A 144,179-nucleotide genomic window follows, 5' to 3' on the forward strand; every position below is an offset into this window, starting at 1 on the left:
TATGACGCTTGGTATGAACCTGCCGATCGATTTTTGAAACAAAACGAATCGCAAATGCACTGATAGAGAAAACATTCCAAAACAAAGTACTGTCAAAACTCAAAACATTCCAGATCCGATGACTAGGAGCGCAATGGTATAATAAACATTGCGTTCAGTGCGATCCACGACAACAAATTTGCTGACTTTTACATCGTTCGTGCAAGATAGCTTCACCATGAAGTCACAAACCGACGCCATCTATACTGATCTGTCTGCTGCTTTCGATAAAGTAAATCACGATATTGCTATTGCTAAACTCGAACGCTTAGGATTCTGTGGTTCCCTACTGGACTGGTTTCGAAGCTATTTAACGGGACGAAGGTTATCTGTGCAAACTGGAAATTACTTTTCAAGACAATTCTCTGCTTGTTCAGGTGTGCCCCAGGGAAGCCATTTGACACCGATAATTTTTGTCATCTATTTTAACGATGTTCTCACTCTATTGGACGGCCCAAAACTTGCGTATGCCGACGACCTCAAACTTTTCCACACCATCAATGGCCAAGACGATATCGATCTCTTGCAAAGGCAGTTCAACACCTTCGCTCACTGGTGTGACACCAACTGCTTGCCTCTGAACCACAGCAAATGTGCGGTCATTTCTTTTTCTCGCAAGCGGAACCCTCTTCATGCAGAGTACACTCTTGGGAACGAAATCATCGCCCGGGTGGACCACATCAAGATCTGGGCGTTATCCTAGACCACCGGCTGGAGTTTAAGACTCATACGAATTACATCGTCGATAAAGCGTCTAGAAGTCTTGGCTTCTTATTTCGCGTAACAAAGATGTGTACTGCCTAAAAAGTTTGTATTGCAGCATAGTTCGCTCAACGCTTGAATATGCATCTGCAGTTTGGTGCCCATTTTACCAGAACGCTTCAAATTCGTCGTAACGCTGCACGTGCTCTAGTCGTAGTGGATCTCCTTGCGTCGAGGATTGACGCTCCCATGCTGCTGGAGGCTATTCCTCTCAGTGTGCGACCCCGAGGATTAAGGAACCAAAATCTACAGCTCTATGTTCCCATCCGGCTGAATAACTACGGAGCCAACAGCGCTCTTATTGGGATTTTGAGAACTTTCAACCGCTTCGCCGAGTACTTCGACTTCGACGCTTCAAGGACTACTTTCCGAAGAAAAATTTTAATGGTTTCGAGAACTTTGTAGATTTAACTAGTTTTTAACTCATTATTTTATTAAGTTATCATTAGGATCAACATGTGGTCCGTTGATGTTTTTACACAAATAAACAAATAAACAAGATTTAAGATGATCCATGGTAAATTTCGGACTTTTTCAAAAAAATCTGGGCAACCGGGCCAGACCAGACTTGTGTCAAATTTTGTATGAAATATTAGGGCAAGTCCGGATAAAACTAGGCAATCTGGTCACCTTAATCTACTTGCACCTTATGAACTTAATTTAACAGTTTAAACATTTTTTATTCCAAAGTGTCATAACTTTATAAGATTCAATATAACGGCTTTAATCCTGTTGTGTTAGTCGATTTAAATCTTATCTTATTTCACTGAATCATTGCAGTGCTCATTTTAACAAAAATTCATGCATTAAAGGGTTATTAAGTAATTTGGACTATTGTCAAAACACAATCACACTATTTTAAAGAACACCTTTTTTCCAGTTAAAATTTTTTGTCTCATCATGCCTTCACCCATCCAATGAGGCACCTTTCTGAAACCTTCTTTGTTTGTTGCGGAAGTATTTAATATAATGAATCCAATCCCTCAACATGCTAACGTCTTTCTCTTTGTACCAACATATGCCTTCCTCTCTCTCTCTCTAGAGGCACCTTATCAAATCGGCTAATATTGTTGGGACTTGGCTGGCTGGTTTGCTGGCTGGCTGGCTGGCTTACTGGCTCTATGGCGTGCGTGCCTCCAGAATGTTTACGAGAAGGTTTCAACCCGAACAAAGGTGACACATTTAATGCGACCTGAAGGATACATGTTGGAGCAAACGAAGAAAAAAAAAAGAATCGTGCCTTCAAATGAAGTTATAAAGCTGATAACCGAACGTTCTAATGACAGTGGGTGTTGTTGTTACCTTCGAAAGGTGGAGGTGAGCATTTGTGCCATTATTTATCCACCACGGTTCAAACGGATTTTCTGCTCCTCATTCCTTCCTTCTACTTTTTTTTCCTTTTGGGTGTCAATGACATTCTATTCCGTAAAAGTGGCGCTCTTTTTTTCGTCCTCGGAAATGACATTTCATTCACTTTGTAGAGCGCTTTTAAAGCTAATTTCGTCATCCGAAATGAATAAGGTAGCAGTTATTTCTTCGAAAGAGGATGAAAAACATTTATTTGGACTAAAAAGTCAAATGCTGTTTTCTTTTGTTTTTAGGATCTGAGAAACGTAGATGAAAAAAAAATTTAAAAATGTCAAATAGGTGTTTCTAAATTAAATTTAAAACTATTTCTGCACGAAAAAAATTCAAAAGAAAATATGGATAATATGGTGACCAAAACCAATAATACCAACCAATAATATGGTGACCATTTTTAAAATAGCTTGTCTAAAAAAATCTAGCTGACGAGGCAAGGAACCGCCTGCGATTTTCATGAGCCCCGCCATTTAGGCGAAACGCACCCAAGGTGATCCATGGAATGCAATTCAGCATTTGGCGCCCATTCTGTCTATTTCCATCTTCGTCAGCACTAACGTAGCGTTTTAAATTTGGCTGAAAAAAAAAATGATGAAAGATACAAATGACAAACGCTGATTTGTGGTGAAAAGCCCTCGGCTTCTTCAAGAATTTTTTTATCATCACCGTGAATCGGTTGTATCTCGGTGAAACATTTAAAATAAAAATATGAGCTTTGGTGTTCACGGATGAATGAAGCATGATGGAGCTACCAGGTAAAAAGTACGATAGTGAAAGACTTTTCTGGAATACCGTAAAATGGGGTATATCAAGACAAAATTTGGGGAAAAACTTTTTTTATGAATTTGGCTAGAAAAAATTGATGTTAATGATAATGAAAAAAAAAAAAATAAAAGACAGCGAATAGTGATTTACCATGTCTGTTACTTTTCTGTGGGATAACGGATATTTTAGTATGATTTCTTGAAATCAAAGGATAGATCAATAATAGAAACTGATTCAAATCGTTAAAATTACCTTCAAAAAAGAAAAGTTTTAGCACATTTATCCTCTAAAACCTCTTTTTGGACTCGGTAGGCGGTGCCTGAAAGTGACAGACCTGTTTTGAGGATGGAAATTTTTAAGAAATGTGTAGTGAAAAAATATTTTATTGTAAAAAGTGTTTGTAATTTAACTGATCAATTCCTGGGAGAAAGGAAGGAAGCATCCTTAGCTGCGTTTCGCACAAGACGTGGAATTGGGAAGCTATCAGAATGCCGATGAAAGGAATCTCAAGTATTACGGTATCAACCAAACGAGGGAAATACACAACGCGTGCGTGATTTATGAAATTCAAGAATGAAGAACGGTAGGATGAAGATTAAGAAGGTCGTCACAAAGTTCTAGGAAATCCGAAAAAAATCTAAGAGCTAAGTATTTTTTGTGGTTTTGTGATAAATGATGCAACATTATTCTTATGTTATGAATAGCCCGAAAAGTTCCTTCGACATCATGTTTATCTTATTTTATTTATGGGGTTTGAAAAAAAACTGTATTTCAACTTTTTAAAGTTATTTCTGAGAAAACATATCAAACTCCCGACACAAACTCCTTTAATTAACTTAAATGATGTCAATGATTTTCAATAATGTAAAATGATTCGTGAATTAATTTGTTGATTGATTTGATGAATTGTAATTAAAAATGTGAATGAATGAAACAACAAAGCTTGACAGACAACAACTATTTTGCTAAACAGTTTTTTTGCAATACAAGTCATTTGGTTTTGAAATGTTTTATTGTCAAATTTTGTCAGTTATTGAAATTGGAACATATTGAATTTCTTTGTTAAGATCTTTGTCAATCACTTAGTAGCAATCATTGGTGACGTGGAGCTTATTCTACCGAACCACACCAACAATCGTGGATTTCTAAATGTCTTTTTTCATTGCATATCATTAAAAATTTCAATAATTTTATTTGTTTTTAATCTGTCATTTAAACAGTTTTTTTTTTTTGCATTTCGGGTTCAACGGTTTGAGATGCTGAAAGCTTTCAACAGGAACTAATAGGAGTAAGGAAAATAATTTTTTAGGTTCACCGTAACACTAGTCAAAAGTGTCTCCCAATCAATTCCTCCAACCCCCTCCCAACCAAAATTGTTTTGCTAGGATGCAGAGGTAACCTCGGTCCTAAAGCACAAAATAGATCTTTCATCCTTTTCTCTTTCTTCCAATCTATCTATTGACTACTAGGACGTGGCCGGCGCCGTTATTGGCGTTAAAAGAGAGAGCATCAGTTTTGTGCAGTGTGAATGAGCAGCTAATCCCAAGCACCATTCATTTGACCTCTGATTAAAATTGATGGCCTCGGTCAATCACGGAGTAGCAACCATTGGCAATGTGGAACTTGTTCTACTGAGCCACGCCAGCGATCGTGGACCTCGAAGTGATTGTTATCACAATATGTTTTTCTAACAAGCAATTCATACATTTTCTACAACCATGCACTTCGGGTTTTACGGTTTAAGGTGGATGTGAGTAGTTAATCAAGCTAAGCTAAGCTATTTATCCTCTAAAACCTCTTTTTTTCTGCTGAAAAATTCACAAAAGCTTGATACTATAACCATAAAATCCTATTGTTTTTTTCCAAAAACTATAACCTAAAGGATTTCTTTATCATCTTTTTCATAAAGGCAAAAGCACTGGGTCTTGATACATAAAAAATCAAATTTTAAAGATGCTGGACAATTTTAGAGAAATATTAGTATTCAGGCCCGAGTGAAAGATCCATTTTTAGGGAGGGGGGATGTGTGGGTTCCGAAATTCAATTGAGCTAGAAATAATAAAAATACTAAAACGCACAATAGAAAAGGAAATAAATTTCTAAAACCATCTTCCTAATCATGACCATCACACAAACTAAACAAAAATATGCTCTTTATTATGAAAGAATGCTGAAATATGCTCTTTATTAAGAAATTTTGAGCAGTGTAGTAGTACATATTTAAAATCTATATTTCTGAACCACCATAAAAACCAGAATTTAAAACTTTGAACACAATAATCAATGCACAGAATAAGAATACCGAAAATTATATACCAGATTTTGAAAGAAATACGAGTTGTTAAAAAAAAATGATCGCGATCATCATTAAAAACTGTTTATGGAAATGATAAAAGATAATAGTTAACTATTGATCTACTTATTTTCATTTATTTTCTTCATAGAAGGGTTTTTTTTTTGGAAAAAAGGCGATAATTTCTTGAATTTGGAAAAAAATCAATAAACGGTTTGAAATGTGCATTCTAGGTAAGAAAAAAAATACCCATTAGAACTTAAGAGAATTTGTTCAAAACACATAATTTATTAAATTAAATTTGATTAAAGGACGAAACTATTTAGTTATATTTCAAGAGTGCTAAGTTATTTTTTTTTAATTCATAGTGTTAATTTTGTTTGTTTCAATTTTTCATTGATAGCTTATTAGGACAAAATATAGGTTGGTATTTTTTAATTTTTTCATTTTAAGGAGCAATAAGAAACTGATAAAAATAAAAATAAGGAATTCCAAGCTTTGATGTAAATATTGTATTCCAAAGTTTCCACTTCCGAAGAATTTTTCAAACAATTTAAAGATTTGATAAAAAAACATGGTCGATTAAAAAAACGTTTCAAATTAATTTATAATAGGTTTATAAATTATCTGTGGCAGGTTTAAAAAACACAGACAAACTTATTAAAAACAATTAAGGACTTAAGTATTTAGTTAATTTATTTGAAAATTAAAACAAAATATGCAGATGAAAAAATTAGTTTTGAAACATTCAGAAGGAAATTTTTTCCCAATTAAAAAGTCATTAAATTTTGATTAATCAAATTTATAAAATTTAATTTATAACTCCATCTCTGATTTTGTCAATCATTTCTAGTTTTTGTTATTTGCCAGAAAAGCGTAGAAACTTCTTTAGGGCACTCAATTTGATCAAAATTAGCTCTTCAAATCTTTACACCTAGGAAAAACCTGAATTTTGTCGATTTGTGTAATTTATCAAAACGCTTATTTAGAGTTTAGCATCGAGAGGATTAAGTCACACAAAATAAAATTGATGCTAAAATTAAGGTTTTGTAGAAAAGGTATTTCATATTTACCATTACATAAAAGTTTTTTTTAATTAATCTAGTAAATGCTAGGTAGTCAACTTGAGGTCACCTAAGGTCACTAAGTCAAGTAATGGATTTTGGGTTTTGATTTTTTTTATTGATCATTCTGTTGACTATCGTGAGTAGTAAACATCTATAACATGGCAACCAGATTGTTGATTTGTTTAATTAATCTAATATATAAAGATGAGTTGGACTATATATGTTTGTTTGTATGTACCTTATACAAATCGACACCGCTTAACCGATCAGCCTGAATTTTGGTACAGTTATGTGTTTGGACCATGGGAAGGTTTTAGCCATAGTTTCGAGCCCCTCCCACCTGAGAAAAGGGACCCTCCCATAGAACTTTCGTTTTTTTCCCACAAACCAAAAGTTATGGCACCCATTTTTCAGAACCAATTTTTTCCCTTTGGCGGGGTTGTTTTCACCATCACCATGAGCCGGGCATTAGAAACGACCATCAAGAGTTCACGCGGACTGGAGAGGAAATCAAAGCTTGCTGAGCATCAAAGATTTGAAAGGTAAAATTTTGGCGGGTGTTTTTTCCTTCTACTGTTCAAAACACGTGGTACCGGTACGAGATATTTGGATGCAATAATGAGCCTACATTTTGTATTGAAAAATACAACTATCCTGTAAAGAATGTATTGACTAAAATTTTAGTGATTTTCAATGTGCTGCCTACCGCCCCGCTGGGGGGCTTTGAGAGTTTACAAGGATATACAGTGAACTGAACAGTCAACAGTGGATTGGCTTCTTCAGCTGAATAACTATTTGGACTGAATGCTGAAAAACTAATTAACCGATTTTCATGAACTCCAGCTTTCAACCAACCATTTTCAATTTTTTAGGTTTCGTTATAGAGAAAGGAAAAATCATAAGATTCATTGACCTTATACTTTTTGATTTATTTTTGGTCATCAATGTGTTCAATTCTACCATCCAATTTTGAAAAAAAAACCGTTTGGTAATGCGAGTTCAAACAAATGATTTCAAAGAATTTTAACATTGATCACTCTTCAAAATAATTAATGGAACTCAAATAAGACCATTTTCATAACATTTAAATGGTTATTTCGGTTCAGAGATAATTCTTTTCGATAACTCCAAGAAACTTTTAGTGCAACTTTCAACATTTAAGAAAAACAGTGTTAAATTAAAAAAGCGAAAAAAGCACACATACAATTGAAAACATGCCAAATGAGTCTTAAACATGGTTCAACAAGGTTTGGAAGTGTTTTTAGAAATTTTTAATTAAATAAAACTTAAATATAGGGGGAAGTCGGGTAAAACGGACACCCTAAGGTAGAATCGCAATAGAAAATCAGATATTGCTCTTTTCATCGCAGTTTTCGTGCAGATGGGCAGTTTAGGTTGTTTGCTAACGCATTAACCGTTGAAATTAGTAAATTTCCTTCATCAAAACTGTTTTTATAGCTATTCAAAACATGCTTGCAAATTACACTTTTCAAAAATGGTCGGGTAAAACGGACACTGCTCAGAAAAGGTACATTTTGCCGCAAAAATTGCTGAAAAATTAGATATTTTTGTGAGTTAAGCATTTGAAAACGTTTTTCAACCAAAATGGAACCAACAGGTCCGAGTCCAGAAGCGAAACCGTGTGGTTTCGGAATTTCATATTTTATAGGCGCTTTCTTCACCGGAGATCATGTTTTTACATTTTTTATGGCCTGTTTGAGATTGTGAGTGCTTTTCGACCGACAATTGCTCTTGCCAAGGTCTTCTGAAGGCATATGGAGGAACAAACCGATGAAAAAATTAAAATACCTGGAGAAATTTATGTGTCCGTTTTACCCGACATTGAGGTGTCCGTCTTACCCGCCTTTGCTACTTTTTTTTCAAAACGTTTGTTGTTTAAGCCCTTGGACTGAAATTCGCAGATTTTCCTCCGAATGGTTAAAAAGAAGCCTAATAATCACTCTACCTTTGAAAACGGTTGAAATTTTCGAAAATTTTGCGAGTTATGAACTATTTTATAAGGAGAGAAAATTACATCAGATAATGGATCCTCAAAGTTTTTGTTTGTTTTGTTTACTATTGTGGGACCTTGCTTGCTATAAATAAGCAAAGGGTCTCGAAAGTGTTGATACACTTAGACGAACATATTCCCATCATTAGATTTGTGCGAAACATTGTAATTTTCGAAATATTGAAAGTGTCCGTTTTACCCGCTGTGTCCGTTTTACCCGACTTTCCCCTACCATTGTACAGGGAGATCATCCATCTTGAAAAGTGGGATAGTCTCCAAAAGAGATTAAAGTTTTTTGTGATAGAGAAGAAGGAAATTATTTTGAAATTCAATTCATAATCCTTAAAACTATAAGCTTCTTCTAAAAAAATGAAATCGATAAACACAGTGAATCTCAATCTCAATAAAAACTTTTAAAAGACTTACAAAACTTACTTGGCCAAACATGGGCCCAATTTCTTAAAATGATGAATATAAAGCTTCCAACATTCCGAAAAATCAAACGACTCATTTTGATTCATATCTTTTGTGAACCCGAGCAAGGCCGGGTAAAATCAGCTAGTCTATACAGTGAGGGGCAAAATAAAGTGTCCAAATTATTTTTTTTCAATTTCTTTTATTTTTCTGGTTAAAATTAAACGAAAACACATCGTAATCATTTTTTAAATATTGTTTATTATGTTCTTTTCAATTTTTATTAATGTTGCGCTGGTAAAAAAATAAAGTTTTTCTGATAGAAAAAAAACAGTTAATATTCCAAAAAAAACAGGGGCAAAATAAAGTGTCCAGATCGGTACAGCTTCAAAAAATTCAAACTGAAGGCAAACAAGAACGATTTAATAATGGGTTTAGCCTCCTTCGGCCTTCAACACCTCCTACAAGTGCTTTGGTATACTTTCAACAAGGTTGTGCAAGTGTTGTGGGTCGAGTTCCTCCCACGCATGCTCCAAGGCATCAAAATAAGTATTTTTAACTTGTCACACCAGTCTTATCAATCAGAGCATCGAGGATGGCCCACAGATTTTCGATGGGGTTCAGATCAGGACTTTGTGGGGACCATTCAAGGGGTTTGATGCGGCAGAAATGGAAAAATACCTTCGTCAGATTGGCCGTATGCTACGGATCGTTATCCTGCTGTAAAACGAAGCGCTCTTCGAGGCCCATCTTGATGAGGGATACCTCGAGGTTTTCCCGCAGGATATTGCAATATGACTCAGCTGTCATGATTTCGTCAATTTTTACCAAATTGCCCACCCCACCCCAAGAAAAGCACCCCCACACCATCACGTTACTTCCTCCGTGCTTGACTGTTCCTTGGATATGGCGGTCTTGGAGCTCCTCACCCGACTTGCGCCACATATGATCCCGCTTCTTCCGGTTGAATAGCTCAAATTTGGATTCGTCGGTCCATAACAATGTTTCAAAGCAATCGGAAAATTCCTTTTAATTCAACCACGGTAAATGAAAAGTTCAGATACCGGTATTTCGATAGCAACTTACTATCTTCTTCAGTAAGCGTTTTCGATTGATATCGAGCACGGAGCAACGGAGGAAGTAACGTGATGGTGTGGGGGTGCTTTTCTTGGGGTGGGGTGGGCAATTTGGTAAAAATTGACGAAATCATGACAGCTGAGTCATATTGCAATATCCTGCGGGAAAACCTCGAGGTATCCCTCATCAAGACGGGCCTCGAAGAGCGCTTCGTTTTACAGCAGGATAACGATCCGTAGCATACGGCCAATCTGACGAAGGTATTTTTCCATTTCTGCCGCATCAAACCCCTTGAATGGTCCCCACAAAGTCCTGATCTGAACCCCATCGAAAATCTGTGGGCCATCCTCGATGCTCTGATTGATAAGACTGGTGTGACAAGTTAAAAATACTTATTTTGATGCCTTGGAGCATGCGTGGGAGGAACTCGACCCACAACACTTGCACAACCTTGTTGAAAGTATACCGAAGCACTTGTAGGAGGTGTTGAAGGCCGAAGGAGGCTAAACCCATTATTAAATCGTTCTTGTTTGCCTTCAGTTTGAATTTTTTGAAGCTGTACCGATGTGGACACTTTATTTTGCCCCTGTTTTTTTTGGAATATTAACTGTTTTTTTTTCTATCAGAAAAACTTTATTTTTTTACCAGCGCAACATTAATAAAAATTGAAAAGAACATAATAAACAATATTTAAAAAATGATTACGATGTGTTTTCGTTTAATTTTAACCAGAAAAATAAAAGAAATTGAAAAAAAATAATTTGGACACTTTATTTTGCCCCTCACTGTATATATAAATGAATGTTGGTCTGTCTGTTTGTTCCCTATAGACTCGGAAACTACTGAACCGATCATCGTCAAAATTGGCATCTGAGGGTTTTTGGGGCCGGAGATGGTTTCTATAATAGTTAAAACCCCATCCGACTTAAGGGAGGGGGGCTTCCATATAAAATTTGAAGTTTATCGAAACAAATTAAAGTCATGACATCCATTTTCTCGAGATTTTTTTTCCTTTCGGCGGTTTGTTTTTCGTCTCCAAGGTCAAGGCGTCACGAACATATGTACGTCGCGAAAGGATAGTAACCATGGCATAGCATTCTGATCAGTGGGAATATTTTGGCGCGTATTTTTCAACAAAGCATATTTTCAATGCACGTGGTGGCGATATGAAGCCTTGATGTGATTTTTTTTCTACTTGATTCCTAGCTCATTTGTACAGCACATGGTTATGAATGACGCCTTGATGTGACCCAAAAAATTACATACAATTTTCTAACCAATTTCGCCTACAAGGTTATTGTTGAATCATATTGCTAACAGAAATATGAATAAGATGTTTTCTACAGAGGTAGATCGGAGACATTTTGTTGAACATGTAAAATGTACTTAACTTAAGTTTTATCAAGCGCCATTTAAATTAAAAGAAGAACAAAAAATCCGATCCGACACATGAACTTATCAAGAGCTTTTTCTTAAGATTCGATAAGAAATGACTCAAGTGTGCATAAGGGAAAGATATCAGTGAAATAAACTGATTTTTTATTGACCAAAAGTGAGGGAATTCATTTTCCGAAAGAATTTTCATTCAAGGAACACTAGAGCATAGAGCATGTTCAAACGTTCAACTTTTCTTTGTTAAAAAAAATATTTTATTCTAGAAATGGTTACTTTGACCCAAATACACAACTGAAACGAATTTAGAAATGAAAATGGGAGCTTTTTATTTTAAATAATTCTGAAAAACATCGAACTTTTTAGTTACATAATGCTTACATGAAAAGTGCTGTTTAGGAAAACTTCTATAATGTCTTAAGTCCACGAGTTTGGCATATGGCGAAACATTTTTAACATAATTTTGGCGCAAAAAGGATAGATATTCAAATAGCTTCGAAGGGCGAGGCTGTTTGAAAATGGTTATTAAAAATCCATTTCATCGTTTTTTTTTTTTGAAATTTTTAAAGCTTATATTTTTACAACTCCAAAAAATAAACCCCTAAAGCTAATCAGGAGCTGGAAGTGCTCATAATACAGAATATTAGAAATATACTCAAAAAACTTTCCCGATTCAAGCTATTGATTGGTTTTCAAAATTCTATCTCCATAAAGTACAATATGCAATTAATTCCAATATGCGAATCTTTTTCTTTCAATAAGAAATTTATGTAAAATCGAGCCGGGTAAATCAGCCTACCTTCTTCAAGCACTGGGGGTAAAATAATAGAAAGGGGGGGGAGCACCCATGTAAGTTTAAGATAAAGAGCTTTTCAAAGAAGGGACAATATTTTGAAAGAGGGTTTTTTTGCGTACGGATATTTGGCATAACTCAAAAATAGATGTGACAAATGTTTTTTATGGAAGTTCGTAACTCTTCACTTTGGGAAAAAAGGTGGAGAATCCATAAATTTTGACATTATTTAAGTTATTATGAAGCTTTAAAAACAGAGTACAATTTTCAGATCTTGAAAAACAAGTTTAGAGATCAAGTTTCAGTAAATAATATATACCATCTTTGAATTACAATTCGAAACTCCAGCTGCAGCTCTTATTTCAAAGTTGTTGGTTCTGAACTATGATGAGGTTTGATTTAAAAAAATGCTTACAAAAATCTAAATTTGAATAAATTTTTAAAAATTACATTTATGTTTGGAAGGTGTAGGCAAGCCGGTGTGCTCAGCTAGTATAAAATAAATTAGTTTTGAAGCTGAAATGGTTGGTTACAAATTTAGAACTTTTTAAGTTGCACTTCTAAAGAAAACTTGTAAACTTCTTACACTGTCGTAAAATGAAGCGATTTTTTTCAAAAATATCCTGCCGTCCCGATATTGACTTGAGATGTCCGATTACTTTCAACAAAGTTTTCAAATAAAAAAAATAATGTTCATGATTCACTTTGATTAAAGTGCTGTATGATTCCCTTAAAAAAGACCCCTCACTTTTAGATAGCTCTAATCTTTAATGTCGAATTAGCATATTCTCAATTTTTTTAAGGCATATTTACGAATTGACTAAACTGCTATCCGAATCAACTTTTTGGGTAAAGCTTGTCGTAAATGAATGACAGAAAATCAGTAAATACCAACGTCTTTACGAACGTTATTAAAAATGTCATAATAATTTCTAATACGATTTCATGTTAGGTGGGTTTCAACCCATCAAGCTTTATGGGTCAAGATAATGCGTTTTAAGTTGTATGAAAAAGTGAATAATATTTAAAACTATTTCATTCGCTTTTATATTTTTCAAATTTTTGTTTTCTTGCCAAGCTCCATTTTATTATATGACATGCTGACATGCAAATTACTTATCTTGTTTTCTTAATTTCGAACCTAGTGAAAATGCGGATATCAGATTTCTATTTTTGCAGCATGAAAAAATTTGTAGCTTTCAGTAATCTTGAAAATATTGCCAAACAGATTTCATTTTGGGTAATGCTAATGGTAGACTGCTAAAATTTCTTTAATTTTGAGATGGTCTCAATTCCGAAACGAAACTTAAGTGACTTGTAAGCTAAACAAATTATTTACGCTAAATTAAAAAATTAATGTAAAGAAGAGCTTTATCGAAACGTTTTTGTTTTGTATTGATACTCAAGAGCCAGTATAGTAAGAATAAAAAAAAAGATTATAAATTAAAAAAAAAACTATTAGAGAAATAATCAAGGAAAGGGAATCAAATTTGCATGGTAAGAATTTTGGATATCAGTAACGTTTCGTAATCTCGAGATTTAATGGAGCAAGTAAAACCATATTTTTCATTGAAGCGTGTTTGTATACGATAAAATTTTGAAACCCCTCCTTCCAATTGGGAGCTGGGAAAGGAATAGCGGGACTTTCATGTAGTTTTTGTTGCAAAACTCGAGGAATGATCAAGCAAATGGATTCAATTTTAGCAGGGGTGGATATTTGGGTACGAAAAATATTTCCATGATTATTCCAGTGGGGAGATAGGACGGAGAAGAGCGACTTTCATATTTTTTTTTAACTTAACTTGCAACTTGGTTTGGAAAGGAGATTAAGTAATCAAGCAAATAAAACAAAATGATTCTTTGGTTATTTGAAGTTTGTCATGGGGGTATTTGGCTACGAGGAATATTTCCATGGTTTTTCAATACCCCTCCCTTCTTCAAGTAGAGAGATTGGACGAGAAAGGACTCCCATACAAGTTGTTTGGCATAATTACAAAACTTATCAAATAATTGATCATTAAAAGATTAAAAGATTAAAAGCAATCGTTGAATTTTATCTTTAATTTTCAATTTGTTACTCTAGTTGTAGTTGGAAATTTAAAGAGGTTTCATCTTAATGATGTTGAAATTAAAAAATTTCATACAAATTTTGAATCTCAACTCATAGTTCGGGATATATTATTTTATTTATTTATTTATTTATTTATTTATTTATTTATTTATTTATTGATACTTGCAAAGTAAGAAAAAATCCTTATCAACAACAATTTTCTTTCAACTGAACAATCTTCCTCTCTACATGTAATTTCATTTGACATGTAATCATCATTACATGTAATTTCATTTGATTTTTTCGTCTGATTTAATAGCAAAAATCACAAAAAATAAAAAAAATACAAAATTTATTTTCAGGATGGTTATTCTAAATAACCTTTTAACTCAAGAGAATTTCAAAACAATGCACAAAACATTAAGCAGACTAGAAACAGGATGTAAGTAACACATGGAAAACATAATGGATATGAGAATAATGAAAATTTACTGAAAATAAAGTATATTGCAGTCGCAAAATTGAAATAATTCAACAATTCTTTCAAAATTCATTAAGAAAATTACCCAAAAATTCTACTTAATTTAAACTGCATATTTTGAAAATTTATGTTTAAGAAGTGTATTTGAAAAAGAATGTAACATTTTGTTTTGAATGAATAAGTTTTGAATACATAAATGGAAATTGATGAAATAATCAGTTAAGCTACCTAGTAATGAAATGTGTACGTGTACAAAATTTGGTGACAATCTGTCAAGTGCATTTTGAGATAACATCCAATACTTAAATTCATTGACAAAATTTTCAGGGCAGCATCGAGAAAAATCCAGAAATGTCCCAATGGGAGACCCAAAAATTGCTGGAATTCGGTTATTCGACCAAAGTTTACTTGGTAAATCGTTAAAAAAGTCCTAAAAGTTCCAATAGTTTGCTTAAATTTAAATAAAAAAGTGAAGATGATTGATTTCATGTAGTGAGAAGAATGTGAGAGGTTTTTTGCAAGCTCAATCCGAAAATATAAAAAGAAAAAGTCCAATTTTACTGACCGGTTTGGCTAGCTGACTGATAAATAGCCAGTAAAGCTACTCACCAGAAAAATAAACAAAAGACGGTGGTCAAATCGTACGCAAAATATTTGGACTGTTTGTGGGGAGATATTTTAAAAAGTTTTGTAATGGACAGCAAAACGAACTCTTTGGCTGTCACTTGACAGGTTTCCAATCAGAAACTTTTCGTTGACAAGTCTTGTCTGTATTTCTCGGAGATAAACAAGGAGAAGAAATGGAAAATTCAATGTCTAGTACTTGAGAAGGCTAACGATCTGTGGAAAAAATTCTCAAATTCTCTACAAAAATGACTGCCTACAAATACGACCGTTTTACCTGCAAAGCACTTCAATAGGTCCCACAAAGTTCATACTCTGTTCAAGTTTTATCTGGAATCGTGCCATTACACAAAAACGGTGGTGGAGTGGAAAAAAGTCAAATATGTTGTGGTTTTGCCGAAAGAGGACAATCGGCTAAATTTTTTATAACTTCGACCAAATTGAAAATTTTGAGTTATTTTGTAGCGCAAGCTTCAGGAAACAGAAAACGTAATCAAAAATAGTCTTGATTTGAAAAAAGGGGTGTCATTGTATGCAGTAAAGATGGCGCACTTGTTGCCCTAAAATTAAAGTTGAAAAATTTCTTCATAGGACGGTATCTCAAAAACCACCTGCTAGAACATCACAAAAATTTGCACATGTAAACACTACCAGGTAGCATCATTGGAAAATTTCATCAGTTTTTATTAATGCATTTAATAATTATTTATCGAAATTTGTTGATGTTAATCGTCTAGTTTTAATAATAAACAGTATTGAATTCAGTCGATCAGATGATTCTAGCTTTTCTATAATTCGCTCTTATGCGATTGACAAAATAAGGTGCCTTCTCGACAAATCGATCAAAACCAAAAAAAAAAAAAATAACTGATTGAATATTAAGAATTTAAAAACAAATCAAATAATTCAGATAGAATGAATGCTAGCAATGAAACCTAGGACTGCAGATAAGGATTTACTTCAACAAGGATATTCGGACTTATTTTGAACCACCTTGTATAGCTCTCTCATAAAGCAACTAATCATGAAATTTATTAACAAATATGGTTGAAGCACAGGCACTTGATGTAATGCACTAAATTTTTTTCATAATTAGTTATTTCATAAGAGAGCTTGACAAGGTGGTCCAAAATAAGTCCGTAACCCTATCTGTTTAAATATTTTTCTTGATTGTTCTTGCAAAATGTCAAAGTGATGTGTATGAAATATCGTTTTAATCTTTTTTCGCGGAAAATCTAACCCTAAATTATATCAGGAAACACAAATTAATAATTCTGCAAAAAATCATAGCAATTGATAATCAAGAATGTATCAATTTTAAATTTAAGTGGAAATCTGAAGACATCTGGCGCAAAATGTCTGTGCCCAACTGGGTCTAGCTCAAATGAGTTGAAATTGAAAACCGTTAGATAATTTCCCAGACTATAAACATAATTATAAGTAAAGGCCTAGAAATCATTTCTAAACGTAATCTATATCAATCCGTTTTCCATAAACCACTCGTCCCTGAAAAAAATGAAATTGATTTCCTAATTCCTATAACAATTTTAAGAAAAAAAATAAAGTTGTTTGTTATGAATCAGTTTTCTAAGAAAAAAAATCTTATTTCAACGACACGGAATTGTAAACGACTGAAAAATTCAGTGCACTAGGAGATCCTTCGAATTTTCCATTTTTTTTTTTTCTAAACGACCTCTCGACAACCTTAATGAAAACCATCGTTGCCAATGTTAACTGTCAATTTTGCCCGATGGAAAAAATCTATTTTAGCCAACTCACTACATTTTCCCTCGGTTGGTTCCATTTGCAATTTTAGCGATTTTTTCAACCCAGCTTCCCTGCCTGGATAAACTAAATGAGTTTTCATTTAAATTTAAATCAGATCTCACCCGGATGAGTTTTTATCTTAATTTCAATTTTCCTCGGACGACCGGGCGAAAAGGCAACAAACACCTACAAGGTAGATGCCCTGGCAAACGTCACCGATTCCGAATGGGGTGTGGTTGGACCTGAAAACGGCGAAGAGAAGCGGAGAAACAGAACCAGGACCAGGCTCTATCGCAGAACGGCTGCAAAAGCACTACGGCAAGTTTAACAACTCGCTAGAAATTATACAACCGAAGAGGAGGTATGGAAAAAAAACCCATTGCCTAGCCAGGTGAGTGTTTATGACATTCTAATTAAGGTGCTATACTGCTTCCGGTTTTGCCGGATCCACGTGGCCGAAACGACTTCCACATTTAGCCCTATTCCTAGGTATAGTGTTTGTGTGCAACATGTCTCGAGATGTGCTCCAAAAAAAGGTGATGTTCATGAAGAACGAAATTGAAATCGAGGAGACAATTTCCGAGTATTTGATTAAGGTACCGTTTATTTACGGAAAACATGATAATGTGTTCAAATGAAATTTTTTAAAGACATTTCCTAAGAAATACAAGATAACTCGTTTTTTCATTTGACGTTAGTGTGTTTTTTTCTGATATGTTATGAATTTAATAGTGATATTTCATTAAAACAACATAATAAAACACAACATTCGATCAAAAGATATATAGTTTGTAAAATCTGAACAAAAACTGGATCCGTTGACAAAATTTTGGTTTGGATAGTCATGCGTACTTACGCCAGAAAGAAAACTGTCTCTGTTCGGGATTTGGCCAAAACGTGGGATCTCCTCTCAGCATCCTCCATTGTGCCAAGGTAAGATTGGGTCTAATTAAATTCGATCACTGACCTACGATTGACTAGAATCTAATTTTTAATTGAATTGTGTTTATACTGTTATTTTTAAACCGTGCTTAGACATAATAGGACACCCTGTAGATATCTTCGCGGTCCTTAATGTTTACATAAAATCAATATCAGAGGTTAACTTTCATTAATTTTTTTCAAGAAGGATTGTAATCAGTCATAGCTATAACTTCAATCAAAACTTTTCATTGGTCATTCCAAATCTTATTTAATAAGTGACTTTTGGTTATATACCTACTTGTAACAGGGGCTGCTACCTTGGTGTAAGTATTCGATATAAACGTCGGATAAATCCGTCATTTTTCAGCCAATTTTGACAGATAAACACAACTTCAAAACGTAATTTAGTGACATATTAGCTGTTAGTCGATTTATATTAAAATTGTAGCGCTTTACATCAAAAACGATCGATCAATTGTGAAAACTGTTTAAACTTTTCGTAAAAAAACATTGTTGGCATTCGGCGCCCACAAATTGGACAATCCGTTCTTTGGATTTCTAGATGTCTTTTTTGTCTAGGGATGATTTCGAAGACAGCCCATGAATTCCTTTCGGAATGACCCAGCAACTGCTAATGGTAGTTTGCTCTGAAAAATGAGTATTCAGAATGTATATCACATTTTTTGTATATTTTTGTAAGCTAATGGAGCGCTAATGCAATTAGGAGAGATAATGACATAACGAGCTCCCGGGGTATAATGAGCACTTCTCTTTTCAACAATAAATACGTATTAAAAAAAAAAAATGTCATGAGGATTTGTTTCGTAATTCCTAGAGTATTATTTTTTTCACAAAAAATGGAATCTTATTATTATTAATTATTAATATTTATTTAAATATTATTAATATTTAGAAAAAAAACCTGCTAGGTTCTTAAGTGACGAAAATATTATAATTTTTGAGCACCACAAAATAAGCTTTTATGATCTTTAAATAATCTTGATCTATAATGTATGCACTGCAACATGATGTACACATTGTTTTTCAATTTTCACCATCATAAAATTTTTGATTTTTCTCTTTAATCAATTTTATAAAAAGTTTTTACTTAAATTTGTTGGCTCGGGGTGAACAGAGCACTATCAATCGGGGCGATGAGAGTTTTCTACCATATAATCTAGCTGCGAATTCAACTCGATGTAGTCAACTGAATTATAGAGCTACAGCTTGGCCTATTTGTAAGGTGTCGGAAAGGTAATCAAAAAGCTAGAGTTCGATTTCTGTTCGAGGTGATTTTTTTGTTCATTTACAATTCATGATCGATTTTTTTTTTTGATTGTTACATTATACGGCTAGTAGCATCAGCCGCCAAAAAAGCACTAGAAACATAATGTATGAGCGTGTGTGAATTGTTTTTATTCTACAAACAGACCTAGATTTTTTATAAATGTTTTGTTTGATGAATCTACGATTCCTCTGACTTCATCGACTTCATCTGATTCAAAGGCCGAAAACGCTCATCGTGCCCCGATTAATGTTGCTTATAAATACTGCCCCAGTAGGGGTTCTCATTGTGCCCCTTCAATGGCTGGTTTTCAGCTTTTGGCAATTTTTTTTTTTAAATGCATTTTTAAACGTTTTTATTTAGTTTTTCAAGTTCCAGCCAACTAGGAAATAGATTTTTGTAGTGTTCGAACATGAAACAATGATGTAATTCACATATTATAGCTGTTCACTATGGTTAGAATCCCCTACACCACATGAATCGGAATGGAATTGTCTTTTTGGTGAACATTTATATAAAATCTTGCTTGAATATACTCAAAACTCAGGAAAAAGTTTAATTCAATCGTTAAAAAATCTGAGAAATTACAAATTGACAAGAGGTTCACAAAACAGCTACCTTTGAAATTTCGTCAAAAACTCTGTGTTTCATATTTTTAAAATCGAAAAATGCAAAAATGTGCCAAATTACGTTGCTTTTTATCATCTTTTCAAAATTTATCTAGTGTGATGTAAACAATTTTGACAGTTCAATGATTGAAATTACGGATTTGTAATCACATTTTTGCATTTTTTGTAGTCATGGTCTAAAACAATTAAAAAAATATCTGTGGTCTCAACGTACACCTTCTAACTTCAGCTTTCTTGGACATTAGGAGAACATTTTTTGAGCATTTCGTAGCTGATCTAAAGTAATTTTTCCAAAACAACAATTTGTTTACCCTTTGAATAACGGAAAAGCGAAATGTTGCGTCTGAATGTTGTTTGAGAAACATATGTATGTGAGTTACGTAACGAGGTTACCAAAAATGAAAATTTTATTCAAATTGATTCGATTGAAACAAGAGAGATAAAGCGATTTAAAGCGAAGAGTGTCATATTGACACTCAAGGTGCGATAATGGTGTATTATTATTCTCAGGGACTCAGGCATAAACAAGTTCTGGCTGTGGAAGAACGATTAGTGGTGGAACTTTCTTGAATTTCTGATCAAGTTCAGCTAAATTCTCAAAACAAGCTTCTTTTGCAATTAAGTGTTGACAAGTGAACATTTTCACACTGGAAACAGTATCGAAAAGCGCTAATTTTCAGCATTTAAAATTAGTGTCGAAAAATACATTCCACGACATAATTGATCATACATTTTCAGTCGTTGGCATGGTCGTCCACATGTTGTTATTTGTTGATTATTATTATCTATTATATTTAAAAATGGAGAGGGCTTCATTGTAACACCATCACGTATAAACTGACGGTCGGAATAAAGTAAAATTTGGTATCCGAGTGTTTTTCGGGTCAGAGATTATTTGTATAACAGTTTCGAGAATCTCACTTTTACGGAACGGGGCTCCCTTACAAAACCCTTTTCTTCTTGCTATCTTATTTATCTATAAAAATGGAGGAGTTTTCTTTGTAACACCATTACCCACGTATGAACTATGTGTCTGTGGTAACTCGAAACTTCGATTTCCTCGGTTCGCTTAAGCGCATCTTAGCGGACACAACCGACACAACTCTGTTCTCTGAAACTAGTTTATAGACTGACTCTCACAGAGAAGAAGCCTAACTCAAAATCCTATATCGAGCTTTATATTTCACTATATGCGTGTTGATCGTTTGTCCGTTCACCAATACTTTTATCGATTGATGGATTTTCGCATAAGTGTCAAACATCAATACACTTACATTACACACAGAATTTATCAACGTAACATCATACAGTACACGATCAGAAATTAAACTCAAATTTGTACAATAAACGATCAACCATCAAAACTCGTATATTCTTAAACACCCATTTTTATATATGTTTAAGAAATTCTTTTATTCCTACACTACACTACCACATTCGCCCCTTTCTCTACTCTAGCTAACAAAATTGTATATTTAAAAGACATTTAATTTTGTGTTTCTCGAAACCTTCTAATTCCCTAAATGTGCAATGTTTATTGATTACAATATAAACAGTATATCTTGAATAATTTGTCTAAATTTAAAACTCTATCACGAACTATTTGATTGACGTCGTAAAAGCATTACTGAGGATTTTAAACCTTTTTGAATCGAATTATTCTCCAAGTTGATTGAAAAACAGATGGTCATTTTTAGCACTCTCTACTTTCAACGCTTTATTTGAACTGCTGTTTCTTGAGGATAAGATCTTGATTTTCAACCCGTGGCCCTTAACCTTAATATCTTAACTGTTGAACCTCGACTCTAGATGTCTTTATTTACCTCTAGAACCCTGTCATTCGATGCTTGACTCATGGACCATACACTATTGACTTTAGACTTGTAAACCTAACCTCTCGATTTTCAACTCGTCGCCTGAAGCAATAAAACCTTAAATGTTTAACTTTGACTCTTCTTTTCCATCTCTTGACTCTTAAGAACCGTGAACCTATGATTCACGACTATTAGCCCTTAGCTCTTGACTTTCAACTCGTGGCCTTAGACATAAGACTCATAAATGTATAACTTTGACTCTTGATTTCCATTTCTCCACTCTAGAACTTTGACCTTTAACGCTTGACTTTTGAAGCCTCTCGACTTCCGACTATTATCCGTTAGCTCTTGACTTTCAACTCGTGGTCTAAGACATTAGACTTTGACGCTTGACTCTTGAATGACTCGTTCGACTTTCAACATCTATCCCTTAGTTCTAGACTTTCAACTCGTAGCCAAGACATTAGACTCTTGACTGTTGAACCTGTACATGGCCGTAGGAACGGGGGGGGGGGGGTTTTGGGGGTTAAACCCCCCCCCCCCCATGAGGGTCCAAAAAAGCAAGCAAGATATTCTACTCTATAATCAAAATTTTAAATTCATAATAAAATTATGATAATAGAGCAAAGATATTCAAGAGTAACTATCTGGACTAAAAACTAATGCAAAAACCTCAAAAACGCATCCCAAGCACAAAATTTTGCTACAGTTTTTAAAAAATTTCTCACTTGTTCATAGAATAAGGTTGTCAGATTTATTTCAGCACTAACCGGGCCGGATAAATCCGGCCTGTTTTTTATAAAAACCTGGCAAAATCTGGGTATTTGATTTCATAATTGTCAACCAAAATCTAGGCAATACAGGACAATTTTGATCCAAACCTAGGAATTGCACAACGAAAATCTAAAAGAAAAACTTTAAAAAACCTTTCTGATTATTTCTTTGAAACTTGCTGTAAAAATTTTGGATGGTTTTACATAAATTTTTTTCTGATTTAAGAATGAGTATGAGAACAAACCAGGACAAAATTCGGACTTTTCCAATGAACTCCGTGCAAGCGGGTCGGACTGCACTTTTTCCAAATTTTATATTAAATATCCGGGCCAATAAAATTAAAACTGAGAAATCTGACAACCTTATCATAGAAATTCAGGTCTGAATATTAAATTTTAAACCAAACCCATTTCGGAGGCTCTGGTTGCATATTCCATATCCAAAATGGTATTTTTACATATTTTCGTATTTCTGATTCAATATCAAGTTTAGAATTTTTGATTTTCAGTTCGAATACTCATACGAAATTAGCAGTGGAAAGTGGTTTCTGAAATCCTGGTTCAAATTTGGTTTTGCATTTCGTATTAAATTTCTATCATGTTTTTCGAAAATCACATGCATTTTCATTATTTTGATAATAGTTTTCCGAATATGAAAAAAAGAATTTTGTTTTATATTCAAATTCGAAGTTCCTAAACATTATTCAAACACAAAATTTAAACATTTAAAGTTTCTAAGTGGCGAACCAAAATTGAAAACTCAGATTCAGATTCATCATTTGAAATTCACATTTTAAATTAGATTTACGAAACACATTTAAAATAAATAATTGAAATTATGAATTAAGATTAAACCAGCAACACAAAATTTAAATAAAAGATTCATGAATGAGGGCTCAAAGACTAGGCTCATGAAAATCTGATCTGGAATTAAGATTCGGGAATCGTATTTTTTGTACATTTCAGAAATCGTATAGAAATTCGAAAACAGATTCAGAGTTCAATTTTTGAATTCCGATTTGAAAATCAGAAAAAAAATTAGCTAGTGAATGAGTTTTTCAATCAACATAAAATTGTTGGAAAATTCAAGAGAACATGAACTGAATTTTTTTCTTGTCAATGAAATTTACAGATTTCAATTTTTGTTAGGGTAAGTGAGCCTTAACTTGGCATGCTCCTTATCTTGGCATGCCAAAATGCATTTTGGTGATTTTCATGTCAAACATACGCCTAAAAATGAAAAAAAAAATCAAACATAAAAGAAAATCGCATATGGCAACATTCTGCATAGCATTTGTCCACAATTGAATCCAAATGACTGCGTAATATTTTTTTTTTTTCACATGACAAACTGCCAATAAAATTATGATCTTCGGAAAAAATCTAAAATGAACCTACCTTGCTAGTGCATCTGCCATCTTCAGATTGATTTTCAAAACACACTTCATTATGGAAAAATCACTAAAAATTACCGTTGGTTACAGCAAAACATGGCAAAAAATATAAAATTATAACTTACTTCAAACAACGTACATTTTCTATCTAGAATTGAAGAAAATATAAACATTTTTTTCGCCTTATCTTGGCATGCAATTCCACAAATAGGAGTATGCGTGTATGCGTGAAAAAGTCGGCAGCCGGCGGTCATTCGTCGGCCGTTAATGCACAGTGGTTTGGAAATTGGAACGCCGGTCAAAAGTAAAATAAATGATTGAAATAACTTAAAAGTATCATGAATGTATTTTGGACTATAATCAATTTATTTATCTCTCAAGCCGACTCACCCGTATTTGGCATCTTAGTTGGAATTATAATGCTACAATTTGAGCTGCTCTTTTATGGTAAATTTTGAGAACTTTTCATCTCAATAAATTGATTTACCGGTTCCGGATCCACACCGATATCTTCGATCTCAATGTTGTTACTATATCCATACCCAAAAATTCAACATTTGGAAATAAGGTTTAACGTATTTTGATTTCATTTGATTTATAATGAAGATGAAAATTTGCTGCATATGTGTCGCTTTGAAAGGAATTGTTATAAAGTTCAAATTATGACACTCTAAATATTATGTTTATTTAAAAAAATAATTGCACTGCAATTTTGAAATACTATGTTGTAACTAGCTTGGATTTTTATTGTTTTCAATTTCATGTGAAATCAAAAATAATATTTTGACCAAGTTTGTTTTTTATCATACATCACTGTGCATCAGCAGGAGGTGATGACGTTTGTTCTCTGTAGGAATGGAATATGCGAAGGAAGCGCTGCCTAATTCGGGTAATGATTTTGCATGAGTGCAATGCAATGCAATGCAATGCAATGGGATGCAGCACTTATTTCACCCAGCTTTTGAATTTGCTGTTCGTTTCCATTGCCTATAGTTCAAAAACGAACGAGTGAGATGCAATCTATTTCTATCAGGCTGGCTGGAGCAAAAGTTTGTCTTGTCTGCTATCCGAGTTTACGCATACGATTGCTAGAAAATTCCTAAGGGCGACATTTTAAACATTTATGATTCAAAGAATCGTTCGCTTACTTTAGTTTAAGCTTTAGTTTGCTTCTTGCCTCGGTCAAAATGGTTTTTAAAATGTTGGTCCTCCTTTTAAGGGAGTGGAATGAAAAAGAAATATGAACTTTTACTATCTTATATTAACCTGTTAACTTCAATGGAAACAGAACTATTGTGATTGCATGTTAAGAATTGAGCGAACGATTTGTTTGCTTCATTAATAAACATATTTATGTTAACTATCCATTTGTTTCAAATTATCATTCTTATAATAGAAATTTTAAACAAACTGAAATAAACAAGTCAAACTTTTTAACGTAAGATTATCATTCTACATGCAAATATCAATTCTAAAAGTTGATTGACATTTCGTACTTCCGACTTTTTGAAAACAAAACAGAACATTGTTGTGTTTCCTTCCGGGATATTTTCGATGAATTCGTGGGGGCTGTTGTTGTATTAGTGAGGCATGTCTAGAGACGGCCAATTTAAGGAACTCATAAAGGGCCAAAATTCGGCGCGGGGGCTAAAATAAGGAGCATTTGAATCAATAGTTCCATCAGGTTAATCTCAAATTATCAACCGCCTTCAAGCAAGGACATATTTTTACTGCCTTTCATGCTAGTAAGCAATCATATTTGTCGAAGAACTTTTGAAGGTACACATAACAGGAAGACTACAATCATGGAAAATCTAGTCAACCATGCCTTAGGGGCCAAGATTGGGTACATTTACCCTAATCAGAATTAGTTTGTACACACAACTAAGCTGATATTCACAAATATAAAGTAGAATTTGAGTTAATTTTTTAAGTTTTGATTCATGCAAAATATCCAAAATTATATTTAAAAAAATTCATCCACAGGATTTTTATCATGGAATTGATTCTTTATGAAAAAAAATTTCCTGTTAATAAAACATACCTTATCTTCACCTAAAAAATTTGCACAAAATTCAATATTTTTCGGTGTATTGTTTAATATTATTTATGGTGCAGTTTTTTTTAAAGCCAAATTTCAAACTAAAATCATATATTTAGTTTAAGTTCGCATCAAGCAAATTTGATTCGGGATTTTTTTTTATCTCTAACTGTTTTTTTGGAACATTTTATTTATTTTCATCAAAGGTTAGAACCTTGGAATTTGCTAAAGAAATAAGAAGATTGAACTTGTTTGATTTAGAATTTGTTTGATATAGAATAATACTTTTTAAAGAAATTGAAGGCTTCCCTAAAATGAACTTATTCTATGCTCAAATCAAATATAACTTTGATCTACCAGTCTTTTAAACAAATAAAAAAAAATTTAACCATCGATAAAAGAAAATTTCGTATTTTCTGCCTTATTAAAAAGTTTAGCTCACGCTTAAGGACCAATTTCCTAAAGTTACTTTTTTCAGGTTTTATTAATGACACTTAACCATCCTTGTGGTATTCGTGTCTATTCTAAAGTTACGATTTCATACGAAAACTATTAATGAGTGCTTTAAAATTAATAATCATATAGTTACAATCATAATTTGTTTAATTTTTTTTATTCGTGTTGGGCAAAAAATCATAGGAAAAAAATTTTCACCAAAACCCCCCCCCCGGTTCTTCCTACGGCCCTGAACCTGTACTTTCGATTTCCATTTCTTGACTCTAACCTTAACATTTGAAGCTTGACTCTTGAGCCTATGACTATCGACTTCCGACTATTATCCGCAATCTCTTTACTTTTATCTTGTGGCCTAAGACATCAGACTCTTCACTGTTCAACCTTGACTCTTGATTTCCATTTCTTCCACTCTTGAACGTCTGAATCTCAACTTTCGACTATTATCCCTTAGCTCTTGACTTTCAACTCGTAACCGAGACCTTAGACTCTTGGCTGGTGAACCTGTACTTTTGATTTCCAATTGATGACTCTAAAACCTTGACATTTAAAGCTTGACTCTTGAGCCTATGACTCTCGACTTCCGACTATTATCCATTATCTATTTACTTTCAACTCGTGGCCTAAGACATCAGACACTTCACTGTTCAACCTTGACTCTTGATCTTCCACTATTGAACGTATGAATCTCAACTTCCGACTATTATCCCTTAGCTCTTGACTTTCAACTCGTAGCCTAGACATAAGCCTCTAAATTGTTCAACCTTGACTCTTGATTTCCATTTCTCGACTCTAAAACCATGACATTTGAAGCTTGATTCTTAAACCTATGACTCTCGACTTCCGAATATTATCCGTTATCTTTCGACTTTCAACTCGTGGCCTGAGGCAAATGACTTTAAACTGTTCAACCTTGACTCTTGATTTCCATTTCTTGACTCTAAAACCATGACATTTGAAGCTTGATCCTCAAACCTATGACTCTCGACTTCCGACTATTATCCGTTATCTATCGACTTTCAACTCGTGGCCTGAGGCAAATGACTTTAAACTGTTCAACCTTGACTCTTGATTTCCATTTCTTGACTCTAAAACCATGACATTTGAAGCTTGATCCTCAAACCTATGACTCTCGACTTCCGACTATTATCCGTTATCTATTTACTTTCAACTCGTGGCCTAAGACATCAGACACTTCATTGTTCAACCTTGACTCTTGATCTTCCACTATTGAACGTATGAATCTCAACTTTCGACTATTATCCCTTAGCTCTTGACTTTCAACTCGTAGCCTAGACATAAGCCTCTTAATTGTTCAACCTTGACTCTTGATTTCCATTTCTCGACTCTAAAACCATGCCATTTGAAGCTTGATTCTTAAACCTATGACTCTCGACTTCCGACTATTATCCCTTAGCTCTTGACTTTCAACTCGTGGCCTAAGACATAAGACTCTTAACTGTTCAACCTTGACTCTTGATTTCCATTTCTTAACTCTAAAACCATGACATTTGAAGCTTGACTTATGAACCTTAGACTATTGACTTTAGACTTTTAAACCTAACCTCTCGATTTTCAATTCGTGGCCTAAAGCAATTAACCCTTAACTGTTTAACTTTGACTCTTCCTTTCCATCTCTTGACTCTTTAGAACCGTGAGCCTATGATTCACGACTATTAGCCCTTAGCTCTTGACTTTCAACTCGTGGCCTTAGACATAAGACTCATAAATGTATAACTTTGACTCTTGATTTCCATTTCTCCACTCTAGAACTTTGACCTTTGACGCTTGACTTTTGAACCTAAGCCTCTCGACTTCCGACATCTTAGCCCTTGACTTTCAACTCGTGGCCTAAGACATAAGACTCTTCACTGTTCAACCTTGACACTTGATTTCCATTTTTTGTTCAGAACTTTGACATTTGATGCTTAACTCTTGATCTTGACTTTCATCTCGTGGCCTTAGACATTAGACTCTTAAGTGTTAAACCATGACTCATGATTACCATATCTTGACTCTAGTACTTTGACATTTGCCGCTTGACTTTTGAACGTATGACTCTCGGCTTCCGACTATTATCCCTCAGCTCTGCTGACTTTCATCTTGTGGCCTAAGACATTAGACTCTGAATTCTTCAACTTTGACTCTTGATTACAATAACTTTGCTCTAGAACTTTGACACTTGACTCTTGTACGTATGACTCTCGACTGCCGCCTATTATCCCTTAACTCTTCAGACAATCTTTCGCCAATGGTATGTTGTCTTTCAATTCATTATTCAATGGGTAATCCCTATCGTTATCATTTTTTTATTGTTAATGAATGAGATCATGCTTGTTCATGCTGTCTTTTTTTTATCACAATTGGGTCATGCTTACTCATGCCTTCTTTTATTTAATGTTTCATCATGTTATCTGTTATTACATCATTCAGTGGGTCATGCCTATCCATGTCGTCTTTTGCTGGAATTAATAAGGGTCATGCTTATCTCATGCCATCTTTCAAGTTTTCTTACTTGATCATGATTTTCCATGCTATCTTGTAATTAATTCAAATAGGGTCATGCTTATCTCATGCCTTCTTTTATGTAATACAAATAGGGTCATGCTTATCTCATGTCGTCTTTTATTTAATTCAAATAGAGTCATGCTTATTTCATGCCGTCTTTTTTTCCAAATAGGGTCATGCTTAAGCTTGCCAGATTGCCCGGTTTTATCCGGGTTTGCCCGGATATTTGATGCAAAATTTCGAGAAAGCCCGGTCCGGCCCGGTTGCCCGGATATCGTGAAAAAAGTCCGGATATTGCCCGGATTTTTTTCACAATTTTCACAAAGAAACCAAAAAAAAAAAGTTTTTGAGTAAGTTTCAGCAAAATCGATTAACGGTATGGAAATTTTCAACGGTTGATTCATATAATTTCGCTGATTTAGTTTTATAAACTTTTAAATATTTAAGTGTTCCAAAAAGTTTTTGGAAGTCTGCAATTACATTAATAAAATATTAATTTCTATTTTTTACGACGAGCTCACGAAAGGGTATAAGCTCTATGACCCGAAGTCGCGAAAAATATTCGTAAGCCGAGAAGTGACCTTCATTGATGAAGGTGCCCCGAAAATCGCAAGCCGCGAACAAGGAACTGTGGTTCTACTGGATTTCGACGAAGAGGTGTCGCTGGGCCCAACAGCGAAAGTTGGAGATCGGCAGGAGGAAGTCAACGAAGAAACTGACGACGAGGAGTTCTTTTCTGATGCCACAGAAACTTTTCGTGGCGACATCAGTGACGACGAAGTATTCCGAGGTTTCGAATCTGACGCAGTGACCTCCGTGCTCCCGCCGCGCAAATCTTCAAAACCACCTCAGTCACAGGTGTTGAGGCGAAGCGGTAGGGAGCACGTACTTCCACGTAAGTACAATGATTTTCAAGTTCCGAAGAAAGGTCTGCCGCGTTCTAATTCTTTACAGCAAACTGGTCCGAACGCAATCGATCATTATGGCGAAAATTTGGCTGACCCTGTAGCTGAATCCAAGGTCAATTTCGGCGAGGTGGCTGCATCGTCATTCGCCGGCCAAAAGGAGATCGAAGACGACCCGGTTTCTCACCAGGAAGCGCTTTCGAGAGAAGACGCCGAATGCTGGACGAAGGCAATGCAACAAGAATACCAGGCACTTATTCGGAACAATACACGGACTTTGACCGAGTTGCCACCTGGTCGCAAAGCGATCAAATGTAAATGGGTTTTTAAAACCAAGCACGACGCAAATGGCAACATCGACCGACACAAAGCCCGCTTAGTAATTAAAGGGTACTCGCAACGCAGGGGGGTCGACTATGACGAGACTTATTCCCCAGTCGTGCGCCACAGCTCGTTGCGGTACTTGTTCGCCTTAGCAGCGAAACATGATTTGTCGGTGGAACAGATGGATGCGACGACTGCATTCCTGCAAAGCGAGCTCAAAGAAGAAATCTTTATGGAGCAGCCTCCGTGCTTTCAAGATGCCGACCGAACCAAGGTGTGTCGCCTAAACAAAGCACTGTATGGCCTAAAGCAGTCAAGCCGGACGTGGAACTGCAAATTTGATACAGCTTTGAAAAAGCTGGGACTCAAACCTTCGAAGTACGACACCTGTCTCTACTATCGTCTAAACGGTAGAGAAATGTTGTTTGTAGCAGTTTACGTTGACGACGTAGTTCTTTTCTCGAATGACGACAACCTGAAGAACGAAGTCAAGTCCAAGCTAAAGTCCATGTTCCAGATGAAGGATTTAGGAACAGCCAGCTGTTGCCTAGGAATCTGAATAACCCGTACGGACAGTACCATTTCCCTCGACCAGGAACCGTATATTGAATCCCTGCTCGCTAGATTCAACATGCAAAATTGTAAGGCCGTGTCAACACCGATGAACACAAGTGAACGCCTGGCAAAGGACATGTCGCCGAAGACGACCGAGGAAATTGACAGGATGAAGAACGTTCCTTATCAGGAGGCCGTTGGAGCACTCATGTATTTGGCCCAGTGCACACGCCCTGATATACTATTCGCTGTGAACCATCTTAGTCGCTTCAACACATGCGCTGGTGAGAAACATTGGGAAGCTGTCAAGCACCTGCTGCGATACGTACGAGGATCGTCGAAGATGAAGCTGTGTTACACAAAATCCCCCGAATCGGAACTTGTGGGATACACCGATGCCAACTGGGCTGCAGACTTGGATGACCGGAAGTCAACAAGTGGCTACTTGTTCACTTTCCAAGGAAGAGCAGTCTCGTGGTGCTGCAAGCGACAACCAACTGTCGCACTATCGTCGTGCGAGGCAGAGTACATGGCTCTTTCTGCCTCGGTTCAAGAAGCTGCATGGTGGAGAGGTCTCATCTCCGAGTTTGGTAAAACTCGTCCTTTACCTCTTCGCTGCGACAACCAAAGTGCTATCTGCGTGGCCAAAAATGGTGGTTATACGCCGCGTACCAAGCACATAGACATCAGACACCACTACATCCGTGAGGCGTTGGAGCAAAACGTTGTGACGCTGAGCAACGTGAGCACCGACGAACAACTGGCGGATGGTCTAACCAAACCGTTGGAGCGCATCAAGCTCGAGCGTAACCGGACTGCAATGGGCATCACCCGAACAGCTTAAGGAGGAGTGTTGGTATAAGAGTGTAAGCTGTAGCGTACTCATTGCACAACTAAGAACTATAAGTTGAGGTTTCACACAGTAGTGTGTAAAATTCGTTTTTTCACTCCGTTATGTATTCTTGCATTACTGTACAATAAACGATTGAATAGGGAGGACGCTTTTCTTTCTACTGCGCGTTATAGTTTCAAGTATAAAAATTGTAAAAAATATGCACCATCGTGGTTAATACCGCAGAATGTGTCACTCGCCCTGATTTTGAATATCCATCTATGACGCATTTTCGACTTCCATAGTTACCGCGTAAAATATGCTTTAATTCTATTGGTTCAACGATTCTAACGAAAAAAAAAATCCAAGACTAATGTAGGTAGTTAAGTTGTTGTTAAATACCATTTCTGATGCAGTCGTAAGCCAATAAGATGTCATCAAACAACCTTCAATAGTGGATGAGATATTCTAGCTTCTGCTCTTGTCATAGTTTAACATTCTCTGTATGATTCTAAAACCATTTCCTGGTGCATTTAATTAAATGCGCAATTTTCTACTCGTATTATTCGAATCGTTAATTTTTGAAAACGATTAACTTTCAAATTTGGTACCTACCTACTAGTAGAACGAAAGAAGCTTTAGAAAACAGTTCTGCGGAGAGCTTTGCCATCGTTTGCTGCTGTTGCGTTGTTGATCACATATTGAGATCCTGTAAATTAAAATAACATTGCAGGAACTAACCTGGGTATTGGAGCATATCTGGGTAAAATGCATGGTTTTGAAAGTCAGTTTTATCCGTAGTTCCATGGCACACAATCATTACTGCCTCCGTCAGTCCTAAAAATTTCCATTATTTTCCATTATTCTCAGCTTGTTGCTGGTAGCCATCCGTTTTGAATATAGTACCTACAAGATCCTAAAAACTAGAGATAAATCTAAAACACACTTCTTAGTAAAAGATTTATTAAAATTTACCTTTTTCTGAATTATGGATTGAATGGTTACGATGTGATGTTCAAATTTGTGTTTGAATTCATCCGTAAGATATTATTGATCTTTATCAAAATCTGGCCAGTTATTGTAAATGTTTTATGAAACAATGCATTTTTTTTATGCTATACAACTTATTCTTTCCCAAAATAAGTAGGAATGATGCCGACACACGAATACAAAACTGCTGTCATTCTCATTTTCTCATATCAAGCGTAACATGTCTCAAGCGTTACAAGCGATGTTTTAGTCAAGACACCAACTCTACCTGCAACGCACTCTAGTGCCGTATTTGAGTTTTTTTTGCGTTTCCTACATATGATACCAAGAACAATTTCCTGACATTTTTACAGGTGGTAGCAATATAATTCATACAAGTGAATTAAGAAGCTAATCGATGAATCGATAAATGATTAAGTAAATGATAAAGAACGAATAGCGATCTTTTCCATCAGATCATCCAAATTTCAGAAGACATGAGCCACTTTATTACTTAGCAAAATGTCACAAATGTAAAATAAAATTCAAAATAAAATTGATACATTAGAAGTTAAATATAGTTGAAACTATTTGTAAAGATAATTAGAAATTGAAAAATATCTCCGGTTTATAAAGACTAGAATCATAAAAATGCTCATAATTTTTTTTTTTTTTTTGGCGAAATGTTTTTTTTTGCATAATACTTTAAAATATCGCTGGTTGAACTCATCCGTGGCACAACCCCTCTCATCATCCTGCCCCCTGGATGGCATTCAGTGAAGTTCAAATATCAGCATTCATTTTTTTTTAGCTCAGACACGATTTGTATGGTCAGCGCTCTCTGGTGATATTTTAAGAGTTTGCTTAGATAGCTTGTTATTAAAATGGAACCCATATTTTTCATCAGGTAGCTCAATGCAACCGCAAATATAATAAAATAACACTACAAAAATAATAAAACAACTAAACAAAACAAATAATACTTCCCGTTGTCGTAATCATTCCAGTAGTACTCTGTTGACGACTTGGATGTTAAGATTTTTGAACAATTTACCGTATTTCTGAAGAATTCGGATCCACTAATCGTGTCGATTCCTTCTGCTTGCTTCCGCAAATTTTATTTTAATTAACCTTCACCAGAACTACGGATTCCAGTTTGTGACATTTCTTACTACGAACCGACAAACATCTTCACTGGATAAAACAATATTTCAATGCGATAGGTGAAACAAGAGATAAGTGGTCTAACGGAGTGGAGGAAAATCCGATGCGACCCAAATAGCTTGGGCAACAATATCTCCTACCAACACACGCCATTGTGGTAACTCGAAACTTCGATTTCCTCGGTTCGCTTAAGCGCATCTTAGCGGACACAACCGACACAACTCTGTTCTCTGAAACTAGTTTATAGACTGACTCTCACAGAGAAGAAGCCTAACTCAAAATCCTATATCGAGCTTTATATTTCACTATATGCGTGTTGATCGTTTGTCCGTTCACCAATACTTTTATCGATTGATGGATTTTCGCATAAGTGTTAAACATCAATACACTTACATTACACACAGAATTTATCAACGTAACATCATACAGTACACGATCAGAAATTAAACTCAAATTTGTACAATAAACGATCAACCATCAAAACTCGTATATTCTTAAACACCCATTTTTATATTTGTTTAAGAAATTCTTTTATTCCTACACTACACTTCCACAGTGTCTAAGTGAACTAACGTCTAAATGAAGTGAAATTTGGTATCCGAGAGTTTTTCTGGTCAGAGATGGTTTGTATAATAGCTTCGAGAATCTTACTTTGTATGGAAGGGGGGCTCCCATACAAAATCAACTTGACATGGGACATAACTTGAACAATTTTATGACATTTTTCATGAAAATTGATTCACGAGCATGAAGAAGTTAAAGACGTGTAGATGAAAATAAACATTTTCCAACAATTTATAGAGCAAAAGCTAAACCGAAGTTTACCGGGTCAGCTAGTTAATAATAATTTTCAAGGAATCTGCACTCGACATAATTATTCAACTCGGAAAGCCTCGTTGGATAAATTCATGACTCGTGCAAAAAAAATCCACATTTTGCAACTCGATGCAATATAACTATTATGCAAACTCCGCACTGAAATGTTTGCTTTCTTCACGAAGTTTGGTTTTGAAAAGACCTGCTTTCCTACACAAAAAAAATGTCGAAAAGCAGTACTTTCAAAATTCGGTTTTTCAACACTTGTCAACTCGTGCCGAAAAAAAATAAGGCTATGGTCATTTAGAATCCGGGCAGTAACGTGTGTATTTTAAAAACTATTCATTTGATCGAAAAACATTCTATGAAGGAAATGAAGGTGTTAATATGACATTTAATGTAAAAATTTAAAAAAACATATTTATCAATGATTTCAAGAAATACTCTAACTTTTTCATAAAATCTCTTTTTTATCTTTGCACACTTTTTCAGTCATGTATTGATTTTTTTTTTACCACAGGAGCAAAACTTTTGCAAAATCATGATATTTTAAACAAACTCACCTGGAAAAAGCAATTGGAACCTTTTCATGAGTAGGCATATCGAAGAATTTGATATCTTAAATTCGGTTTTCACAAAAAACACATCTGTCGTATTGCGTAAAAACCGGATGCACAGATTGCGATTATTGGAACTGATTATCATTAGTTATTTACTTGGTGTCAAATAGTCAGGCAACACTTTTTGCCTGCCGGAAATGGATTCTTTGCATTATTTAAGGAGTCTTCATTCATTTTACCATATTTAAGATCAAGGGTTGCACTCCGATGGTTGGTTCGAACTTCGTATGGATCCTAGAGTGGCTCCTAATACTTCTTAACCATTTGGTCCGAAAAAGAAATCAGAAAAAATCAAAGTTCATGAGCTTTCAAGTCAACAATGAAGAATTTTCGAGGCGAAAAATGCTTGAAAGGAGCAAATTTGTGCAAAATTATTTTTACCATGTCTTTTTGCATCGTAAATATCTCAAACACACGTTAACGTAAAAATCTATCAAAAATAGGCTTTGTTTGTTTATTTGTCTGGGATTTTAACAAATCAAAAACAGGCAAGATAGTCCTTTTCATAACCAACACAACGCTACTGAAGTTTTACATATCCAAGCTCTAATAACGTAACTATCACCGAAATAAAGAGCATGGATACTAAATGACCATAGCCTTATATACTGTTTGCAGGTTGTTGCATGAATATTTTGCAACTCCACATTTTAATATCAGTTTTCCATAACGAACTATCGGTTTTATTGGTGAAATGTCATATTCTTTGGGAAAGAATATTAAAGAATTAAAAAAAAACAGACGAATAGAAATGCATTTTTTTGGAGAAAATTTTGTTAAAGACTTGATGATAATATTTTAAATATCTGATTTTCTATGGACCGTAATTATCAATCCAAAAACAAGATTTTAAGTGCTCTCAAGCATGAATGAGTTTTAAGGTTTATTGCACGAGAGTAGCAAATAATACTGATTTTACATAAATAACTTTTTTTTTCATCGACTGATTGCGTTTTATGAATATTTTGCTAAAGCCCTAATTGGAAAAATATTTCACACGAAGGCTGCAACACGATTTAACTTTAAAAAAAAAAGTTATGGCGGATCGCAGATTGTATTTTGGGCGCAAATTGTCGAATAACATGGAATAAGTACATTTCAAGCATTGTGTTTAAGGCGACAGTTTACGGCCAAAATACAATATTTGACGACAATAACTTTTTTGTTTTGTGTCCAAACGTATTGCAGTTTTCAGGTAAAACATTCGTCTCAATTAAGGCTTTAAAAGAAAGATTCATAAAAAGCATTCAGTCAATGGAGCAATATGATATTTTTGAAAAAAACCAGTATCTTTTGCTTCTCTCGAGCAAAATACCTAAAAATCTCATTCACGCTTGAGACTCAGGCAACTCGCCCCTATGTTCATATTTTACTGAAATTTGGCATGAGACCTTCTGATAAGTAAATGATCAATTTCAGCTTGGAGCGAGTGAGATTTCACATGTTTTATTCTTCCTATATGAAGGTTAGTACACTGCAGTTAGCTTAATTATTCAAAAATGCAAATATAACTGTTTTAGTAAAATAACCATAACATCTTCAATTTTTAACCGATTTTGATAAATAACCACTTGAAATCTTTTTGAATTGACATTTTTGGTCATAGAAATTCAGATATTTAAAATGTTTTTATGGAGTCTAAAACTGTCGATAAAACAAAATTTTCTCTGAAAAAACTGCATGTTTGATATAATCACAACTTCTCCAATTTTTATTATACCATTTATCGTAATCAAAAATGAAGTGATCGATATTTTTTAGATTATTTATTTAGATATTTTTTAGATATTTTAAATGAATGCTATGCAGTCCGGGATATTTAAATATAAGTACAAAAACTGTTATACTGAGTTTTTATTTTTAATTCTTTTTTTTGGATTTGGCGTCACATTGCAAGTGATCTTTAGCTTACGTTGTTCAAAAATACTCATAACTTGTGTAATCAGACTTGGATTTATGTAAATTTTAGTAAATCCCGTCTTAAGGTGGGGTTGAGTTTCAGAGGGTATTTATTCAATGTCATTTAAACAAAGTATTAATGATTCAAATGCAGCTGTGCATAAAACGTTTATCAAAGCACCTACACCGAATTTGGCGATGCCACCAGAGGCAGAATGTATTTTTTTCCTAATATCGAACAACATGCACGTAATTTGGCGCATACATCACGAACACGGTATCGATTTCGTCATACTTATATTTATAAGTGACGTATGAAAAATTCATATCTTCTCCGTCGTCGTTAACGTAACTTCCCCACAAGCGCTAACACCAGGAGGACCAATTCGACAAACATCATAATCATCATCAGCGGCATCAAATTCTTGGTGGAACCAAGCGAGATCGTGCCATTGGGTGCTTAATCGTATTGTTGCTCGATGGCACGAAATTTCCACCCAGAGCTATAACCCATATATTGATATACTTGCATACGTACATATATGACACCCAAACTGCCAGTATCTCTCAATTTTAGGTTGAAGGATGAATTTCCCAAAGACACCGAATACTGAACGAACGAACAACACTTTCGAACGATGCGGTCTCAGTCAGGAAATGTTGTACCGTTCAAATACACAATATAAATTCCGATAGGAAGACGAAGGCAAGCTTTTGGGGAAACGTGTCGATTAAATTAGAATTTCACTGTTGATTTATTCTTTCCATTTTACAAATTTTTAATAAAAGGATTATACAGGAAAATTGAAATATAGGTGTTAGAAAGTTAGGGTTTTCAGATATTTTAAAATATAAAATTAGTGAGATTTCTTACCCCTATTTGATCAAGTGTAACTTAGGCTTAAAAAACTCCTTTAAGAAATTACCAATAAAATGAGCTAGCAGCAATTTTTTAACATTTTCTTCCAAAGTAATTGGAACGCTTATTTAAAAAGTATGCTTATTTAAAATGTAAGTCATTTAAATTACTTCAAAATTTTAATAATCAAGACACCTACTTAAAAAATGAATGCTTTCTTATACAGTTTTCAATAAATCAACACGCTCTCTATTTCAAATCGTTCCCAATATGAATCGATGATGGATGTTTCGCGAGTGTGAACAATTTTTATGATTGGTACAATTTGAGCGATTCCGTTCCGCTTGCAATGGCACCAAGCGCCTTTTGGATCACTTTTCCGAACGTAATTTGTTGCCCATATTTCTGGGGAGATATTTCTCAATTCAAGAAAGAAAAAAAAACGATACACGAACGGTGCAGTGGTAAAACATTTGAAAAATTGCAGTGCGTTTTATTAAGTTATTTATCTTCTCGGAGAAGATGGAGCTTCCGAAGAAACTCCAATTCGATTTGCTGGAAATGAAGGCTTATAGTTATTATGTGTTATGATGAATGTTTGGTTTTTTTCTCAATATGCTTATGTTGTGAATCTCGCTTGTAAAAGCAAAAAGTTGTAGCAGATTCCTTATTGAAGATTTATGAATACTAATTCAAATGATTAAGGGTTTCCACTTTTCCAGTTTCTCATTTCGATAATTTTTTTTTGATTTTTGTTTTGGAATCTCTTCTGTATCCAAACCCTCCACCTAGTGAATCTAATTGCTAATTGAGAGTCTTTCGGAATGCAACTTCGGATCTTGAATTTCCCAATTGATGCTTAACGTTCATTGCAGCTCACCCACAAACTAGCCGCCATTTGCAACTGGAAGGCAGCGGGTTGGAAAATTGTTTCTATCTTTCTTCGGCTACCTTCAAATTGTTTCTAGCAGGATTCATTGAAAGTAATGGCTGGCGATGGAAAAGAGCTTAATAGAGCACTTATCAATGAGAGCTTTCATCTCATCGTTCCCCCGAAAACAAATGAATGCTATTAAAAGACATTCCGGTTTTCAATTGATGGTTAACAGAGCTGTGAAATTTTGAGCTCAAGCATTTTTTATTTTAGAAATATATTATTTTAATCAAATGAACGTTTGGCTTGTCCAAACAAAAAAGGAACCTTTTGTGTTCTGGATTCGTTTTCAGATAAGAAAAAAATCAGACATCTCTACTAGAGGTAATTAAATTGCTTGCTTACTTACTTACTTACTTACTTACTCTCTTACTTACTTACTTACTTACTTACTTACTTACTTACTTACCTACTTACTTACTTACTTACTTACTTACTTACTTACTTACTTACTTACTTACTTACTTACTTACTTACTTACTTACCTACTTACTTACTTACTTACTTACTTACTTACTTACTTACTTACTTACTTACTTACTTACTTACTTACTTACTTACTTACTTACTTACTTACTTACTTACTTACTTACTTACTTACTTACTTACTTACTTACTTACTTACTTACTTACTAACTTATTTACTTACTTATTTACTTACTTATTTATGTACTCTCTTAATCATTTCATTAACTTATCTCATCTTAATATAAATATTATTGTTTTTCGGCGCATCGATCTTATGATTTCTAGAATCGTTGTTTCGATTGCTCCAACATTTATATGCTGTTTAGCATCTTCATCAGTAAATTATTCTTTGGTATTTTCCGGCCTTTTGTCCACTTTTTTCTTCCATCCACTCTACATTTTTGTACTTATTTAGATTTTTCTAGATCGAATTCGAAAAAAAAACAGAAATAACTGTCCGAATTTAGCATTTTGACCAGATTGACCAAATACAAAATTGATCAAATCGACAATATTGACAAAATTATCAACATCGAAACTAACGATAAAATTCATTCAATTAAAAAAATTGACAAAATTGAAAAAACTGACAAAATTGACAAAATTAAAAAATCTGACAATATTGACAAAATGGAAACCATCGAAAAAATTTACAAGATTGATAAAATTGACAAAACTGAAAAAATAACAAAATTGACAAATTTTCTAAATCTGATAAAATTGATAAAATTGACAAAACTGGCAAAATTGACAATACAGACCCCGTTCGATTTTGGTAACACGCCCGTACATTTTGTGTTGCCAAAATCGTATGTTGCCAAAATCCAACGGTTTTTTCTCTCAACATTTTTTTCAGTTATTTTTACAAAATAACTATTATTATTATTAAAACCGTTGATTTTAGTAAATTTCGACCATTTATAGTTATTTTTTCCATCGCGTTGTTGATGTATTTTGTATTTTTCTTGTTTTATTTATAATGTTCGTTTTCATATGTCATATTTGCTGTTTTTGTCATTCTTCATCATTTTTTAGTTTGTCATTTTCAGTCTTTTGTTTGAATTTGTTATTTAACTTTTGAAATTTTTCATCTTTTTGTCATTTTTGAGTACTTTACAAATTTAAAAAAAAACTTTTGTTTTTATTGTTGCATTTTATCACTATTTCAGAACACAAAAACATGTTAATGGTGTTTGTCTTAAATATACTGGTCCTGTTATTACGAAAACTAAAAGGTAATGTTGTTTCTAAAAACCGTTCGATTTTGGCACATGTGCCAAAATCGGAAGTTGCCGAAATCGAATGTTGCCAAAATCGAATGTTGCCAAAAACGAACGGGGTCTGTACTAAAAAATTTACAAAATTGACAAAATTGCCAAAGTTGACAAAATTGACAAAATTGACAAAATTGACAAAATTGACAAAATTGACAAAATTGACAAAATTGACAAAATTGACAAAATTGACAATATTGACAAAATTGACAAAATTGACAAAATTGACAAAATTGACAAAATTGACAAAACTTACAAAATTGACAAAATTGACAAAATTGACAAAATTGACAAAATTGACAAAATTGATAAAATTGAGAAAATTGACAAAATTGACAAAATTGACAAAACTGACAAAATTGACAAAATTACCAAAATCGACAAAATTGACAAAATTGACAAATTTGACAAAATTGACAAAATTGACAAAATTGACAAAATTGACAAAATTGACAAAATTGACAAAATTGACAAAATTGACAAAATTGACAAAATTGACAAAATTGACAAAATTGACAAAATTGACAAAATTGACAAAATTGACAAAATTGACAAAATTGACTAAATTGACAAAATTGACAAAATTGACAAAATTGACAAAATTGACAAAATTGACAAAATTGACAAAATTGACAAAATTGACAAAATTGACAAAATTGACAAAATTGACAAAATTGACAAAATTGACAAAATTGACAAAATTGACAAAATTGACAAAATTGATAAAATTGACAAAATTGACAAAATTGACAAAATTGACAAAATTGACAAAATTGACCAAATTGACCAAATTGACAAAAATGGAAAATAAAATTAACAAAATTGACAAAATTGAAAATTAACAAAATTGACGAAATTGACAAAGTTGATAGAATTGAAACAAATAATTAAATTGACGAAAAGGAAAAAAATTTGCGAAATTTACAAAAAAACTGGATTTACTGCGTTTGAAATTCTTCTATCATAATTAAGAATGTATAAATCTACCATTTGTTTCTCATATTGTGTCATATGTAACCAAATATAATTTACAGGCTGTAAGAAAGGCTACAATCCACTGTTTAATGCATTCAATCGGGTTTGTTTTTACATAAGGATTAAAAATTCAAAATATTCTGATAAATTTAAGTGAATTTGATACACTAATGACTGGTGGAAATTATTGTCAAAAAAATGATTTTTTTGCTTCACACTTTAAAAAATTTGCGGAAATTCTGGACTTTCGACTTTTTGAAATGAAAGCTTATTTTGTGCTTCCCTTCCAACTAAATTTCATCCATGTTTTCAAAAGCCTTTTTGTTGTATGAGTGAAGCCCGGTGTTCCATCGTCGCATAGAACTTTATGCTCAGCTGACGTCATTCTGTCAGTGGCCTCATATTCAGAATAGCCAACGATTCTGTTAACTGTCAATTGAGCGTTGTTGGTAAAGATCTATTGCACATTAGACTGAGTCGATTTGGGATCATTTTTGAATTTCTCAAACCCTGGGATCTTAAAAGCTTGTTTTGATCCAAAACTCATCCATGATTTTATGCATGATTTTTCAACAACTTTGTCGAAGACCGTAAACTCGTATCTTATTAAACAAAAAAGCTATTAGCTGTTCAACAGAGGCATATCTTTTGGCATTGATAAACAATAAATTCCATAGACACCACTGCTGGGTACCTTGCGAGGTATTGCATGACTACTTTTCATGCAAAACTTCGCGGGGCACAAGCAGTGGTGTCAATTGAATTTAATGTTTATCAATGCCAAAATACATACCTCTATTGAACAGCTAATAACTTTTTTGTCTAGTAAGATACGAGTTTACGGTATCTTAGCAGGCTCGGTTGTACAGAAGAATCAAAAATGATGATGATTTTTCAGTACAAAATATTCAATTTTTCCAACAAACCTAAAAGTCCAAATTTACTCATGTAAACGATACTTAAAAATTCTGCAAAAAATCATGGAAGAGTTTTGGACCAAAACGAAGCTTTTGAGACCCCAGGGTTTAAGAAACTCAAAAATGACCCCTAATCGACTCAGTCTATGCACATTGCTGATGGCCAAGAATCGGATCATCGAAACGGCAAACAATTGGTACGGCGGCCAAGTAATTGGAGCACCGCAGTGAATACTTTGCATGCATTTTGCTCACATTGATGAAAGTTCCACGAAGAAAACATATTTTTGTTGAACTCTAAGCAAGTTAGCAAGTAAATTCTTCAAAGGATGTTCTATGGTGCACTCAACAGGAACACAAGAGAATTTTTGGAAACGAGTGCGCCGACGAACTAGCCAGAGCTGGATCGGAAAAGGAATTTTGCGGACCAGAACCGGCTGTCCCAATCTCGCCATGCTGGGTCAGGAACCAAATAAGTTCTTGGGCTTCTGCTCAGCATGAACGATATTGGGAACAGTTGGACACTTGTCGCAAAACTAAACTATTTTTAGCAAAACCATCCCAAGTGGCATCAAAATATTTGTTAACTTTGTGTAAATCTCACTTTAGTATCTTGATCAGAGCACTTTCTGGTCATTGTAAACTTAATTATCACATGTACAATATTCAACGTGCTGAATCCCCTTTATGTGGAAGTTGTGAATCAGACGTGGAAGATTCATTTCACCTGATATGTAACTGTCCCTCATTTGCCCAACTTCGTTTCCGTGCTCTAGTGCAACACGTTATAAGTGAATCCGATTTTAAGAAATTAAAACTTACAAACATACTATCTTTCCTTACCCTTTGTGGAAAAGAACTTTAAAGTCTCAAATTTGAAACCTCCTGATTGGTTCTAGGTTTTCTCAGGTAAATGATGAAATCTATAAAATAAAAGGCCAGGCATAATTTTCCCACTTGTTTGGATAACGTGCCGCTATTGAGCCAACCCATCCTGATACCTGATACCCAACTGATACCTGATGGTGCACTCAACAGGAAGGTTGGAATGTTAAAAAAAGGGTAAACCATGCCTTAGGTGCCAAGGTCGGGTACATTTACCCTAAGCGTAGTTTTAATCAAAGTCAGTTTTTGCATGGACAAAATAAAGTACACACTCTTAATAACTTCAACAGATCGTTATTTGTCTGCTTCGAAAACTTGTTCGTCTTTTTATAAGCACCAAATGAATTCAATTTCCTGCAAAATTTGTTGTATTATTCGTTTACCCTTTTTGAAGTGCGATGGAATCCGATAAAATGGTGAAAAAGCATGTTTTCGTAGATATTCGTAAGCTTCACACTAAAAACCGTCCACAAGGATAGCAGAACGACATCGAGATGAGTGACAGAGAAGAACGGTTTGAAGCACACCTAGGATTCCGAGCTGATTGTTCGTGTGCCGGATGTATTTCCTGGGAGGCCCCGTCACATCAAAAAACGAGTGACGCTCTCTTATTCAAGTTATCGGCTCAGTTAAGCCACATTTTGCAAATTATGAAGTTCTCCCCCTTTACTTTCTCGCTCCGAGAATTTATTTGGACCCGGCTAGTAAAAATACCAAAATGGACGCGGCGACGAACGTATCAACGGAGATTATTCGCCCTGGATCTCGTTCCGAGACAACTTCCTCTGGATGATCCACTGCAATAAGAACAAACCAATCGTCAACATGCTGCAATACCTTTTACAGTCGCTGGGAGGAAAAGCCAAGAAACCATTTGAGACGGTGGATACCGAAGCCGATAATTATACGTCGAAGTGGGACGCGCTTAAAAAGTGCTACAACATCTAGCGATTTCAGAGAAAGGAGCTGTTTCGAGACCTGTACAACCTTCCACCGATTAATCATGGATCAGCTCTGCGACGTAGTTGCTCTGCGACGTAGTTCCACCTCCCCGTGTGGAAACGTGTCTGCAAGTCCGGCGTATTGCAGATGTACGGTCAAGAGAACTATCATAAAACCCACTAGAGGCCGTCGACGGGTCTGCCAAACCCGCGCGGAAGAAGTGGTGCACCCGGGTACTTAGATACCAGCACTCGGGTGTGAGGGTGAAGGTCCAAAACGCTTTCAGGGGGTCATGGAAATGCGGACGTGACCGGAGGGAGAGCGATCGCCAACTAGTTTCGCGCTTCGGTGGGTATAGACCCGACTCGCAAAACGAGTAGATGCGCAAAGTGGTGGCGAATGGTGGACCGATCACTTAGGGACGTGTTTTATACGTCAGTGTCAGAGAGGCACAGTTTTAGCCGGAGGTGTCAGGGTTCGACACACGTTTCGGGAATTGATGTGCGCGAACCGCGAGTGCGACCTGATGAGGGCGGTCTACAGCTCGATCTGCGCTTCGGGTGAGTTAAGCACCCGACTTGATGATTGAGTAGTTGCGCAGAGTGGTGACTTAAGTCAACACTACTTGTGAGTTCGGAGGAATCTGAGTCCTACACGTGGTTTAGGAGGCTTACCCCCCTGACCTGCGTCTTCGAACAAAGAAAGTGTTGTCGACAACTCGATTTGTGTTTCTGGACTTCCTGGACTAGACCCACAAAGCTTGTAGTTGCGCTACATGGGGACCTCATTCACACGATGAGATGTCGGGTCCTAACTCGTCAGTGGAGGGGTTGCGCATTAAGTTGTGTTGCAATGAGGTATTGCTGACAGAGGATTCGGAAACGAGTATTGCCTTGGAGCGCACTAGCGTGAATTGACCTCCCACTATTGAAGCAAAGTGTGTCAAACAGTTCGAGGTGGGAACAAAGGTGAGTGGCACCAGGTGGACTTTATGGGGTAGGGGGTACAGTGTTCCTTAGCATTGTATCATGAGTCGTCCAATTGCACCCATGGACCCAGAGTAGCAAACTGGGGGGGGGGGGGGGGGGGGGATTTATCACCTGTGTTAACAACTAATAAAAAAAGGCTGGAGAACCCCTGCGCCACAGACGAACTCAGGGAAGGGGCGACTAAAGACGCTAGCGGAAAACAGCGGGTAAAATCTCCATTCGACCTGATACGTTGCGTCCTGGTGCTGAAGGCCTTGTACAAGTTGCTACATTTTCAAGGTTCGGAAAAGGGCGTGCCGAAGAACTAGTGAGAGTAACACGTTGATAGGCTCGCAGTGCACTGGAAAGGGAGAGTCCATCACGAGGAGGAAGGCCAACATAAAATCAATACTTGCCTGTAGTTGCAGGCTGGAGAACCCCGTCGTCAATATCGAATTAAGCGCTGGTAAGGCTGATGACGCAGGCGAGAATTAGAGCGACTGAGTCGATAGGCTCAGAGGTCTCCGAAGTGCCTTGGTCGTTGCGTCTCGGTGAAAAAGCCCATGAAAAAGCTGTAGTTCGATCGTACTTGAAGGCAGGCAGCAGGTGAATCATGTCAGAGCATGCCATGTCTGAGCAGCTGGAAACTAAAATTTCGTCACGCGATGGGAAGGTTTTAAAACAACATTGGTACTTGCCTGAAAATGCAGGCTGGGGCTGGGAGAACCTAATCCCTACAATCCAACTCAGGGCCGGGACGACTGATGACGCTGGCCGGAATCAGCGGGAATGAGTCGAAGTGCTCCGAGGTCTCCAAAACGCCCAATTCGTTGCGTCCCGGTGAAGAACCATTGTCGGTGGGAGGAAGAGCAGATGTATGGTTGTCGTCGTCGTGTCGAAGCGGGGTTGGATGAACTGAGGATTCATCGCTAACAGAAGCTGGGATTTGCACCCCGGAGTACCGGTTCCCACAGTAGGAGTAAATCGACTGGGTGGTATTCTAAAATTTTGATAACAAGTGCGTACTTTATTTTGCCGCGTAGTGTATACAGTATGACCCAACAGAATAAAAAAAAAATATTATCAAGGTTCAAAAACAGTCGTCTTGATGTAAACATGAACTAAAAATCACTATCTTCTATGTGTAAATCTTACCGATATAGTGTTAACTTACTGCATTACTGCATTGTTTACGTATACTGACAGATGGTGGATGAAGGTTTTAGCTCATACCCACTCAAAAAAATCCTTGAAAATCATCAAGAACAACCTAATACAGTTAGGTAAAAAGTTTAGCTTTTTTATGAGTCATTAGATACCTTCCATTCAATCTTATATTTCAATTTGCTCTCTTAAAGAATTTGTAGAAATCTTAAATAGATTTCCTTGAACTGCAATTGAAGAAAACATCTGAGCTTGAGATAGTTCTGATCAATCAATTCCATGAACTGGTGCTTCCAGATTTGTGAGCACATCAACTTTTGAGCGTTTGATTGTTTTCTTCTAGCAATCAAGTTGACGTCGTTGTTCCAATTTTAATTATCAAGAGCCTCTAATTAATTTGCCACTTCTGCCGTGATCATAAACATATTAGCCTAATGGGCAAACTGATAAATTGAAAATACCTTCTGCGTGCCTTTTTCTTCCGAGAAACTGTGCTTCAATTAATTAACCACTAATTTGTGCCTTCATGCTCTTTGCTTGTCACATTCATTACACTTTACCAAGAATCATCGTTCTCGAGACGCGTCTTTTGCCAGTTCAGTTTTCTCCACCCACAAATAAAATAAATCAGGAACTTCACAGCACATCCCGAGCTAGGATGGGTTGGAGCACGGCTTACGATTTCCATCCGATATTCACCAGAATCCCGCGAATGTGTTTAACCGTTTTCTAGTAAGTCAGAAAAGGATTGGGAACCTTCGTGAAGTAGAGAGTCCGTCGTGGGAGAAAATCTATTAAACGGCACTAAATTCACAGACAACTTATCAAGATGGAGCAAATGTGCCCTCTTGTCGGAAATTTATTGCAGAGCAATAAGCTCGTTCGGGGTGCCCCTGTTTGCACCCCTTTTTGAAATAGGAATTTGAAAACCCCCACACTTCCTTCCGCCTTCACTGGATCTCTGAATCCGATTGGAAAATGTTTTCGGAATCGTATAGCTCTTGAAGATTCGAGGCTTCTGCAGTCGGTGGAGGGAAGCGCGTTTGAATCTTAACTACATTTCGCCTAGCATTTCCTCATCCATCTGCATAAGTTGTCTGAGCCAGGAATCTAGCAGTGTCTGACTGTGTGCGTGTATACGTTTGAGAAATGGGAGTCGGGTCGTGCAACAGATCATGCCCCTTTGACCCATTGCCTCTTGACTTCTACGTTCCGGTTCCGTTAACCCTGACTTACTACCTGTCACATTTCTGTTGCTACTTTGAAACTACAAAGTTTGCATTCCACTGCTACTATAGGGATGCAGTAGCGAGGTTTCAACGGAAATATGTCGCGCATACTAATTTATGTTCTTCAAGAGTTTTCGGGCATCATATTTATGTACCTACATCAAAAGTTTAAACGTATGCTGCATTTCTGAAAACGATGCATATGACAGTGTGTCTTGAATTCTGATTGGACTAAATTCCTGAGCTGGAATTCACTGTTGACTTGAGCGCGTTGACTTGCGGATCAAAATGAGACGGTTATCGCAGGTCCACTGATTTAAAGGTTTCGATTCCCATCTCGGTACTTTCAACTTTAATCTTCAGTTGTGCTCGTTGATTCAGTCTGTTAAGCCTAAATCGGCTATGATGGTGTATGTCTTTATTGGATAAATCCGAATATTCATGACACTTTAAACTAAAAGCAAAGTTATAAATATGGATATCTATATAGTTTTCTCCATTTAACTTTTGCCTAGCTTGTATTCCACTTAGGCGACTTCAACGCAAAGATTGGCTCCGATAATCAGGACTTTGAGCGCATCATGGGGCGCCATGGCCTAGGACAGATGAGCGAAAACGGAGAGGTGTTTGTAGAATTTTGTGGCAACAACAACATTGTGATCGATGGATCGCTCTTCCCCCATCGACCAGCACATAAGGTGACTTGGGTATCCCGAGAGGGCCGAACAGAAAATCAAATTGACCACATCTGCATCAGTCGAAAATGGAGAAGGAGCCTTCTTGATGTCCGCAACAAACGAAGCGCAGACATTGCATCTGACCATCACCTCGTCCTTGGCGAGATACGACTGAAAGTTGCGCGTGTCCAACGGCGCGAGGAGAAAGTCGGGTGTCGATACGACGTCCGCCGGTTGGAGAATCCAGAGGTGAAAAGGGCATACGTTGAACAGCTAGAATCCCGAGCCTCGGAGCTGCCGACAGACGGAACAGTCGAAGAACAGTGGTGTGGAATCAAGAATGCCTTTATCACGACGAGCCATGGTACTCTCGGTAAAGTTTGTGGAAGACGAAGTGAATGGATGTCGGATAAAACCTGGAGGATGATCGATGATCGAAAAGGCGAAAGTCGGAATTGAGCAGGCATGTACCGGGTCAGCCAAAGCAGCCGCCCGCTTACGATATGCGGAGCTGGAAAAGGCAGTTAAACGAGCTTGTAGACGAGACAAGAGAGCCTGGATAAACTCCCTAGCCGAAGAGGGAGAAAGAGCCGCCGCCATTGGAGATATCCGATTATTATATGATATTTCTCGCCGCCTTAGTGGTGCAAGGACTAATGCAAGAATGCCGCTGAAAAACCGAGCAGGTCAGCTGCTGACAGATCGAACAGATCAGCTCAAGCGTTGGACTGAGCATTTTGATCAAGTTTTCCGAGTTACAAATAGCAATGACCAACAGAACCCGCAGCTCGAGGCGCCCACAGTAAGTCGCATAAATGGCGTCAACTCGGCAGCGCCCTCGCTGGCTGAAATAGAAGCGGCAATCAAGGACATGAAATTCAACAAAGCGCCTGGAATCGATTGCATTCCTGCTGAAATGCTCAAAGCCGACCCTGCCTTGTCAGCACAAATGTTGCACCGTCTTTTCGCTGACATTTGGGATACTGCAACATTCCCGGCCGACTGGATGCAGGGTATCCTCGTAAAGGTCCCGAAGAAAGGAGACCTGACTGAGTGCGGTAACTGGCGAGGTATAACGTTGATCTGTACAACCCTCAAAGTACTCTGCAAAGTGATCCTGAACAGGATCCAGGAGAAAATCGACGCTACACTCCGACGGCAATAAGCTGGATTCCGATCCGGACGATCATGTGTGGACCACATCACAACGCTACGAATAATACTGGAACAAATCAACGAATTCCAGGACTCTCTTCTGCTGGTGTTCGTTGATTTCGAAAAAGCATTTGACCGACTGAACCACGAAAACATCTGGCTGCTCTTAGACGACGAGGGGTCCCAGAGAAACTAGTCCATCTCATCGAAGCACAGTACGAGGCATTTTCGTGCAAGGTCTTGCACGACGGTGTCTTGTCCGAACAAATCTCGGTAACTGCTGGAGTGAGACAGGGATGCATTTTGTCACCGCTGCTTTTTCTCATCGTAATGGATGAGATCTTGACTGGATCGATTGACTGTAGACCAAACCGAGGATTGCCGTGGAATCCTTCAACCATGGAGCAACTGAACGACCTTGACCTGGCAGACGATATTGTTTTGCTCGCCCAAACACAACAAGACATGCAGAGCAAACTCGACGACCTCACCGAAAGCTCCAAGGCAGCAGGTCTCAAAATTAATGTCGGAAAGACCAAGTCGATGGAAATCAATACAGAAAATCGTTCCAATTTCGTGGTAGCAGGACAACAGTTTGAGACAGTGGAGTGCTTCCAGTATCTTGGTAGCTAGATTACGCCTGATGGTGGTACCAAGAAGGACATCGGAACCCGGATCAGAAAAGCCCGATTTGCGTTTGCGAGTCTCCGAAACATCTGGCGTTCACGCCAGATCTCTCTACGAACTAAAATCCGAATCTTCAACTCAAACGTCAAATCCGTATTGCTGTACGGGTGTGAAACTTGGTGCACGTATGCGGTGACGACGCGAAAACTGCAGGTTTTTGTGAATCGCTGCCTGCGGAACATCATCCGCGCTTGGTGGCCTGGCAACTGGATCTCAAACATTGAACTTCATCGCCGGTGTCATCAAAAGGCGCTAGAAATCGAGATTCGGGAACATAAGTGGAGATGGATTGGGCACACGCTGCGAAGAGATGAAAACGAGATTTGTAGAGAGGCGCTTGACTGGAATCCAGATGGGCATCGAAGAAGAGGCAGGCCCAAAAGCTCGTGGCGGCGAAGTCTAGCCACTGAAATCCGCACAGTTGACGAGAACCTTGGCTGACAGCAAGTGAAGACGCTGGCTCCGGATCGCCAGCAGTGGAGATCTTTTATCTCAGCCCTATGCGCCGGTCAATCGGCGCTGGACCCTTAGGTAGGTAATAGGTAGCTTGTATTAATTTTGTTTAACGGTATCAAATAGCTTATTGCTAAGCAACCAAATAGGCTCTTTTGAATCAAAATTACATAAAAGGCGATGGAAGCGAAACGTTATTCTTTCTCTCCTTAAGAAAAACACGTAAGATCTGTCAAAAGTTGGGTGAAATTTTAGCTGCATCCCACTTTCACTAGTGGAAAACCAATTATTCGGGTGCTTTTGAATCACTATCCTACTTTTTATGAACATCCTGAATCCTGATTATGATAGAGATTAATCCTGGTTTAAGCAAAAGTGAAGTCCTTCTTTCAAGATCAGAATCCAGGAACAACCGACGAGCTCAGGTTGGAATCAAAATTCGGCTAAAGGATTTAGGATTAGCAGCCTCACGATAAAGATCAAAAACATGGCCCAATATAAGGAGCAGTATCGAATCTAAGATCATGATAAGAAACTGAATAAGGATCCAGGATCAGCATCAGGATCCAATACAAGAAATTCTTATAGGGACTAAAGATTCTTCATTAGGACTAGAATAAAATATAGGTTCAGGATCCAGAATTAGGATCCAAGATGAGCATCAGAATCTAGGAAAAGAATCAAGTATTCGGTATGAGAATTTAAATTAACGATTAGTACACAGGATTCAAAACCAAGATCAAGAATTCAAAATCTGGAGTTAGAACCAGAATATGAGATAAGAATCCGTTATCAAGATTCAGAATTCATGATCAGGATCCAGATTCAAGATTTATGATCAAGGATTCAAGATCCAAAATTCTGATGTTGTTTGATTCAAAGAATTTAATCCTGAATCACAAACAAAATCCGGAATCCGGAACCAGGATTCGAGGTTGGTCATCATGTTTCGAAATTTTAGATATGGATTAGAAATCAGAAAGTCGGAACAGTTTTTAAGTCCCATCATAACGATCAGAATCTACGATTAAGCATGATGACCAAGTATTCACAATCAGTGATCAGAATGAGGATCAGATGTGATTCCAAATCAGATGATCCAGGATTCTTGATGTGGTATCATAATCCAGTAATCAGAAGTATCCCGTTAAACATTTTTGTAGATGTACTTCGCAACAAACTTAATTATACGTTTCATATAGAAGAGAATGGGGATACTTGATCACCTTTTCTTATTTTTATCATATCTTTTTGAAAAAAAGTTTTTTTTCAAAAAGATATGATCAAAATAAGAAAAGGTGATCAAGTATCCCCATTCTCTTCTATACGAAACGTATAACTCGCAACTCGCCAAATTTCGCATTTTATGATAGCGTATAACCTCAAGTTTATATGCTCCAAAAGTTGGAACGATACATGAACCCGTAGATGATTTAGAAGCATTTCCGTGGAAGAAAATATTTTTTCGATATTTTTGAAGTTATACAGAAAAATTTTTTGGTTATTACGTGTCACTAAAAACTGTAACCTTTAAAATAAATCTCCTGTAATTAACAATACCTGTAATTTTAAATTGTTTTCCTTGAAAGTTAACGAAGATTCATTTATCATTACAGCAAATGTCCTGTAAAAAAGTTGTACGTTTAAAATTAAATGTCACGTAATCATGTTTTCGACCAGTAAAATTACGGTAGATGTCCTGATTTATTATTTTACAAGAAATAATTTTTGCTGTGTAAGGGAGACTTGAGTTTTTATTGAAGGAGACTTCATTCCGGGGGACCTAGTGCTTGGGAAAAATCAAACAAAATTTCAAAAAAGATTGTCAATTGACTATTTTGGTCACGTTTTTCCTCATTTCACAATTTATAAATGTAAAAGGAAGAAAAGTTCTAAACTTTAAATCCATTGCATACTTTAGGGGGGGGGGGGGGGGGTAGGGTCTAACGGGGAAAAAAACACCATTTTCACGATCTATTTTCTAGAGCTATCGTTCAAACAAATGTATTTAAATTTTTTGCATTATGCAAAGCATTGTTAAAAGAACATTTAGTAATTTTTTCGTAGAAAAATATTGAAAAATGAGCCGGTGACGGAGCACTTTCGAGGATGCCTTTTAGAAAACAGGATTTGCGGTGGACACTGTATCTCAGCACAGAATCATCTGAAGTCAAAAAATCAGAGAAAAATATTTTTAATAGACGTTTTTCTGGACCCCAACGTTTTTATTTAACTTAAAAAAAAAATTTTGTAATGTAATTTTTGTGACTGTTTGAAGTAAAAACTACGATTTTTCTCGAAAAATTCCGCCATTTTTTATCTGTAAAATCTCTCAAAAGTTAAAAAAAGAAGGAAAAACGTTGGGTTCTGGTATTTTATATGCAGAAAATATGTTTCAAATTTGAAAAGAATCGGATAAGTAGTTTTCAAATGACGATGTCCACAGATTTTAAAAATGTGCTTTCGAGAAAAACGCGTTTGAAGTTTCTGTTCTCGCTTTCTTGCAGTATTAGATAGGAAGAGATAAAGGCCTATAATTTCTACAGTTATGCTTCAATTGACTTGAAAATTTGACACAACATTCTTGAAATGTTTTACAATAAGAAAATAAAAAAATCGATTTCCTGAAAGTGTTAGACCCTACCCTCAACCCCCCCCCCCTCCCCGCCTTAAGTTGCTATTTTCTGAATTTAAGAGAAATTATTTTTTAGCCCTTTTTGTCAGACAACTGTTGTACAAATATCAGTTATTGAATAAATATTCGTTATCTTGTAGTCACCAATGATCACGATGTATTTAGAAGAAAAAATTACCTTTTTGAGCTCTAGTGATCCATATTGAACATTTTAGATCAAGGTTATCAGAAAACTGTTGAGAGTTTACCATTGTTTTGAAAATATGGTATTATGACGTTCATATAACACTCTAACGATTCAAATGTTGGAATATAAATTTTAATTTTTTCATGTCAGACACATTTTAAAAAGATAAAAAAAGATCTTCAAGTTGCTTTTTGTGAAATTTTACAAACAAAGTTCAATAACTCAAAAAACTTTTTTGTTAATTTTTTTTTAGCTGAAAGCATTGTTGTTTTGCTCCATGTAGCACATTTTTCTATAACATTTGCGAAATAAAAATAGTACCACTATGTGTTTTGCTTGATAAAATATGAACGATTGAAAATCACCAAAATTTGAGGATAAAAAATATAAAAAAAGGGTGCAAAATAAGAATTGTACCACTTGTGTTTTTCGGCACCAACAAGATTATTTCTAGAAATTTAGTGTTTAAAAGTGAATAATAATGCTCCTACGAATTATTCGAATAAATAACTGCATTTTAAGGAATTTTATAGAATTTCAAAGGGTTTCAAAGGATTAAAAAGAGGGGTTTAAAAGATGCTCCTCTAGCGTTTGAGAATTTGATATTTAAGCTGTTATTCTTTACCAAACAACTTACTCATACATACTATAGGTAGTATGAAACAGATCCTCTTGAAAATTTGTTTAAGAAAATACGTACTTTTGTAGAAAAAAGGAGTGCTTATTATACCCTGAGTGCTCGTTATGCCCTAATCTCCCCTACGTTCCACAATTTAAAGCTTTGAAATAAAATAGAGCCTTTTTTAATTTTCACTACATTGCCCTGATTTGCCTATATTTATCAAGAGCAAATAGAAACGATTTTTTTTTCGCTTTATCTTTTAAATTTGTCAATTTTGAATTTTCTTTTGTAGTTTAGCACATTAGGGATCGCGAATAAATCTAAGCCGGGAAACACCGAAATTCGGCAGTCTATATCTCAGAAACCAATGAACCAAATTCCACAAAAGTGAAATTGCATTTATCTATTCAAAAAGAACGTAGAAACATTAGAATTCACATGAACGAGATGCTTTTTATTCTTTGCTCACCAAGAAGTTGTCTTGACACATACAATGTATAAACCAATTTTAACCCAAAACTCGCAAAAAAAAATTCTGTAGCTAGAAATTAACGGTTTTCATTTCAAACAATTTTCGAATCGCCTCAAATTGCCGATCGCTGAGCTCTTAAAATCATTTATTATTTGATTTTACAAACTTATTAGAAAATTTGAATAATATCGTATTAAGCTATTATCTTATTAAAACTATAGCTGATTTGGAATAGAGAAAAAAATCAGCTAAATTTCTTGCCATAAATCAAGTCTTGAACTTCGCCAGGTTAGAACTCGTTTGTGTATAAATGTATGTAAGTGCCTGCGGTTCTAATAACTCAATCGCCAATCATTTCTGACAAGATGCCGGTGAAGTGTGTAGGTAGGTAGACTTCGCTTGACTGCATGGCGTCGTTATTTAACAACCCCATTTCCGGGCGAGCTAGGGTATGCGGAAATTTTTATGGACAAGGCAGCCATTTTCTAGTTGCTGGTAAACTCCAAATTGAACGGAAGTTGTTATTCCATAAAATGAAACTATGTTTTCGTTTATTCATCAATGAAACGAGTTTTGATGATTAGAGATCGATTCAACCTTAGCTAAAATCGTAAGGATTTGACAAGGTTTTCAGTTAAAATTTTTAGTTGAATTCGATCCAAGAAAAAGACTTACGCCACAAAAGACTTACACTTTAAATCAGAGAAGACTTGAGTATTTTAAACATTTCTTTAAGAATTTTGTTAAAAAATTTAACTATAAAACCAGAAACCTCCGCACCACAGAGACCACCCGCAAGCATGATACATGCAAAATAAAGAATGTTTTTCCGACACTCCAATGCACTGCTCCAGACCCATTGAATGAATGCATGTTTCTTAGGAAGTAATCATGGTAATGTTGCTCCCGTACGCCTGAATGTATACTGCACTGCACATTCACGCTTGAATTGAATCACGTGGAAAAACCGGAGCACTCCGCAAGGTTCCGGCAGTCAACCGTAATTAGCAGGACTGGTGCATGGTCACGCGCGTAAATTTAAAACCCGAGAAAAGCGCTCCCCCCGTCAGAGACTGAGGGAAAGTGGTGAAAACTTAAAGAGAAGAAAACAGAGAAAAAAAACTAAAATTAAGCCGCACTCGATGCCGTGAGAAGTCCTGCTGCCTGGTTGAAAAGATTTACGGTATCCACTATATAGTTATGTAGGCACCGTTGAGAGCATTCATAGCACATATGTCACTCGAGGTTACGTTTGCGATTTTTCAACACTCTCACACCGTAAAGTGCAGTTGAAATGTGATTTGACACGCCATTATTGCTGGGTGCAACTATGACTATGACTTGGATAGAAATGGAGAAATGGTCGTCAAAATAATGTCGGGATTATTTTGATATCAAACTGGAAGGGAATTGTTAAAACGTCGATGCTAAGTAGATAACGATGTAGGGATATTCGGTTCATGGACTTTTCGGCATTTATACACTTCTTAAAAAATCTAATGAAAGATTTTTATAATTTTTTGTTTGGTTGGGGACCTTTAAACATAATGAAGAATGTTAAGCAATGAATTTGTGAGACTTCAAAAACATCAAGTAACCAATTCCTGGTGTCACTCTAGGGGAGGAAGACTGAAATTCGCTGTATCGTTTTCTGTATCGTTTTTTTACTGTTCGTCAAAAAGCCAGCAATTTTAAAAAAGATATGTAATCGTTCAAATTTTAACTTTAGATGATCAGTTTTGTGTAGCGAGTCATGTAACTCAGTTGTTTAGGTGCCAAATTTTAGTCTACTGAGTAAATTGCTGCAGATTCAAAAGAAAACATCGAAATCGAATGTACCAGCTAGATTATTCAATACCAGTCGGTTAACTCTGTCGTAAATATAAACTTTGAACTATAAAAAATGTTGTTCGGTCCATGGGAACTACCCAAAATCTAAATCTGTTATTTGAGCTATTTTTAAAACAACCATTAATTAAATAATTTTTGTTTATCAGCTTCAAAAACTTCAACGGAATTAGAGCCTGATCATGTAAGAATTTGCCAGAGCAAAACAAAGCCAAATTAAATCATTGTTTTATAAAAATAAGTGCTTTTCAGCATCAAACAAGTTTAATTGAAAATCACTAAATGAGAAAGTAAAATTTTGAACCTTCGCACTGGTCGGTAGGTTGATGAGCGAAATTTGACGTTTGAAAGATTTTTTTTCGTTCTTCGAAGACTGCCCCAGGTGTCACTGAATGGGGCTGTTTTGTTACACAGACGTCCCATGGTGATTGTTTACAAGTCGATGCAGTGTGGCCAACTCTGCGTTCGAAGTTACGACATTTAAAAATTGAGGTCTATTGTCCATTGCACAGTGGCGGAAATATTGTATAAACAACGAAGAAATTCAATATCTTCCCTACTACATGAACCAAATTTAGGAAAATATTCTTTCTACTGTAAAACTATCCGAAAAATCTGTTGGACATAGTTCCAGACGTCGCACTAGCTTACGAACGGAGATATAATGCCCTTTTCCCCCCAATTTCCCTTTATTTTGTTAGCAATTAAGAAATATTTAAAACAAATTTGGACTAGAAAGTTATGAAAAAATAGACCTATCTTGTGTGTTTTTTTCCGAGAAATTGAAGAAAAGCTATTTGAACCACGACACGCTTTTAAAAATGTACCGTTAAACGGGGCATCATGCAACATCGGGGTTTTTTTTAGTTCATCTTTGGTTGGAATACCATACAGACTAACTTAAAACTAAGACATACTACTTAATCCTTATTTAAATCTACGTTTACACATATCGAAATTAAAAAGATGGTACACTGAGTTGAAACGTTCACAACATTTATCTATGGGATGGTTTCGGCCATATGCAGTACGGTGAAAAGGTATCCAGAGCAACTGACGTTGTCGTAGTGTCCTCGTTGATATGTAAAGGTTGACGCATTCCAATACGTAAGCAGAGTCAACACGATTAGTTAAGACAGTAGCTCGGTACGACGATTTTCGAGAGAAGCAATGCTTATCAGAGCACACCTTTGCTCGTACGGCGGAAGTCGAAGTGGTTCGTTCCAAGGAAGTCGCCGGAGAGCGTACCTAACGATGCTTCGCTGGACACGTTCAAGTCAGTAGCAGTGTGTACTCTGAGTAGGAGCCCATACCTGAGCGGCGTATTCCATAATGCTACGATCCGAAGAGCAGTACACTGCTTTCAGTGCATAGACGTCGTCGAAGTCTTTCGTGCTACGACGCAAGAATCCTAATGCAGCAAAACCCTTCGCAGACGTGAGCGCGATGTGTTCAGCGAATGTTAGTTTGTTGTCAATTTTCACTCCCAGGTCGAGAATGGATTTGACATTCTCCAATGTTGAATCCGAGAGTTGATATTCGAAGTTGACTGTGTTACGTGCACGAGTGAAGTTGACTATCTTGCATTTTTTGGCGTTTGCCGTCATTCCATTTAAGCGGCACCAGTCTTCTAATCTGCCGATGTCGTTTTGTAAGGCAAGACAGTCAACGGAACTGCTAATTCTTCTGAACAGCTTCAAGTCATCAGCATAAAGCAGAGTGTCGGATTGAAAAGTATTACATAGGTCATTCACGAAAACTATGAACCGAAGGGGTCCAAGGTGACTTCCCTGCGGTACTCCAGATGGGGTGTCGAAAGTTCGTGATCGTGAATTCCTAATTTTCGTGAAAGCCTGTCGGTGCAACAGATAAGAAGCAATCCAATCAAGTGACCACGTTGGAAACCCTAGGCGATCCATCTTTGCAAAGAGAATTCTGTGCGGGACACGGTCAAACGCCTTTGCATAGTCAATATAGACTGAATCCACTTGACAACCTTTCTCCAGACTATTACTCAGGAAACTAACGTAACATATCAGATTCGTCACCGTAGACCGTTTCTTTACGAATCCATGATGAGACTCTGAGATAAGAGGTTTCATGGCAGCATACAATCGCTCGTGCATTAAAACTTCGAAAACTTTTGGAATTGAACTCAGGATTGAGATTGGGCGGTAGTTTTCGACGTGATGAGCATTGCCTGATTTATAAATCGGAGAAATAGCTGCAACCTTCCAAGCACTGGGGAACGTCCTTTCGTTGAGCGATCGATTTAAAATACTGCAAATCGGGGCAGCTACAGATGCGGTGCAATGTTTCAGAACCACAGGAGGAATGCCGTCAGGACCAGATCCTTTCGTTGGATCAACTGCGGTCAGCTTCTCGTAGATATCCTGAACGGAAAAGCACGGCAAGGACAAGTTTATGTCGCAAAACTCGAGCGATGCGAGGTAGCTGTTGTCTGTGCCATTACTAGGTGGAGAGTAAACGCTTCGCTTCGAAGCTGGTTGCGTAAACGACGAAGATCAGAATTCCACCATTCGTGTTTCCTAGATATGAATGTATGGCGGCGCTTTAAAGGGACATTTAGTTTCACAACTGTGTATAGTTTCATGTAGAACAATTCGACAGCAGATTCCACGTTTGAAGCTACATCAAGACATTCCCAATTGGTTGAGTCGAGAGCAGCTGCAACTTGCTCGAAATTACAGTTTCTGAAATCAAAATCGAGTTCACCAACAGGCTCTTCAGAAGGTCCAACGTCAAAGTCAACGTCGATGCAAAAAATATACGGCTTGTGATGGCGGTCCACCGGAACTATCGGGGTGGGAGATTCAATCATGTTTACTTTGACGGGATCGTTTGAGAAGGCAAGATCTGAAAACCGTAGATTGTTGTTCGGTATGCCGCAGAGCTGATGTAACCCAGTGGAGAGTAGCGTTTCCGATAGAGCGATTTCAATTTCGATTGAGGGGTTTGTCGGTAGGTAGCTATGAATGCAACATTTATATAACATAACACTGAATCAATTTTTAATTAAATGTTTTGCAATAAAATTATCTTTTAAAGATGGCATAATTTCTTGCATCTTAAGTTAGTTTTTCAAAGTTTTTTTTTTGATTTTTTTTAATTCAAATTTCAAAATCAAGCTTTAAATGTACAAATTTTAACATTTTTCGATGCCGAAAAAAACTTAACCTAGTATGCAGATCGGCTTGATAATATTACCTCAAACTTTTTACTGGTTTCCTCATGCTCCATGTACTGGAATATGAATGATCTGCATCACGCGTTTGTAAACATTGGAATTCCATTCATCGCCGCATTTTTTATGATTCCAGCTTGTAGAATTTTTCGTAGTTTTATTTAACCCCTTAATGTATGCAGCATCCTTACTTTCAGAAGAAACAAATGTGAAAATTCGTTTTAACAGAACAAAAAAATGCTGCTATTGATGTTTTCATGCGTAATGGTCTTTAAGGCATCGCAAATATATTAAAAACTATAAATTTTCATACGTGTTCATAAGATTTTTCATAAAAAACAAAGTTTGTTGCAAGTAACCCCATTTTCTCGGGATGGTGAAAATCGCATGTTTTTAGAAAATTAAAAATAACTAAAGAAACCAACAATTTTTCTAATTACGCCAATTTTATGTCCCATCATTCTTGAAACTTTTGATGTATAAGGGGTAGAATTAACTGTGAACATAAGTTTGCCATTGAAATTGAAAATTGTTGCATGTTGCCCCAGTTGACGGTAGTTATGACAGTTTTACCCTAAATTCCCCTACATTTTTCAATAAGTTCAGAAAAAAGCATGTTCGGCCTTACTCAAAATGAGACCTTTCTTGGGTGATTTTATTCCAGAAATCGAATAAAGGCTTTTTTAGCCACAGCACGGAAACTGAAGTAATGGCCGTTTAAACTACAATTTCTCAACATTATCCAAATATTTCAGAAAAAGGCTTATTCTGACTGGAAAATTTCGGAGCAAATGAGACTTGTCTAGTGACTAATGCCTTTATTCGATTTTCCCGAGAAATCTTGCATCAGAAAATGGAGTTTTGGCTGTTTAACCTTAATTAACTAGGCTTATCAGTTACTTCCAGAAAAAAAAGCGGGACATTTCACACTAAAAACGGGTCATCGCCAAAAAAAAGCGGGATATTTTAAAAACTCTAAAATACCTAATTTCTGTGACCATTCCTTTACATATTTATATGTTCTATCAGCTAAAATAGTTTAAAGAAAGTTTTAAAATACGAATAAATACTATTTATTTCAAAAATCTAATTCTCAAGAAAACTTCCATCTTTGTAACTGCGAACACTAAAGTCGAAAAGGTTTTAGTTCAAGGTAAGGTTGCCCAAATCAAAGAATAATCTTTCACAAAATTTTGAGCAAACCACAGAAAACAGAATTTTGAGAATATTCACAGATTTTGGAGATTATTCAAATTTTATACGTATTCCAATTTTGGATGTCAATATAAATTTCGGATTTCTAAGTTTCGATTTGAAAATTTTGGTAAGTAAGGCTAATTGATTTTGCACAAACAAAACGAAAAAAAAACCAATTTTCCATATGTTTTGAATCAAACTTAAGGAAATAGCATTACAGAAAACCTTGATAGAAATTTTGGGTAAAATCAAAGAATATCAAATTTTTTTCCCGCCAAAACACAGATTTTTTTTCGGAAACCTTGATTCAGAGTTCAGAAACCTTGAGTCATTCCATGTCAAGTGTGCACAGCGGAAAAAAATTTTTATCAAAAATTCGCCAAACTTGGCCGAAAGACTTTCTGAGGGCTACAAAAAAAATCCTCAATTTTTGAGAATGCGAGGAAATGTATGTATTGATTATTTCCGAAAAAAGTTTGTTTTGATGAAAAGTTTGAACCAAAACCGACTTATTTTATGTGATTCTTTTCGAGAAATCGAATGAAGGCTATTTGAGCCACCGCGCGCTTCGGAAAATGAAGTAATGGCTATTTAACCCTCAATACCCCTACATTTTTCAATCAATTCAGAAAAAAGCATGTTCGGATTTGAAAATTTGGAAACATATGAGGCCTTTCTTGTGTAATTTTTTTTAATCGAACGAAGGCTATTTGAGCCAACGCACGCATCGAAAAATGAAGTAATGGCTGTTTTACTCTCAATTCTTCTGAAGCTTTCGATGAGCTTAAACAAAAATCTTGTTCGGATTTCGAAAATTTAAACCAAACTAGACTTATCTTATGCGGTATTTTTTACCGTCGAATCGAAAAGAAAATTGGATTAAAGAGCCGCAAATTCGTCATCGTCGCACTACAGGAGATATGCTAGAAGGGTTCCAAGGTACGATCGCACGAAAATGGTCATGCCATCTACCAGAGCTGCGGAAACACACACGAGCTTGGAAAAGCATTTTAAAATAGTGATAGGGAAGATGAAGAAGCACTTGATCGGGTGATGTTCGATCGACCCACGAATACGCCGGTTGAGAATCAAGGGCCGTTTTTTCTACATCAGCATCATCAACGATCACCTTGGAAGTACCGGGGACGTACAAATTGTACGCGCAGCTGGAACGTGAATACGGCCGCTGTCCAAAACATGTTATCAAGATCGTCATTGGGGATTCTAAACCTCAGGTCGGCCAGGTTCAGTGCGCACCAGATGACTAACGAAAACAGCCTTAGACTAATAGATATCGTTGCCTCCAAACGAAGTGGCCGTACGTAGTATCTTCCTTTTTCCAGCATCACCCTTACCACCAATACACCTGGAGATCACCGTACCAAACGCAATCACAGATTGATCACATTTTGATAGACAGTCAGCATTTCTAGGACATAATCAACGTCAGGTCCAGTTGAGATTCCAACATCGAATCAGACTACTATTTGATGATGGTGGAGATGCACCCAAAACTCTCAGTAGTAAACAACATTAGAAACCAACGCCTGCCTCGGTTACATATCACACGACTAAAGCAACCTGAGGTCGCAGCAGACTACGTGCCGACAGAGGGCGAGCTTGACGAAACCCTACTCGAGAACTGTTGGGAGACAGCCAACAACAGCGTTGCGGAGAACGGTATCGGGCATGTCGTTCGACGAGGAGTGTAGGAAGGTGAGGAACGTAGAGAATTTGGCGCGGGCGGCAGTAGTGCAAAGAAGCACCCGTCGAAACGTGGAAAATCACGGACAGCGGAAGATGCAGCGAGTCCGAATTTTCCAGGAGAAAAATCGCCGCCTGGATGCTCTAGGAGCTAGAAAAGCTGCATCGTTCACAAGAAACACGAAAGTTCTATCAGAAAACCAAAACTTCGGACCGCAACCCGATGTGAGCCGGGATAAGGGCGGAGGTGTCGTTTACATGTTCATATAATTGCTGCTTCCACCTTTTGATCACAAAAAGTGGAAGCAGCAATTCGATGAACACCTTAATGGCGCAAATGCACGCAGGAGATCAAGACGGGTAATCAATGACGAGGTGAAGCCACTCCCAACGATGAGTGAAGTTACCAGCATTCACCAACTGATTTAGCTGCAAGTCGGCTGGGAAGCATGGCATCGCAGCTGGACTCATAAAATGAGCCCGGACAAGTTGGACGATTGCCTACACTGGTTGATGATCCAGATCTGGGACATAGAACAGCTACCGGAGGAGTGGAAGGAAGTGGTAATATGCTTCATTTACAAGAAGGGTGACAAATTGGACTGTGAGAACTACCGAGCGATCAGTGTCCTAAATACCGCCTACAAAGTGTTGTTCCTAACTCACTCCACTGCCTTACACCACAAGCAAACAGATTCGTGGGAAGTCATCCGGCCGGCTTCAAGGAGGGACGGTCTACGACGGAACAGACCTTCACATAACGTCAAATCTTCCATAAATGTCGTGAACACCAAGTCCCTACGAGCAAGGCATTTTTAAAAGATCCAGTCAACTTGTCTGCTTTGTCGACGAATATGTTGGCCTGCGGATCCGAAACCCACCTAGCCCGCTTGTCCAGTAATAACAAGGTCACGATCGACGGCGACGAGCTGGAGATAATTGAAGACTTTGTCTATCTCGGCTCACTGGTGACCGCAGACAATTTTACTGAGCTTTAGTTTAAAATAAACGAATCCCTAGGTGACTTTTTTGTGGAAAAAATCTATCAATATTTTTAAACTTCAAACTTAATAATATCAAAAATGCGCGAGTTTGCGCGAGTTTTTTCTTTTGCACGTGATTATTGAAGTTATCAATTTTCAAATGATATCAAACATTTTGCCGGGACTTGCTGGGAACATAAACAAAAAAACTTATTTGTAAAAAAATGAACGTTTAAAACAAAAAATAAATAGAAGAATTTTCAAAGCACTGCGTACTATCTCTATAGTCATCGAATTTTATCTATTATACTTAAAATTTTAAAACACCCCTCCATTGAAGTTTTCCATTTCAAATTTTCATTTTTGGTCACTTAAGAAAGTTTTATTTATTGATATGACGTAGTCGCGCTGATTGAACAATTTCTAGAAAAATTCTATCTCATAAAAGTACTAAAGTTTCGACAGCTGCAACAGCTTATAAACAAATCAGATGTCAAAAAACTTACCGGTACATGGTGCTAAATTTATTCAAGAATCAAATAAGCATTGACGTAAAAGTAACCAATGGAATTTAAATTTTGAGTTTTGGCCAGGTTTTTGGGTGAAATACTCCTGTGTGAAGCGGTGAGATCCGACTGCGAATTATATCGGAAGTCGTGCCTACTATGAATTCCACAAGCAACTGCGGTCGAGAAGACTTAGCCCTCGCACGAAGTACATGACGCTCATTAGACCGGTTGTTCTCTACGGGCACGAGACGTGGATATTGCTCGAGGAGGACATGCGTACACTCGGAGTATTCGAGCGACGAGTGTTAAGAACCATCTTTGAACCATGAAGAACCACGAGCTCGTGCGACTTTTCGGCAAACTTAATATCCAAAAGGTGGTGAAAGCATGCTGGATACGCTAGGCAGGGCATGTTGCGGGAATGCCGGACAACTGTACTGCAAAACAGGTGTTCGCTGCCAATCCGGTAGAAACGAGAACAGCAGTGGTGCAACAAGCGAGGTGGTTAGACCAAATAGAGCGTGAACTGGCGTATGTGTGATGTCCGAGAAATTGAAAAACGGTTGCGATGGACCGAGTGAATTTTGAGGAAATTTAATTCTTAATTTAGTAAATGATTTCATAAATATTTATTATGTTTCAGTATTCTCAAATCTGGTTCTTATTTGGTTTAGCAAAGAGTCAGTACTTTTCATTAGAGTTTATGCCTGCCACCCTCATTTTCATCAAATAGGTAGCTACAATTAATCCAACGTACAATGATTTTTTCCCAAAACGTTGTTTAGATTCCCAAACGTGATAAAATATTTTAATTTCTCAAAACTTTAAATTTTAAAAGTTTCTTGAAAAACAGCATTACAGTTTTTTTTTGCAAATCACTGTACGTTCTTGATTTCGAACCTCAATCGGAAGAATCGAACTTTAATTGCTGTGTCTTCCGCAGATTGCAGGAACCTATCACCATTTGTCAAGCCAACAAGTTATGATTTTGAAAGCAGAATTCGAGAAGGAACAACTTTTTGCCACTCAGGAAGTTCCACCTGTCGAGCACTTTTCACCAGTTTCTGAAGTAATTCAAATTGCATATATGAAAGCTGGAACATCATCCCGGAACACAAGGAAAGAAATTTAATTTCATGTACATCGTCTCATCGTCGTAGTTGCTTCAAACAAGCTCAGGCAAAGGTGTTGCCAAATATGGCACCCGGGGTAGGTACACGGAAAAGTGCATCCCAACTTTGGAGCTTTTGGCTGTCTACGAAGTCTTGTTCTGCCTTTTGGACAGGTATATTAAACATCCTGGGCGACACAAGTGCGATAGACGTTGTTTTGCAAATCTTTACTCTCGCATAGGAATACTTTTGATAACTTGTTGTCGGTAAAAGTGAAAATTGTCACAAAGTTGAAAGGGAACTTATAATCATTTTTAAGAACTGTTTCAAGATGCTTTCTCGTAGATTTGAGGGTATCTGAATGTGTTATTATTCTCATATGTATTTCGACAAAGAATTTTGAGCTTCCTTTAGTCATCTACCGTTTATACGATACTCAGGATCATATCAATTTTTGAGCGATGCCGTTCTGATTCGCTAGATTATACACAGGAACCACATCCTGCCAAATATAACTTTAAATGTTGCAGTTTCAAACTCGTTTGTTTACATTTTTTCCTAAGACAGTGAAATAGTATTCCTTTTTCATGCAACGTTGAATGAAAGCAACTGTTGTAAAATTTTCAATATTTAATGAAGTCTTAATTCAAGTACCATAAATTTATCCTTCATTTTTTTCATTTTTTTTAGTTTTATTAGAGACCCTTTGAATATTCTTAACGAAGTGTGTATTTATAGCTTCGCATAACTCAACTTTTCTATTACCTCTCTAGCAATGAGAGAGAGAGTATTTAGAGTAGCGAGAAGGAAAGGCTGTCAGTTTAGCCTCTGTAGGTTTGAAGCTAGGATAAGGCATTGGAATTAAACTACTTGTTCTTAAACCGCCAATAAAGCCAGTCATTATTTCGCCAACTTTGTCTACGAAATTTGTAACTGAAAGTTTTACGAAGTGAATATATTATCGGTTGCTGCCGGAAATTAACCCGTTCAAGTATTTTTAAAAATTTGAATTCCGAAACAACGAGCCTGATCCTACATTTTGGTGCCGTGACCAGGATCCTTTTGTTTCGAGGAATTCCCGCCAGTCAAACAATTGATAAAGCGCCATCGTGAATATCGACTACAAAGGATACACGCCATTTCGGAGATTTTGGCGCCACCCCGAAATAATAGCTCCTGTTTTTTATTAATACAAGGCCTGTAACGTACAGGCACACGGTCCATCGGAGAGTCCTAGACGGTTCGGTATCCAAGGTCACGGAAACCACCTCTCATCTGTTTGTACCATCGTTCACGACACGTTGCCAGAACTATAGCCAGGAAACTGCAACTTTGTTGCACAAGCTGTTAGTTGGAGTGAATTATAAATTCTCAAGGCATTAATTTGCTTTGAGCAGGTGAGTACCGCTCCAAAGCATACACCGTTTTCGAACGGCTCTACCTTTGTTTTTCGTTCTCCCTCAATATTCAGGTTGAGAAAATGCCAGACACACGCCGGAAGCAAGCTTTGGTTAATCAAAGGACTGCTTTGCTATCTTCCTTCGAGAGGGCTGAACATTTCGTCAACAACTATGAGGCTGCTAGAGATGCAGCTGAAGTTCAAATTCGCCTGGATGCCCTGGATGCCATGTGGAGGGAACTGGGTGAAGTACAAAGGCATCTAACGGACATCGAAGATACAACTGAAGGTATGGAAAATAACCTGCAAATCCGTGCTTCCTCTGAAAACCAGTACTTTAAAATAAAGGCTAGTCTATCCTCCAAACTATCATCTCCTCCTCCTACCTTTTCGCACGCAATCCCTAATGCTGCCACAATTGGGCTTTCTGGACTGAAGCTTCCCACTATAACCCTACCTGAATTCGACGGAGACTACAACCAATGGCTTACTTTTCATGACACTTTTGATGCGCTCATACATTCTAACGCTGAGGTGCCTCCTATCCAAAAGTTTCATTATCTTCGTGCTGCAGTAAAAGGCGAGGCCGCTCAGTTAATAGAATCCATTGCCATTAGCTCTATCAACTACTCTACCGCTTGGGAGACTTTGAAATCACGATACGCCAACGATTATTTGCTTAAGAAACGTCATCTGCAATCTTTACTCGAATGTCCTCGTATGAAAAAGGAAACTGCTGCCGCCTTACACGGCGTAGTCGATGAGTTTGAACGTCATATCAAGGTTTTGCGACAACTGGGAGAACCCACCGATTCATGGAGCACCATTCTCGAGCACCTTTTATGTTTACGTCTTGATGACTGCACCCTAAAGGCTTGGGAAGATTTCGCAAGCACCGTCGAAAACCCGGATTATCCCTGCCTAATAGATTTCTTGCACCGTCGTATAAGAGTCCTCGAATCAATGTCAGTCAACCACAATTCTGTTTATCAATCTTCCAACATCCAACATGCTTCTAGAAATTCAACATTCGCTCGAACATCGAATCACGCTGCTGCTGAAATCCCTACTTATCATTGCTATGCATGTAATGAACAACACCTGCTGACCCACTGCCCACGATTCAACAACATGAATGCCCACGAACGCTTAACTGTCATCAACCTTCATCACCTGTGCCAAAATTGCTTTCGTCATGGTCACCTCGCCAGAAATTGCCGATCAAAGTTCTCTTGTCGTTTGTGTCAGAAACGTCATCACAGTATGATCCATTCCGCCTTGTTTACCAACACGCCACAAACAGCAAATCCAACCGTAATGCATCCCGTTCCATTTGAAAGTGAAGACGTTATTATCACCGACCCTGAAACTACTTCGACCAATTCCGCGGTTCAAACCACCAACTCCGCTGTTCAAATTAGCAACTCCGCCCCAGTTTGCAACTCCAATGTACTGCTTTCAACGGTTAGTCTATTGATCCTTGATTCTAATGGAAAGGCACACCCGGCTCGAGCGATGCTCGATAGCGGCTCCCAATCCAACATAATAAGCGAAAGATTATCACAACTACTACGCTTGAAAAGAGAAAACGTCAGTATTCCAATGTATGGTATCGGTGAATCGACGTCAAATGTGCGACATTCAGTGAAAACAACTATTCGATCACGTACTAACAGATATGAACTGAAAGCCAACTTCTTAGTTATGCCCCGGATAACCATTGATTTGCCCAGCACCAGCTTTTCCACCCTCAATTGGAAGTTACCCAAAAATCTGAATATGGCCGACCCGGAATTCAACAAAACTGGTCCCATTGATATTTTGCTAGGGGCCGAACACTTTTTCACCATAGTCAACCCCGGAAACAAAATACAAACAGAAGGACACCCTACTCTTATAAATAGTCTATTTGGCTGGATCGTTAGTGGCCGTCATCAGTCTCAATTGGTCAATCAAACTACGACTTGTCATGTTGCTGTATCCGATTCGTTGCTTGAAGCGCTTGAAAGATTCTGGAAGGTTGAAGAAGTTATCGAACGGCCAGAATATTCCCCTAAGGAAAGGAAATGTGAAGCTCATTATGCGTCAAATGTGTCCAGGAATTCTGAAGGCAGATATATTGTACGTCTTCCCCGCAATGAAAATTTCGACCAAGTTCTCGGTGACTCGAAGCACATCGCTCTCCGTCGTTTTCAATTACTTGAGAAAAGATTTGCTGTTGATTCAAGTTTAAAGCTACAATACCATGAGTTTTTATCGGAATATTTGAGTTTGGGACATATGAGACTAGTATCGCCGTCCGAAAATGAGCCAGAACAAGTCTGCTACTTACCACACCACCCTGTTTTTAAAGAATCCAGCACTACCACAAAAATTCGAGTGGTTTTTGATGGATCAGCTAAAACTTCAACGGGAAACTCTTTAAATGATGCGTTAACAATAGGCCCTACCATTCAAGAAGAGCTTTTGTCGTTGGTTCTCAGATTTAGAAAGTATCCGATTGCGCTTGTGGGCGATATTGCTAAAATGTACAGACAAATACTCGTCCACCCTAAAGACACCGCCTTACAACGGATTTATTGGCGCTTTCATCCCGATGAACCTATATCGACGTATGAGCTACAAACCGTGACCTACGGACTCACCCCATCATCCTTTCTAGCCACCAGAACGCTTCATCAACTGGCTTTAGATGAAGGTGAAAATTATCCTCTTGGTAGTACGGCATTGAAAAATGACTTCTATATGGATGATTATATAGGGGGAGCGCAAACTTTGGAAGATGCCATCGAAACCAGATGCCAGCTAGACAACTTGATGGCCAAGGGCGGGTTTCAGTTGCGGAAATATACTTCCAATAATCTTAAGGTTCTTGAGGGATTGGAGGAAGAGCGTATCGGAACTAAATCGACATTGCACTTTGACCCCGAAGAAGCAGTCAAAACACTGGGCATCGGTTGGGAGCCCGGATCAGATCAACTACGTTTTGATTGTACATTGGCAATAACAACAGGATCACCAACAAAACGGTCCATACTGTCGGCGATATCGAAGCATTTTGACCCCCTTGGGCTAACTGGTCCAGTTGTAATTCGCGCAAAGATGATGCTGCAGGAATTGTGGCAGGAGCCTTGTGGATGGGACGATCAGGTGCCTGATAAGATCCGAACAAAATGGGACCATTATTGTGTAGAGTTACCAAAAATCTTCAACTACAAGGTCGATCGCTACGTTTTTCTACCGCAAGCTATTATCCAACTACACACGTTTTCCGACGCATCCGAGCTAGCGTATGGTGCGTGCACCTATGCTCGATCCATCGATCCCACTGGTCGCATTAAAGTTTGTTTGATTGCATCAAAATCTCGAGTGACCCCATTAAAAAGGATGTCGATACCACGATTAGAGCTTAGCGCAGCATTAGTTGGAGCACGCCTACACAGAAAAATCAATAATGCCATGAAGTTATCGGTTTCATCATCCTTCTTTTGGTCTGATTCAACGGTTACACTTGCTTGGTTGCGATCCACCCCAGGAACATGGCAAACCTTCGTTGCGAACCGAGTAGCAGAAATACAAGATCTTAGCAATGGAGCCATATGGAACCACGTATGTGGTAGTCAAAATCCTGCTGACTTAGTTTCGAGAGGGACGTCCATTGAAGAGTTTTTGATAAGCGATTTATGGCGTTATGGCCCGAATTGGTTAAAGTCTCCAGAATGCGAATGGCCTTCGTCTAACAAGCCTGATCAAGATGATCTTATTCCTGAGCGGCGTAAAACGGTGGCGGCCGTCCAAACAACATCGGCAGTGAATCCATTTTTTCACGATCAAGGTTCCTACTTGCGTCTGTCACGTGTGGTGGCTTACTGTTTGCGGTTTGCTGAAGCGTGTCGAAAAAAGAAGTCCCAAGATAAATCTGCAAGGGTAAGCAGAAATATTAATGCTCTCACCATTATCGAAATAGTCCGAGCTCGAAAATGTTTAGCTCGATTGGCTCAAGAGGATAGACTGAAAGCAGAATTGAGAGAACTGAGAAAGGGAAACCCCGTATCGAAGCAGTCCCCCTTGCGTCTTCTTAGCCCGTTCCTCGATTCTGAAGGTATTATAAGGGTAGGAGGTAGAATGAGACATTCACAGCAGCCTTTCCATATCAAACACCCCATCCTACTCCCCAGTTCCCATCCATACACACGGTTAGTTGCACGGTACTTTCATTTAAAATTGTTCCACGGTGGCGGCCGTGTGAGTCTGGCAGCGATGAGAGACGAGTATTGGCCAATCGACGGACGCAGATTGATTCGAGGAATAGTATGGAACTGCTTTCGCTGCAGACGTGCTGCACCAGTCCCGGGTAAACAAAAAACTGGTCAACTTCCCATCGAAAGAATCACAGCTAGTAGACCGTTCACCTTTACTGGCGTTGATTATGCTGGCCCGGTTTACTTAAAACCCCCTCATAGAAAAGCAGCAGCTCCTAAGGCTTACATCAGCGTTTTTGTTTGTTTCGCGACAAAAGCCGTGCATATAGAACTTGTCGCTGATCTCTCTACAAACGCTTTTCTTAATGCACTTCGCAGATTTATTGCGAGGCGTGGCTCTCCCACGCAAATTTATTCCGATCAAGGTAAAAATTTCCAAGGCGCTAGAAATGATCTTCGAGAACTGTTCGAAATGCTGACGGAAAAGGAGAGCATTGAACATATTTCTAACAGTTGCACGACCCTTGGCATCCAGTGGCGCATGATTCCTCCCCGTTCTCCTCATTTCGGCGGCCTTTGGGAGGCGGCAGTCAAGGTGGCGAAAAAGCATTTATTTAAACAGCTCGGCAGCTCATCGTTAAGTTTCGAGGATATGGCTACGGTTTTGGCGCAGATTGAGGCCTGCATGAATTCTCGCCCGCTTACACCGATGACGGAAAGTCCTGATGATCTAGCAATTCTTACACCAGGGCATTTTCTTATTGGGATGTCAATGTCATCTCTCCCGGATCCTGATGTCACACATATCCCTGCCAACAAGCTGGATCATTACCATCGATTGCAGGAGTACGTTCAGCAGTTTTGGCATCAATGGAAGCGTGAATACCTACAGGAACTACAGAAAGAAAGCCGCCGCACCATACCAAACACCGAATTCCAAGTCGGGCGTATGGTTGTTATTGTCGACGACTTCCTGGCACCCGTGAAGTGGCCCTTGGGACGTATCATCAAAACCATTCCTGGGAAAGACGGCTTACCAAGAGTCGTACAACTGCGAACGAGCAAAGGAATCACGGAACGAGCAATCACTAAAATATGCATGCTGCCCTACGAAAGTGAGATGCAACCAGAAAGATTTAGTTCGGAAATTTAGAAAAATTCGATTCAATTAAGATAAATGGTAGGAGAATTTCCGCACACTATTTGTTTGTTTATGTTTAGATTGTTATGGTTTGTCAGAGATACATGTTTAGCTAAGTTTAGTTGTAGTGAAATCTCACAATTTCAGGTGGCGGCAATGAATATTCTTAACGAAGTGTGTATTTATAGCTTCGCATAACTCAACTTTTCTATTACCTCTCTAGCAATGAGAGAGAGAGTATTTAGAGTAGCGAGAAGGAAAGGCTGTCAGTTTAGCCTCTGTAGGTTTGAAGCTAGGATAAGGCATTGGAATTAAACTACTTGTTCTTAAACCGCCAATAAAGCCAGTCATTATTTCGCCAACTTTGTCTACGAAATTTGTAACTGAAAGTTTTACGAAGTGAATATATTATCGGTTGCTGCCGGAAATTAACCCGTTCAAGTATTTTTAAAAATTTGAATTCCGAAACAACGAGCAACAAACAACCATCCTTATGGCATTTGTGTCGAGCCTCCTAACAAATGTATGCCAACAATAAATGTTACGCAGACATTTGTTATAGATGTAAGACAGTGAAAATCCATAAAACGACCAGAAAGACCGCAAAGTCCATCCCGCAATTGCTGCTGCATAAGCTAATGATAATGACGTCTGGCGATGCCGGAGGAGGAAAAACGCAAGAAGAAGACGAAGCTCCCAGTGATGATGATAAGCATATTATAGTTTGTTCAAATGGCTTATTATGAATAACTACGCCCTGAAAACTCTGCATTCGGGACACATTTCGGCGGGCAAAACAGACTCCCAGGTTTCAGAAACCATTTGATGCTAACTTTACCAGGGCAATCCTGCACCAGGGAGCGATTCCAACTACTTCTGGTGGTGGTTCTCACACATTTTGGCACTAGAATGGTTCAAGCTGTGCTAGTTTGATTTTCCTTTGTTTGGAATGTTGTACAAAAATATGAGTTAAACCACAATTTTGAACCTATCCCTTCCATCGGAAGTAAACCGTCCAGCATGTGGTAAAGGAAAAACTCATCATCCAACTAGCAAGCCCTGGCCTAGCCAGGCGTGGAAGTGTTTCGGTTCTGGTTCACTGTTTGGCATATTGACCTACGGAATTGTGGTTCGTTGTTCAACTTTTTTCATATTTCCAGGAACCGGGAGAAAAAATAAAATATACGATGCATTGTTGTTGGTATCAAAGTTGGTCGTTTTCATGGGAATTTTTTACTGTTTTGAAATAGTGCAGCAGGATGTACATACGTTTCCGAATAAAAGTTGCAGTTTCGCAAAACGAACTGTTGATAAAATGCATCAAGTGTTCCAATTCATCCGCCTTATGAATTCCACATGTGACCACTACTTTAAAATCTGATACATGTAAGGAAAAATTAATACTTAATAAATTCAAATGATCATATGATCCTTAAAATATAAATATGTAAAAAGATGTATTTCTTTAATTGGTTTCCCTCTATGATACTAAAGTTCAGGCTCGATAACTCGGTGTCTCGATTATCCATTTATTTATTTAGACTCGGTATTCAGCTCGTTTTCTTATTGATTCTGTTAACGTTAAAAACCTATTGAAATGCAATTTCTGTATGTTTGTTTGTCTTTTATTGACTCAGCCGTCTTAAGCGCTAGAGAGCTGAAATTTGAAATTAATTGTCATTAGGACCAGGAATGATAAAAAATGTTTTAAGAATTTTGGTTGACCCCTTCTGAAGGGGGTCGTCCATACAAGGCATATATTGTTTTAGCGATATTGGCGTTATTATACATCAGATTGTAATGAAAATTTGCACATGGAGGTTTTGAGAGCTGGGCAATTGATTTCAGGTAGGTATTAAATTCTGAGTCAGGGGTCGGCCAAAGGGGTCGTTCATACAACACAAATTCTGTTAATCAAAATTGACGTTACCATACTCTAGACCTGGTTACCCAGGTGGTAAATTTGCAGAAGGAATTTTACGAATCGGTGCCAAGGCACGTCGAGTGCCGTGTCACTCCAGAACTCATCTGGGGCGTCTCGTTATACTCATTCGTATATACAACATTCCCTAAACTTCATCTGGGGTCTCAGACCATTTCCTAAACTGGTAACTGCCCTAAGGCAATACTTTGGAAGGGGGTCTTATTCACGCATATGCGCTACTCATGCAACACTCGCTTAGAAGTTCTCATTTAAATTAAATATCATCCTAACCGGCCGAGGTCATCTTCAGGTCGTGGTCCGATCGCTACGCTGATTGTTTAGCGTAGTCTGCGACTCTAACTCCAGTCATTCTACGGGCGAGCCCATCGCTGACAGCATGCCGTGTGTTGATGTCATCACACATCTTCTGCAACATGTTGTCCGTTGTCGTGTCTGGTTCGCGGACGGCAAGTATGTTGACACGTGCCTCTTCAAATCATGGACAATAGAATACCACGTGTTCAGGTGTCTCGTCCACGTTACCGCATGTTAGACAGACCGGCGAGGCCGCATGTCGGAACCTGTAGTGATATTTCATGAAGCATCCATGGCCAGTCAGGAATTGCGTCATGTAGAAATCCACTTCGCCATGCTTTCTCTCCATCCACTCTTTGATGTTTGGGATCAAACAATGGGTCCACCTTCCTTTTCTTGAGCTGTCCCCCAGCTGCTGCCAATTGGCCATGGAGCTATTTCTGGCTCGTGTTTCACGTTTCGTGTGCCTCTATTTTCGAAGCAATAGGAGTCCTCCATCCACAAAACCGAGATGGAGACGACCAATGTTACTGCCGCACAAAAACGTTCCCGTCTTCTCTTCTTGTGTCTGGCTTTATCAGCCGTTTCGATGGCAGTTCAAATGGCGTCGACTGTGCATCGCATTTTTCGTTAGCCGAATTGATTGATTGAACAAGATCACCTTTTCCAGAACCTTTCCAACCGTATCCAGTAGGCATTTTGGCTTGTATGCCGATTGGTTCCCCAAACGTTTTCCTGGTTTGGGCAGCAGAACCAGCTTATGCCGTTTTCAAACCTCTGAAAACATCCTTTCCTCAATACAAATTTGCAGTGACGATCGTAACATTTCGTGAAATACCATAAGTGCCGTCCATAAATGATGTCACGCGTTAGGGGGGGAGAGGGGGTTCCGATTTTTGTGACAATTTGTGACATGGGGGGAGGGGGGGTAAGCTTGAACGTGACATCACATATTGTTACAAAAAAAAAGGCAAAACAATAACAAATAATTTTAGCCTAAATTCAATAAAACTGTACTACGTAAACTTTATGAGCATAAGAAACTTAAATTATGGCAAAACGTGAACAGAAATGCTTGGCTATTCTAAAAGGCTTGTTAAAAGCTGGAACCTTTTTTTTCAATTCATTGAATAAAACTGATGAATTTAAAATAAAGATACATTTTTAATCAAATTTCTAAAGAGTTCAAAATTTTATCCTAGGGGGGGGGGGGTTATGAAAACGTGACGTAATACAAAAAGGGGGGGGGGGGTGACAGAAGTTGTGACAATATGTGACAAGGGGGGGAGAGAGGGTCTATTTTTTCCAAATTTTGCGTGACATCATTTATGGACGGCCCCTAATTGCGGCCTAAACTGCAATGGTTGGGATACCATCTGGACCAGGAGCCTTTTCCAGGGGATATTGCTTTGTCGCGCAGTTCTTTCAACGTTATCAATTCCTCGTCGTTCGTATACCAGCCGTAAGAGACTTGCGGCCAGCTATTATTTTGAGGGAACAGCTCTTTCGTTATTTCCCTCAGTTTGTTGGGCCAGCCATGTCATGTGTCCTGTAGGCATCACCCCATGGTCGGTCATTGGCATCAAGACAAAGTTTCCTTAAACATGCCTTTTTACTGTCTCTTATTGCCTTGCAGAGGTTTCTTTTTGCATTTTTCAAAAGCGGCCTACGCTCGTCTCTCTCCGTTTGAGTTAGTGCTTTCTGCATGTTTCGTCTAGCGCGAAGGCAGCTGGCAAGTAAATTCGCGATTTCATCAATCCACCGATAAACTGGTGGATGAGGGTTTTTACGATTAGCCCTCCTCGTTATTGCTGCGTCACTAGCACGTGTGAGTACATTCGTTAGGTTTCCGCCCTCAAGTTAGACAGGTTTTACTTCCACTTCAACACTTCGACAAAGACATTCCGGCCAAATTGTTTTTCCTCCAACGTCGTTCAACTACTATTGTTTCTCCTCTGGCTGACTGTGTACTCTTACCTACATGATAGCGCATCGCAAAGGGGTCACTATGAGTGTAGTCCTCGCTCGCTCTCCTTTTACTTGTCTATCTGGGACTAGCAAATGTGATATCTATAATGGATTCACGTCCCTCTCTATGGTAGGTTCTAGTATTAACTACGTTCGCCAGGTCCACATTCAGTCTTACAAGTGCTTCAAGTAGACTCTGTCCTCTGGCGTTCGTAAGGGAACTGCTCCATTCCTGTGCCCACGCATTGAAATCCCCTGCGATAATAAAGGGCTTAGACCTGTGAGCACCTTTTATCCAACATCTAAATTTCTCCAACGTAGCGCTAAATTTCTCCAAGGTCCACCTCGGTGGAGCGTAGCAGCTACAGAAGAAGATTCCTTTGACTTTGGCTATCATGAAGCCTTCCTCATTCGATGTGACCCTGTCACAACTGTCACCCCTATTGCGGCCAGATTGGCACTATCGGTCACCCAATTTGTGCTACTCAGGACTCTATAATAGGGGTCTGCTACTAACGCTATGTCTAGCTTCTCTTCCACAGCCATCTCTCGCAGAAGCTGTTATGCTTCGTGACAGTAGTTGAGGTTGGTTTGGATTACTTCCAAGCCCTTGGTATCGCTGCTAACGCCTTTTTGGTAGGCAGTTACATGGCCACCAGTGCAAATAAGCCACTTCGCCGGCTTACTGCACCTAGCCGCTATGTGACCGGATTCCCCGCACCTCCAGCACAATCCTCGTCTTTTAACTCCCTTGCAGTCAAACGATTTGTGGCCGTACTCCATGCATCGAAAGCATACCTCTGATTGCTGGGAGATGGTTATCTGACAAACTGACCATCCCACCATTAGCCTCCTGCACTCGAGTGCTGCGTTAGCTGCTACCACTGGAAGCCTCACAATTGCAACCTGTGTTCCAGATTTGGGAGGACCCTGTCTCAATCGGATCGAGATCTGATCTTCGCCGATCTTACACTGCTCGACTAGTGCTGCCTCGTCTTCATCTTCTGTCGTTATTTCGTCGAGGTTTTGATACGGATGGTCACATCGTGACATAGCGCACGAACCTCCGCCTTCTCGCCTAGAACTTCTTCCGCTAGCACTTTGAAGGATGCACTCTTTGTTGCTGAATTTGATCTCATCGGATTGTCGTCGGTCTACATCTGACGAAGCACGTCCGCGTACGTACCCTCTGGCGCCTTAACTACGATAGCTTCACCTATTTTCCTTACGCGGCTTCGCTGCTTCTAGGGCTTAGGGTTTGTTTTCGTAGCTTTCTCCTTACGGTGTTTACGCGTCACTGTCTGCCATTCAGAGGGCGCTCTCTAATTAAGCCTGTCGTCCTTGCCTTCCAATTGGCCCGGGACCTGTCGAACCATCGGGTCTCGAGACCTCTTCTTTAGGGAGCCAGGTCTTGGATATCCTGGCGACCCTCGTTTCCTCTTTACACTCTAAGAGCTTCTCGCGGAGTAATGAGCTCATTCTTCACCGTTTGAACAAAGGCATCGATCCGTTTCGGGCGACTGACATTCGTCTTAGAGGGTTTCTCCGCCTCTGTTCCTCTACTAGTAGCGCTGCCATTTGTAAATTCCACGAGTAGCTAGTGCCGCTGTGGTCTAGCGGATAGGCTGGTGCAAGTCTGGTTTCGGTTTGCCAGGCGTACTGGGTTCGATTTCCGGTATTGGCATGATGAAAACTTTCGGGTTCGAATCCCCCAAGTTACCGACTAGTAAGATGGTGTTTCTTCATATAACTGACTATTTGTATAATAAGAATGTTCAAATAGTTGCCAGCTGGCCAGGTATATACACGGATGCCGGAATACCTGTAATAAATTAGCCCACCTGATTAACTTGTTCTTCAAAATACATTTACATTAACATACGCAGTACATTCACTCCATAACAGTTCAAACGAAGCCAATACTTTTTAATTGATAAGATTTTATTAGAACTTACATTTTTAATGAATGCATTAATCTATTTTTAAAAAAATCAACTTTTTACAGGAAGTTTAGTTCTAGGTCCAATGAAAGGTTCAGTACCAAAATAGGAACAGTAGGTTCAAAGTTGGAAATTTCGATCATCCATCTCTTCCCAAGTAACAATTTTAGCTTTATTATGGTCAGCAAAATTGCGTTTGGACTATAGCATTAATCTTCATAAAAAGCTAAAGCGCATTCTATAACATCACCTGGACACTAATAAAGCCAAAATTAGGCTATTTGGCCCTACCCTAGAAACGTCATCATGACATATTATTATTGTTGGTCATCAAAGTTGGTCACCAAAGCTTTTAAAAAGCTATTATCAAACATGTTAGGAACTTTTGTTTTGTTCGATTCTGTGAGTTCTCGGAGTTTTATTTTTATTTTTTCCAGCAACCATAATGGTTGATGAATGATGATTGCATTATTGAGATATGATCTGGTAAAATTAATAGCCAAAATACCAATATTTTAACCATAATATGAGCCTCTTTTGTACTGCCAGTCAAGATTTTAGGTAAAATGTGTATGAAATAGTATCTTAAAATAAATGCGCCTCGTCAAATCTGATGGTCAATCATGATGGAATTGATGGAAAACGGGTCTGAAAAAAATATTTTCCAATGCTTGCATTGTGAATCCATCAACATGGCGTCATTTTGTGCCCTTCGATTTTGCAATCAACATGGCGTTAGTCAATTCGATTTGACGTTTCTATCGCAAGCCAACCAATTACACGCTTAGGATGAGTTCCTCATTTCTGAGTTGTTAATCCTTAGTACAGTGAATGAGGACAGACATTTTAAATAAAAACGGATTGGTTGTTAATCACCCGTGGAATAAATCATGAGTTGAAGTCAAATTTCGTGGTCTGACGCCATCTTTAAATCCAAGATGGCGGCTTCCGCTGATCTTTCAAATGTTGTAAATGACTTAAAATCGCATGAAACCCCATCAATATTGGTATTGGATGAAATGGCTAAACGAGTAGATGTTGAATTTCGCTATCAGACGCCATCTCGAAATTCAAGATGGCGGCTTTCACTGAACTTTAAAATGCTGTTAAACACTGAAAACCGCATGAAACTCCCACAATATAGGCATTGTGTGAAAGGACTAAACAAGTGGAAGTCGAAGTTTTCTATCAAACGACATCTTGAAATCCAAGATGGCGGCTTCCACTGAGCTTTAAAATTCTGCAAATGACTAAAAACCGCACGAAAGCTTTACAATATTGGTATTCGTTGAATGGGATAAACTAGATGAACCAGACCCTGATTGTTTTTGGCAACCCGCTCGAACATTTTGTGTTGTCAAAATCGAACGATTTTTTTACCCACTTTGTTTTTACTTAGTACTACATTTTTCATCATGTTTTTGACGCATTTAGCACTTTTCGTGTTTTTTCGATAGTTTTTTGTTTTTTTGCCATATTTGCTATTTATGTCATTGTATTATGTCTATCATGCTAATATGTTTAAATTTTATTGGCCCTATTAAAGCGAAAACTAAAAGATTATGTTGTTTCTGTTATTTGTTTGATTTAGTGACATGTGCAAAAATCGGATATTTCCAAAATCGAATGTTGCAAAAGCGATCGGGGTCTGTATTGTGGTTGCTTTGTGCGATTTTGTGTCACTTAGAGCATTTCAGAGTAAAGCGAAAAGAGAAAATCGACTACTACTCGTTTAGCCCTTTTACCCATTGCCAATATTGTTGGGGTTTTATACGATTATAAGTCATAAACAATATTTTAAAGTTCAGTGGAAACCGCCATCTCGAATTTGGATGGCGTCAAATAACCAACTTCGATTTTTACTGGTTCTTATCGCCGCAGCCCGTGGCGTAGAGGATAGCCTTCCAGTCTTCTAAGCCAGCGGGTATGAGATCGAGTCCCGGTCACGGCACACATAGTACACTTTCTGTGGGTTGGTGGTTTTAGCATTTGTAAGATGCTAGCCATCATATCCTCGAAAGATGTACGCTTAGAATTAAGAAAAGGGATTCTCTTCGAGGAAACATCAAGTTTCATTGAGACCCTGTATGTGTTTGTGTTCGTTTTCAAAAAAAAAAAAACTAATACCCATATTGTAAGGGTTTGAGGCGATGTTCAGTCATTTACAGTATTTTCAAGTTGAGTGGTAGCCGCCATCTTGGAATTTAAGATGGCGACGGACAGCGAAATTCGACTTCTACTCGTTTATTACTTTCACCTAGTAACAATATTAAAAAGGTTTCATGATATTTTCAGTTATTTACAACTTAGAAAATAAAAGCGGAAGCCGCAATCTGGTATTAATGAAGGCGTCAAGCAACAAATTTTGTTCCTCCTATTTGAACCCTTTCACTCAATACTCATATTGTAGAGTTATTCATTCCACTTCCGGTAATTCGAAGTTTTCATAGATTTTTATAATTTTTTATTATTTTAACTCAACATCAACACACAGAACTTATCAAAAATTAGTAAAAATGGGAATTCCAATTCAAATATGTGCTATCTAATCTGAGCGTGTCCTGTTTTGACATCTCGATCGAGAACTGTCACTAAGTTTTATGGCGGTTTAATAATCAGGCACTTCGTGCTATTATAGAACATGCAAAAGAAAGCTTGGAGCAAACTTCTAAGTTCGTGATTTATTATAGTTTAAACATAGCATTCCTAACTCTTTCTAAATAACTAAAACAGTATGTTTAATGAAAGATTTATGAGCTTTTTCAAAACTATCTGAAAACAGATAGTCGATTCAAAAACTTAAGCATTTTGCATGATCATAATTAAACCGTCATAAAACGAGTTGCACAAAACAGCCAAAATAAAACCATAATAAAACATCCAAATGCTAGTTAGCTGGAACTGTGTTACTCGGGCAGTAACGTTTTCGCCAGATTTGGCAAGCTGCCACTACAGTTAAGAGGTGCTACAGTGATATCGGGACAACGGGGAATTTTTTTGAAAAGAATATCAACCCAGCCAACTGCCCTTATTTTAGCCCTATCGAAAAATTTTGGGCAATTGTCAAGCAGAAGATGAAGAAGAATGGTAGGATGACTCGGGATGCAATAGAGATGAAGAGATTGTGAAACAAAATGACCACTAAGGTCAGCGATTAGGGTGTCCAAACTATAATGAGGTGTACTCGACGAAAAGTTCGAAAATTCATCAAAACAACATCGGAAATTTTTTTATTATTTTTCCTTTAAAGTGCAGTAAAACCCTACATTTGAAGTACAAAATTTTAATTTCGTTTACAACTCCGAGATAGCCCATTTTAATGTGTCCAGATTTGTCGTGATCCAGGCTTTAGTACTACAAACACCGTTACAAAAAAAATATAATAGATATAGTTTCCCCTCAAGTAGCCAAATTATAAGTAATTATAGTAAATTGAAAAAATATCCCCGACTGAGAATTGAACTCCAGTCCTTCGAGTTCACTGTATATCACACATTGCCAACTCATAAGTTGATTTGTGCCACACTATATCTTTAAAGATGAGATTGGCACCGATCAAGGGAAGAAAGGGAGATGCCAGATAGAGGGGCAATAGAAGGACCGTTCGTATATCGTAAATCAGCTCACAATTAAATAGCTTGATAGTGTATAAGATTTTAAAACAGAATGATAACGACAGAATGAATCTTTTCCGTATTCCAGCTGTAATGGGTCTTTTTAAAGCGATTCGTTCTAAAAAATCATTTTCATTTATCGTGCAATCTTATGCAGTGTCAACGCAAACATTGCATTTCCAATCGACCCTTAAGTGAAACAAGTTTATTTAAGAAAACGGGGAAAAATAAACAAAAACATTTTAAATTCACTGCATTCTCGCTCCATCTCTCTCTGCACCGACAAAGTGTCACAAAATAACCGTGTATGTTGCCATAATTCTCCATCAATGGTGAAACTTTTCCCCAGAATTACGGCTGATGATACTACGTTGGAACTTGAATGACGACGCTAGAGGGTGCTGGCTGCTAGCTCGTTTGGTTTATTTATGTTGTGTGTATCATTTGCATATCGAAACGAGCACGTTACACCGAAAAGGTTCGATATTATCGACAGGGAGTGCGCCAGGAGAAAGTTTTCGCGCGGGAAAACCCCCAACCATGAACCAGGTAAGGTAGTCCAATCCTTGTCGCCAGAACTCGAAGGTTGGTTGCAGTTTTTGCTGCTGCAGCTGCTAAAAAATATGTAATGTGTACACTAACGTGTGCAAGGCAACATTGGGTGGGCGTGTCGCAAAGCAAGGTGGAATCAAGTTTCTGTGTATAGTTGGAACATGAAAAATGAGACCCAGCTGTTGGATCTTGGAAATTTTGCATTCCGGATGATAAACTCCGGAACATAATTGATGAAGGGAACGAGGTATTGATTTTATTTACTGCGAGACTTGGCACCAAAGTTGAGCTTTCTAGTTCGTCTGGGAAATTCCTTTTGATGCATGTTTTACTGAATCGAAACACTATTTAAATGTATATTACATAACACTATCTCAACACATTGCGGACTAAATACGAGATATCTCGTTTTTTCACTCGTCGTATGTGTGCTTAATTGTCCTTTATATTATTTTTTATCATTTTTCGACAAAACTTAACACAACACCGGAATGAAGTTTACTGAAAATTCAATTATTATGATTTATTTTTTATTAATTTAAATGATCGCTTTTTTAAAACTTAAGAGAACAGTTTTATACGTTAAGATTTGAAAACATCATACAGTAAAACGCCTTTATAGTATAAGTATTGTCAAGAAAATATACTCTAATACCTCCTTCAATAATTTCAAGAAAAAAATTGCTTACGCCGATAAGTGTTTAATCCCACATGTTTGCCAAGCGCATGCAATAAACCAATCCTTAAATCAAGCATCGATTATTATGTAACTCTGCCAACGTTCTGTAGAACAAACACAGAAGCCGGGCGAATAAATGTTTTCTTAAGGATAGCAAAATGATACCGATGTTGTTATCTTAAATTTCCACACATCATTCAACCGCACCGGATGGTAAATATTTGCTCATTTACCTACCCAAACAAACTCATTCATTCGCCGGATCCAGGCTAGGAGGTATCACTTATCGACAGGTTAAAGAGATACAGTCATGAAGTGGGCAAACAATCTGAATCCGATATCGAGCTCACTTTTGCCTCGGAATAAAATAACTACTTCACCCACTTCTGGACCAACTTGGAACGGCCAAACTCGTTCCAAACACAACATTGATAAGAGCAACCAATATGTGGAGTCAATGATGTTGTACCTTTGGCAAATTTAACACCCCCAATCTGCCTCATCCACCCACTCAAGGCTCCCTCACAGCCTCCCGGAATGTCATCCATTCAGATAAACATCTTCACATGGTCAGCATCGAGTACCAATATTGAGTGCGGTTGTTAATTTGGAACGAATGATGCTGGATGGGTTGTGCTGCCCAACAAGCAAACAAACGTTCATACGAAGAACGAAATTAGGTCCAAATAAACAATCTGAATAAACATCTCGGTACAGTCTCTCGAGTAAGTTCTCGAATGACCGATATGACAACAAGCTAGTACTTATGATAACCCAATGGGGCAGAGAGAGAAAGAGAATTTGATCTCAATTCGAAAGAATCAACCAACATCCAGTATGAATCGGACCTTTGGAATTGATTTGTTCGATACCTGGTAGTTAGGAACTGTTTTGTTGATTCCTTACCTGCAATTCAGGTAATTTGAGCATCATTGGATCTTGGAACTGCTCAGAAGTATCCAATACATAGACCTTAGTTTGATGTCAAGATTTGGTATAAAATATCAATAATTTTCTCAGAATCATAGCCTCTAATACATATGAAAAAGAATACCTAATCAGAATTTATAATCAAGTTTTTGAAACAGAGATAAAAAAAATGATTGATATACTTACGAGATTTATGTAAACTTATCCTGATATACCTCGAAAGTGAAGCGCCGATGTGGATGGGCTGGCGCGAGTCTTGTTTTGGTATGCCAGGCGTACTGGGTTCGATTCCCGGTATCGACAAGAAAACTTTTGGGTTTTTTTTTTTTTTTTTTTGTAGCGGCCCACCACACTCCCCCATACCAAAAGGCTCCATTGAGCCCCCTGGTAATGGACGCTACTGTTCTCAGCACGTCTGGCAGCAGAAACAAAAACAAACAATCTAATACGCGACGCGAGCAAAACATTACTCGTGCTGAGAACTCAAAGTTTATAGTTTAATGCGAGGATATGTGGCGATATAAGTTAAACTAATTTATACTTTGAATCTTAATGGAAAGAGATTTCCTTTAAAGAGATTCATTTTTAAGAAAATTTTAAATATTTATATAAAAAGTAATACTAAACTTAAGAGATTAAAATTAAAAGATTAAGTTATAACTATAATTTTACAATAATTAACGCTACAAAATTACAAAAATAATAAAGGCTAGCTTTGTTCGGCTTGTTTTACGGACTTAATTTATCTTTAAATATTTGAAGCAATTTGACTTTGAAAATGGATCGTGAACTGATTTCTTTTAATTCATTAGGTAGGGAATTATATTTTGTTGGTCCAATAAACGATATCCTTTTTTGTCCTAGGGAGGTTGAGGATCGACAGCGTTGAAGATGATTTAAGTGACGAGTATTATGTGTTCGTATTCCCGTTGTGAAACGTAGGTTTTGAATAGAAGTTGACGAATGCAGGTTATCAAAGACATACAATATAGTTTGGAGATCACAAAGATCTGGTAAGGGTAAGATATTATGGACTCTGGATGAATAAATAAGCCTAGTTGGATGCAGCAAAGGAAGATTGTAAATATTTTTCAAGCATCTATTTTGCAAAGTTTGAAGTTTATGTAAGTGTGAAAGAGATGCTCGTCCCCAGACTGTCATAAGATAATGAAATAAAGAGTGAATGAAAGCATAATAGAATTTTAAAAGAACATGTTGTGGCACAAAGTTCTTCAATCTCCACAGTACACCACAGAGGGGAGAAATTCTTTTTTCTAAATGTTGTATATGACAACTCCGAATTTCCATAAGAGGCTGACAGGTAAGATGTGTTTTCTCTTATAACTGACTATATAATATGAATGTTCAATCAGTTGCCAGCTGGCCACGTATATAAACGAGTGCGGAATACCTGTCGTAGATTCATAACACTGAAAATGTGATGAATTTTATACAGTTGCGAAACTGATTGTCTCGTTCTCCAAATAAGACTGACACATACACAAACACACATTAATTATATGACAGTTCACACGAAGCCATGTTGTCGGGTATGTGGTGATTTTCATTGAAGATTTACCGAACTCATGATCTAAAGAATGCAATTCAGCGCATACGTTGGAGAAACTGCGGTGAATCCGTGCTCCCATGGTGGATTATCTACATACATACATACATACTTATTCTGATATACTTTGAAAGAACTCCAATCTACGAATCGATAACGTTATGTGCGAGAAAATGTTGATAAAATGATAATCATAATTTGATTATAAGAAAATAAAAAAAAATCAAATAATAAGTTTATTAATGAATCCATGGTTATAAATGTTATTTAATTTAATGAAAATAACAACACATTGTGAAATGTGGCTTAAGAGATTAATTTATAAATTTAAATTTAATTTTCATTTAGAATTATAAAATATTATTTTGAAGTCTGGACTTCTAAGAATCTATTTGATTTGCTCTTGAAAATATATTACAATAAAATGACTAAAATAACAAAACTCGGCAATTTTTTAGAACAAACATCTCAAATTTACATTATACATACAGATTTTTACAGAAAAAAGATATGATGACTGCAAATAATTTTGACTTATGTGGAAAAGTAACGATTGTTTTCTATAAAAAAAATGTCTAGTTCTACGAGAATTAACAAATTTTACAAAATTTAGGAAAAAATGAACTGGGATAATCTTAGATATTCAAATATATAAAGTTTGCAGTTTTGAACAAAAATTAAAAAAAAAAAACATTTCAAAATCTATAAAAGGCCTTAAGCGATATTAGAAATAGTTGAGTCCTTTCTGTTAAATTTTCAAAAAAAATAAGAGATTTATATTTACTAAAACAATGTTTCTCTAAAACAAGAAAATATTTCTGTTCTTGATCTTTCATTTAATAAAGGATAGTTAAAAGATTTACATACCAGTATTTAGTTTTTATGTAGGTTTATTAATTTATCAGCTAGCGATGACAAGTTTAAGTAAAAATTAGTAAATTTCAAATTTTTCACGAGTCATAACTCTTAAACTTTTGGATAGTTAAAAGAATGAAATGACTTCGAACGAAAGATTTGAATTCAGGATGCCAAAATCATCACAAATCAGGTATTAAAACATATGCATCACAAATGCTGTTCTCTTGTGTAGTTTATACTATTCTTAAATGTACTCTTAATCATAAATGTGCTCTTGCAATACCCAGCTGTTTTTTGTGAAATTTGAAACCGGATTCTGATTTTAAGTTTAAACTATCATTGTGTGTGTAAAAGATTTGGGAGCAATATTTACAATATTATGTGAATCTTGAAACCCAGCCGTGATGGTCAAAAAACACTCCAAGATCTTTCGAGTGCTTAATTCGAACGATAGCCTTTTTGCTGCAAAAGTAGTCGACTGAAGACGGGATAGTTTAAATAATTATTGTGAGTAAAATAGTTTTGGAATTAAATTTAAATGTTTATCGCCAAAGCACTTATTTCATTATTTTAAACAGACAATCGCCTTGTTTGCGTTCACTTCCGTATTTTTGCTTTTTCCAATGTATCTTTAATAAGTTTTTTAAAGCCATACTCGTTCGATTATTTTTTATTCGTCCGAATAGATTTTTTGAATAATATTTTTTTATATATACATATATTTTTATTTGATGTTAGGAATTTCAGCAGATTATGAAATTATGAGTAGATTTAAAAGACAGAAATGGAAGTATTAATAAAAGGAAAGATCAAAGCAAGTGCACTTTGGATAGTAGAAATTTAATGTGAGCTAAGGCTTTTGTTTTTTTTGGGCAGGATCGAGAAAAATTCTGAAAAGTCCCAGTAGGAAACCCGAAAATAGCTGGAAATCAACTCTTCGACCAAAATTCATATGGTAAACCCATTAAAAAGTCCTAGGGGACCCAAAAGTGAACATAAAAATGTATACAAGTGAAGTTTATCGATTCCAATAAGTGAGAGGAATGTGAAAGGGTTTTTCAAGCTTAATTCGAAAATATGAATAGAAGAAGTGATAAAAAAAAGTCGTATTTCTCTAATTGGTTCATCTACCTGACTTATAAGGAGGTGAAGTAGGCGTGTGCCGAGAAAGACATGTTTTTTCATCTGCCAAAATCAAGCTAGTGGAAAAATCGAAATTAAAAAACATCAACTGTTGAATTGAAAAAAATTGCTATAAATTGCAACACATCAAGTTTGACCAGGGATTTTTAAAACACGTACCGATCGAGCAGCGAAGGCAATCCTACAAGAAATGGATTCATGATGGATTAAAAAGAGACTCCAATGATGTCCAGTTTACGCACAGGATTAGTGACTCAGGAAGATGGATGAAGATTCTTGGAAAGCAGTGATAAGTACCCTTTCTTTTTTTTCAACTAAAACGGGTTTAACATAATGCATTTGATTTGCTTTTTCTTGTTAGAAATGAAAATTTAGTTTTCTTTTCATTCACTGTCTTATTCACGATTTCCTATATTTTGACGAATTTTCAGTTCAAATAACTAGGGCCTTACTAAAGTTATTCATTTTTTTTTTTACAAAAAATATGACAAGCTGATTTGATGGGCGTGGGGATGAATAAACCTATAGGTTTAAAATCCCATAAAAAAAAGCTGATTTGACATTATATTTGACATCTATACATACTATACAAGTTTTTCATAACATCTGTACAAATTCTAGTAAAATTTAAATTTTCATAGTGACTGAAAAAACCCAAAACCATTAAAATTTTGAGATCGAATTAATAGAATTTGCGAAAAGACTAAGTATTTGTTATAATTTCATACCGGTTAACAAGTTTTGGGAACCAGATGTAAGATATTTAGGGCCTTATGTTGAATTTTTTTGCTCATCTTTACTTTATATTCAAAAACCAGTGTAATAAAAACCTACATGCTTAGTATTTATCATAATTTTGAATGTTAAAAGAATATGGCCTTATCCTTATGATTTCTGATTAAATTTTAATTATGTTATAATTTAAAAAAAACCTCATCTGAATTGAACAGTTTTAATACAAAATTTATCACCAATTAAATAACACTAGTCAAAAGTGTTTCCTGGATATCCTTTTTACCCAATCCAAACAAAAATTGATTTGCTAGGATGCAGAGGTAACCTTGGTCCTACAGCATGAAATATTATTCTTTCAATCCTTTTCTCTATTTTCTTTCTATCCATACTAGGACTACTAGGACGTGGCCGGCGCCGTTATTGGTGTATAAAGAGAGAGCATCAGTTTTGTTCATTATGAATGTGCTGTCAATCCCAGATACCATTCATTTGACCTCTGGACAAAATTGATGGCCTCGGTCAATCACGGAGTTGCAACCATTGGCAATGTGGAACTCGTTTCACTGAGCCACGCCTGCGATCATGGAATTTGAAATGCGTTTGATCTAATACCGATAAAAATACATTTTAAGTTTCACGAAGCTTATGAAGAACTATTGATTGAGATTATATTGCATGTTGCATTTCACCTTCAATGATTTAAGGTGGATGTGAGTAGTCAATTAAGCTAAGCTAAGCTAAGCTAAGTTAATTGGTTCATCTACCTGACTTATAAATATACCTGACTTAATTTCTACAAGGTAGAAAGCTGCCCACCGGTTAAATAAACGAAATACGGTGGTCAAATCGCGCGCAAAATATTTAGACAGCTTGTGGGGAGATATTTTGAAAAATTTCGTAATGGATAGCAAAACGAATGCTTTAGTGGTCACCTGGTTCAACCAGAAGCTTTCCGTAGACAAGTCTCACCTGCCTTTCTCGGAGATATACAAGGGGAAAACAATTGAAAAATTCAATGTCCAGTACTTGGCTAACGATCTGTGGAAAATGCAAATTACCCAGTCTTTCATAACGATTGACACGATGAATTGCTATAAATACCAAGAAGACTGCCTCCGAATGCAACCGTTTTCTCTGCAAAGCACTTCACTAGTTAGCACAAATACTCTGTGTAAGTTGGAAAAGGAATCGTGCCATTACGTTAAACGGTTGTGGAGTGATGAAAAGTCAAATGTGTTGTTTTTGTGTCGAAGAATCACAATCGGCTTAATTTGTTAAAACTTCTACCAAAATTCAAAATTGTTAGTTATTTTGAATTTCAAGCTTTAGGAAACAGCAAACGTAATTAAATAAGCCTAAACTTGAAAAAAGGTGGTTCATAGTATGCGTTATAGATAGCGCACGTGTTGCCCAGAAATTAAAGTTGAAAAATTTCTTTATTGGACGCTATCTCAAAAACCACTTGACAGAGTATCACAACAATTTGCATATGTTAACATGACATTACTAGGTTACTTCGTCGGAAATGTCATCAATTTGCTTCCATGCATTCAAAGGTTATTAGCTAAACAAAGTATTGCATTTTTTTCGAATATAATTCTTTATCATTGATCTATTCAGGAATCGAATCAAAAGGGGGGTTTAGATCCAAGGTTGCCAAAAATCACAGAATCTGTGCCACAGAACACAGAATTTTTGTAATATTCACAGAACTCTCTAATTTTTTGATTTTTTTTTCTTTTAACTAATATTAAAAATTTCACTTTGTGGGTATTTTATTAAAAATCAAAACTGGACCCCAAAAGAAGATGACTTATACCCTAAAATAGAGTGGAACCATGTGCGAGAAAATATAAATTGCACATTCCTGCAAGCAGGAGATCGTTCAAAAATATTCGAGCTGTTAAATGACCTCATACCAAATAAGAGAAAATTATTGCAGTATGGCGTAAGGAATTCTATTGACGAAATGTGCGAAATTTGTAATGAGGTAGACAGCAACTTTCATCGAATACAATCGTGCTCTTCAATTCTTGATATCAAGGAATGGAGAGAAAACATTATCAGGTCGCGTATGGAAGTAGAATTCGTGAATATTGAAGACATAATTTTCGAACCTGTAAAAAGAACAAGTGAAAGCAAAGCGTTACTATGGTTAGTCATTAATTACATAGCATTTGTTTAAGAAAGATTCCCTCGTTGTAACCTGTTTGTTTTCAAAAAAAGTATAAGAGAGTGGCTGTGTGGCAGCGGCCTAAAGAATACTGCCACTGGGATACTGGTCCATGTCGTACGAGGCGACTTATCCAGTACTTCCCAGATACGTTTATCTCATTTTTCTGTCTATTGGAAATCAATGAGGCTGTATCTGGGCGGGGGAGAAAATAGGTCAAGGTCAATTATTGCATGCAGAGTTCAGAAGTTTTTCAAGTTCAAAACATTGGGAGAAAATGTTTTGAATCTGAATCAGTTTTAAATTCTTGCTAGTATTTCTTTAACCTTTGTACGTATATTCTCTCGAGAAGGGTATGCCAATAGTGCATATGTAGTGCATGCATTTGCGCAAGCTGTATTCTTCCATATTTTCTCGTTTTACCAATTTGGAATATGATTTTTTATTTAACTTATCTCTTTGCTCTCCTAGTAACTCCGTTCAATAAAATCTTTTCACAAGTGTTCAAATGTAAATCGCAAACGCATCGCTTACAGTCCCATTGCTTTTTACTATCTGTTTATATTAACCTCCTTATAATGGACAAGTATTCAGTCCCTTCTATATTTGTTAACATGACTTTACCAGGTTACTTCGCCGGAAATGTCATCAATTTGCTTCCATGCATTCAAAGGTTATTAGCAAAACAAAGTATTGCATTTTTTTCGAATATAATTCTTTATCATTGATCTATTCAGGAATCGAATCGAAAGGGGGGTCTAGATCCAAGGCTGCCGAAAATCACAGAATACAGAATTTTTGTAATATTCACAGAACTCTCTAATTTTTTGATTTTTTTTTTCGTTTAACTAATATTAAAAATTTTCTGTCTCAAAACGTGCAAAAAAACCCTATTTTTCATGACATTCTAATTAAAACTATGGAATTTGCCTCACAGAAAACCATCACTAAGTTTTTAGCTGAAATCACAGGAAGACAGATTTTTCTTCGCGAAAACGCAGATTTTTTTCGGCAACTTTGCCTAGAACAATTTCTTATTTTTTAAGTTTTGTGAAATAGATGCAAGGGCAAAATTTTCAATGAAATGCTAATTTTTTTTCCTAGAATTTCAAATTTTACTTTTTTGTGCTTAGGTAAGATAAGATTCAATCAAAATCGATAGTCATTTACAAAATTTGGTTCAAAATAATTATTTATCCAAAATCTCTTTAAAAAAAAAGCATTCAAAGAAGTACTCCTTATTTATTTTAAAGTCCCTATCAATTAAAAACGATAGTAATTTCCTTTCCGTCGATATTCTCCCCAAATCATCAGAGCTGACGTATTTTGATATCGCTCGACTACTTTTTTAACGGCTGGAATATCACAAAAACATGCTCCATAAAGGGTGATACGGTCAAAATTTGGTTTTAATTGAAAACGCGTGAAAATCTGTGAAATCGTTTATTTAAAAAATCAAATAAAATTTCTTTTTCAAGTTTAATTAGTATAAAATTTAGGAAAAATATTCAATTAGGCTTCCGCTTCTACTAATCCAAATTGCCGGGCCTTACGCTTAACCCCTGCCATCAGATTTTGTACAGCCACCTTGTCCACCTTCTTCGCCGCAGAAAGCCAGTTTGCCTTGAACTGCTGCTCGTCCTTAGCAGTTTTTTTTTGGTCTTCTTTAGGTTCCGCTTGACAACAGCCCAGTATTTCTCAATTAAACGGAGCTCTGGCGTGTTGGGAGGGTTCTTGTCCTTGGGAACCACCTGCACGTTGTAGGCGGCGTACCACTCCATGGCCTTTTCACCGTAATGGCAAGATGACAAATCCGGCCAAAGCAGTACGGAACAACCGTTTTTCTTCAGGAAAGGCAGCAGTAATTCGGCTTCCGGTTTTCAGTTTCCCCCTGATTTAAACTTCCTGGCTGTCGACAAACGTTCCCCAAACACTTTAATTACAATTGTAACGGTTGATTTGGCAACTTTTATCGATTTTGCCAGCTTTGCGTGCGAATAGCTCGGATTTTCGCGATGCGCGAGCTAAATTTTGATACGCTTGGACGACATTTTGACAATTGAGAGTGAATTCCAAAATCAAAATAGGAGCATTATTCTACACACACACCTTCAAAATGAGGGGTGTTCAGGTTTTTTAAATGCAAAATTGAAAGAAATACGTCAAGTTGATATTGACAAAATTTTGACCGTATCACCCTTTAAACACGGTCATTTTGCTTGTTAACAACATTTCATACGAAAAAAAATTGTTGTGTCCTTCGCGCGTCTTCAGCAGAAACCGTTATCTGCGTTTGGACCGTTATCAAAAACCAAAGTGGAAAATTTGAACTCACATAATGAGTTTGTCATTTTACTACATTTAGATGATGTTGAAATCATTTACGAAGAGAAACAAAAACTGTTTTGAGTTTTATATGATAATCAAAGTGAATCACTTTGCACATGTTAAGCCACCACCCGTGGCGTAGTGGACAGCCTTCAAGTCTTCTAAGCCAGGGGGTATGAGATCGAATCCCGGTCACGGCATACATAGTACACTTTCAGTGGGTTGGTGGTTTTTAGCATTTGTAAGATGCTAGCCATCATATCCTCGAAAGATGTACGCTTAGAGTTAAGAAAAAAGGAATCTCTACGAGGAAACATCATGTTTCATTGAGATCCTGTATGTGTTTGTGTTTGGTTTTTTTTTTAAATGTTGTCATGAATAAACGATAATTCCGAATCTCAATTCAAAAACTCTCAAAAACATGTCTGTCTTTCACAAGATTAGACCATTGACTGACTTTCATTTTTGTTTACACTTTGTAGCTACTAGAGTGTCTATTTCCCGGCCATTTTCCCGTTCCCGGGAATCGGGAAATCTGGTGGTCTGTTTCCCGGGAATTCCCGGGATCCCGGAAAATATTCAAAAACATGTAAAATATATGCACTTCGATTCAAATATACATAGCTTATCATACCTTTCGTGCATACAAGCCCATAATTTGTTCATAATGTACTTTTCATAATGTTTTTTTAATCATTTTCAATCAAATAATCCAAATAGTTTTCAACAATAATCAATTGAAAACAGTCTAAAGAAGTATACAATATTCTGAATAAGTCAATCCATGCAATTAGGGGTTGAAAAAAAAAAAGTTTTAATTTGTTTGATTATGCCAACCATTTTTCGGTTTTCAGAACACTTTACATATTTGCTATGAAAAAAAATATATTCTTCATTTTGAGGTTTTGAAATTCAGCTGGCTTTCAAAGCCAAAGATAAACAAGTGCATGAATGTTACTTTCGAGAAAACACAATCTGTCTACCCGCTGCGTGATTTTTCATATATTTTTCGAACTGTTGTTGGTTTTCGTTCAATGTACACAGTGTGAAAATATATATAATCTTTTCAAACTTATCTAATTTAATAAAAGAAATTGCACCAAATGGCGGCAAAATGTCTACTGCCACGGAATCGGCATATTCTCAATGATTTTTGTATGACTACATTTTCAAAAAGAACAGTAAGAATGATTTCGGAGGCTTTCAGGCTTTTCCAGAGAAATAATTTCAAACATGTCGGGAATTCCCGGGAATAAAACTATGATTCCCGGGAATCGGGAATTCCCGAATTTTTCAAATTTCCGGGAATTCCCGCCCGGGAAATCCCGGGACGGACACTCTAGCAGCTACTGTTTCAGTGTTGCCACAAATGCGTTTCATCTATTTTCATAACTTTATTTTTTTTAAATTTGTGCATTCTTTATTTCAACCCTACAAGTATGCCAACTTTTTTCGTGAGCTTTGAAAGAGCTGATTAATTTTCGGCTGTTTTTGTTAGCTCTATGTAAACAATTTCTTTGAATATAGATAAAAGCTTTTTGCAACAAAATGAGGCAATGAATATTTGTTGGCTTCAAATTTCATTGTTTGAATTTCAAAACTTTCAATTCATTTACTTTTTTTTTATTTATTCTGTAAAAGTTGTCACAATTATTTTTTTTTCACCCAAGTATTTTATTCAAGAAGCCATATAAAAGATGTAGAACAGCTTTTTTTTCTCTTCTTTTCGTTGGCTTTGTGTGACTTATATTGTCAAAATTATTTACAAATTTGAGAATTATAGATTCTCGTTCAGAATCAAAAATCACTTGTGAGCAATACAAAAGCGTGGAATGTGTCAATTGTAATTGATATATCTTCTTATCTGAAGTGACACTATCAGCAAAAAAAATCTTCTTTATTTTTCCACTAATCATTAAATTGCACCTTAACAGAAGTTTTAATTCTTCATTGGTGATATCATTTCTCTTTTGTTTGGTGTGATTTCTAAATCTCCGTACATTTCCAAGCCGCCAAAACGCCATAAAATTTCCATAACCGATTGCTACTTCTTTTATGTGCTATTTCTGCATTCCGCACTAATTTCAAATGCTCAGAAAAAAAAAGTATACCTATCCCGTCATTCGTTTGCAATTGTAATGGTTGGAGTTGAAATAAAAAAAATAACAGGTTACAATTTTCATTTCCACCATAATTGCCACTCTCGATGAGTGGCGCTCAGCAGGCAGAAGGCAGGTACTAATATTACTGACAGGTTGATGGTCGCCATTCACGCTGCTCTTGATTGCACCGGTTGAGATGCTCACAATCCCCACAAACATATGTTCGGCTCCAACTAATATGCAAATGAGAACGAATTATTGCGAGTTTTATTTCCTCCGTTGTTGCTTTAATGAAGCCGGCTTGATTGTCGGTTTGATTCGACGGGATACAAACTTTCGTCCCTGTACATCCCTACAACTTTTGTATGCAGACTGAGCTAGATAGCCAGCTAGCTTCGTGTAATTATTGCAACATGTCAAAGGACAGCGTCCTCGATTATTGCGATGATTGCTGATTGCGACAATTTAGCGCCTCGGGGCAAACCGCAAAAAATAAACAGGAGTACAATTCAACGTGAAGGTGTGGCCAATCAAAATTTTAATTGAATGAATAGGCAAAAGGATGTGAGTTCTGGTAACATTATTCATTAACGAGTTAGGAGCTTTGATGAAATGAGAAAAATTACAGAACAGACCATAACACTTGTTTCTTAGTAATTGAATCGATAAATTTGATTAAGTTTCAGGCCTTTTTCTATATAAATGGGTTACACAGTTCAAGTTGAAATATCGTAAGCCTAAAAGGTGATACGGTCAAAATTTGGTCAAGGGAAAACGCGTGTAAATCGGTGAAATCGTTTAGTTCAAAAATCAAATTAAATTTATTTTTCAAGTTTAATTAGCATAAAATTCAGGAAAGATATTCTTTTCCCGCTTTTCCAAATCCGAATTGCCGGGCCTTATGCTTAACCCCAGCCATCAGATTTTGTACAGCCACCTTGTCCACCTTATTCGCCGCAGAAAGCCAGTTTGCCTTGAACTGCTGCTCGTCCTGAGCAGTTTTTTTTGTCTTCTTTAGGTTCTGCTTGACAATAGCCCAGTATTTCTCAATTGGGCGGAGCTCTGGCGTGTTGGGAGGGTTCTTGTCCTTCGGAACCACCTGCACGTTGTTGGCGGCTTACCACTCCATGGCATTTTTACCGTAATGGCAAGATGCCAAATCCGGCCAAAACTGTACGGAACCACCGTGTTTCTTCAGGAAAGGCAGCAGACGTTTATTCAAACACTCTTTCACGTAAATTTCTTGGTTGACACTCCCGGACGCTATGGAAATGCTGCTTTTCAAGCCACAGGTACAGATGGCTTGCCAAACCAGATATTCCTTCGCAAACTTTGACAGTTTCATGTGCTTGAAAATATCTGCTACCTTTCCCCTTCCTTTTGCCGTATAAAACTCCTGTCCCGGAAGCTGCTTGTAGTCGGCTTTGGCGTAGGTTTCGTCGACCATTACCACACAGTCAAACTTCGTCAGCATCGTCGTATACAGCTGTCTAGTAAAGTTTTAGAATGAAAAGGGCTGCCATTGAATGAAAAGTGTAAGATGAGTTCCACACAAATACCTACAGGAATAATTTTCCCTTTTTTACTCTATAAATCATGTGACCAACACCTTTTTGCTAAGTGTTAATGAATCTCGTTTTCAAGCCATTTTTTTATCACATTCAAGCCATCAAATTGAGATCAAATTGTGCACAGTTTTCTTGAAAATCCATTGTTGTCGGCATCGAAGCTAGCTAAACAGCTTAAAATGCCCAGAAATACCGTATGGCGTGTTATCAAGCAGTACAAGGAAACATTGACGACGGCTCGGAAGCCGCATTCGAAGCGTCGGAGTGGAACTGTCGACCGGAAACTGCGTGGGAAAATCATCAAGGCCGTCAAGAGGAATCCCAATCTTCCAGACCGCGATTTGGCCAATAAGTTCCAGGCCGCTCACAGTACGGTGCGACGAATTCGTCTCCGGGAAGGAATAAGGTCATTCCGAGCCAGCAAACAGCCAAATCGGACGCTGAAGCAGAACAATGTGGCCAGAATCCGTGCTCGAAAGCTGTACGACCAAGTGCTGACCAAGTTCGACGGATGTAAAGTCTGCTTCATTTAATATTGGAACACAAACAATTGCGTGTAGTTCAGTCATTTATTAACGAATTTATAATTTGTTTTTCATACAAATGTAGCATTTTCTTTACTCTTTCATAAAAAAAAAATTAAAAAAATTATTCATTGCTGTTTCGAAGAAATTCTCGTACTCGTACTCGTAAGAAAACTGTGCACAATTTGATCTCTCCGTTCGGCTTCCATGGCGGTTGTTTATAAAATGCTATCGTTTGGTGTTATGACATAAATACATGGTGAAAGGTAATGAATTTTCCGACCCGTGGGTGAAAAAAGTTTCCAAATCCGTCCACTAGGAGGGCCACAATGAGCAAAAGAATTTGTTCCAATATTAAATGAAGCAGACTTTACCTTTTATTATAAACAAATAAGCAACTTCCATTATGTGGTCGTGAAATGCTTATTTATCCGATTGCTTGTATGACAATCTCGCATAGTGCATTACCAAAATTACATAGTTACCGCAGGAATTTTTTTGTCATAATAAACATGAATTAGCGCGAAGGATAGACATGATGTAAACATGAAAAGATAGGATTATAATATTGGAATTGTTTTTTTTTTTTCAACAAAGTGATAATAAATTATTTGATCGAGCGATTCTATGTGCGTGCTCGTCTGAACGCATCGAATGCGATGAGAACCATCGTTTTTCAGACAATGTTCAGTTTCTCGTTATTTAAAGTTTAAGAAAAACACATTACACATTAGTAATAAAATGTACATTCCATTATATGTAGGTATTACGAAATTTTTAAAACCATGAAATATGTGAAAATCAGTTAAAAAAGAAGAGAGATATAGCAGTTTGAAACGGTGGCTGTCAAATAGACACTCAAGGATTGATTGGGGAGTTTTATTCCTGGGTTTTCAGGGTGTGTCCATGAAAAAAGTAATGGTGCAAAATTAAAAATTTCGAGAATTCATTGACCGGTGTAGGCAATCGGCCAACTTTTTTTTTTTAATTTATTATCGTCTTTGGTTGAATTACCGTCCAGACTAATAGCTTAAATCTAAGAAATTCTGCTAAGTTCGGGCCCATTTTGATGAGTTCAGCTGCGATGCCATCCTTCCCAGCCGACTTGTTTCTATTCAGCTGGCGAATGGCTTCCTTAACATCACTCATCGTTGGGAGTGGCTCCCCTACGTGTCGTTGGCTACGCCGGCGATGTACCTTCCCCCACCGCCTTGATCTCCTGCATGTGCGTCGTTCAGGTGTTCATCGAAGTGCTGCTTCCACCTTTTGATCACCTCACGATTGTCCGTCAGGATGCCTCCGTCCTTATCGCGGAACATTTCGGCTTGCGGCACGAAGCCTTTGCGGGATGCGTTGAGTTTCTGATAGAACTTTCGTGTTTCTTGAGAACGATGCAGCTGCTCCAGCTCCTCGAGATCCTCCTCCTCCAGGCGGCGCTTTTTCTCCTGGAAAATTCGGACTTGCTGCCTCTTCCGCTGTCGGTGATTTTCCACATTTCGACGGGTGCCTCTTTGCCACCCGTGCGGCATTCTCTTCCTCCATCACCCTCCCACACTCCTCGTCGAACCAGTCGTTCCGTCGAGTTCGCTCCACATAACCGTTGACGTTCTCCGCAGCACTGTTGATGGCTGTCTTGATGGTATCCTAACAGTCCTCGAGAGGGGCTTCGTCAAACTCGCCCTCTGCCGGCAGCGCTGCTTCGACCGACTGTGCGTAGTCTGCCGCGACCTCAGGTTGCTTCAGTCGTGCGATATTTAACCGAGGCGGGCGCCGGTTTCGTGTGTTGTTCACTACGGAGAGTTCTGGGCGCATCTTCACTATCACCACCAGGACGTTGTTGCACTCCGCACGCCGCCCCTGACATGGAGAACAGACGCGTACGAAGCCCCCTAACCCAGTCTGCATGCGACATGCGACCAAAGCATCCACCGGGGTTGGGTACCTGATCTCCGCTAAGGTTGCTCGCACCGCAGCTAGCACCACGGGGAGGTAGAGAATCGGAGTTGCAGACAAGAGGTGATATGACCACTACCCGAAGGTTGGGTGTATGGGGTCTCGAGTTGCACATTGTCTACCGTTCACTAGCCAGCGTGCCAAAGAATGTTTTGTTTAAATGTGCGATTTTCAAAGCAATGCAGTCGTTACTAATTTTTATTTTCTTCCATTGAACTAATGACAAAAATATGCTTTTCCGTATAGTCAACTTGCAGACAGCGACATCACTATCTGCAGTGTTTCCAAAAACACTTGCCGTGGTACGAAATTATTTTATGCTTTTATATTCATCAAATGTTAAAAATTTTAAAATTTTAGACGGACATCAAGCTGTAAAAGAATTTATTATATGCTTCCATGCAAAAAATTGAATGCATTTTAACTTAAAATGCATTCAATTTTTTGCATGGAAGCATATAATAAATTCTTTTACAGCTTGATGTCCGTCTAAAATTGAATAAATTGATATCATTTATCATTTGAAGATCAAAATATGCGAAAATTGATAAAAAAAAATGTATCATCAGTGATTATTTCACCTAGGTATCTCGTATAGTCACCTGCAATTTTGAAACAGTGACAAATAACACGTTTATTCATAATCGTGATTTATGGTGACCATTGACTAAGTAAATATAATCAGATTCATGACCCCATTTGCCAAACCGGAACTGCAAGTAACCGTTACCTCCGTCAGCACTTCCATCATAATCCTTCGTTGCACTTTAATCAGGCATGTCAGCCAATAAAAGCCGACGAATCGTGGAATAGGCCCTAATCTTTCGACCAAAAGTAACATTTCCGCCACGTGCTGCCTCCTACCAATAATAATCCGCGACATTCAAATGAATCACTTTATGCTTGGCGCAGAGCAACGCCAAAAGACAGAGCCAGAAAAATACTCTACCATCGTCATGCATATTTTACACAGCTCGATGCCTACAGAAAATCTTACTTACTAGCAAGAGCTATTGGGAAATGTCTCCAACTCACCGTGTAAAATCGGAAGCAGGAAGGAAAAAAAATACAAGGTGGCACGTGACTTGAAGTATTTTTTGGGATCGTTTTTGTTTATTTGCTTTTCCTCCTCCTCCTCCTCCACCTTCAATGAAAATGGCAAGCTCAAATAGCCCAATCGAAACTGAACCCCACCAACTTTCAGCAAGGTTCTGCTCAAAACAACGACACATAACGGAGCGTTATGAATTTTTTCGGCATATTGAAAGGAAGTGATTCGAGGATTTCCTTTGAACTCCTCCCGTCACCCAGCAGCGAGATCGAGACCAATCGCTACCAATATGAGTTTTTTTTTCTTTAGAAGGTATATGATTCGTGTATGATTTTTCCGATTCGTTTTCCGCAGCACTTATCATAAATAAGTAATCCTTTCAATCCACGCGCCCCCTCGCCTTGGTTCAATGATACCGTCAAAGGGGTTGAGTTATGACTTCGGCTTTGGTAAACGTGTGTTTTGAAAATTCCAGGATATGTGTCCCCTGGAAATCGAAGGATATTTTGAAATTCAGATGCATATTGCTTCGTTTTAAATTCTTCGGGGAATAATTTTTAAATGTTATGGAGAGTGATAATAGTTTATTGTTATAGAAGTTTACAAAATAGATTAATTTCGACTCTTATATGTGTTTTGAGCCTACTTGGTTGAATAATTCTACTGAATCAAAGCAATCGAAAGATTCCCTTTAATTCAACCACTGTAAAAGAAAAGTGCTGATACCGGTACCGGTATTTCGAATCGAAAACGCTCTCTGAAGAAGATAGTAGGTAAGTTTCTATCAAAATACCGGTACCGATATCTGAACTTCTCTTTTATCGTGGTTGAATTAAAGGGAATCTTTCAGATTGCTTTGATTCAGTATTAATTTAGACAAAAAACTTAAAAATTTCGATTACCGGTAGTTTTTTTCTTTCTGGGAATAAAAAAAATCTGATTGTTTTTTATACTGGTCATTCCAGGAACCCCTAAAATATTGTAAAAGCCCGATTTGATACATTTGACAGGCCTTTCTCAAAGCTTGTAAATTATTACAAATGACACAACCCAGCAAACATTTAAGGAGGTATATCGCAGGAACAACAGAACTATTCATACAAATAAACCACATGAAAATATTGTATAAAACTTATTAAAATAGCATATATGTAGCTACAGAAATGGAGGCGATATATCTACAATGACAAGATTCCAACGAATCGATATCCCCAAAAAAAGCAAAATAAACGAGTTTAAGTAATTTGAGTAAGACGAAAAAAAAATCCCTTGCCGAGGATTTGAAACTCTAGTCCTCCGAGTTTGCTATCCAATATCTTACCACGATGCCAACTCATCAGTTGATAAGATCCACGCTATAGCGCTGTAGGTGATATTTTTTTACGAACCGGTTCAATAAAAAAGGGAGAGACCAAATAAAGTGACATTTTTCAAATCTTAAATGTCGAATTAGCATATTCTCAATTTTTTGGAGACATATTTACGAATTGAATATACTGCTATCCGATTCAACTTTTTTGGGTACAGCTTGTCGTAAATGAATGATAGAAAATTACTCAATACCAACATGTTTAAGATGGTTCTTGAAAATATTCTAAATTATTAAATTATGAATCATGAAATTAATACGCAGTTAGTTAATCGTTAATTTGAAAAATAAAAATTCAAAATCAGTTATGGGATAAAAGTATTTTAAAATAATCATAAAGTTTCGATAATTTGAACCAATTGGTGGTTTTCGAATGGCTGGATCCTGGAATATCCAATATGATTCTAATGATATGATTTTTTTTTTAAATAGGTAGCAGAGAAAGGGGATACTTGATCCCCTTTTCTTATTTTTATTTTATCTTTCTGGAAAAATCTAGCAACTCATCGTCTTTTCCATTTTCTGATGGCGTTTAATTTCAAGTTTATAAGTTCCAAAAGCTGGAACGATACATGAACCCATAGATGAACTAGAAGCATTTTAGTGTAAGCAAAACAAATGCGATATTTTTGAAGTTAAGGAATACTTGATCCTTTATTGAAGGAGGCAATATCCTTCATTCCGGGGAAAAAATAAAAAAAAAATTCAAAAAAGAATAATGACAATTGACTATTTTGGTCATGTTTTTTCTCTTTTCACAATTTATAAATGTCAGAACTAAAAAAATCCAAACTTATGTCTCAACCCTAGTGTCAATGCATACGCTATTTTCTGAATTTGAGAGAAAATCAGTTTTCTTAGTTCTTTTTGCCAGATCATTATTGTATAGTTATCAGTTAATGGATAAATAATCGTAATCTTGTAATCAGCAACGATCACGATCTATTTTGAAGAAAAACATACCTTTTTGAACTTTGGGGATCAATTGAACCTATAATGAACATTTTAGAAAATTTTATCGGAAAAATGTTGAGGGTTTACCATTGTTTTTAAAATATGGTATAATGAAGTTCATATTAAACTCTTACGATTTATGTATTGGAATATATATTTTTGTTTCAATTTTTTTCATGTAAGATACTTTTTAAAGTGTAGAAAAAGATCTTCAAGTCACATTTTATGAAATTTTTCATACAAAGTTCAATAGCTCAAACAATTATTTTGTTAAAACTTTTTGAGCTTATAGCATAGTTGTTTTACTCCACTTAGAACATTTTTCTAGAACATTTGATCCTTGTAAGTCATTCCAGTTTCGAGAAAAAGCTAAGGAATCAAGTATCCCCAGGGATCAAGTATCCTCATTCTCCCCTATAATGTCAATGTGCTCTTTTTGGAATAACAGCATCTGGAAACTTTAGAAGACATAAAAAAATAAAAAATACCTACAATTTAAATGAAGATGTGTTCCAAATAATTCAACGTTTGCTCTGAGCGATATCTGAAGCAAAGAAAACGAGGGTATTTGCAATTGCTAGAAAAAAATACGATGCGTTGATGTGGACCCTTCGTTACCGCATCGTAATAATTGGTTGGAATTACTTGTATTTTGTAAAATTTGTATAATTTTGGTTGATTTTTAAAATTTGGTCATTTTTTCATTTATGTCATTATTACCAATTTTAATAAATTTTATGTTTTTTAATGTTTTTTCACTTTTGTAAACAGGGACAATTTTGTCCATTTTATCAATATTTATTCAGTTTAATCAATTTTTAAAAGTGCACAATATTATTGTTAAATTTAAAAAATTTCAAAAATTGTTTAACAATTAAAACATTAACCAAATAGCAAAATTGACAAAATAAACAAAATAAACAAAATTACAAAATTGACCCCAGAAACTTATAATCGCTATCGTAGCAAACGATATGAGCATCCAGTTCCTATGATTGACTTAGTAGACTGAGTCGATTTGAGGTCATTTTTGAATTTCTCAAACCCTGGAGTCTAAAAAGCTTCGTTTTGGTCCAAAACTCATCCATGATTTTTTGTAGAATTTTTTAGTTACGTTTACATGAGTAAATTTGAACTGTTTGTATGGGAAAATTGAATATTTTCTACTGAAAAATCAACATCATTTTGCTTCTTCTGTAGAACCGAGCCTTCTCATGGTTTATGTGCCAATTTATAAAATTCAGAAAGGAAATTTCCCACTGACCAACTTTGTCGAAGGTCGTAACTTCGTATCTTATTAGACAAAAAATTTATTAAGTGTTGAATGGGGGCATGTCTTTTCGCATTGATAAACAACAAATTCAATTGATGTTGATTTTTCAGTAGAAAATATTCAATTTTCCCATACAAACCTAAAAGTTCCAATTTACTCATGTAAACGTAACTAAAAAATTCTACAAAAATTCATGGATGAGTTTTGGACCAAAACGAAGCTTTTTAGACCCCAGGGTTTGAGAAATTCAAAAATGACCCCAAATCGACTCAGTCTATTGACTTAGCTCTTTTTCCAATACAAAGTTAGGAAAACAACATTTATGTTGACCAGATAAGCTATAATTTGGAGAATACGTATAAATCTCAAAAAATCTGTTACATCTGTGAAAATTTGCAAAAATCCGTGTTCTGAGAAAAAGATTCTGTGATGATAATTTTCTCAAAATCGATGCATTTAAAGTTTTTTTTGTGATTTCGGCATCTTTTCTATTGATTCCACTTACTTATTTGTTTGAAAAGAACACACTCTTGATTTCGTAAAATCGTCAAATAAATTCCAGCTTTTCATCAAACAAACTAAATTATTTTTAAATACTCTGTCGAGAGGCTTAACCCATCTGAAAGCATTACGCCTGTTCAATTCAAACTGTTTAAATCGCAGGTTTTAGTATTGAAATAGAGTTATCTTTTTTTGCGAATAGGACACAAATCATGTAGAGAACCAAAACAAAACGTGTTTTGGTTCCGCGAAATCATCTGCTGATGGATCGTTTAGATCCACGTAGGAAACCCATTTCTGGAGGATCTGAACTGTGAGTTTTAACATAACCATTTTCAATAAAATAGACGTTTGTTTTTTCAGTAAAATATGCACATTAAATCTGTTCACGATTCAACTCTACATTACTATTCGCCTCTACTCTTCGGCAGTCTTCTCTCAAAATATGAAGGAAGTTAACAAAATTATGGTTAAAAACTGCATTGCTTTTTATATTTCAATCGTTGATAGATTTACTTATTTCCAACTATGATTCTTTTACACTTATTTTACTTTTTCTTTCTTATCTTCGTTCCTTTCTTTTATATTCATTTTCATCAAATCTCAATTTATCAAATCTTTTTTTTTCATCAAATCTCAATAAAAGAGATTTTGTCGTTTTTTAAGCTTTCTGAAAACCTTTTTATAGAACTTGCTCAAAAAATTTCGATTTGGAGGCATAAATTATTAAATTTTTACAAGATTATCTGTTTTTTTGGTTTCGTTTGCCAAATAAACTGAATAGATACGGCCAAAATTCAATGAAATCCAGGCAGGGTTTGATTGTTCCCAAAGTTTGTTAAACATATCCGGGCAAACCAGGATAAAACCAGGCAATCTGGAAACCTTAGTTTAATACAGACATAATACCTCCCTGAAGTTCTTACCCTTTACAGTCCCTGGAGTGTCACACTCCAGGGGTGTTTAACACTCCTGACTAAAACCTATATATCTCTCTTGTTTCTTTAACGATTCTTACAAAACTTATAGTTTTGGAAACCTCGTGATGTTACTCAAATATGTTTTCCAAACACTATCCACCTACTACACTTCAGTTCCGTTATTCAAAGTCTAAGAAAAAAATTTACACTAAGTGTCCAAGAAAGCTGAAGTTTGAAGCTATACGTTGCACATAAGGTGTTTTTTTAATTTTTAAGATCATGAACACAACAAATGTAAAAAATTGGTGTAAAATCCGTTCTATTCAATCAATGAATCATCAAAATTGTTTAAATCACACCAGATTAATTTTGATAAGAAGACGCAATTTGGCACATTTTTGCATTTTTATATTTTTCATATACGAAACACAGAATTTTTGACAAATTTTTAAAGGTAGCTGTTTTTAACCTTTTGTCAATTTACAATTTCTCAGATTTTCTGTAATTTGGAATGACAACTTTGCACTGGTTTTTGAGTTTATTAACGCGAGATTTACGTAATTTATATTCACCAGAAAGGAAAATTCAAATCATTGTTAGTGGTTTAATAACGTTAGCGCTGCGATACTTTACATAAACAAATTTACTATAAATTTTGTGAAAATCGGTTGGAAACAGAGAGATATAGCGAGTAGAGGATGTCAAATTGACACTCAATGTCAAAATATGAAGTTTTTTTCAGCTTTCATAATATCCGAGCCTTTCATCGAAATAACTCAAAAAACTAACTGAGTCTTTCTTCGGAACATCAACTTATGGATGGAAGAATTTTATTTGAATCCAAATCTTCCATCAGATTTTCGAATAATCATTTAATTCTTATGGGAAAAACAATTGATACGAGTCTTTCATCGAAAGATATACTAGGGATCAAAGTCTTTCTTCGAAATCCCAAAAAAAAAAACAAACCGAGTCTATCATCTGAACATGAACTTTCCAATCTAAAAGTTCTTTTAGAATACGAGTCTTTCATCGGAAAAACTGATCCGAATCTTTCATATATCAGCAATGATGGTTATGTTTCACCATTATGGTCATGAACGTAGCAAAAATGTCGTGCTTTTAAAAAGAATTTTCGTATTTTTCAACTGACAAAAAAAAACTGTAGAGTAGAATTGAATATATGGTGGTAATCTACTATTTATATCTATTGTTGATCTCTTATAGTCAATCATAGAAATAAAATTGAATCTTTTATATTAACAGTTAAATCAACTGTACCAGTTAAGTTGAGATTGTTATTTTTATTGTTGAATACACAACGTTAATCGTACGGTTATAGTTGAATCTATTAAATGTATTGTTGAATGTTCAAAATCAATCATACAACTATAGTTGAATCTATAATATGTGTTGTTAAACGCAAAATATTAATCAGATAACCTATTATATATAGTTGAAATCTTCAGATTTATAGCTGGTCGAGAAGCAATCAGAAATATAGTTGAATATAGGTGAAATATTGTTGGAAATACTATACTTTTTTCTTTGTGCAGCAATCATCGATTCTATTTTCGCAATTGCGAATTGCTTGGAACGAATGGGAACCAAAACAAACTTTGTATTGATTTCGCCGGTGGAGCAGCAGATTTCTTCTGCTGAGAGAAAGGATTTCATCCGGAACAGTTCCGAAAACCGTAAGTTTCAACACATTTGTTTCAATTTTGAGATGTTTAACCAGCGAAAGTTACTCTTTAAGAGGTGGAAATGCGTTTTGCATGCGATTCAATGGTAATGTGATTGTTGATGAAAAAATCTACATTTTGAGCGAGAACTTGGAAGAATCCATGCTAAAAACGGAACAGGAGAAAAAATACACTCTTCAGAAATATAATAACCAATACCAAAAAGCGTAGGAAACAGTAGTACTCTTCTGAACTGCATGGTCCAAAACAATCGTGTGGCAACCCACAGCTCCAAAATCAATTTTGTAAAAAGTTTGCAGACGGTTTTGAACAAAAAAGTGAACATAAGTTTCGTCATGTCACTTATGTTCACTTTTTTGTTCATAACCGTCACTGACGTGGAGAATAAAAAAGGAGCTTTTTTTTATTGTCTTGGGTTTTGACTGAATACGAAAATTTAATGTTTTAAACTTAAACTTGAATTCGCAACCGGAAGAAGCTCCCTCGTCCCATTTCCTCGCATTTATCACGCGCGAACAAGATCGCTATCCCTTAAAGAAAAGGGGAGCTCCAGGCGGGATGCCATCATTTATCTTGTTTATCGAACGAATCGGAACATCGATTATATCGGATTCAGCTCTAATTGCTATAAATCTTTTTATCGAAATCACGGTCACGTTCGGTTCTGATCCCTTCCTTGTACCTCTACTAGGGAATGCGGGGAAAGATACCCATGTATCTGCTTGCTCTCCCTATATCGATGTGATGGGTTGGTCTCTAGTAGAGACGGCATCTAACGCCGCGAAAGGACTTGACATCGTCAGACAGCGGAACTTGTCTTCCGCATCCAGACTGGATTTTTGTACCGCAGCCACCGACGGGGGGAATCCAGGAATGCTAGCCTAGAATAGGTGGTGGTGAGTATAAAAATTAATGATTACTTATACATAAACCTACATATATGAAAATATAATTCTCCGTAAACTAAACGTAACCATTTTGTAAACTTTATTTAATCATAATAATGAATGCTTCAATTCCACTAACTAATGTTGACACGTTCCATCGTCTGTGACCTGCCAGTGGCAGTGACTGTTTCAGGAAAAAGTTCTCGTCGATTTATTACGACGACTGAGCTTAAATTGTTTCTAACGAGAAGCAGGAAAAAAGTAACGAGAAAACCATCAGCAAACAATTATTGTTCCACGATGGGAAGACACATGGCAGAAGGGTTAGAGGCCACGTGCTTTGCAATCCAAAACTTTTGCTGGGAAATGGGAGGCCCATTTTAGTGGGCACTTTTTGAGTTTTATGTGTTGGTCGTCAATCTCTATTTTTAAGGCCAATTGAGCGAAATAAATTCAAGTAGTGTTTGCTTCATTACAATTAAAATTGTATTGGGGTAGTTTTATGACCAAATAAATATGAATGTGAAACAAATTGTGACTCAACGGTTTCACTAAACGAAACAAAAACACAATCTTCCACAAACAGTTGGAAGTTCTAATTTTTCTTTGTTTGGTTTCATCTGCGTACAAAGAAGCCAAGCTACAAATAGAAAAGGTTTTGCACGTTGAGAGCTAAGATTTGTCTCCCTCCTATGAATGGATTTGCTTCGTGGAAAGAAATATTTTCATTGCTTACGTCATCGAGCCATCCCGGAGATGTAGTAACAACATTCAGCACATATTTTGGGAAACGGGGATGCAGTGACGTAGGATGCTTTTATTAAGGGAAAATGCCATGACAATTTTTTAATTAAATTTTGTTGATTTACAAAATTTTAAAACCCTAAATAGGAATCATCAATTCTCAAATAAAATTTCGAAACAACTGACATTTTGCCACGACACATCTGAATGCGATTGAATGTGAACCGTATAAAAAGACGATTGCAATCTTTATATAAGAATAGGAAGACTACGGATTGGTGGCCGCTATTCTTGAGTAAAATTTCAGTCAACATTCATGTAATTTGACAAAGACTTAAAATTAATATTGTTAACATTTTAAAATTTCAATATTTCATCCGGTTTCAGTATATTTCTGCCTTCGTCTTCTAAATGCCATCAACATTTCCTTTAAGAAGTTGTGCTTTCAAAACATTTTTTTTTCCAATTCAAGAGAAAATTAAAAATCGAAAACCTGTGATATTAATTTCCACAATCCTAAATATGATGGATACTTAAACAATTTTTGAAAATTGATCAAAAAAAATTGTTTGAAAAAAATTTGAATCTTTGGCAGTATTGAAAATTCTCTTTGCATTTGCTTTGCACGGTTATATTTCTTAGGAATCTTCAGAAAACTTCTACATACGCATATAACTATTAACAATAAATTATGAAAGCCGCAATGATTTTGAATTCACATCATATTAAATTTCCCAAAAAATAGAAAACGCACAACTTGAATATCCCTATTGAAGAGAAGAAGAGCGATTGAGAGAAAAAGCGAACAACATAAAAAATTTCATCGTTCTTTGATGAGAAGCTGACAACTAATATTATATCTGACAACTCGAGCCAAATTCAAAATTCGTAACTTGTTTTTTTTATATAAGTTGGAGCATTATAAAATGAAAACAAAAATGTGGTAACTTTAAAAAGTTGTATCTATATTTTATTATGTATTCCCAAGTTCAAAGGGTTTAGAGTAAAATGAAGTTCTACAAACTTTAACAAGACACTTTCACAGGTCCAAATTTTGAAAATTGGTTAAGTGGTTGGAAAGTTATAGCTTTTTGAATTTTCAAAACCCACACTTGCAAATTGAATCTTCAAGTGCACAATGAGAAAAAATGGTTTATAAACCGCGAAGAAATACATTACCTTCCCTTCTAAATATTTTTACAATCCAAATCAATAAAAGTATACTTTCCTTTGATGCAAATGTCCGGATAATCGATTGGACTTAGTTTCAGATGCCGAACAAGTTTACAAACGAAGATATAGTGCCTTTTAGACCCCTAATTCCCTAAATTTTTAAACAATCCAGAAAACACTGCTTTGAACTAAACATTTTGAAATTAAAATAGAACTTTTTCGTATGATTGTTTCTGTGGAATTAAATGCAGGGTTTTGAAGCTACCACACGCTTCAACGTATGGAGTTATGGCTAATTTTACCTTCAAATACCCTATATTTTTCAATTAGTTATGAAAAAGTCCGGATATGAAAATATTGAACCAAATGAGAAATATATTGTGTGATTTTTTTTCCTAGGAATCGAAGCAAGACTGTTTAAGCAACCGCACACATCGGAAACTGGCGTAATAGCTGTTTTACCCTCAATTTTCCTACATTTTTCAAATAGTTCTGAAAAAGCATGTTCGGACTTAAAGTTTTAGAACCAAATGAGCCCTATCTAATGTGATTTTTGGAAAGGCTATTTGTGAAGTCTATTCGACCAACCACGCGCATCTTATAATGGGGTCATGGCTGTTTTACCCTCAATTCTCCTATATTTTTCAATTAATTCAGGAAAATGCCTGAACTTGAAAATTTCAAACCAAATGAGATTTTTCTTGTGTAAGTTTTTCCAAGAAATCAAGTGCAGGTTATTTGAACCATCGTACGCATCAGAAACTGGAGTAATGTAATTGTAATTGTAATTGTAATTGCAATTGTTATTGTAATTGTAATTGTAATTGTAATTGTAATTGTAATTGTAATTGTAATTGTAATTGTAATTGTAATTGTAATTGTAATTGTAATTGTAATTGTAATTGTAATTGTAATTGTAATTGTAATTGTAATTGTAATTGTAATTGTAATTGTAATTGTAATTGTAATTGTAATTGTAATTGTAATTGTAATTGTAATTGTAATTGTAATTGTAATTGTAATTGTAATTGTAATTGTAATTGTTTCTTTATTCAGTGACGATAACCTTTTTGTAAAATTACATTGTATCAGGTCAAGGAGATTTCAGTGGGAAAGCAAATGATCAATGGAATGAATAAACACTATTTTAAGCTAACAATGAATTTAAAACTAATCAAACAAAAACAAGTATTGGAAGTAATTTAAATGAAGCCGAAACGAAAAAAAAGGTGACTATTGCAGCAAGAGTTTGTATGTGGTTTTGAATGTGTCATATGAGGGATTTTCCTTGACGGAGATAGGCGTTCCATTCCAGAGCGACGCTCCAAAAACAAGCACGCTTCTCCTTCCAGATGTACCATGCCTCGAAATGATGAAACATTTGGTCCTCTCTTGACGTCCTCTCTGCAGATGTTGGGTAACATATCTTGGTAGAATGTTGTGATAAACTTGTCGCATAAAGCAGCATATTCGGAGTTGATAGTTGGAGTTCAGCTCGTGACCAAGGATGTACGTTTTTCCCTCAATGTCCCAACATTTTCAATACAGTTCAGAAAAAAACTTGTTCGGACTGCAAAATTTTGATGCAAATGGGACGTTTTTAGTGTGGTTTTTTTTTCTACGGAATCGAATGAAGACAATTTGAGCCACCGAGGGTAAAATCAGCCATAGCTCCATTCCACGGTGCGTGCGGTGGCTCAAATTGTTTTCATATAAGTCCTTTTTGGCTTTATATTTTTTAGTCCGAACATGCATTCTTCTGAAATATTTGAAAACTTTAGGGGAATGGAGGGTAAAACAGCCATAAATGCAGTTTTCGATGCGATAGTTTTCATTAGATTCCTTGAAAAAACATATTTGATATGTCTCATTTGCTCCAAAATCTTTCAGTTCGAACAAGCTTTTTCTGAACTTTATTGAAAAAGTTGGGAAGATGGGGATAAAACGGCCGTTACGGCAGTTTCCGATCCCTGCGGTTGATTCATTAGCCTTTACTTGATTACTTGAAAAAAATCACAGAAGATAAGTCTTATTTAAAAAATATAGGGGAATTGAGAGTAAAACAGCATTTTTCTTCATTTCCAAATGCGCTCGGTTAGCTAAATAGTCTTCATTAAATTTCTCGGAAAAAATCACATAAGATAGGTCTCATTTGGTTCAATTTTTTTAAGTCCGGACATGCTTTTTCTGAACTATATTAAAAATGTAGGGGAATTTACGCCAAAACTGCCACAACTCTAGTTTCCGATGCGAACGATGACTCAAACAACCTTATTTGTGTTGTGAAAGTGAAAGTTTCTTATAACAGATTTTTTTACCAGCACGCTTCTTACTTTTTGATGAATCCAGGTCGATGTACAACATTGCTTTTCAAAATATTAATAGGGCGGTGCCAGTCGCAAACCACCTGATTTTGGATTTCAACCGAATTCACCCCATTTTTTGTAGGATTGGCCAACAAGATTAAAAAATTCAAGTGATTTAAAAAGTTAAGTCACCATTTTTTAATACTTGAACTTTTGATTCTTGTAGACCTGGTTGCCACCTCGAACAGTTTAGTACACTATGCTTCAATAGTGGGAGGTCTATTCGCGCTCATGCGCTCCAAGGCAATACACATTAACCACAGACCACTTTAAGCAAAACCACTCATCCTTACGACTCGACGTCTGAACTCTCCTCGCATCTACTCGAGGTTTACCTCTCCTCTGCACGATTCAAGGCCCGATCTCTCCTCTAACGACTTGAAATCTGACCCTTCCTCGTAATGACTCGAGGTGACCACTTGTACTCCTCCTCTTGTTGATAAGGGGCCTGATCCCTCCTCTTACGACTCGAGACTCGACCCCTTAGCATAAAGACTCGGGGTTGACCACACAAACCTCTCCGCCTGAAGGTTTGAGACCTGACCTCTCCTCTAACGACTCGAGGCCCGACCTCTTATCTTCAGGGTTCGAAGTTTGCCACATTGCCCGTCGTGTGCCTGATCGAGAGCAGCTTATCCTAGACTCGCGCCTGTCACGGCACACGCGCGGGACTTAACGCAACGACTCGGATGATTCCCGACAAAGACGTCATCCTACTCCGACTCGAATGGCTCACCCGGCGTCGAGAGCCACTCTACCCGTGGGTATTCCCCGAACGTGGAATAACCCTTTCCCAACGATTTCCACTGCAAAGAAGGTCAAGTCTTATCCCCGCAGCTTCTGTCATTGAGAACCGCTCTACTCGGATACTCCCCGAAGGTGGAGCATCCTACGCACGAACGCGGCGCACCCACGGCATCCGCTACGTAGAAGGTATTGTCTTATATTTGTAACTTCAAGCCGTGGGGTCGGACGCACTCTACTCGACAGCCCCCCGTCGATGGGGTCAGTCTACTCCGACCGTTGTCCGGTCTTCTTTATCCCCCTTGGCTGGCAACCCTAGAATTTTTGGCCCGCGGATTATCCTGCCCGTTGTGTGCCAGATCGAGAGCAGCTTATCCTGGACTCGCGCCTGTCACGGCACACATTCGGGACTTGGAACGCTACGACTCGGATGTTTCTCGACGGTGACGACATCCTACACCGACTCGAGAGGCTCGCCCGGCATCGAGAGCCTCTCTTGCCGTGGGTATCCCCCGACAGTGGTTAACCCTCTTCCCTCGAGATCCGCTACGAAGAAGGTAAAGTCTTATCCCGGCAGTTTCCCTCTTAGGAAGCGGCACTGCTCGGATTACCCCCGACGTTGAGGTATCCTACACACCTTCGCGGCATACCCCCGACCCCCGCTACGCAGAAGATGATGCCTTATCTTTGTAGCTTCGATCAAGGGATCGGACGCACACTACTCAGATACTCCCCGTCGATGGAGTCATCCTACACTGTTCGCGGACTGCCGTTGGTTCCAGCTCTACTGCAGGGCAGTCATGATCCGGGTGAACCCATCACTGACCGCATTCCAAGTGTTGGAATCCGCACACATCCTCTGTACAATGTTATCTGCTGTCGTGTCAGGTCCAAAGGCGGCAAATATGGAAGTACGTATCGCCGCAAACCTCGGAGAGACAAACACCCCATGCTCGGGTGTTTCCTCTTCGCAACAACAATCTGGGCAATATGGCGAAGCCACATGTCCAAACCGGTAGTGATACTTCATGAAGCATCCATGACCAGTCAGGAATTACGTCATGTATAGTCCACTTCACCGTGCCTTTTTCCAGCTCTCGATGTGCAGGATCAGACGATGGGTCCTCTCGTTGAGCTGTCCCACAGCTACTCTGCACCACCTTTTTTTATTAGTTGATCACCCAGGTGGTTTACGGATTGCATTCCAAGGCACCCCACAAGCGGAAACTTGCAGTGCGGTGTCCCCCAAGGAAGTATCCTAGGACTCATACTTTAGAACATTTACACTGCTGACGTCCCTCAGCTCTCTGGAGGGGCCGGTGTGTTGTCTCAGTTTGCTGATGACACCGCTATTATGTTTAAGGGTCGCATTATCCAAGCCTTAGCACGCAGTTTGCAGAGTGGTCTAGACACCTTAGCGGAATATTACCAAAGCTGGAAATTAGTAATCAACGCAGCCAAAATTCAATCTTGTTTCCGTACTCTAGATCAGGGGTGAGCAACCTTTTGAACCCACGGGCCAATTCAAATTTGCAATCTTGTCGGCGGGCCGCACTTAAAATAACATTTTTTTTTTATAATTAGCAGAGCTTCATGTCATTTTTTATAACTACAAATATTTGGCGAGTCAAATTTTAGAAAGGAAAGATGAAATGAATTCACATTTTTAAACACAGAAATTCAACACGACTTTATAAATACCCTGTATTGAAAAGGTATTTCACTAAATCTTTGACATTTTTTAATTCTCACAATTTTTTAATAACACTTCTTGGCGAACATTCATTCTTACAACATTCTTGTTGAAATCGATGGTACTATTCGTCATCACTTTCATTCAAAAACTTCAGGAACTTACCACAGTGATAAGTAAGAGTGTGAAAAAATTACATTTGAAGCGTTGGTCGTTGAATCGCTACTTGACTTTCTGTGATTTTTTTTTCACAATTCAAACGTGTCCTTAAAACCTAGATTTTTTTCCGTTGAAAACTAGATTTTTAAATTGATGTTCTGCATTGGATCATTTCATTGGGATGTTGAGCAAGGTCGTCGGAGTCACAGAAAAATGTTCATTTTTAAATATTTTAAGCAACTATCTTCAAAACTACCTTCATGATTCAAAATTTATTATTATTATTATTTTATTAATTTTAAATATTACGACTTTTTAATGTGGAATGCGAATCATAAGTGACTTTACTCAATTTATCGATGTTTGTTATTAATTTTCTATCAAATTTCGGAAAAAACAACATCACAGATAATCATCAAAGACTTTTTAGGTCGAATCACAGAGTTTCAAATGTCTGTTGCTTTATCAAGATTTAATAATTTTTGTCGGTAGCTTTGATGTCGGCTGATTCTTATTGATAAAAAATCTAAAATCGTTCACCCAAACTTTATAAACTTTCGAAATTTTCTTCAATATTCAGAAATAAAAAAAACATTTCCCAAGGTTTTAATTGTAATTTCTTTCCAGTAACAGAACAAGTCTTTTTGCCAAATTTGATAGAATAATTTAAGCAAAATTTCTGCTAAGCGTAATTTTTATCATACAACTTTACGCTTGGAACGAAAATAATGACTGCACTAACGGACTTCAAAATTCCTTTGATCATGTGAGCTTCCAATATTTTGCTGCTTTTTCGACTCACTTGGATTTTGTTTTTCAAAGCGTTAGGAGTTGAATAATTAGGAAAAATGTATCCTGAGTAAAAAAAAACTCCAATCTAACGTTGTGCAAATATATGTAGAATATTGCATTCATGCTTTGAACAGAAAATAATAAATGCTTGAAAAAAGCAAAAAGTGAACAATCTGAATTCTGAATGATTGTGGGGCAAATGCAGATAAGTGCATATTTAATCAAGTCATATAAAATTCCTAACCGACCATTGTAGAAAAAAGTTAAGGCATAAAGATTTGAAAAAAGCTTCGCGGGCCGCACAAAAGGGTCTCGCGGGCCACATGCGGCCCGCGGGCCGTACGTTGCTCACCCCTGCTCTAGATCATCTGGGCTTGTGATATAGCTCAGTTGGCTAGTCAGTTGCTTCCTGAGCCGTTGTCCGTGAGTTCGAGTCCAAGAGTAAACATCGATCACGTTGTACCGGATAAGTTCTTCAATGACTGCCCGCCAACTGCATCGTTGATATATTTCGCGAATGACATATTTAAAGATGTCAAAACAAATATAATTGAAACAAATAAGAAACTCTAGATCACCTAAACTTGTCCCTGCCAACAACGTAAAAACTTTTTTATTGATCGGTCCTTCTAAGTAACATATCTAGGCCTCACGCTAGACAATCAACTGATCTTTCGATCCCATGTTAACATAATAGTATCTAACTACAACGTCTTAATAAGATCCACGTACCCGTTAATATGCAGATCTTCCAAACTGAGTCTGGAGAATCAATTGATCGTTTATAAGGAAATCATATATCACCTTGTTGAGTATGCAGTGCCTGTATGGAAAAGTTGACCTCAAACAAACGAACTTAGGCTTCAACTCATTGAAAATATAACCAACGATTTAGAGAGAAGTGTCCTTTTTCCAAGTATGAAATTATTTGTGAGTTCTTGAAATTATTGGTTGATATAAGTATAAGCAGCTAGTTCAATTTAATAATTCATTACTTAACGCTAATATGAAATCATTGTTTCACTTATTAGGTATTACTTTATGTTAACAATACAACACAACACAAATATTTATATTTACAAAGATGAGATGCAAATACTTGAAATGTAAAACATTGGAAAAGGCAGAATGAAAAATGTAATAAAATAAATTTAATGTTAAAAACATCAATAGGACCAAAATCTCAAAAAAAAATCGATGTCGCTTGTTTGAGAGCCTGGAAGCTTTACGTGAAATTTTTCGAGAATTCACATTTGCCATCGAATTTAACCGGAGCCATCAGAGAGGAGTATTATTTTAACTTGTTAATCTTGTTGTCGTGTATTGAGTTTTTTTCTTTGTATGCCTTAGTAATATGATATTTTATTTAATTGGAATTCTATAAAACGAACTTAAAGATTTTCAACACTCTAAATATTTTAAAAGGGACTATTTACAAATGAAATGACAAAAGGACACGATCTGTTTTTGCCGTTATTAGCGCAATCTCCAAAATTGAGTTAACTATTGCTCACAGAAATCAAGATCTCATACCAAAATAATCCTCAAGTATCAAAAAAAGTAGACTAAATTCTTAAAATTGTGTCCACTAATCAGTTAGAGCAATTGAATAGACAGTAACATTCTGAAAAAGAAAAACGAAGGGATAATACCGTTTTAATGTAAAGACAAGTGTATAAAAAAAATAAAATTATTAAGTTTGGTCTTAGTAAATATTGTAAAATTTGAGGTTTTCATGTAAATTGTGAAAAACGTAGAAACCCATTTTTTCTTCCATATTTAAAATTTAAAAATTTCCTTCCTTTAAACGCCTCCAATGCCATCCACATATCGTTGAGGCGCATGTAACGAACTGTTTTACTTGGGACATTTTTAGTATGTACGTTACACCGAAGGATTCATTTCCATTTGTCCCGAGCGCGGTGAATAATGCAACTCATAAGAAGAAGAGAAAATATACCATGCCAAGTCAAATTAAAGATCACAAATAATTCACCACCCGCACGAGACAACGCGCATTCGAAGCCGTGAAGAATCAGACGACATCCTATAGCAACTTAACGAGCCATTCGTCGAGCTTTTATCGGCAATTTTATCGCTCTCATATGAGTGTGCTTCAGTAATTTTGGGGAACAGTACTTTGAAAGATTTTATTCGGTTTGACTGATATGGTTTTATTCATTTGGGGGTGTTGAAAGTGAATTTTTTTTACGTAGAATCTCTTGAGTAAAATAATGAAATTTTGATTTCTTGCGATGAACTTTCTCGATTTTCAGAGAAATCTTTTGTAACGAATACGCCTTGGTAAAAAAAAAGTGGATTCATTTTTGGCATGGTCAAATTTTCAATTAGCCTCTGTTATATTGTTCAGCATAATGTGACACAAAACGGATAATAGGATTATTCCTTTCCTTGCCACAGATGTCGTTCGTTAGATGATGTTGGTATACAAAAGTTTCCAAACATATCATCCCTCAATGTTCCCGCACCAAAAAAATATGTCAAAAATTTCGCATCCCAATTTAACGCCTCCACTTCCACCGCAATTCTGTTATCTTCTTGTTGTCAAACGAACCATCAACGGTTGACGAAGTTTGCGGTTTTCCGTTTCTTGGAGCGGGAGGGTTTTATTGAAAATTATGTATCACCTCGTGTGACATGTGTCATTGGGAATTTATGACGTGTATAAAATTTCTTCCCTTCACGTGCTAGAGATGCTGGGTGGAAAAGCCACATTCAGCAGGATATGGTGGACCAGTGATATTGTTAAAGGCAATTTCAAAAAGCAAGGTTTAAACTGGACTTCCAATATTCTTGCAGAAATTTTTAAAGTATAAGATAATTTTAAGAGGAGAAATCACCGTGAATTTGTTTTATGAAATGAATTTGCGGCTTTATCGGTGAGGGTTAAAGAGTTGAAATGAAAGACGGATAGAAGATCAGAAGAAAATTCTAAGGTGGTGAAAAGAGCGAAGAGCATTTGAAATAGAAGCTTGACCACATGCTAAATTCTTTGTCCCGCATCAATTAACTGTATTGAAGAAGTAGTACCCAATAGAGAAGGCACTACAAATTCATTTCATAAAACAAATTCACGGTAAAAATAATTCGGCTATAAAAATCAATTACAAAACATCGTTCCGATAATCGATAATAGTTAGGCCAAGATTTCTGACCGTTGACCGTATGCGACAACTCAATCCAGTTGGAACATCCGCACAAAACGAAAATAAGAAATCTACCTAGCCATCGATGGAACGATATCGCACAATAGAAGACTTAACAGAGCAACCACATGCTAAATTTTTTGTCCGTTCGGCACATGTGCACACTCACATGGCGGTCGAACCATCCATAATTAACTGTATAGAAAAATGTAGTGCCTTCTCTATTGGGTACTACTTCAGTTAATTGATGCGGGACAAAGAATTTAGCATGTGGTCAAGCTTCTATTTCAAATGCTCTTCGCTCTTTTCACCACCTTAGAATTTTCTTCTGATTTTCTATCCGTCTTTCATTTCAACTCTTTAACCCTCACCGATAAAGCCGCAAATTCATTTCGTATAAGATAATTTGTAATGGTCAACGTACTCTCCAAAATTATAAAAGCAGGTAATTATGAACAAACGTTTGGTTTTAAATTTGATTCAAATTTTTTTTTAAGTTATTCTAAGGTTTACATACGAGATAACTTCAAGTAGATAATAACTGGTAATATGTATTCATACCAATCCTTTTTGTAGATGAGCAAACTATTCTGCAGGCAATGCTAAGATTCACTGTAGATGAGAGAATATAAAGATTAAGTAAACCCATTTATAATATTTAGATCCAATTTCTTCAATGTGGGTTTTGGATGTAATAATCTGATTAAATGGGAGTTATTTAAAATTAATTAAAGAATTTAACTACGCTTCAAATCTGTAGCTGGTTTGCTCATAGCAGAAACAAAATAAGTTTAGTTTTGGAAGTGTTTAAAAAATAACAAATATCCAATGAGTTCAATAAAAATCAAACTTTGCTGCTATTTACTTTGTTTGGCTGTTAATATCGACTTTTAGAAAAAAGGTGTTTTCAGAAATTAAACTTACATATTTCTTGCTTTCAGAAATATCGAAGAAATCAGAAGAAAAATTATAGAATAAAATAAACCTTAGTATTCTATTCTGAGGGACACCAGCCCTAATTGATACTTTTTCAGATTATCAATTTTTATGCGTAGGACTTGTCAAGCTCGACTTGTCAAATAAATGTGAATTATCTTAAAAAAAAGGGGAATTATTATACTTATTTCGCTTTTCATTGTCATGGTTTTTTTTTCTAAATCATGTTGAAACCATTGAAAAACTCAGTTGCATGTGAACACCCAAGCGGTGTGGTTCTTTTTTTTCGTTTATCCCGTGCGCGTCTCGCAAAATAGTCGCGAACGAATGTGTGCCGATGTGGAAATCATTCAAAAAATGTGATATTCGGTCGAGCGTTACCGCAAATTTACTAGAGGAGAAACTGGTAACAACAAAACTTGTTGTTAACATAAAATTGATAGTGGAAAGCTTCTACATTTTCGTGTCTTATTTTCGGGACTTCATGATGTCGCAGAGAATAAGAAATATTTCAAAACAAATAATGAGTTAAGTATTAAAATGGCCGAAAGTTGAAATCAAATAAGTGGGGTCTACTCGAAAAATAGAAAGTGTCTAGTGTGAATATTACGAAATTCGCTTTTTGTAATAAATGTGAAAAAATGGCGGCAACAGTTTCGGCAAAGTGAGATTGTGAAAAATCCATAAAAATTGCTTAACAGTTATGTAGCCTTGTTGCTGCTGGTGTGTGTGGAATATGATGCAGGCTATGCGGATTCGGTTCGGCTCTGCTCTCAAATCCTGGATACGAAGAGAGGAAAAATGAAATTTCCTGATGCACTATTGTGGTATCGGTATGGTTGCGCTCAGTTACAGAGAGAGAAGGATGAAAGAAAGGAGTCTATCGTTGGAGCGAACTAAATTGGTGAGATCTTTCCGTGTTTTTATATACATATATATCGTATTAAATATTCTAGGACTATGTAGAAAAGTATTAGTGTGGTAATGATAGAGCGGGACTGGCGTTTGAAAGCCAAATTTAAAGTTTCTGTGTATCTCAATTTAACCAATGCACCATTTCGGTTAGTTCAACTAGTTACCACCAGGTTATCATCAACCCAATATTCAATTTCTCTCGTATTTATATAAAAGATTCCTGGTAGCCACATGGGGAGAGGTGAACTAATATATGCGGTTAATTTATGTGATTCATAAGAACCTGGTAGGAAAGGAAATTAAAACCGAAAATTAAAAAAAAAAAACTGACGTTGCAATTCAGAACTGTTATTTCAGGATTCGAGTAAAGCTAGGTTTTAAATTAATTTCATAAACGGTTAATGTTTATGGTGGTGTCAAAAAAATAGAAACATGCATTATTACACAATCCGGGTTTCATCAATTAATCATCGGATTAAACCATTTTTGTTTTATTTTTAAATCAAATGTATTCAGGAAAATCGTTGTGAAGTATTTTACTCTAAATATTTATAGAATCCTTACGCGGATTGTAACGCTGGGGACTCGAATCAATTATACCTCAATATTTTTTCAACCGGGGTGCGATCATAATCATCTTTTTTAATTTTCAAGTCCACCAAGATCACCATTTCATAAAGGAATATAAAACTTTCTACATATATTCATATAAACTGACATAACAACAAGTTTTCTTTCAGGTCCGTATCCTTTTATTAAAGAAAATTATTCATCTTAATAATCTGTTAATTCATTAAATGATTTGAGTAATTTTCCTTTCCAGCAGATATTTTATAACTATTGTATATTTTTAGAAGGAATGCATCTGGGGATAACCCAATGAGATTATTGCAAGCGGCACGGGTAGCCGGCCATTGTATGTTTCTGAGGGTTGGATGCCTTCCTTCGACGAACCATCGGACCGTAGAAGCCCTAGAAGAAATTCGAAGGCCAAGCCACACAGCCATAGGCAGGACCTTGCTACCGATGGGGGATTCTTACATACATACATACATCATGTTGAAACCATTGAAAAACTAAAAAAAAATCGGATCACAAAACTATATATAAATCTTCTGATTTCAAGAAAGATTTATTTATTGATTTATTTATGAACTAAATTGTATGTTTTGTTAAAGTAAATTTGTTTCGACACACAATAACTTTTTTGTTGTTGTTATGACAAGTGAAAAAAAAACGTCCAAACAGTTGAAATCGGACGGTACGGAATTATTAAAAAGAAATCTTACAAATATGCAGTTAAGTGAGCTCAACTGATCAAAAGCTTGAAAGCTCAAAAGCAATTTTTCAAGTTTCAAAATTGGAGTTACTGTGACGTTATTTTATTTATTGAGATAATAACTCACATTCATCGAAAATTACAAAAAAAAAAACAAGTTTATAGTGCTTACATTATTGTTTATATATTGATCACTGTTATTGGCAACTTGAAATCATACAGACTAATGACTTAACCATTCTTTGCGGTAAAAAAGGACAATAAGCCGGTAGAGGTCTTATAGACCCGGATTACTATTTTGGCTGAATCTTATAAACTTCTGAATCGACTTTCATAAATTATTACATTTTAAGATCGTCTACATGTTCATTATCTATTTATGAAACAAATATCATTTTGTTGGTGTCTGAAAATTAAGTCGAAAGACAAAGATAGTGACCATCCCGGAAAAAATCATGAAATTTCACTAAATGGTGATACGGTCAAAATTTGGTCAATATCAACTTGACGTTTTTCTTTCAATTTTGCATTTAAAAAACGTGAACACCCCTCATTTTTAAGGTGTGTGTGTAGAATGTTGCTCTTATTTTGATTTTGGAATTCACTCTTCAGTTGTCAAAATGCCGTCCAAGGAAGAAGAGCAGCGTATCAAAATTTTGCTAGCGCATCGCGAAAATCCGAGCTACTCGTACGCAAAGCTAGCAAAATCGCTAAAAGTTGCCAAATCAACCGTTACAAATGTAATTAAAGTGTTTGGGGAACGTTTGTCGACAGCCAGGAAGTCTGGATCGGGGAGAAATCGAAAAAGAGAAGCCGCTGAGACGGCAAAGAGAGTTGCCGGTAGTTTCAAGCGACCTCTCTCTCCGAGATGCCGCAAATAAGCTGGGTGTATCGTCTACAACCGTGCATCGAGCTAAAAAAACGAGCCGGACTATCGACTTACAAGAAAGTAGTGATTCCAAATCGCGATAATAAACAAAATACGACGGCCAAAGCGCGATCTCGGAGGCTGTACACGACGATGCTTACGAAGTTTGTCTGAATTCTGGATTCCGAATTCGAAAACGATTTTTCAATCTTTTAAAATCCAAATCTAATAAATTTACTTTTTTTTTTCATTTTCCAAAATGATGAGTTTGAAATGCAGAATTAAGATTCGAATCAGGTTTTTTTCCCAATGATGATCCAAACTGAAATTCAGTAACAATTTTCAAGTTTATAAGCAAATTTGGAACCACTAAATCCGGAATCATTCCAACCTAAGCTTTACAGATATTTTTCCGCAAGTATCCGGACCGTGCAAATCCGAGATATTTTCTCAAGATCCGCCAATTTAGAAAATGATTTATTGAAAATCGTGAAGAAAAACACTTAACTTTGTTTACGCAACTTCTCATCATTCAATTTCTTAGTCATATTTCAAGTTTTCAAAAATTGCTCATATAAACTTTGATAAATTGAGTCAATCAATTAAGACGCAACATACATAGTTGAATGATTCAATTTGAATTTTTGATTGGATTTTGCAAATAAAAAGCTTAGCAAGCTTAGTCTCATTGAAATTCGCTTTTCGACTAAATTTTTATCTACAAGTTAGATTTTTTTAAACTCTAGTAGAATTACTACCCTGGGATAAGATTTCGAGGCTTAGGCTTAAGTTCTGAGTCGAGATTGTTACTCTTGTGTCATTTTAGTCGTTCATCAAAATTTGATAAGGAATTTTTGCAGGAAGAATTTTGCTTGGCATTTTTTAACCCCAATGGGGTTTCTGAAATGTCAAGGTTTTTTTTAAATAATTTTACTTGAAATCAAAAAACGACAATTTAATTATCTCAAGAATTTGGAATTTGAAAATTTTATTTATGTATTTTATGCTGAAGTACGGCTTAGCGAATTCCTTAAACCTCTCAATGTATGTTTTTTGCGGTTCTTAATGAGATAAAAATATCACATAGAAAATTTTATAGAATTAGTTTCCATTGGTTTTCATGTTTTAATAGATTGAATAATTTATCAGCTTAATTTTATAAATAGAAGCTGGTTTTCAAGAAGCAAATCGTGGATATTCCAGTTTTTCTTATATTTCCATTTATCGGAGAATAAAAACTTTTTATACTTTTAATAAATCTTAAAATTTTTCCCGATGGTCACGATATTTGTCAAAACACGCCATTTTTTGGCTATTTTGTCTTCCAAACACCAACAAAGTTATAAATTGTTTACTTCATTAGTATATAGTTAGCAGGTAGACGATTCCAAAATGGTATAAGTTATGAAAATCGGTTCAGTTGTTTCGATGATATATCCAAAATAGTAATCCAAGTCTGTATGACCCTATTCAGCTAGTTGTACTTTTTTAACCACAAAAGAAAATTAACAGTTGACGATAGTATAACTTGAATACAATTTACAATTACAAATACATTTTGTCCAGAAAGAAAATCATCCAATTCTAGAGACATCCCATTAATGAAGTTGAGAGTTGCAAAAGTGATTAATATGTACGTTGTATGTGACTTGCTTTGTCCAATTCCAATGAGTGAACTATATGTACTCATTAACGAACTTGAAAGTTGCTTAAGTGATCTATACGTATATTATACGAGACTTAAGTCACATAAAGGGCACAAAAGTGCTCAAAACGGGATTTGGTAAGTCACAAAAAGTGCATTGATGTGCTTTCCAAAGAAAATCACCTCTTCAAGTTTTAGTTTTATTTAGAACAACATCTAGTCATGGTCTTGTGGTAGCGTGTTCGATTCTCACCACGAAGGCCGGGGTTCGATCCCCAAGCCGGGCAAGTTTTTTTCAATAAGCAATTGAGTATTTGATTGACCCTTCTGATGCGATATATGTAGGAAATGTAGGAAAGAAGCAATTGAGCAATTTGTCGACTTTGGAATCCGGCGCGTGGCATCATGGTGGCACCGATACAGAACATAGTAAATAATCAAGAGAAGGTGATATGAACCGAAGCCAAGGGTTCAGTTGAGATAAGAGATTTTGTGAAGCTGAATAAAGAGGCCGCTGGAAGCTGAATAGAAGATCATTAAGACTTGTTTTGGAACTTGAAAATATCAATAAGAACTAAAATTTTGAGCTGCATAGAACGTACTTCATATCAATAATGGGGCTGAGTAAGCGTTTTTGTTCCTATTGTATGGGACTTTTGGTTGCTTGGGTTTCGACTAGCAATTGGGGTATCATCGATTCAAATTAAAGTTATCAGCTGATTCGAATTGTTTGGCTGAATTTCGGTTTAATTTAAACATCAATACCTATTTATGTAAACTCCCTCAAGTCTAGGTAGAAAATTCACCCTATAAAATCGAAAGTGATAATTTCATGAATTTTAAAAAATTTTAAGACTACTATACTAGAACCGGTTCAAAATTGCCTTTTATGTGAATGTAGTTTTAAAGAGAAAATTGTGCGTTTTCATAGTCAATATCCAGTGCAAGTTGAACTTAAAATGTAAAAACAATTTGAGAAAACTCTCATTGACATAAAAAAATTAAAATACAATTGTCTGCCATTGAAATTTATATGACAAAATACTTTGGTAAATGTCGTATGTGACCCAATAGGTACCAATGGATTTTCAGCGAGCAGTTTTAAATTGACACTCTCTAAATCATTAAGGAGCTTTTATTTATGTATGGGAATCCAGGAAGCGTCCATAAAACACTCTGTAGTAGAAAATTTTAGATTTAATCAATTCTCATGGGTCTCATGCATTTTTTATGCGTTTAAAAACAAAAACAATTTTTGGAACTTTCATTCATTCATTCAACACTTTAGCTTTAATTCAGTCAGAAAAACCAGTCAGATGCAACTTTTTTTTTAAAACCTGATTCAAAACTTGTTTTTTTATTCAATCATCATTTTTGACTCGAAATGAAGGCTCATATGCTTAAAAAATTAATTGGTTATGTCAAATTTTAAACTTTGTAAATATGGAAATTCTTCAATTTTCCTCCCAATATGGTGAAGATCTTGAGCTCATAAAGAAAATTCGAAACTCCCTTCTGGAAAAAGAGAGCACATTGGAAATCGCTAAATTTGGGCAAATTTGCAATTTGATGAGCGCGACTTATTTTCAGAAAACAGATTCGTTGAACATTAAATGTTACTAAAAAGTCTGAAGTGTGAAGTACCTAATTCATAAGACATGTGCTCTTAATTTGTTCATTTGTAATCTAGTTGTGTTAAATTTTTTTATGGGAAAAATATTTTTAAGTCAAAAAACACAAACCAACGTTAATCTGCTCAAATTCAAGACACTGAGAACAGCCTGGAACTGATCCTTCGATGTCTAGTTCAAACAAAACGAGCAACAAAAAAAACTAAATCAAAAACCAAATCGCATCCATAATGGAGACATAAAACACAAGCACAATATGTCGGTCGGAAAAATAGTGCTGCTAGTGCTCGTCCATTGTGGTTTTTTGGTTTGGCCAGCCGAGAGCTTGAGCTTGGACACTTGAGGTAAGCCGTAAAAGCATTGTGGTCCTGGTGCTGTGTAGAAGGAAATTGATTTTCAAAGAGATCCGGACTAGTTCATTCTCCAGCAGATATCATCAATTGTTTCACCAGAAGATAAAATATCGAAGATCCATTCATGTACGTTCATATAGAGACAAACACAGATACGAACACACATGGACAAGCAGCTGGCAAATGATTTCCAGAGGAAGCGGAAACAGCACTGCAAAGTTGGTGTCACTTTGGTATTTCAAATTGAGGTAATGTCTTTCGGTGTTCTCTTGTGTTGTGTCAGCTTGAGAGTAAACATTGTAGGGGTTGAAGATTACAACGGAATCGCTTAGGATATTTTTCCTATGTGGTTTTATTTTTAATTATTTATTGGTAAATTTTCCATAGAACTTCACCAGATTTAAAAGACAAGGCAGTTGCATTTGGACCTCAATTACAAGCTCGATCAGAGTCGGATTTTTCTCTCGATGGCCCCAACATTCTCGAATGACACCAGTTTTAATAAGTAGGTTAGCGTAATTATGACTGTAAGAAGTATTTTTTGATCATCAAGCACCAGGACACCAGGCAAAGAAATCCAACCCCAACAAGCTCGTATCATGTAAAATATGGGATACAATTTATGGATCGGGCATGTGATAGAAGGATGCTTCCTGAGTCGATGTCCCTTGAGTTCAATCCCAAGAAAAAAAACATCGAACACAGTTGTACCGGATAAGGTTTTCAATAGGTGTTTACCAATTGCAACGTTGATATAAAGTCTCGATTGCCATAAAGATAGTAAGACTACTTTAATCGAAATAAAAACCTAATCGATCAACAATAACAGAATGAAAAACTCTCAAAAATCAACATTTATCTTCATTTATATTGAAATTGAATAAAAAAAAATTAAAAGTTCCAATTAAGCATTCTCCCTTTCTTATTATTTTAATTCCTAGCAAAGTCATATAAGATGTCTTAGCTAATTTCAAAATTTAAAGCACTAATACGGAGTGTATTCGTTATATGAATGTGAATGTGAATGTGAATGTGTATTAGTTATTTGGATAACTTTCGAATGCATGGATATAAAATGATAAAGATTTCAGCGACGTTACCTGGTAACGTAATGTTTACTTATGCAAATTTCTGTGTAGTTCTGTCAAGTTGTTTTTGAGATAGCGTCCGATGAAGCAAATTTTTTACTTTAATTTTTGGGCAACACGTGTACCACCTTATTTCTCAAATCGAGACTATTTTTGATTACTCATGCTTATTCCTGAAGCTCAATATAACTCAAAATTGTGAATTTGGTCGAAGTTTTAACAAATTGAGCCGATTACCCTCCTTCGGCACAAAAACAACATATTTGACTTTATATCACTCCACCACCGTTTTTGTGTAATGACACGATTCCAGATCCAACTTAAACAGAGCATAGCTGCAAAAATTCAGTGTCAGCTTTCAATATGCAATTGAATCTATTGCAGTTTACGGTTTTGTCAGTATACATTCAGGCTCTTTACAGGCTCTTTCATGAGATAAGCCAAACTTCATTTTCAGTTTCATGCAATCAATGCTGAAAATGAAAAAAAAGCTTTATTTCAATATCATTAAGTTCAGTTGAATGGTGACACAGCTCGGATGAATCCACTCGCAAGATTATCATTAGATTATCAGCAGCCAATATCATTTGTGCCTTTAGAAAATTTGCAGCCCTGAAACAAAGTACATATATACTTTGCGGGACCTATTGAAAAGCTTTGCAGAGAACACGGTCGCATTTTAGGTAGTCTTCTTTGTATTTCTAGTCATTCATCCTGTCAATAGTTAAGAAAGACTGAGTAATTTGTAGTATCCGAGAATTGTTAGCCTTCTCAAGTGCTAGACATAAATTTTGTCAATTTTTTATCCTTGTTTAGCTCCAGGGAATACAGACGAGACTTTTCAACGAAAAGTTTCTAGTTGGGAACCTGCCAGGTTCGTTTTGCTGTCCGTTACGAAATTTTTCAAAATATCTCCCCACAATCAGTCTAAATATTTTGCGCCCGATTTGACCACCGTATTTTATTTATTTTAACGTTGAGCATGTTTTTTACCTTGTAGAAATGAAGCTAAGCATATTTTATAAGTTAGTTAGACGTACCAGAAAGAATTTTTTTCCTTTTTTCCATCAATTTCTCATTCATACTTTCGGATTGAGCTTGAAAAAACTTCTCACACACCTCTCACTTCATGAAATTAATAATCTTCACTTTTGTTCAAATTTAAGCCCACTATTGGATTCTCTAGGACTTCTCAAACGATTTACCATGTAAACTTTGGTCAAATAGTTGATTTTCAGAGCTGTTTTTGGGTCTCCCACTGGGACTTCTTTTGATTTGCCCAAAAAATGTTGTCAGTGAACTATTGGAAATTGGACGCTATCTCAAAAACCACTGGACAGATTGTCACCAAATTTTGTGCTCGTACACATTACATCACCAAGTAGCTTCACTGAAAATTTCATCAATTTCCATCCATACATTCAGAAGTTATACACGAAACAAAGTGTTGCACTTTTTTCGAATTCACTCCTTACCAATGCTTTTTTCACATGCGTTTACAATGAATTCATGACTAGATTGCAAAATATGTATTGAGGTTTTTAACAAAAAGAAAGATTCTCTCTTTTACTCAAATGTTTTAAATTTATTAAGGAAACGTTCTACTAGACAATTAAACACATGAATAACTCAAAATTTCTTTGTTTGTAGAATGTAGCCCTGTGGTTTTTATATAGAGAAAGCCGAATTTAGGGGTTTCTCGGCAAATTTTTCTTCGCAGTCCGTAATGGGGTTTTTTTTATTATCTGACGGAATTGCGCCGGGGGTCTTCAGATTTTCCCCAAAATTGAAAATTTGGTTCATTTTTGTGACTTAAAAACACATTATTTTTTCAGTTTTCTAACATTTTTATTTTTGGGATAGCTTCGGTTAGATTTTTATGTAAATAAAAAATTACCATTTTTCAAAGCTACATAACTCTGTTGTTTCTCAATGGAAATTATAAAATAGCACATCAAAATGCATTGAAATTTTTTCAGCTTTTCAAATAGAATAGTTTAAAAAAAATTAAATAATGACCTTCAACATGAAAAGTTGTAAATAAACTTTAAGTGGCATCTAAAAGTACCGTTTGCACCACCGAATATTTTACAAAAAATACAATTGTATAGCTCGATTCATGATGCAACTTTCGTCTGAAGACACCAAAGTGGGCCACTAACACCTTGAAAAGTTATGGAAGAAATAATGACAATAAATCTCTTTTTTTGCATCGAAAACAAACAATAGTGGAACAACTGCACTCACATATGGAGATAAATAGCAAGGACTTCTAACAACATGGAAACAAAAGAACTTATCAAAGCAGGTAAAAAACACTACTTTTTTGTGCTTTGTAGAGTGTTTGCAGCATAACTGCCTTTAAATCTTAACCAAAATTCTGAGTATCGTATTGTTTAAGTGATATAACTAATAATGGGAATGTTGCTTTTACAACCTGGTCATATACTATATAACTCAAAGATCATTGTGAAGCATAATCAATGCCAATAGTAGAAGGTTCAGTCCCTGTGTTTGGGATCACAAAAATGTGATTAAAAAATGAAATATAGACATGCTTTACATAGTTTTTATATCGGGAGCTAAGCACTGGACACCAAAATCCTTTCCCATTTATCAAAAAAGTATGAGAAAGTGGCACAAATGTTGTAGAAATAATCAAAGAGCTCAGTATTGCTAGCCCAGGCTGATGATGAAAATATGATACTTTTACCGTATTCGTTTTCTACATTCACCCAGTTTTGAGGTTTACCATACTAGAACGAACATAATTCGTCGTCAGTGTTTTGCTACCTCGATCGCCCACCCACGAATCTTCAGTGCTCCACTGTCCATTTTAAATCAAATCTGGTTAATAACATATGCAAAACTTAGCGCATAAACTTCTAAAAATGACAGTAAAATGTGCATAACTTGTTGTGGTCTGGTGCAAAACTGGGTATAAACGAATACGTTATTAGATTTTTGGATATAACTTGAAGTCAGTTAAGCTGCAACAATCTACCGCCCCTTCTTTCATAACAGTCCCATATACAAAGATAAGCAAGCGAGACAATCAGTTTTTTCTGTTTTGGAATATATTTTTAAATTTTGACCACCGCTTTCAGCATAAACGAAAATCGTTTCTAGGTTGTCATAATAAATCGTTAGGCCTGAAATTTTCGAAATTGGGTTATTGGTGAGGTCGAGAGCACCATTTTTATTCATTATGGGACTGTTAATCGACCATATTTGAAACCTTTTTCGAATCTACTAGCATAACAGTCCCATACAAAATATATTTTTCTCACCAAGCTACTTTCTAAGACTTAAATTTGATCATTTTTGAACTTCTTAATGCAATTGTCAGAAAAAGAAACAAACTTTTGCAAAAAAAATATCATGAATTCCACATTGTAAGTTGAATCTTTTTACGATTTTTGATTGCATCCGATAGTTTTTCGCTCAGGAAGTCATTCCTAAGAAAGTCAGACCTGCCTTCGAAAACTAGTGTGCATCATTCGACATAAAGTGAGTTTAAAAAAATGTTTAAATGATTCAATGCAATAAACCAAAGACTATTTCACCGAAAGAAACAAAAGTTAAGTATGTGGTGAAAATGCTTCTTAAAAATTTCTACCCGCTCATTTCAACACCTCTAATTTTCTTCTAATCTTCATCTATCCATCTATAATTTTCAATTCTTGAAATGTTCTCATTATGAGAACATAACATTCACCGATAAGGCCGTAAAAATTAATTTCTAAACATAAATCACGGTGATTAAATCTTAATTAATGAAACATTGAAAAGTAATCAAATCCGTGGTATTTCACATATGGGACTGTTATTCAGGTATATTTCATATAGGACAGCCACGAATTGATATTTTTTTTTCGAAATTTCTAGAATAAAACCTCTTTTTTTAGTCTTTTATTTTGAAGCCTTATGTTGACCTAAAATGACGAAAATTCATATGGGACTGTTATGCGAGTAAGGGCAGTCTGAAAAGGACGAAAAATAGTGTTTTTTACCTGCTTTGATAAGTTCTTTTGTTTCCATGTTGTTAGGAGTGCTTGCTATCTCCATATGTGAGTGCAGTTGTTCGACCATTGTTTGTTTTCGATGCAAAAAAAGAGATTTATTGTCATTATTTATTTCATAACTCTCCAAGGTGTTAGTGGCCCACTTTGGTGTCTTCATACAAAAGTTGCATCATGAATCAAGCTATACAATGGTATTTTTTGCAAAATATTCGGTGGTACAGACGGTACTTTTAGACGCCATTTAAAGTTTATTTACAACTTTTCATGTTGAAGGTCATTATTTAATTTTTTTAAACTATACTATTTGGAAAGCTGAAAAAATTTCAATGCATTTTGATGTGCTATTTTATAATTTCCGTTGAAAAATAACAGAGTTATGTAGCTTTGAAAAATGGTTATTTTTTAATGACAAAAAAATCTAACCGAAGCTAACTCAAAAAATAAAAATGTTAGAAATCTGAAAAAATAATGTGTTTTTAAGTCGCAAAAATTAACCAAATTTTCAATTTTGGGGAAAATCTGAAGACCCCCGGCGCAATTCCGTCAGATAATAAAAAAAATCCCCCAATGTGTCAAAATCTAAAAATCACAATTTTAATTTTAAATCCATGTTATTGCGTTTCAAATCCATCACATAAGCTATTCATAATATAAATGACCTTGAAAAATACAGGTATCAATTGCAAATCAGCAAGCTTTTGATTTAAACTTTATGGAAAACCCACTCAAAATCTGAAAATTTGTTTATTTCATTTAAAATTTATTAAGACTCTTCATTAAAATACAGTTTAATGAATCAGAATTCAACTCTTGATTTATTTTTTTTATAATATTCCAAATTTGGAACAATGTGTGCATAAAGATGAAAATACGACTTTTCATTTTTTCATAAATCTTTTGTTGCATTTTTACTAATTATTTCGATTCAGATCAAATGAAATTAAAAATCTAGTATAAGTGCTTCGAATTCAAAAGAGAAACAATAAGAATGACGGTTATCTACTCAATCCGTTGGTTGGTTTTACTCTTAAGTTAAGATAACTGATAATTTTTAAAACTTCTTAACGCGATATCCCTAAATCTAAAGTAATTGACATAATTTGACAAAAAAAAGCTAGTGCACAAATATCTACCAAAATCAGTGTTAAATCATTAGCAAAAACACGGTGAGAAAACAAGATTTATGAAAATTATATCGTCAAACTATTTCTGGCTCATAAACACAGTAACATTTGAAATTTCATGTAACTTTGATGCTTTTGATTTGAACTATTAAACCCACTCTAAATCTGAAAGTTTGGTTATTTCATTTTTTGTTGATTAGGACTCTCCATTTAAAAATAGCTTTAGGTATCACAAATTTACTCTTTATCGCAAATTTTCTCTTTGTTTAAGATTTAGAATAAAGTGCATAAAATGATTTAAAGTATGATATTCCATTTTTTAGAATATAAATTGTTGCAAAATGGTTACTAATTATTTTGTTTCAGATCAAATAAAATTGAAAATCTAGAATGAGAGCTTCAAATAAAAAAAAAATATAAAAAAGGATTTTATTAAATTGTTTTATCGGCTATATCGGTGAAATTTTATATTCTTTGAGAAATAATATTCAAGAAGTGAATGATTATAGACGGATAGAAGATTAGAATAACGTAAAAGATGTTGAAAATGAGCGGAGGGGTAATTTTAATTTGAAAAACTTTTCATCACATTTCATCGTTTTGGTCTTCACGGGCGTGTGATGAAAAGTTTTTCAAATTAAAATTACCCTTAAATTTAAAATTAAGGAGAGGATGAAGAACAGTGTGCAACAAATATTGAAGAATCATTTGAACCACCCTCCCGAACCCAGCATTCGCTCTCTTAAAATAAACTTTTTTTTAACCAGATATTCACGTTCCATTTTATTGACTGATTTTGAAAATTTTGACAATCAAATTACGTCAACTTTCCAAATGATGATGAATCTGCTGTGTGATTAAACTTTTGTGACGGTTCATTGATTGAAAAGTACAGTTCTTACACAAATGTTTTACATTTTTTTGTGGTCATGATCCTAAAAAATATCATAAAATATATCCTTAATCGCAACGTAAAGCTAATAACTTCAGAATTCTCGATCATAAAATAAATGAAAAATCAAGAGTATATAGCGATTTAAGTTAGAAGTGTCAAATTGACACTCCAAAAACTTTAATAAGTCAAAATGGATGGGACGTAAAATATTACTAGAAATATTTCTCATAGAAAATATTTGGTAATACAAATCAGAAAAAAGATGAGAAATCTCTTCAAAGATTACCCCCTAAACGGTTGCTATTAAACTGCAGAACCAAACCAAAACTCAAGCTAAATGAATGACAGATCCAACATGCAACAGAGCGATTCGTTATTCAAATCCATCCGGGAGCTGGACAAGACACATCGCTACAATTCATTATGATGAAGAGCGCCATTCAATCAACCAAAAAACTCACCTTCTGACGAGAAAAAAAAACCAAAAAACAACAATGCTCACACCCTCCTTAACAGCTTGAAAACATGAGAATCGTGAAACCGAAACATGGAAACATCTTAAGAAGTGAGCCACTTTCCAACTGGAAGGTAGATCCTGCAACTTCCTTCCTCTTACAAGACATCGGAATAGCCATTTCTCATGTTGTCCCGTAAGAAGTAAAAAAATGCAAAAGATATACTACCGTATCAAAAATAATTTCACTCTCTTTAAACAAATTACAGTCATGTTGTAGGAGTTTCCCCCCGGAACTCCCCCACTTTTGCCGTTTTACCCGCCCAGATCGTCGTTGGTTGATTCATAAATATTTATGAGAGTACACCTTTTTATCGCGCCATTTGGTTCGGACTTTTCTTCGCCCATTTCGATGGTGGGGCAGCCAAAAAGACGTCTTTTTGGTGGAAGTGAGCTCAATGGCAATTCCTGGGGTGGAGTGCTGACGAAACGAAGAAAAAATATGTATTTGGCACCAGAGTAGAAAAAGTAACGACACCCGTGATGGTATTCGAGATCGGAAAAGCTAACGTGCTTTTTCGCAAATCGGTACTTCGTTTTGGCAAAATGAAACGAAAGTGCTTAGGTACGATGGTTGACGTTTCGGTTCTCTTTTCTTTTCGATTCCGAATAGGCGTGACTGGGCAAAGTGGGTACATTCGATAATTGATATTCAATTGTGATTAAATGTTCCGAATGGCAAATTTCTGTTTCATCATTCCGCGTGCTCGAATAAATTTTGATTGTTTTTTTTTTCTGCATTTTGTTTCATTAAATAAAGTTTGCTGGAGCAATGAAAGAGAAAAAACTCTAATTTGAAATAAAACATCAAATAAAGATTCTTCTAGATGTTTTCCATTATAATGATGCATCATTTTGCTTCTATAGTTTATGAAAACCATCTAGATATCCATCTCATATCGATCCTTATATTTCCAATTTATCTCGGTCAACTGTAGTGTAGCAACCACGGTGGAGAAATATTTCAATAAGTCTAATAAAAACATAAATTCAGGAAACGCCCTCGCGCAGTGCCGGCTCTCCAGCACCTCAATCGCGTCTTGATGATATGGTTTGGCCTCATTTCCATGCGAGCCTAAAGTGGAAAAACCATATAAAACATCCCTGACGGGATCTCGTTGCATATTTCAAATTTTCCCGAGCACTCCACCAGAGCTGCCAAAAACATCGCTCCAACCCGGGATGGCGAGGCTCGCTTTCCCGGTGACACTCCGGATAGTCCACTTCACAAATCCATCATATTTCATAAAAACGAACGGCAACTGCTAGTCGAAAGCTACACAGTATCCAGTATGTGGGTATCGCGATGGGGCGTGTTGAGTTGGTTTTTTTTTAAATATTTTTCTCTAAGAAGCTAACCATGAAATAACGCTGAACACTAGATTGGTCAAATTGGCGGCGAGCTGAAGATAGTCGAAGGCTTTTTCTATCTCGGCTCACTGGTGACCTCAGAAAATGACAGCTGAATGAAATCCGGCGGTGAATGATCACCGGAAGTGGTGCCTACTATGGACTTCACAAGTAACCGCGATAGAGAAGACTTAGTCCTCGCACAACGTGCAACCTGTTCAAGCGAAACAAGAAAAACTTTGTATGGGATTGAATGGGACCCTATTGGATAAGTCATCCAAAAAATAAAAACATAATGAGAATCGAACTCACTGCAACATCTCATCTTCGCTTGTCAGTCCAATATCTTGCCCAGTGCACTATCTGAGTCGGTTAGCAAAATAAAGTTCATTGTCTTTTTTACATCAAGTTTCGTGCGTTTGATTAGGTTTTTCCAGATAATGCACGTTTTTTACACCTCATTTGCATTCCCCGACGGCTATCAAAGCTCTGACATCGCAGCCTTCAATGTATAACTATGAATTTGGTTAATTCTTCTCCTCTATGAGGAATTTCAAAAATATGAAAATAGTTGCTTCATAAAAGCGGACATTTATGAAAATTGGTTCATTAGTTTACAGCACCCAGTCCAAATAGATATTCAGCTGAAGAAGTCAATTCGTTATGAATATGAACCATTGCATTGACTTTACACACTGCGTTATCTTGTGACACTCAACACCCCCGACCGGGGCGGTAGAGCCCACTTTGAAAACTACTTAGCCTATCAATTTATTCAGAACAGGTGAGTAGTATTTTTTTTCTATCCCAAAAGAAGACTTATTAATACATCCAACAACCACGTTTTTGTGCCCTGTGCTACGAAACAGTGCTGCAAATTTTCGGTGTCAGTATTAAATTATCAGCTGAATTTACTGCAGGGTATCGGTCAGTTCAATTTCAACAAGATTCATACGAGAATGAACAGAAGGCTCAATCCCAAAAGCACTCTGCACACTCATTCACCAATCGGCAACATGGGTGGTCAGTATACATTCAGTTCTTTGCAGGTTCATGAGGTTATCCAACCTTTATTTTCAGTTTCAAGCGAACATCGCTGGAAGTGAAAAAAAGCTCCCTTCTATTATCATTCAGTTTAGTTGAATAATGACAAAACTTGTTCGACTCGCTAGCCTTGCGGAAATTAAGTACTAACTGCAGTTGTGAAAAAATAATGGACACTTTCATTTCATCAGTCATTTTTTCTTCGTCATACGAAGCGCTTACCACTTGTGGAGCTATTAGTTTTTCTTTAAGCTAAAAGTGATTTTGTAATTCCAAATGGTAAGTTTATTTTTTGTGATCGTCCAACTTATTTCTTTACTGAAATACAATTTTTTTTTGTTTACTTTTCAGCATGTTGACCGGCGAAAAGGATAAGTTCAATGGACCGGAGACGGCAAAATGACTTTGTTGGAATCAGGCGCTGATGTGCTGCTGACGGTGATCATGAAGTTATTTTATACCCAGACCCAGACCCAGACGCTTTATAAGACAATCTTATGAATTTCAATGATTTTTACTTTGGCGCCACTTCATAAGAGAATCTTATGGTATACATATTAGTATTTTTCTGAGTGTGCTAAGATCACTATTTTGATGTGACAAACTGGGTTGCGAGGTACTCAGATTTGTCTTTAAAACGCAGACTTTTAACCCTTCGTCCAGACATTGGCCAGACACAAATTTAGACACAGATTTTTGCTCAGAGGACCCAGATTATACAGGCTTTCAAAATTGAGTAATGAAATCAATATTCATGTGTCGGATATGATCCGTAAGTCCCAGATTATACAAGAAATATACGCTATACACTAGAAACACAGCAATTTTCAGCATAACATCTTATAAAAAATATAATACACATTCATTCATGTTTAGTATTTTTTTTTCATCGTCAACTGAATAAATCATCATTAAATTATGTTCTTTCCTTTACATAGTAAAGGAAAGAACATAATTTAATGATGATGGTAAGTTTGAGATCAAGTTCTATTTTTGATAACATTGAATTTATTTGCAAACTTAAAATACATTGTTTGATTTACTTTAGTCCTGGTGTTGATTTGCTGCTGCTGGTGACCATAGTGCATGATTCTCTCATGAAAAGCAAAAACCGTTCATTGAAGCTGGTGTTCATCTCAGAATTCATTCGCGTCATAAGCCAATCTAATGAATTTCAATGATTTTTCTTATAGCGCCAATTTAAAAGAGAATCATACGTAAGAGTATTTTTCTGAGTGAATAAAAATATGACATGCGTGAAAAAAATTTGACGAAAAAAAAAATTTGAAAATTCAGAATTGAAGGATCGAAAATCCGACTATGTCGTCAAAATTTGTAAATATATGACAAAGAGATTTAATATTGCAGATGTGGGTTCTTCAAGATTGTTGTCATTTTTTACCACATTTTTCATTTTATTGTCATTTTTTTGTGATAATTTTGTCACATTTAAAATATTTATGTCATAATTTTGACTAATATTTATCACATTAGGTAGTCATATTTTTGACAAAGGTTTCTCGAATTTATAGTTAAATTTATTTCATATTTGTTAGACTTTGTAATAATTTTGTTTTTTTTTGTCATGTTTTGTCATTGTGCTGTAAAAATTTTGCTATATTTTTATGTTCTTTATCATATTTTTATCACATTTGTCAAATTTTTGTCTCATTTGTGAGATTTTTGTTATGTTTTGTAAATTTTTTGTAATAGTTATGATATTATTTTGAAATATTTGTTCTGTCATTTTATTGCCAAATTGTTGTCATATTTGTCGAATGTTGCTCAAACTATTGTCATTGTTTTGTCATTTTTTCAACAAATTTATAACATGTTTTCATAATTTTGCGATTTTTGATCACATTTGTCATATATGTACATTTTGTTATTTTTGATCAGATTTGTCATATACATTTGTCATATACATATGATATATTTGTCAGATTTTCGTCTTATTTTTACATTTTTTTTAAATTCTTTATTTGAAACGGCTCATACCTTTAGGTTTTAAGGAGGTCTTATGTTTACTTCATTTGTTATATTTTTGTCATTATTAAATGCCATAAATTCAATCATCAAGAAATTTATATTCATCCATTATCCATAGTCTTAGCGGTTTTCAAGTCGTGGTTTTTTTTTCGGACCCCAATTCACAATTTACAAAAATGGAAAAAACAAATCTTTGTTGAAATTATCAGTACCTTTCGCTGACACTGATTGAATGCTAAAGTTGCATTCACTGATCAGGTACAGTGAGTGACAGAAATGCCAAAACGAGCAGTTTTCGAATACTTTCGTAGCGGAAATTCGTCTCTCAACCCGCTTGAAGTTTCTATTCATTTGTTCAAGTGTTCATCCCAACTCGCCATCAGTTTCAACTCAACTCGCTTGAATTTTCTATTTATTTGTTCAGACTGTCCTTTCAACTCACCTTTCAAATTAAAGCTGTCCTCTAAACTCGCTTGAAATATTTATCGATATTTTAAGGCTGTCCTCTCATCTTACCTTTTTAATTTCAAGCTGTCCTCTTAACTTGCTTGGAATTTCTATCGATATGTTTAGGCAGTCCTCTCAACTCACTTTTAATTTTCAAGCTGCCCTCTCAACTCGCTTGAATTTTCTATTAATTTGTTCAGGCTTTCATCTCAACTCGCTTTCAATTTCAAGCTGGCCTCTCAACTTGCTTGAATTTTCTTTTTATTTCAGACTGTCCTTTCAACTGCCTTCCAAATTCAAGCAGTCCTCTAAACTCGCTTGAAATTTTTAACGATATATTCAGGCTGTCCTTCCAACTTGCTTTTAAAATTCAAGCTGTCCTCTCAAATCGCGAAATTCATATCTATTTGTTCAGACTGTCCTCTCAATTCGCATGTAAATTTTTATCGATATGTTAAAGCTGTTCTCTCAACTCGCTTGATATTTCTGTCGATATGTTCAGGCTGTCTTCTCAACTCACCTTTTTTATTTTAAGATGTCCTCTCAACTTGCTTGAAATTTCTTTCGATATATTCATATATAATGTCCTCTCAACTCGCCATTCAATTTTAAGCTGTCCTCTCAACTCGCTTGGAATTTCTAAAGATTTGTTCGGGCTGTCTCCTCAACTTGCTTGAAAATTTCAATCGATTTGTTCAAGCTGTCCTCTCAACTCGCCTTTTAATCTAAAGCTGTCCTCTCAACTCGCTTGTTATGTAATTTTTATCGATACGTTTCTTGCTGTCCTCTCAAATCCCTTGATAATTTCATCGATATGTTCATTCTGTCTCTCAACTCGCCTTTTTTATTTCTTGCTGTCCTCTCAAAGCCCTTGATAATTTCATCGATATGTTCATTCTGTCTTCTCAGCTCGCTTTTCAATTTAAAGCTGTCTTTTCAACTCGCCTGAAATTTCTATTGATTTGTTCAGGCTTTCATCTCAACTCGCCTTTCAATTTCAAGCTGTTCTATTAACAAATCTTCCAATTTCAAGCTATTTTCTCAACCCGCTTGAAATTGTGAACATGTTTAAGCATCCTTACGTCTCGCTCAACCGGTATTTTTGAAAATATATCGAATTCATGAAAATGTTTCGTCTAACTGCAGTAGTAATGACGAAAAAGACTCAGAATTTATATCGCAATAGATTTAGCAACATCTTCAATTGAAAAAGATGGTATTGTGCCTTTAAATTATCCGTCATAAAACTATCATCACCATCATGATAATCATAATATTTATCATCCTTTTTATTATAATATCGCTAAGAGGTTGCAGCAATTATAGAAGTTTCATATAATTTTTAACAATTTTTTTTTCCCATTCTCTGTAAACACTACTAAAATTTAAGTACAGATTTTACATTGTAGTAAAAATTTCTAAAGTCTTTCATGAAAATGATATGAAATTTGATATATAAAAAGATTTTTCGTTAAAAAACGATTTAATTAAATACTAAGCAAAACTCATATCACTGACACAATTTTTGGTTGACTCACAGAACTACAGATCATTGTTGTCTAAAATACTGCTGTTTTCTCTGCAACCTAGGTCGTGATCGCATTAAGTTTGCCTTTCCAAAATTAAAGTGTACAAATAGAATAGAATGGAAATAAAAAATTATTGAATGACCGGTCAAAACTCAGCAATAAATAAAGCTGTTTGGATTTGAACCATACGCTTTGTTGCTATAGTGCTATTGCAAATTTATAAAAAAAACTTTGTTCCTGCTTTGTCTGGAAAAAGAAAATGCTTCAACAGCATTAAGAACAAAAATAACAGATTTCCATCACTAACCTTGAAATATTGATAGAGAAATTTCATACAAACATTCAAACATGTGTTTAGATGCTGACTCTGTTGAAACATTTTATGTTTTAAAACATAGTAGGAAGTTTCTAAACAGTTTTCAACCAACCAAAAATTTTAATTTTATATTTGTGAAAGCCCGGCTCCGCTTAGAACGATTTTGATGAACTTGGCCTGTTTAAAAATAAAACATTTTTGCATATTTTGACCGAATTCCAGTTTTCCAATGAAAAATACAGTGATTATTGTGAAGCAATCTTAAATTTCTTGTAGCTGTATCTTTTTTTCAGTCATTGTACACTTGTACAGTCTTTATATGTTGTGGAGCTTTAGTTCGATAGCTGAACTAACGCTCCACAAAATGTATAAAGTTTCATGAAAAATTATAATCTAAGAGAGAGGTGGCAGCTTGTCAATGGTCTTTTGAACGCAACTAAAGCATTTATTTAAAAAGTTACATCGATCAGTTTTAGAAATAATCAAATCTCACATAAATCTTCCAGTAAAGTTTATTGAGCTTAGATGTTTAAGCTGATTGTACAAAATTTGTGTATTTGTACTAATACATATTTGGTAAAAAAACATTAGCTGTGTCTTTTTTATTGCAATGCCAAAAAATGACGAAAAACTTACCGGAAATACCGGTTTTTTATCGTCCCAAAAGCCGGTATTTCCGGTATTGGAAAATGGACGGTTTTACCGGTTTCGGTAAAACCGGTTAGATCACCCTACTTATTTCTCATCCAATTGATACTAAATTTAAAGTTTTGTAGACCTTGGACCTGATTATCCGATAATATCCAACTAAAATATTTTCATATGTTATTCAAAGTCTAAGAAGAAAAAAATCAGTATCATTCCTGAATCTCTCAAACCTGGGGGTCTTTAAATCTACGTTTTGGTCCGAAACTTATTTATGTTTTCGAAGAATTTTTAAGTAACGTTTACATGAATAAATTTTAACATTGAATATATGGGAAAATAGTACATTTTGTTGAAAAAACTAACATATATTTTGTTTCTTCTTTTGAACCGAGCATGCTAATGAGTTTCATGCCAATTTATGAATTTATTGAAGAAAATTTCCTGCTTTGTAGAAGTCTGAAGGAGTTCAAAATTTGAAACACAATTTCAGGTATTTGAAACACAATTTCAGACAATTTTAGTCTTTGGAGCAAGTAGGTTACGTCGATTTCAAAGAAAGTGGATGAATTCCTCTAAATATAGCCACAGTACTGTAGCTGATTTTTAAAGAATTCAGCGACAATCACAGTAAAGCAAATCTATGGTTGTAAATATGAGTTGTCAAAAGATGACTTCACTATGTCAGTATATCAGGTAGGGAGTAAAAATTAAATGTGTTATTAAAGCACTTCTCTAAAGTATTTTTGCTAAGAAATTTTACTTTTAGGTCAGGTTGTTTGACTTAAGTCTTGTTATGGTTTGAGCTATATCAAGTTGCTTGTTTGATATCTGATCTCTTTTGTTTTTTTAAAATTCGACCCCTCAACTTAGACACGCCGCAAATATTGTGGGTCACACTAAACTCGAGATCCATTTTCGCTAAAAGCCCGCTGTTCGTCGTCACTGAAGCAACATACACACACATTCCCGGTAAAAAAAAGAGTGTAGTGTAGAAGTGTTGCTTTCATATTTTGCGCATTGAACTCCATGGGCGCTTTGCTTGGCTAGTAGTAGTACATACCTAGTTTGAGACTAGCAGCTAGCGAGTTGATAAATTTATTAGCCCTGTAGTGCATTCTCGAAATTATTCTGTCAAGACCGGGCGATTTATGGCACGCATCAGCTGAACCAACAAAAACAACCGAGAGCTCGTCTAGAGCTTTCCCTCATGGCCGTAACTGGAGTTGGAATCTTTTTAAGAGTGCTAAAAACGAGATCTGGAGGGTAGTTTTAGAAACTAAACAATGATTTGGAGAGCCGAAAATCCGATATAGAAAAAGCTTTTTGATGAGGTAGACAGGAAAACAGAGCTAAAACTTGATACATCCGGTTCTGAGAGTGTCTTACTAGGTGCTAAATATTGTGAACCTCAAAAAATAGTATGGTGATTTCTCATTTGATTCCATACTAAAAATATTCTCTTATTACGATTATAACAAGATTGTTAACTACAAAAAAATTACTTCTGTGTAAAAGTACAGCAGCCAATGGGAAACGGCTGCCAACAGCTTACGTCTAAAGTTGGACTAGCAAAAAGTTTTAAATTTCATTAGCATCCATTCGTTGAGACACGAGTATCCGGAATAGAATTTATTTATGCTAATTAACAGCGATTTAAGCCAATTTTCTGTTCAGACCCTTTCTCACATTTCACACAAAGCCGGAAACGGTGCCATCGCTAACACATATCGCATCGCACATATCTTCTCCCTCACTTCGAAACGGAGCGCTCTGGTTCAGCAGTTTTTCCCCAGAAAATCATCCGGCTCCGGAAGTTTGTGCTCGGAAATCCCTGGAATCGTATGAGCTGGGCAAAACTTTTCTGATCCCGTCCGTTTTTTTTTCAGACGTTCGTCTTGCTGCTGGATCTACATATCTCCATAAATCGAAGCCACGCGCGCGGTGCTCACGAGAAAGTTGTTATGGCGAAGAAAAAAAAACGAACGTGTTAAAATTAGAAACCCTTTCCGAGATTTCAAACGGATGCCAAGCCACCTAGAAGTTAGCTAGCAGAATTTTGAAAACTCGATTAATTTGTTTCACCGAATTGGCATATGCTTCAGTTGGTCTAAACGTAAATTGCTAACTCAATTTGGTCCTATGAACACAACGATGATTTTATCTTAGTTGCAGAGATTCAAAAATACAGATTACGAATTTAATATGCAATATTTTAGGTTCAAGATTTTTTTAACTGACTTCAAGATTCTACAATTTAGACTCTGGCTTCTAGATACCAGATTTGGCATCTGAATCTAGACTTTAAGTTCTTGTTTCAACATAGACTCTGTATTCAAGACTTTGGATTCTAGATTCAAGATTCTAAATTCTAGATTCAAGATTCTTGATTAGATTCTGGATTCTGGATTCTAGATTCTAGATTCTAGATTCTAGATTCAAGATTCTAGATTCAAGATTCTAGATTCAAGATTCCAGATGTAAGAATCAAGATTCAAGATCCCAGATTTTAGATTAAAGATTCCTTTTTCTAGATTCTGGATTCTAGATCCAAGATTCTTGAATTTGGAATTTTTAATCATGAATCAAATAATTAAAGATTCCAAATTCAAGATTCTAGATTCTTATTTTTATGTTCTAGTTTCAAATTCACAGATACTGGATTCCTGTTTCTATATTCAAGATTCATATTCTAGATTAAGGTTCTTAACTCTAGATTCCATCTAAAAATTCTTGATATTGGAATCGAGCTTCAGGTTCTTACACCTTATTTTTAAATTCTAGATTCTAGATAGAGATTCCAAATTCCAGATTCAATATGCTAGATAGCATCTAGATGCATCTAGATTCTAGATGCTAGATTCTAGATGCTTGATTCATAATTCTAGATTCTTGATTCTTCATTTAAGATTCTAGATGCTAGATTCTAGATTCTAGATTCTAGATCCTAGATCCTAGATTCTTGATTCTAGATTCTAGATTCTAGATTCTAGATTCTAGATTCTAGATTCTAGATTCTAGATTCTAGATTCTAGATTCTAGATTCTAGATTCTAGATTCTAGATTCTAGATTCTAGATTCTAGATTCTAGATTCTAGATTCTAGATTCTAGATTCTAGATCCTAGTTTCTTGATTCTAGATTCTAGATTCTAGATTCTAGATTATGTATTCTAGATTCTAGATTCTACATTCTAGATACTAGATTCTAGATTCTAGATTATGGATTCTATATTCTAGATTCTAGATTCTAGATTCTAGATTCTAGATTCTAGATTAAAGATTCTAGATTCTAGATTATGGATTCTATATTCTAGATCCTTGATTCTAGATTCTAGATTCTAGATTCTAGATTTTAGATTCTAGATTCAAGATTCTAGATTCTAGACTCTAGATTCTAGATTCTAGATTCTAGATTCTAGATTCTAGATTCTAGATTCTAGATTCTAGATTCTAGATTCTGGATTCTTGATTCTAGATTCAAAATTCTAGATTCGAAATTCTATATTCTATATTCAAGATTCTGGATTCTGGATTTTAGATTCTAAATTCTAGATTCTAGATTCATGATTCTAGATTCTGGATTCTAGATTCAAGATTCAAGTTTCTAG

General features: G+C 36.2%; 1 protein-coding gene across 1 annotated transcript; it reads left to right on the forward strand.

Moving 5' to 3' along the window:
- The first annotated feature begins 30,578 nt into the window (after window positions 1-30,578).
- On the forward strand, window positions 30,579-31,346 carry LOC129753136 (uncharacterized). Its single transcript, XM_055748934.1, has one exon. It carries the CDS (start codon window positions 30,579-30,581, stop codon window positions 31,344-31,346), a length of 768 nt encoding a protein of 255 aa, XP_055604909.1.
- The last annotated feature ends 112,833 nt before the right edge of the window (window positions 31,347-144,179 follow it).

The sequence above is a fragment of the Uranotaenia lowii genome, chromosome 3 (genome assembly GCF_029784155.1).
Source record: "Uranotaenia lowii strain MFRU-FL chromosome 3, ASM2978415v1, whole genome shotgun sequence".
Lineage (NCBI taxonomy): Eukaryota > Metazoa > Arthropoda > Insecta > Diptera > Culicidae > Uranotaenia > Uranotaenia lowii.

Excerpts from the sequence above, each read along its gene's own strand:
- LOC129753136 (XM_055748934.1), top strand. The coding sequence starts at position 30,579 with ATGCAAAATTGTAAGGCCGTGTCAACACCGATGAACACAAGTGAACGC.